The sequence below is a fragment of the Bos taurus genome, chromosome 14 (genome assembly GCF_002263795.3).
Source record: "Bos taurus isolate L1 Dominette 01449 registration number 42190680 breed Hereford chromosome 14, ARS-UCD2.0, whole genome shotgun sequence".
Classification (NCBI taxonomy): domain Eukaryota; kingdom Metazoa; phylum Chordata; class Mammalia; order Artiodactyla; family Bovidae; genus Bos; species Bos taurus.
Window position 1 is genome coordinate 55,076,087 of NC_037341.1, and position 144,179 is coordinate 55,220,265.

General features: G+C 38.3%; 2 protein-coding genes across 4 annotated transcripts; one reads left to right on the top strand and one right to left on the bottom strand.

Annotated features, from left to right (window-relative positions):
• Positions 1 to 1,193: 1,193 nt before the first annotated feature.
• Positions 1,194 to 11,524, bottom strand: ENY2 (ENY2 transcription and export complex 2 subunit). 2 transcript variants are annotated; one of them, XM_005215581.5, is made up of 5 exons: positions 11,446 to 11,524; positions 9,944 to 10,020; positions 6,122 to 6,192; positions 4,843 to 4,917; positions 1,194 to 2,329 (listed from the first exon to the last, which is right to left on the bottom strand). In XM_005215581.5, the coding sequence occupies exons 2-5, from the start codon at positions 10,009 to 10,011 to the stop codon at positions 2,253 to 2,255; spliced, it is 291 nt and encodes a 96-aa protein (XP_005215638.1). In that variant the 5' UTR covers positions 10,012 to 10,020; positions 11,446 to 11,524; the 3' UTR covers positions 1,194 to 2,252. The 2 variants fall into 2 exon arrangements, with proteins under 2 accessions (XP_005215638.1, NP_001029919.1); NM_001034747.2 differs by having other exon boundaries at positions 2,069 to 2,329; positions 11,374 to 11,524.
• Positions 11,525 to 11,724: 200 nt separating this feature from the next.
• On the top strand, positions 11,725 to 105,095 carry NUDCD1 (NudC domain containing 1). 2 transcript variants are annotated; one of them, NM_001076880.3, is given in 10 exon segments: positions 11,727 to 11,955; positions 25,857 to 26,011; positions 42,502 to 42,687; positions 47,981 to 48,161; positions 50,817 to 50,999; positions 54,905 to 55,109; positions 58,650 to 58,794; positions 64,030 to 64,155; positions 100,449 to 100,608; positions 102,752 to 105,095. In NM_001076880.3, coding segments are annotated over 10 exon segments (1,752 nt in total). In that variant the 5' UTR covers positions 11,727 to 11,837; the 3' UTR covers positions 103,045 to 105,095.
• Positions 105,096 to 144,179: the final 39,084 nt, after the last annotated feature.

Consider the following 144,179-nt stretch of genomic DNA (forward strand, 5'->3'; position numbering starts at 1 on the left):
ATGACTACACTTAAAATATAAATTCATCAGAAATTTGTTATCTCTAGAGCATGATCCAAAAATTAACATGAATGCTTTCCTCATCTGCACTCAACTGTATTGTTACCTTTTTTGCTCCCATGTTTGTTCACTAGTTCATTCATGTGTTAATTGCTTTGTCCATTCACCCACAAATAAGTATCATACAAAATAAAGTCAAGTTTTTTCCCCTCCAGGAGTTGCATGCTCAAGTTGGAAAACCACGGTGTTGAAATCAGGAACAGGTGCTTCTCATAGAAAAAGTGGTAGGGAATCGAAACAGAGCAAGAAACATCAGAATATGCTGGCAACAAGCTGAATTCTGAAAGGCAAGTAGGAATGAGTTAGGTAGGAGGGCTACCCAGTTTGGTGGATTTTCTACTGTATATCAATGTATACAAAGATATATATATCTTTATATATCAATATACCATTTTATATATCAATATACCATTGATATACAAATAGATATAGCAACTTGGCCCTTTTTGGGACTCTTAACCAGAGAAATAAGTAAATGGCAGTTCAAGAGGAGCCTAGGTGATATGGCTGAGCTTGAACTTTACCCATTGAGAAATCTCAAGTAGGGGAATAAAAATGACCAGGCTTGAAATTTTAATAAGGTCACTTAGGCAGTAATGTGGAAGATATATTGGAGGAGGCATGGAGCAACTGAAACAAGGAAATATTAAGAGCCTACTGCAATAATCTGGGCTTGAACTTAAGAGGGCCTAAGAGGGCAGGTAGTTGACAATTTACAATCTTGTGACACTCAAAATGGTCTTGATTACCAGCATGAGCACATTTGAGAAGCCTGTCTGAAATACACAATCTGGTGCCATATTCCTTACCTTCAGAATCAGTGTTTTAACAAGTTCAAGTAATCTGGTGGCTCAAATGGTAAAGAATATGCCTGCAATGCAGGACACCCTGGTTCAATCCCTGGGTCGGGAAGATCCCCTGGAGAAGGGAGTGGCTACCCACTCCAGCATTGTTGCCTGGAGAATCCCAGAGGAGGCTGGTGGGCTGCAGTCCGAGAGGTTGCAGAGAGTCGGACACGACTGAGCAACTAACACTTTCAGGTAATCTGTATGTCTGGGAGAATCATTCAGACAGAAGAGAAACACAGTATGGGCAGTTACTAGAGGAAAAAAAAAAATCACTCTTAGGTGTGATCAGTTTGAGGTGTTTATGGAACATTCAAGGAAGCTGATCCATAGCAGTTGAGTATATGGATCCTGAGGCTGGGCTGGAGATGCAGTTTACCATTTATCAATTTGTTAGTATTTGAAGCCATCGTCCGACCCAAGTTTCCTGGAATCTGCCCAGGAAATCATATCATTAGGCAGAGGGCCCAGAGGGAGCACTAAGAAACATCATTATTTAAAGTTCCATATAGCGAAAGGTATCCGCAAGAAACAGAAGGAGGTTCCAGTGGGAGGTCTAAACAACGTGAGAAGTAGGAAGAGTTCCAAGCGGCAGGATGGTCAGCATTCTCATTTTCCAGCAGAGCTCACGTAAGAACAGACAAAAGTCCATGGATTTGGCAATCTTGATGTCAGAGTAAAGCTATGGATGGAGATTATTTCCCATTAGTTCGTTCTTGACCTTAGTATGTGGGGATGCAATTTAGTTTCTGCTTTCAAAGTTCAGATGAGTAGAGTATGTGAGAGGAGCTTGGTACGGAGCCACTTTGCAAATGTTCTCTCTTCCAGTAAGATGGTAAATTCTTTGAGGAATAAGGAAGGCACATAAAGATGAGTAAGACCCAGTCCTAACCCTCAGCGTTATAACAAATAAGAAATAAGGTATCCATAGTACAAGATGGGACATATATTATAAAATATAGGGATTCAAAAGAGGCATATACTACATCCAAACAATCAGAAGAGGCTGCTTACTTCTCCTAAATTGTTAGTACAGAGATGTGCTTACTTAACATTTACATACTTAACACTTAAACTATATTAATTGCTGACTTTTCTCTCAACAAATCTGATGAATTATTAATAAAGTCCCATTTATTCCAAAATCCAAGGAAACTTCAAACTCATTCATGAGATATTTATTAAAATAACACATTTAGGGAAAAAAATCAATACAATGTATACATCATTACTGAAAACTGTATACCATCATACAAAAAAGGATTTTATTTTGGGAAATCGATTCCTAATTTATGGCAAGTTTTACTTTAGAAATAAAACCACAAAACAACACAATCTAATTCAATCTTAAAGGCTGGCATGCTGAGCAAGGAATGTTCTTATTCTTTGTAGGAGTTCCTTCTTTACACTGTCAGGTACCAGGGCTGAAATATAAAAATAAAAACATAAGAGTAAGATGATTCCAATTAATATTTATCAATTTGAGATCTGGTATTTTATTCAGGATTACCAAGTGAAATTTCATAAGTAACCCTCACGCTTCAATAAAAAAAAAATAAAGACATCTGAGATAATAAAGTATATTTGAAATTTATTGTTTGAAAGAACTATCCAATACCTAAAAATATAATTCACATGTGAAAATTCTTTACACTAGGAATAGAAAAGGCCTTTCTGAAAGAGAGGCTGTAAAAGATTGCTAAATCTGATTCAAATGCAATTTAATAAGCCTGGTTAAAATCAAACAAAAAAACAGAGAAAGCACTCTTACAAAAACAGGGTAATCTCTCTACTATACAATTTCTTCAACTTGATAGGAAAAAGATCAGCAGGCTCACAGAAAAATGATGAAAGGAGAAGCACACAGTTCTTGAATGTCAAAAGAATTTAACCTCACAACAGAAATGAAAATTAAAACTACCATTCAGATAGCATGTTTTACCAATCAGATTGGCTAAAATCCAAAGGTCACTAATATATGCATTGGCAAGACTGAGGGAAAACTGGCCCTGTTACATTGGCTGGTGGGAGAATAAATTGATACAGCATATTTGGGGAGATAATTTGGTGATTCTGTATTGAAATAAATGCATATAATTCTCTTGAATCAACAAAGATGCAAGAGCTTCAACAATAGTTGTTTCTGTCATATGTTCATGTTTCAAATCTTGAATCGTGACTGACTATATTATCTACTCTGAATATTAAACCAAAAATGGGGAAATGGGAGTTCCCTGGTGGCCTAGTGGTTAGGATTGCAGGCTTCACCGCCATTTGGCCCAGGTCCGTTCCCTTGCTGGGGAACTGAGATCCCAGAGGCTGCAAGGCACAGCTGAAAAAAAAAGGTGGGGGGAGCCCTGATCCTTGAAACTTAATATTAAATGTCAGTTATCAAATCTACACTATTTCCCTCCCTTTTGGCTACTAATAAATAAGGACAAGAAGGAATTAACTTTAACTTCTAATGTTATTTGCTTGAATCCAGAGGAAATGAAATCTTCAGATATAGTTCAATATTTCTACAAAAAATTCCACAAATGACAGAAATCAAGTAAGACAAATACTCCTCTTTATAAATTTAGTATAAACCTGCCGAGAAATAAGGACTACATAATTAAGTCCACTGGAAATGTGATCAATATGTATATTAAATACACTTTTACTCAAAATTATGATGACTGAGAACAGATCAGCTGCCTTGGGGTTACAGATGAGGTGTGACTAGAAAGGAATAGCTTGAGGGAGTCTTTTACTACGAATCTATACATGTGTACAAAGTTCACAGAACTGACACTAAAAAAGGGTCAATTTTACCATATGTTAATTTAAAAAATACTTTCTTAACAATGAAAAGAAAAGATTTATTTTTACTTTTCTTTTTTGCTAATTCTCTAGCAGGGGAGCTATAAGGGATTGAAATATCCAACACACAAGCACTGAAGGAAATGCAGAGATAATTTCTACCCTGTTAACAGATTTACTTCCTAAATGTTAACAGATTAAGCAAAAATTACAGAAGAAAAGTCGAAACAAAACACAGAAATTTATTTAAAAATATAAATCCATGGGGAGGGCAATAAATACTGCCCCACCCCAAAATATGATTGACTGACAAAGTTATGTTTTAAAAGATGGCTGGAAAGGACCGTGGGATACTGTAGCTCTTTCCAGGTGGTAGCAATTCAGGGGCCTAGTATTCTCTGGTAATAATTTTAAAGTGATTTACTTTTCACACTTTAATTCTTTTTACTTCTTCTGTGTGAGGAAACAACTAATGGGTTATCTAATTTACCTGCTTCCACTTATAACTACAACCACCCGCTACCGCCTTCCTCAAAATAAATGAAAATAATCTAGTTACACCTAATTATTACATATAGACTTAACATTATTTCCTGTTTCTTTTGATTTCTCTTAACAAGGCATTAAAGGGAGAAATTTAGAAGGCAGCTGAAGTGAGTCTTAAACATGAATTACTCAATCATGAAGTTACGGAGCTACCAGATTCTTAATTAGACACCCAAGAAGACAACTTTGTTTATTTTTAATAAGGAAAGCGAGCAATGACTCAGGGACTGCTGTAAAACACTGAATTATTACACATAAGGCTAAACTTTACAAATCCTAGCTTCCGGTAATATTTGCCTCTATAAAAAATCCAAAATTTAAGAAATTATCTGTTTTAACAACCATATCAACTTACATGTGTATATTGTTATAAGAGTACAAAACATTTTACACCTCGTTTGTTACTCAAAACTGCAAGAAAGTTGGCGAGGCAACTATAACTCTTCCCAAAGAGAAGATGCAAGTATACCCACATAATTTTAGAAAGAGTGCTTTTCCCTGTTAAAAAGAAAAGAAAACCTGAACCAGCAAGAGAGAAAACAAATCATGTCTTAGCCTACATTTCCTTTCACACATTTGTATTCCTTACCTCTGCCTTTTGGTGTGATTTCAGCCACCAAGTCATCAACAGTAACGTGTTCTAGTCCCTTTTCTTTAATTACCTCTTATGCAAAAGCAAAAAACAAATCATATCATTTAAAATCATTATCTGTAAGAAAGATTTTCATAGAGGAAGGGTTAAGATCATGTTTTTAGAGTCCAGACTGGTCTTTAAAAAAAAAAAAAAAAGAGGACACTTCTTTTTTTCTTTCTAATGAAGATTTAGTTCAACCTTAAACACAGCATGTATTCACTAGATTCAAAACATAAGACAAATAGTTGTAACAAGTAGAATGAATTTGAACTGTAAATTCAAATTGTCCAAAATTAAAATATGGAACAACTCATTTGTTCTCTTCTCTATGTTGGACCAAGAGGAGGAGGAGGAGGAAAGGAGTTAACACTTACTGGACCCCTATTATGTGCTGGGTGCTTTGCAATATTTAATATTCATGATTATCTAATGGCCTGGGCATTTTCCCCACTTTGAAAGTGAGGCAAGTGATGCTTAAAAATTAAATAACTCATTCAAACACGACTTGAAATCCAGCTCCAGTCTTACACCGAAGGTCTATTTGACCTTGAAGTCTATGCTTTTGTTAATTTGGCACATTGCCTTCTTTGGATTAATGATATAAAGCCTCTATTATCATTATCATTTGTAGAAACCATTACAATGAGAATTCATTATAAATATCCAGAATTCCAACATGCCAAAAGCTGAGCCAGAAAGGAAGGAGGCTCACCTTAGTGACTTGTGGAATCTAGCTAATGGCATCATCATCAATACCCAGTAATTTAACAAGCTTCCATTTTATAATTTAAAAAATATAAGTAATTTTCTAAGAGCTTTTATAGATGATTTTTTTCAAAAATAACACTGTTAAAGACAGGAGATAATATTTCTATAAGTCTGCCAGCCATAACATGCTCAACATATTATTAAGAAAAACTGACTAGGAATCACTAATGTTTCACTTCCAGTAGGCACACTGAGAAAGGTGGGATATTTCATGCCAGAGGAAATCTTGCCTCAATTGTTTTAAGAGAAACAAAAAGAAACATTTCTAAAATTTAAGCAACAGATCTACATATGATCACTCAGTGCAAGTAGTCTATACCACATGATTCAATTTTCTATTTGTGTAAAACTATGCTTGAGCAAGCAATATATCTTAAAACACTGATTATAATTTTTTCTAGTGAATTTCAGACCCACACAGTTGAGAGCAATGGAATTAGCTTATCTTCTAAATGAAACTGATTACCTTTACAGTGTGCCTTCAACTGATCCTTCCAGCCACATTCAATTAATTTAGCTCTCAGCAACTCTTTGAGGCTGTTGAAAAAGAAGTGTTTCCTAATTAAACTACAGCAGCGTACAGTATCTTACACAGGAATGTTTGAAGCAAAGCTTCACTGTTCAATGAAAAATCCCCTGCCTTCTGGTTACAAAACTTTTAATTTAACCATGGCCTAATCTTGGTTCTATCACTAAAAAGTTCTTTGATCTTATGTGAGTCAATTTAAATGCTGAGCCTCATTTTCATCATCAATAAAATTCAGTCAAGTGGATGGGACACAATACTTCTTAAGAAACCCTAGTTGGCCCTTCTTACACACTTTCTACTTCCCTCCACCAACAGGAATATTGTGGGTTTTGTACAACTTCAAAAGGGTATTAGTTGAGTTTGAAGCAGCTATACTTTTGAAAGCTTCAAACCCCAGAATCCATTCTTTAACTACAAATTCTTAACCATTAACTATCTTACTGCCCCATTATATCTCAACCTTATAGACTTCCCCTTCCCTTTTTCTCATTACCCTTCTAAATTATACATTAGTTATATGTTAGTAGCTCAGTCATGTCATGTCGGACTCTCTGTGACCCCATGGACTGTAGCCTGCCAGGCTCCTCTGTCCATGGAATTCTCCAGGCAAGAATACTGGAGTGGATAGCCTTTTCTTTCTCCAGGGGATCTTCCCAACCCAGGGATTGAACCCACGTCTTCTGCATTGCAGGCAGATTCTTTACCGTCTGAACCACCAGGGAAAAACTTTAGTTACTACATTAACTATGGTATTTCATTAATTCTAAGACTGTACTTTCCCACATTTTAACAATTCAGTCATTGGCCTGCCTATCATAATTTAATTGGCAGTATTTTCTTTTCTTAATGGTTAAAAAAATAATGGTATGTATTACAACTGATGACATCATGGGTGCAAAAAAATATTTTATCTTCTGCAAAACCTACTGTTACAAAGCCTCAATCTTCAACCCAAACCATCTCATTTCTCAGCTTAAACATGTCGAGTCACAAGCCAAACTGCTTCTTTTTCAATACTCCTAACATCTACTACATGACATTTCCATCTTGATGTTTAATTAAGTCATTTAATCTTAATAGGGCCAAAACCCAACTCTTGCTTCTCTTCCACCTCAAGCTGTTCTTACCAGAAAGGCAACTCCATTCGTCTTGGTGCTCAGGCTAAAAACCTTGGCAGCCTCCTTCACTCAGTAATTTTGATAACACTAATATCCAATCTATAAGCACATCCTACTGGTTCCAGTTTTTAAACATATACCTGAAATTCAAATGCTTTTCACCACCTCTGCCATTACTAGCTAGTTCAAGCCACCATCTTCTTCTGACTGGACTGCTGCCAAAGCCTCTGACTTGTTCCCTGCCACTTTCCCTCTGCACTTCCTTCTCCTCTCCCTGCTCAAAACCCTCCAGGGATCTCCCAGCTTACTCCGAATGCAATTTCCAGTCTTTACTATAGCCTAAGAGACCCTGCATGGTTTGCCCCCTCCCCAGCGATGTCTCTGACTTTACTGTTTCTCTCTTCCCAACTGACTCAGTCTCAGTGGCTTCCATGGGTTCCTCAAAAGGCCAGGCAAGGGAATGTCCTGGCAGTGCAGTGATTAGGACTCGGTGCTTTCACTGTAGGGCCCTGGGTTCCATCCCTGATGAGGGACTAAGGTCCCACAAGGCGTGTGAAACATGGCCAAAGAAAAAAAAGCCAGGCATACTGTCTCAGGACCATGGCTCTTGAGTCTCCCCACTCCCTCAAATCTTTCTGATCTCTTTATCAGTGAGGTCTACTTGTTTTCCTTTCTATAACACACCTGATTATTCTCTGCTTTATTTTTCCTCTAGAACTCCTCACCATCTGACACACTGCACATGTATTTTCTGTCTCCTTCCATTAGAATGTAAGCAGTATAAAAGAACAGACTTCATTTTGTTCACTGTTGTATCTTCAGACCTTAACAGGACATGGCAAATGGTAGAAACTCAGTAACTTAAAGCTATGTGAATGAAGACAAATGAAAAACAATACATAATCCCCTATAGCCACTACTGGCCATACTATCCTCTTGGTTTCCCAAGGCACTGTTCTAGAGGCTTTCTTCCTCCTCATTCCTCATATCAAGGGTTGTTGATTTTACTTAAAAAAAAAAAAAACTAACAAACTGTAAGTTCTTTCCTTTTTTGCTCTTTTACTTTTCTCCTGATACTATCTTCACAATCTATCTTTAGTCCTTCAAATCTCCTTCACACTGCCAAAATAACATTCCTAAAGTGCAACACGATCTAGTCAGCCTCTTAAAATTTTTTAATGCCTCCCACCATCCAAGGATAAGTCAACAAATGTTTTTGCAAACCTACCACCTATTTTTCTGCCATTTCTTTGACAGTAAATACACTCTCCAACTCCAGTGTGAGAAATCTGGGTAGGGGCTCTAGCAATGGAAATGTGAGCTAGGCAAGGTGGATCATGAATGGCCTATTACTGAACAAGGATGTAACCAAGTTAAGTACATTGCTAAAACGACTAGGAGAAAGGTAGTCTTAGCTGGAGATGTAAATTTTGAGTTCCTAATTCCTGCCACTTTGTGCGTAGTGCCTTCTGGAAAATAAAGCCAACAGAGGAAAGCAGATATGAGATAGGAAAATAAAGACATATTTTTGCTGACAATTTTTGAGAGACTGGACCCAGTGGTGCCTGAAGTACCTTCAAACCCTAGACTTTTAGTAACACAATATTATACATTTCCATTAGTTGAGCTAGTTTCTCATCCTTTTTAATGGAAAGATTTCTGATTATACAAAAACCACATTTCTCCTGTCTACTGTCTTTCACATTTTAATTGCACAGTTCCCCCAGAATATTATCATATTAGAACAAATTTCTTTGACTTTGCATATTTGTTTCCATCTGCCCAGACTGTCCTTTCTCTTTTACTGTGCTGGGGAACCACTAATTCTTCTCTCCCAGGTGAAGTAACACTTCCACCATTCTGGGAGACTTCACTGATCATTTTAATCTCCAGGTAGAAGCTGAAAGTTCCCTCTTAGGTTTCTCTCATACAATTTATCACCCTGCTCCTGGAAGCCTTTTTTTGATTCTTTAGCCTCTCCTCTGCACGTGGAAACCTGTTCATTCTTCAGATGTTTACTTGGCCAATTATATGCTAGGTATGATGCTGGGTATACAGTTTCTGCTGTGGAGAAACTCTACTTATACAAACTAGCAAAGTAGGCCAGTATAATACAAAGTAATTAAATGCTATGACAGAACAAGGTATTTGGGAATTAACAGATTCCTGGAAGAGATGATATTTAAATTAAAACCTGATAATGAGCTCGAATTACTTAAAGATGGGGGGAAAGAATATTTCAGAGAGTAAGAACAGCAAATGCACTCTGAGGATATGAGACCTTGGTAACTGAAACTGGTTCCATTATGTTGACTCTCTCTTAAAACTAGGCAACATTTTATCTCCAACAGCAGTTATTTGGGTATGTATTTTTCTTCTCCTTTAGTTACACATTTTTTGAGAGTCATTTCCTGTTCATCTTTGTACATGATTCACTTCCCTCCAAGTCTTGCCATATTGAACAGACCTAAGCATTTTTTTTTAAATTGATGTTAGGAATTGAAGTTTTGAATAATCTCAATTTTCTGTAATTATTTCTACTAACATCAGTATTGTTACTTGATAACTAGATTCTTGTAATAAAACAAAGTTATAATTTAAAGATGTTAAATGTAATTTATTAATACAATCTATTACTTACCGTTCTCTTTCTCCAGTTTCTATCAACTTTTGGTTAATCGCTGCTCTCATCTGCGCATCTTTGTTCATCTTGCTAACCTGAACATCAACATGTATTTTCAGATACAGAACACTTACAAAGCATTGTCTTCTAAATCCTCTAGGCTAGCACCTCAACAGACTTAACATTCTATCAACTGAAGGGGTGATAAATTTCAACATTGTGTTGATAATGTCATTACTCTAATATTATTTACTGTTTCCCAAGAAGTCATAATGATGAACTTTACAATTTCCCCCCCACCATGTACCCTTCATTAATAAGTCTTTGGATAATAACAATTACTGTACATTTGTTAAATGCATATGTGCCTGGCACTGAGCTAATCTGTTTTTATCTCATTTAATTCCCAGATCTTATTCTTTTATGTAAGTAGTATTAACACAGTTTATATTTTACAGGTGAGGAAACTGAGGAACCAAGATAGAAAAGTGAACTCAGATACTGTGACCCCAGAAGCCCCCAAATACTTTACAAGCACATAACAACTGACTGTTAAATTAAATGCATTCAAAATTTGGGGGAAGCTATATAACCTGAATATCAATAAAAGATTAAGTACAGTTGGTGACAAAATTTCCAGGTAAGGCTCTTAAGCACTTTACTTTTCACTAGGATGTACAGAATTACAACCGCCAAACTAGCTGTGTGTGGGTGTGTATGTTCTTTATCAAAACTTGCAGGTTGGCATAAAGAAAAAAGAAACCTCAAATAAATTCCTAACTTAGAAAATTCTCAATTTTCAGTAAAAACAGACAACCAAAGCGGTGTAGAAATAAGAGGAAGGTTAAGTTGTAAAACTTGGAATAAGCCAACGTTACCCTACTTATCTGTCACTACCTTGAGAACTTTTGTTGTCTCCCAACTCGCCGCCTTTAAGAAAACTGAGAGTGGCGGTGAGTTTTCAGAGTTGTGTTTTTTCTTTAATGCAACAGGAAAAAGGAGAGGTTGAGAAAGAACTAGGATATGTTTGCCTTTGCAGTTGGAGGCTAACATTTTCAAAATAACACTAAGATCTATAGTCAGGACCTTCCCTAGAATACTGAACTCGATCCTGCCTTCGGCCCGACACTACGGATAGTGACCTTGGACAAGTCAATTCTTAAAAGGCCTCAGTTTTCTCACTGGTAAAACAAGGGCGCTAGGGGATCCCTCCCAGTTCAGACATTCTTACGGAAAATAGAATAGGGCGGAGACAGCGGGAGAGGCGGGAGGGGAGGAGCCAGAAAACAAAGCGAGGACTGGCTTCAGGCCAACTCCGGTAGCACGCCCTGTCGGAGAGCCCTACAGGCCCGCGAGCGCGGGTCGGGGAAGCTAACGAAAGACAGCACATCGAAAGGAGCCTGGGCTGGGCCCGGGTCCCGGCCCTGAGGACCACGGGCATAGCTCACCACCATCACCGCGGGCGAGGGCCGTCCCTTCCCAGCGACGAAATGACCCTTGCGCTGACGACCGTTACCTACCACACTCTTCGGCTGCCCGGACCTAGACCCTCAGTAGCTCGGGCACCTAAGCACACAGAAAGCTAGCACACGCATTTCCGGGGCGGGGTCTCGCTACCCTGCCTATAAAGTGAGAATTTAATCAGCGCGGGCCGCCTCTTGGTCGCTCAGCCTTCTGGGTAAGAGAGTCCAGATCCTGCTGTCGCATGGGCATTGAGTTCACGAAAGACTACATATCCCAGCATGCAACAGAGGCAACTTTCTCGCGGGCACTACATTTCCCAGAAGGCACGCTGCGCCGCAGTGTTTTCTGGGATGAGAACCACGCCGCCTCCAAGCCACAGTACTCCCAGGGAAGCGCGGACCTTTCAACGAGAGCTTTACTAATTCTCACGCTGGGCCCCTGGAAGGCGATGGAGGTGGCCGCTAATTGCTCCCTGCGGGTGAAGAGACCACTGCTGGATCCCCGCTTCGAGAGTTACAAGCTCTCCCTCGAACCTCTGCCTTCTTACCAGCTGGAACTTGACGCAGGTGGGAAGCGGCGGCACCCTCTCGCCCTCTGTTCCGTTCACCTTTCGGTTTCCTTCGGCGCGACCCATTCTTCATTTTCTTCTTTTTTGACTTCGGCTAGCCAGGCGACTGTGACTTTCCTCACGGTCAAGCCGGGCTGGGGTTTACCATGGCTTTCTCTGGAGAATGACTCCCTTCCCCGACCCCCTAGGGAGCCGCTTTCCAGTGGCTCTGGCGTAGCAGGACCGTGGGTTCCGCCCTCGGCTCTGCTGCCCGGGCTCCGAGAGCCTGCCCGAGGTACTGCCTAGGCCCGGCCCGCCTGTCGGTCCTGGTCTGATTTCCTGCTGCAGAGAGTGCTCAGGACAGGCTTTGCTCTTGGAGCATCCCCTGTGTGCGTTGAGAAGCCACACCTCTTTGGAAGACCTTCTGCTCCTGTCCTCTGGCTGAGACCCAATTCTTAGAAGAGAAACTCCGTTGCATTTATAGGCTGTCAGATTGAGGACTCTGTCGTAGGACTTTTCTCTACATCTCGAGAAAAAATTGGAGACGAGTTGGTTTAGTATCCACACTTCTACTTATTTTATCTGTCGGTGGCGGGAATAATCATCCATGTTTTTACAATGTAACGAGTGGCATTTTAGTTGACGATAAAGAGCCCAGAGATTGCATTTTTGATACACAATCCTGCTGATTCTGATTCATGTCAGTGGATCACACTTTGAGCGATAATCTAGAGTTAATAGGTTTTATAGTATCAAGTAAGGGTTTATTCGTTTAATGTATAAATTATAGAAACTCAGCAACCTCTCTTGAGAGCCTGTTTTATGTACATGCTGATACAATAAAGATGAATATGACACAGTAATGTAAAGTTGCTATTGTCTAGCTAGGAAGAAAAGTGTAAGCTGATAGTTACAGGAGGATGTGGTAAGGCAGTGATCAGGATATGTACAAAACATAGTGATGGTGTTTCCATGTTTCTCAAACCGGCCAGAGACATCTAGGAAAGCTTCTAGATGAGGGAGTTGATATCTCAGTTGCGCTGTAAAGAGTAGGTAGGAGTTGATCAGGATAAGAAAAAATAAGCTTGCTGTTTCTTTTCATTCCCTTTCTCCCACCTTACATAAATAAATAATAACTCCGTGTTATTTAGCCTTGCATTAAAAAACCACCTCAAAACTCAGTGGCTCAAAACAGTAAGCAGTTATTAGTGCTTATAAGTCTACAGGTTAGCTAGGCGGCTCTAGTCATAACTCAGCTTTCTCATACATTTGGTGTTCTCTGGCTATAGGCTGCTGTAAGATGGTTTCAGATGCTCCCTTCTTGGTTTTCCTCCATATGGTCTCATCCAGCAGGCTGCCACAGGCTTATTCCAAGAGACAAGCAGTGCACAAGAGTTTTTTCAGGCTCTGCTCGCAGTAAGTTTGCTGCTGTTCCACTGGCCAAAGCAAGTAGTATAATCAAGCGCAGAGTGGGTATGTATGGGAAGACTTCTAACGCAGGTCGACATAGTCGTTTGTGCTTTATCTTTGGTGTATTTCTTGTTTTTTTAACCTCTGTAGGGAAGGAGCAAATTAGCAGTGATCAGACTCTCACCACACGGCCTCTCGCTCTTGCCCACGTTTTGTGAATACATAGTTACATAACAGCTGAGACCATTTATTGTACTGTGCACGTTCAGTGCCCTGTATAAGCATCACCTGAGAAGCCGTTGCTGCTGCGTTATAGCTGTGTCCGCTAGGTGAACCATGAGAAGAGAAAATAGTGTGTCTGTTTCTACGGCTGCTGTGCCAGTCAGGAGACAGTAAATGTGTCTGCCGTTCCTGCAACTCCTTGAGTTTTCTTCCCTTATCCCTGCTCATGCCTTGCCTACCATGGTTCAACAGTGTGCACAGTGAGGGACAGCGAGATAATCTCCTATTCAGTTTCTCAGCAAAGCCTGTCAACTCAAAATCTTGTCTTCTCCATGCCTCTACCCTGGTCCAAATCATTGATATCTCTCGCCTGAACTATAGTACCTTCCTGACGAGTCTTTCGATTTGGGGCACCTTCATTCCATTCTCTTTAAGGCAGTACTTGTTATAGTTTTTAATTCTTTGTTTATTTGATATCTGTTTCCTGCACTAGACTGTGAGTTCCATGGAGCTCACTGTGGTGTTTCTCTTTTGCTCAGTGCTCACTCTGTAGAGACAGTGGTTGGCATAGTCGATACTCAGTACATAGACTGAATGAAGGAGAGAAGTTGTTGAGGTCATTCCATTCCTGGGAAAGCCTGAGCAAAGGGGAAACAATTAGACTCTGTGCAGGGCACTACTGCACTGCTGTTTTGCAAGAGCAAACAAATCTACTGGGAGAGTGAGAAGATTTAGATAGGTGAAGGCACTTTTTAATCTTTGGCTTTTTTTTATCCTGTGAGTCAGTGTTTCCCAGACTTTTCCATGGGCAATTACAAAGTGAAGCTCAGCTGTCATAGATTTACCAGCTTTTTAATTTCCTTAGTGGAGCTGTTTCTTAAAAACTGTCATGTCCTCACCCACCTTTTCATAATCAGAAGGATATTTTGACACCAAAAAAGCAGGAAGCAAACTGTCACAATAAATATTCCTCTTGAGTACACTGTGAAAAAACTAAGATATTCTTTTTCTCCCTCATTTCACCAGTATTGGTCTTAGATTATTGTTTGGGATGCACAGGTGGAGATGATGAGATGTCATTTACATTAGGGTCTTAAGTAGAGAAGGGAAATTACTAAATTGGGGATTGAAGAGTTCACTCTTCGGGGCTTCCCCAGTGGCTCGGAGGTAAAGAATCTGCCTGCCAATGCAGGAGACATGGGTTCGATCCCTGGGTCAGGAAGATCCCCTGAAGGAGGAAACGATAACCGACTCTAGTATTCTTGCCTGGGAAATCACGTGGACAGAGGCGCCTGGCAGGCTACAGTCCATGGGGTTGCAAAAGAATCGGATACATCTTAGCAACTAAACCACAGCAAGTTCACTCCTAGGCTCTGGGAGATTGAGTTTGGACGATGAAGGGAGTGGAGACGGGGAGACCAGTTGGGAGGCTTTGCAGTAGTTCACATGAGGAGCTTTCATTAAGAATTACTTGAGGATGATGAAGAAGAGGTTAATTCTTTTAAAAACTGCCATTTCTAGAGAGTGTGAGATGATTGAGCTGCTCCTCCTGATGGTTTGATTTCTTTTATAACCAGCCCAGGGGGTTCTTATTAATTCAACAAACTGTTGGCAGGCACCTGTGCTGTGTGAAGCTCTGCAGTTGGGATGTGAGAATGAAGGTGGGGTGTCTGGACTCGAAGAGCTCAGAGCATTGAGTTTTGTTCTCTTGTCTTATGTGTTGTTAAATTGTTCTAAAACCCGCTTTGCTACCCCCTGTGACACTGCATAAACAGTAAATGTCACTTTGTCTTTTTCTATCCCAAAGAACTAAGCAATAAAAATCTTTTGTATAAAATGTTACTGCCCTTTGACCTAGCAATTCCATTTCTGGGCCTTTCTCTTATATTTTTTTTCCCCTAGACTCCACTCAGTAAATGTATATATTTTCACTTAGCTAATTCATACTCCATTTTTTCATCTTGGTTTACAAGAAAGTCAGATTCCTTTCTTGACTATTAGAACCTATGCTATAAAATCTCTACAAATTAGAATATGTACTTTTCCATAGACCTGATTCTTCATAGACTTTATCAAATTTCTCAGCATTTAGTGTCTGTTTTCTCTGCTAAGACTATATTCTGTGTTGAGAGTCCTGTATCCATCTTTTTCTTTCAGTGTTTCATCTCTGGGGCTGAAGCATGACTGATTAGTAATAGATGATTTTATATCACACACAACAAACAGCTTTTGTTGTTCAGTCACTCAGTTGTGTCTGACTCTTTGCGACCCCATGGACTACAACACGCCAGGCTTCCCTGTCTTTCACTATCTCCCGGAGTTTGCTCAAATTCATGTCCATTGAGTCAGTGATGCTATCTAACCATCTCATCCTCTGTCTTCCACTTGTCCTCCTGCCCTCAGTCTTTCCCAGCATCAGGATCTATTCCAGTGAGTTGGCTCTTCACCTTTGCTGGACAAAGTATTGGAGTTTCAGCATCAGTCCTTCCGATGAATATTTGGGGTTAATTTCCTTTAGGATTGACTGATTCGATCTCCTTGCTGTCCAAGGGACTCACAAGATTCTTCTCCAGCACTGTAATTTGAAAGCATTAGTTCTTTGGCACTCAGCCTTCTTTAAGGTCCAACTCTCACTTCAGTACATGACTGCTGGAAAAACCATAGCTTTGACTAGATGGACCTTTGTTGGCAAAGTGATGCTTTTTGCTTTTTAAATATGCTGTCTAGGTTTGTCATAGCTTTTCTCCCAAGGAGCAAGTGTCTTAATTTCATGACTGCAGTAACTGTCCACAGTGATTTTGGAGCCCAAGAAGACATAGTCTGTCACTGTTTCTATTGTTTCCCCGTCTATTTGCCATGAAGTGATGGGACCGGATGCCATGATCTTAGTTTTGAATGTTGAGTTTTAAGCCAGCTTTTTCACACTCCTCATTCACCTTCATCAAGAGGCTCTTTAGTTTCTCTTCACCTTCTGCCATAAGGGTGGTGTCATCTGCATATCTGAGGTTATTGATATTTCTCCCAGCAGTCTTGATTCCAGCTTGTACTTCATCCAGCCTGGCGTTTCTCATGATGTACTCTGCATATAAGTTAAATAAGCAGGGTCACAGTTCACAGCCTTGACGTACTCCTTTCCCAATTCTAAACTTGTCCGTTGTTCCATGTCTGGTTCTAACTGTTGCTTCTTGATGTGCATACAGGTTTCTCAGGAGGCGGGTAAGGTACTCTGGTATTTGCATCTCTTTAAGAATTTTCCTCAGTTTGTAGTGATACACACAGTCAAAGGCTTTATCGTAGACAATGAAGCAGAAATAGATGTTCTTCTGGAATTCTCTTGCTTTTTTCTGTGATCCAGCGGATGTTGGCAATTTGATCTCTGGATCATGTACCTTATGTTGGCAATTTGATCTCTGGATCATGTACCTTTTCTGAATCCAGCTTGTACATGTGGAAGTTCTTGGTACATGTATTGTTGAAGCCTAACTTGAAGGATTTTGAACATTACCTTGCTACATGTGGGGCTTCCCTTGTGGCTCAGCTGGTAAAGAATCTGTCTGCAATGTGGGAGACCTGGGTTCAATCCCTGGGTTGGGAAGATACCCTGGAGAAGGGAAAGGCTACCCACTCCAGTATTCTGCCCTGGAGAATTCCATGGACTGTATAGTTCATGGGCTCACAAAGAGTTGGACACGACTGAGCAACTTTCAGTTTCACATGTGAAATGAGCACAATTGTGTGGTAGTTTCAATTCTTTGACATTGCCTTTCTTTGGAATTGGAATGTGGCCAGTCCTGTGGCTACTGTTGAGTTTTCCCAATTTGCTGGCATATTAATTGCAGCACTTTAACAGCTTTACTGAGATATAAATGACAATAATCTACAGATATTTAACTGTATAGTTAGTTTTGATGAGTGTCTGTATACACTTAGGAAGTCGTTACCACAATCAAGAAATTAAACTTAGCCATCATCCCCAGAATTTCCCTTGTTCCTTTCTGTATCTGGCCCAGAGTTAGTTAGGAGGGAACAGGGAGGAAGAAAAAGGCAGAAGTGATCTCCCCTTGTAGCCCACCAGGCTCCTCTGTCAATGGGATTTCCCAGGCAAGAATACTACAATGGGTTTCCATTACCTTCTCCAGGGAATCTTTGCAACCCAGGGATCGAACCCAGGTCTTCTGCACTGGCTGGCAGATTTTTTTTTTTTTTTTTTAAACCACTGAGCTACCAGGCACGCCCCTAAGGTTTATAATGTACATCTCTAAATTATTACATGATACATTCAAATGATATTTTATTATTTCATGTATAGTTTGAGAACCAAAAGTATACTTCCATTTCTCTCCTTTATGATATTGTCATGCGTTTTACTTTTACATATTACCATAAACTTATGTTGTTGTTCAGTCTCTTAAGTTGTGTCCGACTCTTTGGGACCTCATGGATTTCAGCACACCAGGCTTCCCTGTCCTTCACTATCTCCTGGAGTTTGCTCAAACTCATGTCCATTGAGTTGTTGATGCCATCCAACCATCTTAGCTTCTGTTACCCCCTTCTCCTCCTGCTCTCACTCTTTCCCAACATCAGGGTCTTTTCCACTGAGTTGGTTGTTCACATCAGGTGGCCAAAGCATTGGAGCTTCAGCATCAGTCCTTCCAGTGAATATTCAGGGTTGATATCCTGTAGGATTGACTGTTTTGATCTCCTTGCTTTCCAAGGGACTCTCAAGAATCTTCTCTAGCACCACAATTTGAAAGGATCAGTTCTTAGGCACTCAACATTTTGTTTAAATAGTTAATTACCTCTTCAGTTCAGTTCAGTTCAGTCGCTCAGTCGTTTCCAACTGTTTGGGACCCCATGAATCGAAGCACGCCAGGCCTCCCTGTCAATCACCAACTCCCAGAGTTCACTCAAACTCACATCCATCGAGTCGGTGATGCCATCCAGCCATCTCATCCTCTGTTGTCCCCTTCTCCTCCTTCCCCCAATCCCTCCCAGCATCAGAGTCTTTTCCAATGAGTCGACTCTTCGCATGAAGTGGCCAAAGTACTGGAGTTTCAGCTTTAGCGTCATTCCTTCCAAAGAACACCCAGGACTGACCTCCTTCAGAATGGACTGGTTGGATCTCCTTGTAGTCCAAGGGATTCTCAAGAGTCTTTAACACCACAGTTCAAAAGCATCAATTCTTCAGCACTCAGCTTTCTTCACAGTCCAACTCTCACATCCATACATGACCACTGGAAAAACCATAGCCTTGACTAGATGGACCTTTGTTGGCAAAGTAATGTCTCTGCTTTTGAATATGCTATCTAGGTTGGTCATGACTTTGCTTCCAAGGAGTAAGCATCTTTTAATTTCATGGCTGCAGTCACCATCTTCAGTGATTTTGGAGCCCCAGAGAATAAAGTCTGACACCGTTTCCCCATCCATTTCCCATGAAGTGATGGGACCAGATGCCATGATCTTCGTTTTCTGAATGTTGAGCTTTAAGCCAACTTTTTCACTCTCCTCTTTCACTTTCATCAAGAGGCTTTTTTTTTATGGCGCTTTCTGCCATAAGTGTGGTGTCATCTGCATTTCTGAGGTTATTGATATTTCTCCTGGCAAAGAGATGTAAAAGTAGAGGGAAAAATCTTAACGTATTTACTTCTATAGTTGCCATTTCTGGTGCCCTTCGTTCCTTTATGTTGATCCATAGTGTTATCTGTATAATTTTCCTCTGCCTGAAGGACTTCTAATATTTCTTATAGTGTGGGTCTTCTGGTGATGAAATATTTCAGCTTTTGTGTGTCTAAAAACAGTTTGCCTTGATTTTCAAAAGATATTTTTTGCCATGTACAGAATTCTAGGATGACGGTTTTTTTTCCTTCACTACTTTAAAGATTTTACCCCTGTGTCTATTACTTTTATTGTCTCTCATGAGAAATCATGTTATCCTTTGTTCTTTTATGCGTGATATCTCTTTTTCCTTTGGCTGTTTTAAAGATTTTTCTCTTTCATCCTGACTTAGAGTGGTTTGATTATATTGTGTGTTGATGTGGTTTTCCTCATAATTCTTGTACTTGGGGTTTGCCAAACTTCCTAGATCCCTGAATTTATAGTTTTCATCAGTTTTGGCAAGTTTTCAGCCATTATTTCTTCTACTGGTTTTTTTTTTTTCCCTTCTTTGTTTTCTCCTTTAAGGAATCTTAAAGGTCGGGAAGATCCAGGGATCGAACCCAGGTCTCCCGCATTGTAGACAGACACTTCGCCGTCTGAGCCACCAGGGAAGTCTTTTAAGGAATCTAGATATCCATTATTTATTTATTATTCCTTTTTGGCTGTGCTGGGTCTTCGTCGTCGTCTCCATTCTTTCTCTAGTTGCGGAGCACAGGCTGTAGGTATGTGGGCATCAGCAGTTGCAGCCCATGGGCTCAAGAGTTGCAGCTCACAGCTCTAGAGCTCATCCTCAGCAGTTGTGGCGCGTGGGCTTCGCGGCCTTGCAGCATGTGGGATCCTCTCGAATGAGAGATTAAACCATTGTCCCCTGCATTGGCAGGTGGATTCTTAACCACTGGACCTGCTGGGAAGTCCTCGTTAACCCATTTTTAGATCATGAGAAGTTAAACGCCAGCTCATCAATGCTCTTTTTATTTTTTCTGTTTTGTTTTTTGTTGCTTTTTGGGTATGCTGCGTGGCATGCAGGATCTTATTTTCCAACCAGGCAACCTGTGCCCTCTAAAGTGGAAGCACAGAGTCTTAAACACTGGACCTTCAGAGAGGTTTCTTAAGTCTGTTTTATTTTGGGTAGTTTCTGTTTTCATGCCTTTAATTTCACTCTTCTTTTTCAATGTCTATTCTGTCATTAATTCCATCCAGTGTATTTTTCATCTAGTTTTCATCTCTAGAAGTTTGATTTAAATGATTTTAATATCCTTCATATCTCTAGTTATGAACATTTGGAATCTACTTTAATCAATACTTAACGTTTTATCCTGCTAATTATAACTTCTGTGACCATTATCTGTTGGCATCTGTTGAATGATTGTTCTCTTCATTGTGGGTTTTGTTTTCTTTCCTCTTTGTAAACCTGGTAATCTTTGGATGAAAAAAGTTGTGAATTTTACCCTATTGTATCCTTATAAATCTTCTTGAACTTTGTTCTGTGATGCAGTTGAGTTACTTGAATTTATTACATTAACTTCACTGGGTCTTCTTAAATTTTTTTTTAGCTTAGTCTGGAGCAGTGCTGAGTCTGTGGCTGATTATTCCTCACCTCTGAGACAGGACCATTCTGTGTATTTTGCCTATGAATTAGGAGTTCGCTGTGGTCTACCTAATGGGAACGATCACAGCTCCCAGCCTGTGTGAGTTCCCATCGCTGTTCCCTCAGTTGGTCCTTGCCCTGGCCTGGAGTGGTTTCCTCAAACATGTGCCATTAGTCGTCTGCTGAGTATTTGAGAGAGGCCTCTGCAGATCTGTGGAGTGCTCTCTCTGCGGCTCTCTTCTCTGGTACTCTGCCTGATGAACCGTAGCTGCCTTGGTCTCCCCAGACTTTTCAGTTCAGATTCCTCCACCCAGGGAGTCGGCCACATTCTACTTCACTCGCCCCTCTTTGTGCTGTGGGCTGGACCCTCAGTCAGGGCACCAAGCTGGGCACGGTAGGGCTGACCTCATTTGTGTCTCATCTCTTAAGGATCACTGTCCTTTGTTGCCTGTTGTCTCATGTCTTGAAAATCACTGTTTTATATAATTTTGTCTGATTTATTTTGTCTTACTGGTTGTTTCCGAGGGAAGGCTAAATCTGGCCACTATTATTCCATCTTGGCTGCTCAATACATGTTTTTAAGTGAGAGAGTAATTTCTGTAGAATATTAGAGCTGGAAACAAAATTGAAATGGATTCAGGAGCATAATGAGAAAATGGGAGTGTAGACTGTTTATTTAGAGAAGTTTGAGAAATACAGGGCGGAAGAAAGCTCTGCTTTGAGTGCAGAGCAAAGGAATCCTTTCTCATGTGTTTTGTGAGTGGGGGAATTTTCGACATATTTAGGTGAAGGAGAAGGGGCCGGTGAAAAGGAGATAACCAACCTGCGGAAGGGCCCAGAAGAGGCAGAAGAGAAGGAAATCATCAACAGCTATGTGAGAATTAGCCTTGGAAGGGAGAATAGGAACAGAGAAATTAACACTCTTCTCAGGCATCATATAGCAAATTCTTCACATGTTTTTTAATATAAGCCTGTCAATAACTTATAGGGTAAGTATTGTTCACTTTTATGACAGGTGAGAAATCAGGGTAGACATTTAGGTAACTTACCCTTTAAGCTGCTCATCAGTGGTTAACCTGACCCAAAAGCACACACTCTTCCTGGTCCCTGGGCTGTTTCTTCAAGGCAAGGAGAATAAAAGCTGGTTAAAAAAATTCAGGCAATAATTAAAATAGAGAGAGAGAAAGGCCGTGTAACTATTGTTTTGTGTAAGTTTACTATAAAATTCATGCCTGCTCTTCTGGAGGAAAATTTGGGGGAAAGCAGATCTAAGGATGATGGTACAGAAGCTTATATAGAAGAGTTTAGGCGGGGCAGTGCTGCTAAATCTAGTCTTGCCCTGTTCTATGCATTTGCTTCAGAACTAGCTCTACAAACTTGTACTCTGGCTTCTTCACATCTTTATATGCAAAGAGCAGCAAACCCAACAACTAGGTGGAAAGAAGATAAATGGTCTACGAAGTGACCTTTGTAAAGTAATTCAATTTAATTGTATGTTCTAAAAGGACACGAAGCTGTAATTGTGGCCATTGTTAGCATCCTTTGGCCAGGAACCCTGTCTGTTTTATATACCAGTATTTCCTCAATGCCAAACACCATGTCTGGCACATAATAGACATTCAATAAATCAATTTGTGAATGAAAATCTATAGATTTTTGAGGTCCCATGCATGTTATTTAAGAAAGTTAGGTAAAGATTAAGGGAGACTCCCCTCTTGTTAGGCCCCAGGTGCTTTTTAAAAGAATAAGGGAAAAGGCTTTTCCAGTAGGGCTCTTGTAGTATGTTTCCAATAATAAAATAGTTTACTACACTGACTTCTTAGCTCTTTATTAAAGAGATCGCTGATCTTCAGTCAACTCACAGAGCCAAGCTAGCTTGGAGACTCCCGGCCATCGTCTTCTCCTGTAGACTCCGCAGAAGAGCCCTGCCAGTGGTTAAGCTCTGTCACATTCTGGATGTTGCTTTTCTCCTTTCATTTCCTCTATCTGCCTTTTTATACTTGAGATGATTGACATGATAAATGCAGTAACTTTAAGTATGTAATGTGCCCTTTTCTTGTGTCCTAATAAATTATATAAAATAATCTTGTCAGAATGCAGCAAGACAGACTGTTTCATGGTTTCCTAACACGGTTTTCCAGATCCGTACATTCACAGTCGAGTACGCATTTGTACTAAGGCAAAGGGCTAAGAAGTTTCTGGCTTGTTCAGCATTGCCCAGGTCTTTGGCACGCGTATGAAGAAAATGTATTTGTTGTATCATTGCCTCGTGTTACTGCTTTGCGCCATTATGTTAGAGTGTATACTTCCTGCAGTATCGCGTTTAATCCACACAGTGGTGCTAGAAAACCAGGAATTGATTGTTTCTAATCTGTGTGTATGTATTTTTAGCTTCCAGATAAAATAAACACTCCCTCGAGTTATGTAATAACAGTTTCCTCAGCCTCTATCAAATCCATCATAAAGTTACAATGGTTTTACCTCTGGAGGTCTCTAAACTTCAGCCATTCTTACCTGGATGACTGCAGTAGCATCCTGGTGGGTCTTCCAGGGTTTCCTTTGCTCTGCTCTGTTTTCCATATTTAGTTATAAGTAAACCTTCTGTACAGAGAAGTCAATGGCACCCCACTCCAGTACTCTTGCCTAGAAAATCCCATGGACGGAAGAGCCTGGTAGGCTGCAGTCCATGGGGTCGCTAGAGTCAGACACGACTGAGCGACTTCACTTTCACTTTTCACTTCCATGCATTGGAGAAGGAAATGGCAACCCACTCCAGTGTTCTTGCCTGGAGAATCCCAGGGACGGGAAGCCTAGTGGGCTGCCGTCTATGGGGTCGCACAGAGTCGGACACGACTGAAGCGACTTACCAGTAGCAGCAAACCTTCTGTAAATTTGAATCTAGACCTTACTCTCCTACTTAAAAGCTCGTAAATGAATTATTACATTGAGTTTATCAGCAAAGATGAATATAGCAGGGCCTTTTGTGATCCACCTTCTGCCCAGTTCTCTAGTTTCATATGTCTATAGCCTTTCCTCGTGCAGTTCTCCTTGTGATAAGTTGGGTGGGAGGGTGGGTGTTTTTGTGTGTGTGCTCAGTTAAGTTGGACTCTCTGACTTGTTTTTTTGAAATCAAGTTTTTCCTTCTACTTTTGCCTGTTGTCCTTTGCCAGTGATAAGTAGGGGTGTGTGTGTGTGTGGTGTGTGTGTGTAGGGGTGTGTGTGGGTGTGTGTGTGTAAAGGTGTGTGTGTGTGTGTAGGCATATTTAAGTTAACTCTACCTTATCCTTTGTGTGTGTGTGTGTATGTGTGTGTGTGTGCTTGCGCTCAGTCAAGTCAGACTCTTTGCAACCCCATGGACTGTAGCCCGCCAGGCTCCTCTATCCATGGGATTTCCCAGGCAAGAATATTGGAGCGGGTTGCCATTTCCTGCTCCAGGGGATCTTCCCAATCCAGGGATTCAACCTGTGTCCCTTTGGCTCAAATTTTTGAAAGCCTTCATTAATTTCCCCAAGTAGATCAGCTTCCAGTGTTAGTGGTTCTCAGTCTCCAGTAATTTTTCTCTGTACAATTTATTGCAGTTTAATTATATATTTATTTGATTAATTATATACATATTTACATTTATATGGGTCTTCCCTTGTGACTCAGCTGGTAAAGAATCCACCTGCTATGCGGAAGACCTGGGTTTGATCCCTGGGTTGGGAAGATCTCTTGGAGAAGGTAACGGCTACCCACTCCAGTATTCTGGTCTGGAGAATTGCATGGACTGTATAGTCCATGGGGTCGAAAAGAGTCAAACATGACTGAGCGACTTTCACTTCACTTCACTTACATTTATATATAATGTATTTATTTATTTGCCTAATGTCCATTTCCCCACTGGATCACAAGTGTTAAGAAAATAGATTCTGTGATTTTATGCCTATTAAAATATTTGCTGAATAAATGAATGAATAAATGTAAGTCAGCCAGTACTCAAGATGGGTATTAAAAGTAGGGACAGGTGAGCATTTGGGGAAAAAAGACGAAAATACTTGCAATCAGAATATAGTAAGGTGAGTTTCATAATTAAGTAAAGTACTGGCTAAGCATAGTCTACTTATGTATTTCCTTTTGGAACAGAAATTAATTCTAGGTCATGAGCAGCCCTGAACTATAAGGGTTTCTATCTACATAGATGAGAAGGAGGAGTGGGAGGCAGATTTAAAATTGTCGAAGCAGCTAAGAAAGTAGATCTTATAAGTTCTTATAATAAGAACAGTTGTAACTATGTGAGTTGATGGATGTATGTGTTAAACTTATTTGGTAATCATTTCTCAATACATACATATATCATTATGTTGTACACCTTAAACTTATACAGTGCTGTATATCAATTATATCTCAATAAAGCTTGAGAAAAGTAAATTATGGAAGTCTCTAATGCCCTAGTGGAAAAGAAGCACTGTTGTTTGAGTAGGAAACCTTGTTTCTGTTCCAGATATGATACTGTTTTGTTCTGTACTCTTGGGAAAGATGTGGTATAACATTAGTAGTCACCATTTACACTTTGTTTCCATCGTTATATAATGAGATAATAAAAACATTCTCTTTTTTTCTTAACATGTAGTAAAAGTGAATGAGTTAATAGACAGGAAAGGATTTTTAAAAGTACAAAAACACTTTATAATGTAGTGTACTTAATATTTGCCCAGAAGACAGGGAATCTTTCAATTTTAGAATTTCTCTGTTCTTTATATTCGTAATTATAAGGAAGAGGTACCTGAAAGAAAAGAGTGTGAAAAGCTCTATCTCCCGCAGCACTATACTATAACTTCTGTAAGCGAACGGCCTCGTCAGTTTGATTCACCGTTTACCCTTTGCACACAGTGCCTAGTTGGTGCCCAGAAATTGTTTTTGAATGAATAATACAAGTAAATTGTCCCAAAGGCCTTGGTAATTAGTGTTCTGTTTTTTTTTTTTTTTTTAACTTTATTGGCATTCTGCAGAAAAGAACAATCTGAGGAAAGCTCTTCGTGTTTATGTTTATTTTTCTTATATTTCAGCTGTGGCAGAAGTAAAACTTCGAGATGATCAATATACACTGGAACACATGCATGCTTTTGGAATGTATAATTACCTACACTGTGATCCATGGTATCAAGACAGTGTCTACTACATTGATAACCTTGGAAGAATTATGAATTTAACAGTGATGCTGGTAAGAAAAAGATCTATAATATTAGAATTTTTCCAATAAATTTGATCCTTAATTTTCACTTTTCATCTGATGGCCACAGAATTGAGGTACCCATACCTTTAATATATGGAGTCGTATCATCAGTTTGTATAAGGCTTCATTTTCTTTAATTCAACTTTAATTTTTCCCTTCATTCCTGTTACTTTAACTTATTCTCCTCTACTCTTACCAATAGGCAATTACTTAATGTATTTTATATCTCAATATTGATATAACTGTTCATGTCTGCTTTTTCTATGTGAGTTGTTAGCCCTGACTATGACAGTGGATTTATCTGTGGTTCCCTTTTGGTTAACATTTGCTTAGTGTATTTTTAAGTATGTTAGTTGGGAATAGATCTCTTAGGATTGTTTTGTCTGCTGTGGATCAGTCCTTTTAGCGTTATAAAATATCCCTGTTTATCTCTGGGCTTTGGGAATAATTTCTGTCTTGAAATCTTCTGATATTTAATATAGCTGTCCTGGCTTTTTGTTTGTTTAATTAGTATTTGTCTTTTTCTGTTCTTTTTCTTTGAGTTTGTAAGTGTTAGTATTTTTAAAATGGCCCTTGTAAAGAGCATGTAGTTAGGTCTTGTTTTTTAATCCAGAATGACAATCTGTGTCCTTTAATTGGCTTAATTCATTTATATTTAATTACTGTTACGGTTGGGTTTACCAACCATAATGGGTTGGTAATGGGTTGGGTAATGTTATGTTACCATTTTGTTAATTTTTCTTGTTTTGAACCATCAGTTTTTTTGTTCCTTTGTGTCCCTCTTTAAAAATGTCCCTCTTTTTCTAAAAAAAATTTTTTTAATTAAAATTCCACTTAATTTTCTCTTTTGGCTTCTTATTTAAACCTGCTTGTGTTATTGACTATGAGGATTACTCCATTTCTTCTAAAGGATTCTGGCCCACAGTAGTAGATATAATGGTCATTGAATTAAATTCACCCATTCTGGTCCATTTGAATTCAATGATTCCTAAAATGTGGATGTTCACTCTTGCCATCTCCTGTTTGATCACTTCTGATTTACCTTGATTCATGGACGTAACATTCCGGATTCCTATGCAGTATTGTTCTTTATAGCATCAGACTTTACTTTCACCACCAGACACATCCACAACTGGGCGTTGTTTCCGCTTTGACCCAGCCTCTTCATTCTTTCGGAGCTATTTCTCCACTCTTCTGCAGTAGCATATTGGGCACCTACCAACGTGGAGAGTCCATCTTTCAGTTTCATGTCCTTTTGCCTTCTCATACTGTTCGTGGGGTTCTCAGACAAGAACACTGAAGTGGTTTGCCATTGCCTTCTCCAGTGGACCATGTTTTGTCAGAACTCTCCCCCGTGACCCGTCCGTCCTGGGTGGCCCTATAAAAGGTTGTTGTTGAACCATGAAAAGACGCCGGGATTCTTGGCCTCCGGAGGAGAAGAATTCAATCCAGGGCCAGAGACGAGGCTTGATCACTCAGAGCTTTGTGTAATAAACTTTTATTAAAGTATAAAAGACATAGAGAAAGCTTTTGACATAGGCATGAGGAGGGGCCAGAAAGAGAACCCCCATGCTACTGTTAGCAATGGAGTTATATATTCTCTAATTAGTTATTCAGTTCAGTCGCTCAGTTGTGTCCGACTCTTTGCGACCTCATGAAATGCAGCATGCCAGGCCTCCCTGTCCATCACCAACTCCCGGACTTCACTAAACTCATGTCCATCGAGTCAGTGATGCCATCCAGCCGTCTCATCCTCTGTTGTCCCCTTCTCCTCCTGCCCCCAATCCCTCCCAGCATCAGGATCTTTTCCAGTGAGTCAATTTTTCACATGAGGTGGCCAAAGTATTGGAGTTTCAGCTTCAGCATCAGTCCTTCCAATGAACACCCAGGACTGATCTCCTTTAGAATGGACTGGTTGGATCTCCTTGCAGTCCAAGGGACTCTCAAGAGTCTTCTCTAGTTCAAAAGCATCAATTCTTCAGCACTCAGCTTTCTTCACAGTCCAACTCTCACATCCATACATGACCACAGGAAAAACCATAGCCTTGACAAGACAGACCTTTGTTGGCAAAGTAATATCTCTGCTTTTCAATATGCTATCTAGGTTGGTCATAACGTTCCTTCCAAGGAGTAAGCGTCTTTTAATTTCATGGCTGCAGTCACCATCTGCAGTGATTTTGGAGCCCCCAAAAATAAAGTCTGACACTGTTTCCACTGTTTCCCCATCTATTTCCCATGAAGTGATGGGACCAGATGCCATGATCTTCGTTTTCTGAATGTTGAGCTTTAAGCCAACTTTTTCACTCTCCTCTTTCACTTTCATCAAGAGGCTTTTTAGTTCCTCTTCACTTTCTGCCATAAGGGTGGTCTCATCTGAATATCTGAGGTTATTGATACTTCTCCCAGCAATCTTGATTCCAGCTTATGCTTCTTCCAGTCCAGCGTTTCTCATGATGTACTCTGCATATAAGTTGAATAAGCAGGGTGACAATATACAGCCTTGACGTACTCCTTTGCTGATTTGGAACCAGTCTGTTGTTCCATGTACAGTTCTAACTGTTGCTTCTTGCCTGCATACAGGTTTCTCAGGAGGCAGGTCAGGTGGTTTGTTGTGGTCCACACAGTCAAAGGGGTTGGCGTAGTTAATAAAGTAGAAGTAGATATATTTCTGGAACTCTCTTGGTTTTTCAATAATCCATTGGATGTTGGCAATTTGATCTCTGGTTCCTCTGCCTTTTCTAAATCCAGCTTGAACATCTGGAAGTTCATGATTCACATATTGCTGAAGCCTGGCTTGGGCAATTTTGAGCATTACTTTACTAGCGTGTGAGATGAGTGCAATTGTGTGGTAGTTTGAGCATTCTTTGGCATTGCCTTTCTTTGGGATTGGAATGAAAACTGACCTTTTCCAGTCATGTGGCCACTGCTGAGTTTTCCAAATTTGCTGGCATATTGAGTGTAACACTTTCACAGCATCATCTTTCAGGATTTGAAATAGCTCAGTTGGAATTCCATCACCTCCACTAGCTTTGTTCTTAGTGATGCTTCCTAAGGCCCACTTGACTTCACATTCCAGGATGTCTGGCTCTAGGTGAGTGATCACACCATCATAGTTATCTGAGTCATGAAAGGCCTTGCTCAGTAAATCTTTAATCCAATTTTCTGCTGATGGGTGGGGCTGTGTTCCCTCCCTGTAGTTTGGCCTGAGGCCAAACTATGGTAGGGGTAATGGCAGCAATGGGAACCTCCTTCAAAAAGACTTATGCTGTCACACTCAGGACTGTTGGAGTCAACTCCTAGGTGAGTCAGTGCCCCTGACCCCGCGGCAGGCCACTATTGACCCACGCCTCTGCCAGAGACTCGGGCAAGTCTGGCTCAGTCTCTTGTGGGGTCACTGCTCTTTTCTCCTGGGTCCTGGTGCACAAGAGGTTTCCTTGTGGTATTTTTAATTGTTAGTGTAGACATTGTAGTACTCATCCTTAACTTATCCTAGTTTTCTTTTAATTAATGTTATTCCAGTTAAAAACAATGTAAAACCCTACAGTAATATAACTCCTTTACTTCCTTTTCCATCCTTTGAGCTATTGTCATACTTTTTGCTTCTTAATATGTTGTAAACTTCATAATACATTGTTAATGTGCTTGCTTTAAGTAATCAGTGGTCTGTTAATAGTTTCCTGACTGCTCTTTGCTCTTTCCAGCTTTCCTCTATATTTCATCTACAGAATCTAATTTGTTTGCTCTTAACACCTCTCATTTAAAGTCCTTAAATATTTCCTTTATGGCAAGGAACACACTTTTTAACATGTAATTTTAGAATAGGTAATGCATTCATGTGATTTAAAAAACAAATTTAAAAAGATATTTAGTAAAGTCTTTCTGACCCCAGTTTTATCTGTCCTTTCCCTCTATTATTTCTTTTTTACTAGTTTCCTGATATATTCTTCCAGAGGTGGATTTGTGTGTATGTGTTTGATTTTTATTTTTCTGGCCAGTATAAGCATAAAGTGATATATTTGTTTAAAAAATACAAACTCTTCACCTTGGCAACTGTAGCCTATTATGCCCTTTTCTCCAGCTTTGTCTTTCACCACTTTGTACACTGCATTCTAACAGTACCATGTAACTAAAACCTGCCCTTTATCCCTCTGCCTCCAGCCCTTTCTTTACCTTCTCTCTGATTTCTGTCTCGGGCTGCCTCACAGTCTTCACTTAAGTTTCAGCTAACTGTTTCATCTAGGAAGCTTACCTGAGGTCCTCTATTTCCTCCTCCAGGATATTCAAACCATTAGTCTCAAATCTGCATGGACTGTGAGTTTTTCTGCATAGGGCTAGATAGTAAATGTTGCAGGGTTTATGGACCAGACTGTCTTAAGTCACAGCTGCTCAGTCTTGCTATAGTAGTTGTGAAAATGGCAATTCACGATATGTAAACAGTGAGTGTGGCTGCATTCCAATAAAACTTTATTTACAAAGACAACAGGCTAATTTTTAGGCTTACGGGGTATAACTTGCCAACCCTTGATCTAGGCTGTGTGTCATATTTTTATAATCCTAGCAGCCAACAGAAGGCTTAATCAGTATGTTTATAAAATGGATAACAGTTCCTTAAAGCTTGCTGGCTTTACACTTTTGATATTATCTATTATTTCTTCTTCAGGTGAAAGTGTGAGTCTCGTTTGTTGAGATAGTATTACTGAATAAGAAATATTTATTTCTCTTCAACAAACATGTATTGAATTACTGCTACCTGTTACCATGGAAGTGAGGATAAGATGTAGAAATAGTACGGAGGAGGAAATAGTTTACTACTATGCATGGTCAGGCTGAGCGACTTCACTTTCACTGTTCACTTTCATGCATTGGAGAAGGAAATGGCAACCCACTCCAGTGTTCTTGCCTAGAGAATCCCAGGGACAGGGGAGCCTGGTGGGCTGCCGTCTATGGGGTCGCACAGAGTCGGACACGACTGAAGCGACTTAGCAACAGCAGCAGCACCAGTGGTACAGAATACCGCACTAATATTTTTTTGATCAGCAACAAAGGAAATCAGCTTGCTCTTTGAATTATATTGGGAGCAGGTGGAAGTATTGGCTGCTGTGGTTATACATTGGCTTTTTTTTTTTTAAGCGAAACAGTTCTTACATAACTTTTATTGTCCAATTTTTTTTTTTTTTTAGTCAAAGGCACACATGCACAAATCTCAAGGAGGTTTTTATTTGCGGCTGATTTACAAAAATGACCATCCTTGTTAATTTGGGCTAAACATTATTGTGGTCACAGTGAATGAAGGCTGTAGGGCCTAAGAAAGGAAATCCACAAGTTGTTTAACCTTTAGATTTTGTCAGGAGCCACCAGGTGGCAGCAGGGCAACACAGGTTTATAGAGGTATTGTATTGATAAGGTCCGAATCAGCTTAATTTGTGAGGTGTATGTGTTCAGTCGCACAGTCGTGTCAGACTCCAGCCTGCCAGGCTCCTCTGTCCATGGATTCTCCAGGCAAGAATACTGGAGTGGGTTGCCATTTCCTTCTCCAGGGGATCTTCCCAACCTGAGGATCGAACCTGCTTCTCCTGCGTCTCCTGCATTGGCAGGCGGATTCTTTACCACTGAGCCACCTGGGAATCTCAGCCACAAGCCACTGAGCCAACTTGTGGTTTACAGTCCTTAATTTCAGAAAAATGTCAGTTGAAAGGAAGTTCACTTAGGAAGTAGAAAAATTCCAGTTCCTTAGAAAAGCAAAAAAAAAAAAAGAACAGTGTTTAAAATTTGATTCTTTATTATATTGTCATTTTATCATATCAGGGCTTATTTTAAAGTACTGTGTTCTGTTTCTTAATATTTAGGGGATTAATTCTGTCCTAATGTCTTTTATCTGAAAAACTCATGTTTTTGCTAATAAAGAACATCATCTTGTGATGCCTCTTTAAATTGCATGTAAAGATCCAGAGGAGAGTTACTGGTTCCATCTGAAGCATGCACTTGTGAGGCTGTGTCTCGGAGTTACTGGTTACAGCTGCTTGCTAGTCCAGCTCAGTTATTTACCAGTATATTTTTATCTAGACCTGAGTCCAGCTTATGTTCTACAATTGAGTTTACTAGCAGGGAGCCGGTGATTTATCTGGTTAAAGAAAAATGAGAGGTGGAGTTCTTGGAACTGTGTGTGCTTAATACATTATTGAAAGCTTTGTGGTACATAAAGACATTACTTAATCAAATTACAATTAATTTAAAACACCTTTCCTTGAAATTCTAGCTAAAAAGTGGGGGAAAGATGAAGGATATAGGAAGACTTTTTTTCCTTCCAAATAGTTATTAGTGATAAAAGTCTTTCTCCAGAAAAAGATCACTCCCTTAAGGGCAAGTTTTTAAATATCAGTGTCTAATAGTAAATGGCATCTTTGTTTAGTTGGACTTTTTTTTTTTTTTAACTTCAGTAGTGTTTTCTGTAAATGTACATGTATTAGAAAAAAGCTCTGTTAGTTCAGAGCTTGTCTTCTTGTAGCTGTAATTAAGATCTGCAACTGTTTTAAGAGGTTTTTATAAATATGTAGTTCATGTATTAGTACTAATTTGCCGTTTTTTAGAGTGTCATTTGTACACAATATGTGGACAGTGATATTTTTGTAATATGTTTTATTGACTCAGGAATCTAATTAAAATACTGTATAATGTATTAGCCTAAAAGAAAAACTGAATATAGAAGTTTCGTTCATAGTAGAGGGTTTTTTTTTGTGGGGGGAGGTGTTACTTTATAAATTGCATTCACTTCTGACGTATCATTTGTTTAGAAAAACTTGAGAATTGATTTCTTCTCCACAGGAAGTGTGGAATATAGGAAAGACCAATTTTTGGAGTGCAGTCAACCAAGATTTGAATATTGGCCCTGCCATTTCTAGCAGTGGAGTTATAGGCAAATTATTTAATTTTTTTGAGCAGGGCTTTTTATCTTTTTCAAGTGGGATAATTTCAACTTCATAAGATTTGGAAATAATTAAATGAGATGGCAAAAGTCAAAGCACTTATTTAATACAATACTGTACATTATTATCATTCAAGAAGTACTTCATTTATCATTGAAATTTTAATTCTTTCACAATTCAGCTGTGTAATGTTATCTCAGAATGATTGTCAACAGCTTTAAATATAGTAATGTTAACTTTTTTTTGACTAGAAGAAGAAAATGATTGGTTGGGACCAGGACATTATAGATGCTAATTACATAAAGCTTTATTATTAAGACACTGTAAAACTGTTAATGGAGGATATTCAGAAATAATTTAGTACTCTAATTTGATTTATTAATGCAGAAGAAAATATTTTGTTGCCTACAGTCCATTTAAAATTAAAATGTATTCTGAAAACTAGGTTTCAAAAATCAGGAACATTTTAGGTTCTTTCACATAAACGATCATTTAGCTTCAAGATAACTGTGTGTTTTCTTTTGCATTTTTAATTCAATTATTTTTGGCTTCACATTTATATACTTGAATATCTTAATCATTCTATTGGATGTTGCACTCATTTATCTGGTAATCATAGTCCGTGGGGTTGCAGAGAGTTGGACACGACTGAGTGACTTTGACATTCACATCCGATAATCAGTTGCCTAGCAGTCTCAGTTATATGAAGCCTTGTATTTAAAAGAAAATGGCTTAAAGCCATCTTTAGGATGGATTATGAAATGAAGAATAATCGCTTCCTAACAATGGTTCCCTAGCTTAGATGTTGTGAAGGGCATGTAGTGGGGGAGACCACTAGAAACTTTGCTTTGAAACAACTGTTTTGAGGAAAAAGTTGCACTTTATTTTAACTTATTCATATCTTTTAATTATGTATATCACATGTAAATTATTCAGTGTTTTTAAAAAAAAGTCAAGCAATGTATTGAAGCAGTAATGGAAATTTCCCCTTGACCACCAGTCTCCTTTACCACCAGGTCTCATTTTCTTCTAATGGTAAACACTGGAATAGCCCAGTCTGTCTGTAGCTTACTCTGTGCTGTCATATCACACTGTTTGTTCCAACATATATGGATTTATATGTTTTCTGCATCTGCATTTTTTTTTTCAGTCATTATCTTGGAGATCTTTTTAAAGTGTTATAAATCTACTTCAGGGGACTTGGTGGTCTGGTAGTTAAGACTCTGCCTTCCAGTGAAGCGGGTGCAGGTTTTCAATCCCTCGTCAGGGAGCCAAGATCCCACATGCCTCACAGACAAAAAACATAAAACAGAAGCAATAGTATAACAAATTCAACAAAGACTTTAAAAATGGTCCACATTAAAAAATATTTAAAGAATTAAATCTACTTTAGTATAACTAAGTTATTTGGTATTCCAAAGGATAGTTATGCCAGTTAACCATTCATCTGCCTGTGCTCTCCAGACAGAGATGCCAGGTACACGTTTATATTTGAGCACATTGGATTTATTTGTGAAGCAGAGGAGGGATGTGTATAACGGGGAACCACAGGATGTCTCAGTAAGAGGATGGTAGAAAGGACATTGTAGGATTAGGCTTGTATTAGATGGTTTGGGGAGAGGATTTTAGAAACTGGGGCTTTGCTCTGGGTTGGCTACTGTTAGGAAACTGGATAATTCCATGATGGATTTCTTAGTATTGTCCAAAAGGAGGGAAGACTGGACCAAGGCTTAAGCTGTGATAAGTAATATTGGCATGGATTAGGATCCTATTTGTGGCTTTGAGAACATTCATATTTTATATGTATTAAGTTACCATTATGGCGTGATGCTGTTTTTCTCTTGTTTGGTCATAATGACAGAGGTCACACAGTGTCCTTGTCTGATGTTGATGTTCTGTGAAATTGTTTGTTTATCAGGAGAATATGGCTGTTAGTGTCACTAGCTCATAGCAAAGCCAAGTCCTCGCTGATACTACCAGCCTAGCATTGGGCTGTCGGGTGCTGCTATTCTCTTCCTCACGATTAATAAACGACTAGATTGTATCTTAGTTTTTATTAGCACATTTTGTCATTTGCATCATTAAAATAAACATTCTTGTTATGTGGATCTTACTGTACACGTGCAAGTATTCTAGAAGTGGAATTGTATTTGTTGTGTGTAGTCACTAAGTCATGTCCGACTCATTTGCAACCCCATGGACTGTAGCCTGCCAGGCTCCTCTGTCTATGGGATTCTCCAGGCAAGAATACTGGAGTGGGTAGCCAGTCTCTTCTCTGGAGATCTTCCCAGCCCAGGGATAGGTAGATCTTCCCAACCCACGTCTCCTCCATGGGCAGGCAGATTCTTCACTGCTGAGCCACCTGGGAGGCCCACTAAAGGGTCTATAACACATCATAAAACATGATTTATAATCAGTGCGAAAGTCCTATACTTCTGTTCCTGCCAACAGGGCACCTTAGCCAAGAACAGACATTAACGGTCTAAGATTTTTTTTTCCCCGTGGCTAATGGAGGTATCATTATTTTAATCATATTTTTTTTTTACTAGTGAGTTTGAATATTTTGGCCTTTTTTTTTTTAAACCATAGTTTTCCTGTTCATATTTTTTTACTATGAAAAAAAATGATAACCTTGTCATTCTTGTTGAGTTGTAAAGGTATTTTGTATGTTATTAGTACTGTGTTGGAGAAGGCAATGGCCACCCACTCCAGTACTCTTGCCTGGAAAATCCCATGGACAGAGGAGCCTGGTGGGCTGCAGTCCATGGGGTCGCAAAGAGTCAGACACGACTGAGCGACTTTACTTTCACTTTTCCCTTTCATGCATTGGAGAAGGAAATGGCAACCCACTCCAGTGTTCTTGCCTGGAGAATCCCAGGGATGGCGGAGCCTGATGGGCTACCGTCTGTGGGGTCGCACAGAGTCCGACACGACTGAAGTGACTTAGCAGCAGCAGCAGTACTGTGTTATATTTGTGGCAACTATTTGTCTTCTTACCTCCTGTATGTCTTTTATTTACTCATAAGAAGGCTTTCTCCACCCTGAGATTATTAAAACAATCTTCTAACAAAGTTACTTTACTTTTCTATTAAAACATTGAGATTATTGATATATCTGGAATAAAGAATGTTTTGTATGTTTTTTTTTCCCTAAAATTCCCTAATGTTCCACTATTATTTGTTGACTAGTCCATTTCTTTCACAATAATGGGAATTTCAACCTCATGTTCTAAATGCCTACACAGGCATTAGCTTGCAGTAAAATTTCTCTTCTTTCACTTAACTGACTGGATTGACTGATAGTCTCTGTTCTCTTTTAATAACATACTGACTGAAGACCATGGTAAGCTTGATATGTATTGCTTATAGGCTGCTCAGGTCTCTACTGTTATAATTCTGTTTCTGCTAGCTGAGTTTTACATCAGTAATAATCAGATTTTCTCATTCTAAAAACTTGTCAACTGTGTTTGTTGATGCATTTTCATTATTTAATGCAGTATTATATAAATCAGTAAAATATGACTACAAAAAGAAGGAAAGGTGCCCTTTTAAAGAAAACAAAATTGCATACTTTAGAAAGAAACAATGGGTCACTAAAGAACTTGAGGCTAATAAGGACATAGCTTAATTAATTAAATCTTTTTTAGTGTCAGTTCAGTTGCTCAGTCGTGTCCAACTCTTTGTGACCCCATGAATCGCAGCACGCCAGGCCTCCCTGTCCATCACCAACTCCCAGGGTTCACTCAGACTCACGTCCATCGAGTCAGTGATGCCATCCAGCCATCTCATCCACTGTCGTCCCCTTCTCCTCCTGCCCCCAATCCCTCCCAGCATCAGAGTCTTTTCCAATGAGTCAACTCTTCGCATGAGGTGGCCAAAGACTGGAGTTTCAGCTTCAGCATCATTCCCTCCAAAGAAATCCCAGGGCTGATCTCCTTCAGAATGGACTGGTTGGATCTCCTTGCAGTCCAAGGGACTCTCAAGAGTCTTCTCCAACACCACAGTTCAAAAGCATCAATTCTTTGGCGCTCAGCCTTCTTCACAGTCCAACTCTCACATCCATACATGACCACTGGAAAAACCATAGCCTTGACTAGACGGACCTTTTTGGCAAAGTAATGTCTCTGCTTTTGAATATGCTGTCTAGGTTGGTCATAACTTTCCTTCCAAGGAGTAAGCGTCTTTTAATTTCATGGCTGCAGTCACCATCTGCAGTGATTTTGGAGCCCAAAAAAATAAAGTCTGACACTGTTTCCACTGTTTCCCCATCTATTTCCCATAAAGTGATGGGACCAGATGCCATGATCTTCGTTTTCTGAATGTTGAGCTTTAAGCCAACTTTTTCACTCTCCACTTTCACTTTCATCAAGAGGTTTTTGAGTTCCTTTTCACTTTCTGCCATAAGGGTGGTGTCATCTGCATATCTGAGGTTATTGATATTTCTCCCGGCAATCTTGAATCCAGCTTGTGTTTCTTCCAATCCAGCATTTCTTATGATGTACTCTGCATATAAGTTAAATAAGCAGGGTGACAATATACAGCCTTGATGTACTCCTTTTCCTATTTGGAACCAGTCTGTTGTTCCATGTCCTGTTCTAACTGTTGCTTCCTGACCTGCATACAGATTTCTCAAGAGGCAGGTCAGGTGGTCTGGTATTCCCATCTCTTTCAGAATTTTCCACAGTTTATTGTGATCCACACATTCAAAGGCTTTGGCATAGTAAATAAAGCAGAAATAGATGTTTTTCTGGAACTCTCTTGCTTTTTCCATGATCCAGAGGATATTGGCAATTTGATCTCTGGTTCCTCTGCCTTTTCTAAAACCAGCTTGAACATCAGGAAGTTCGTGGTTCACATATTGCTGAAGCCTGGCTTGGAGAATTTTGAGCGTTACTTTACTAGCATGTGAGATGAGTGCAATTGTGCAGTAGTTTGAACATTCTTTGGCATTGCCTTTCTTTGGGATTGGAATGAAAACTGACCTTTTCCAGTCGTGTGGCCACTGCTGAGTTTTCTAAATTTGCTGGCATATTAAGTGCAGCACTTTAACAGCATCATCTTTCAGGATTTGAAATAGCTCAACTGGAATTCCATCACCTCCACTAGCTTTGTTCGTAGTGATGCTTCCTAAGGCCCACTTGACTTCACATTCCAGGATGTCTGGCTCTAGGTGAGTGATCACACCATCGTGCTTATCTGAGTTGTGAAGATCTTTTTTGTACAGTTCTTCTGTGTATTCTTTCCAATCCCAAAGAAAGGCAGTTTTCTTTTGGGAGCTTTTGGGAGCTTAAAGCTCAACATTCAGAAAACGAAGATCATGGCATCCAGTCCCACTACTTCATGGGAAATAGATGGGGAAACAGTGGAAACAGTGTCAGACTTTATTTTTCTGGGCTCCAAAATCACTGCAGATGGTGACTGCATCCATGAAATTAAAAGACACTTACTCCTTGGAAGGAAAGTTATGACCAACCTAGATAGCATATTCAAAAGCAGAGACAGTACTTTGCCAACAAAGGTCCGTCTAGTCAAGGCTGTGGTTTTTCCAGTGGTCATGTATGGATGTGAGAGTTGGACTGTGAAGAAGGCTGAGCACTGAAGAATTGATGCTTTTGAACTGTGGTGTTGGAGAAGACTCTTGAGAGTCCCTTGGACTGCAAGGAGATCCAACCAGTCCATTCTGAAGGAGATCAGCCCTGGGATTTCTTTGGAAGGAATGATGCTAAAGCTGAAACTCCAGTCTTTGGCCACCTCATGTGAAGAGTTGACTCATTGGAAAAGACTCTGATGCTGGGAGGGATTGGGGGCAGGAGGAGAAGGGGACGACAGAGGATGAAATGGCTGGGTGGCATCACTGACTCGATGGACTTGAGTCTGAGTGAACCCTGGGAGTTGGTGATGGACAGGGAGGCCTGGCATGCTGCGATTCATGGGGTCGCAAAGAGTCGGACACGACTGAGTGACTGATCTGATGATCTGTGTATTCTTGCCATGTCTTCTTAATATCTTCTGCTTCTGTTATGTCCATACCATTTCTGTCCTTTATCGAGCCCATCTTTGCATGAAATGTCCCCTTGGTATCTCTGATTTTCTTGAAGAGATCTCTAGTCTTTCCCATTCTCTTGTTTTCCTCTATTTCTTTGCATTGTTCACTGAGGAAGGCTTTCTTATCTCTTCTTGCTATTCTTTGGAACTGTGCATTCAGATGCTTTTATCTTTCCTCTTCTCCTTTGCTTTTTGCTTCTCTTCTTTTTACAGCTATTTGTAAGCCCTCCCCAGACAGCCATTTTGCTCTTTTGCATTTCTTTTCCATGGGGATGGTCTTGATCCCTGTGTCCTGTACAGTGTCACGAACCTCATTGCATAGTTCATCAGGCACTTTGTCTATCAGATCTAGGCCCTTAAATCTATTTCTCACTTCCACTGTATAATCATAAGGGATATGATGTAGGTCATACCTGAATGGTGTAGTGGTTTTTCCTACTTTCTTCTATTTAAGTCTGGATTTGGTAATAAGGAGTTCATGATCTGAGCCACAGTCAGCTCCTGGTCTTGTTTTTGCTGACTGTATAGAGCTTCTCCATCTTTGGCTGCAAAGAATACAATCAGTCTGATTTCGGTGTTGACCATCTGGTGATGTCCATGTGTAGAGTCTTCTCTTGTGTTGTTGGAAGAGGGTGTTTGCTATGACCAGTGCATTTTCTTGGCAAAACTCTATTAGACTTTGCCCTGCTTCATTCCGTATTCCAAGGCCAAATTTGCTTGTTACTCCAGGTGTTTCTTGACTATCTACTTTTGCATTCCAGTCCCCTATAATGAAAAGGACATCTTTTTTGGGTGTTCTAAAAAGTCTTGTAGGTCTTCATAGAACCATTCAACTTCAGCTTCTTCAGTGTTACTGGTTGGGGCATAGGCTTGGATTACTGTGATATTGAATGGTTTGCCTTGGAAACGAACAGAGATCATTCTGTCGTTTTTGAGATTGCATCCAAGTACTGCATTTCAGACTTTTGTTGACCATGACGGCCACTCCATTTCTTCTGAGGGATTCCTGCCCACAGTAGTAGATATAATGGTCATCTGAGTTAAATTCACCCATTCCAGTCCATTTCAGTTCACTGATTCCTAGAATGTTGACATTCACTCTTGTCATCTCTTGTTTGACCACTTCCAATTTGCCTTGATTCATGGACCTGACATTCCAGGTTCTTATGCAATATTGCTCTTTACAGTATCGGACCTTGCTTCTATCACCAGTCACATCCACAGCTGGGTATTGTTTTTGCTTTGTCTCCATCCCTTCATTCTTTCTGGAGTTATTTCTCCACTGATCTCCAGTAGCATATTGGGCACCTACTGACCTGGGGAGTTCCTCTTTCAGTATCCTATCATTTTGCCTTTTCATACAGTTCATGGGGTTCTCAAGGCAAGAATACTGAAGTGGCTTGCCATTCCCTTCTCCAGTGGACCACATTCTGTCAGTTCTCTCCACCATGAGCTGCCCATCTTGGGTTGCCCCACGGGCATGGCTTAGTTTCATTGAGTTAGACAAGGCTGTGGTCCTAGTGTGATTAGATTGACTAGTTTTCTGTGAGTATGGTTTCAGTGTGTCTGCCCTCTGATGCCCTGTTGCAACACTACCATCTTACTTGGGTTTCTCTTACCTTGGGCGTGGGGTATCTCTTAACGGCTCCTCCAGCAAAGCGCAGCCACTGCTCCTTACCTTGGACAAGGGGTATCTCCTCACTGCTGTCCTTCGTGACCTTCAACGTGGGATAGCTCCTCTAGGCCCTCCTGCGCCCGCGCAACCACTGCTCCTTGGACGTGGGGTTGGTCCTCCGGGCCGCCACCCCTGGCCTCGGGCGCTGGGGCGTGGGGCAGCTCCTTCCGGCCGCCGCCCCTGATCTCTTTCGCGGGGTATCTCCTCTCAGCCGCCGCCCCTGACCTCGGACACGGGGTAGCTTCTCTCGGCCACTGCCCCCGACCTCGGACTTCGGTAGCTCTTCTTGGCCATTCCTGCGCCGTTGCAGCCTGGCACTCTCGGCCGCTGCCCCGACCTCGGATGTGGGGTCACTCCTCTTGGCTGCCACCCTTCGGGTTTGGGGTCCTCCCGGCTTCTGCCCCTGACCTCGGACGTGGGGTAGCTCCTCTTGGCTGCGCTTAGTGCGCCGGTCGCAGCCGCTGCCGCGTTTAGTGTACGTATATATATATTAATCTATGCAGTTCTAGGAGCAGGGAATGAAATACATGAAAAGTGAAAGTTGCTCAGTCATGTCCAACTTTTTGTGATCCTATGGACTATACAGTCCATGGAATTCTCCAGGCTGGAATACTGGAGTGGGTAGCCTTTCCTTTGTCCAGGGGATCTTCCCAACCCAGGGATTGAATACAGGTCTCCCACATTGCAGGCAGATTCTTTACCGACTGAGCCACCAGACAAGCCCTGAACTATATCAATCAAGGATTATTTCTGTACTGCAGGTAAACCTGTTAACTAAAAACTAAAACAACAATAAAAATTGAATTGAATACAGTTCGGTGTATGAGGGGAAGTTTATTTTCTGAGTTGTAGCCCTTTTTTATATATTTTCTTGTAAAACATTTTAATAATGTAATCCATCTTACTACTTTATATTACGGGCTTCCAGATGGTTCAGTAGTAAAGAATCCACCTGCCAATGCAGGAAATATGCAAGAGACACAGATTGGATCTCTGGGTCGGGAAGATCACTTGGAGGAGGAAATAGCAAGCTACTCCAGTATTCTTGCCTGAGAAAATCCCATGGAGAGAGGAGCCTGGAGGGCCACAATCCCGTGGGGTCACAGAGAGTCGGACACGACTGAGCATGAAGCATGAGACACTATATTTATAAGGATATATGTATATACAAAAAAAATATGTTAACAAAAATGCAAGTTGTTAATAGCATAACATAGCATTTTCATACCACAGAGATGTCTGTGTAGGAATTTAGAGCATGATGTGGTTTTCCAATTGGTTAAAAATACTGATCGTTAATTTTAAACTTAAGAATGAAGACTAGATTACTGCATTGCATTAGTTATCAATTGCTGTGTAATAAAGTACTTCAGAACTTAGTAACTTGAAACAGTCAACATTTGTCATCTCACAGTTTCAGTGAGAAATCAGAATGGCTTAGCTAGGTAGTTCCCTCTCAAGATTTCTCAAGAGAATGTAGCCAAGATGTCAGCCACAACTGCAGTGGTCCGAAAGCCTGACTAGAGCTGAAGGGTACACTTCCGAACTTCACTCACAGGCTGCTGGTGGTTGTCAGGAGCCCTGAGTGCCTCCTCACATGGGTCTGTCACGGTGCAGTTGAAGAGAAAGAGCAAGATACAAGATGCACAGTCTTGTGTGACCTAACCTAAGAAGTCACTTACCGTCACTTCTGTGTCAGCCAGTGGGATAGCTTATACTCAAGCAGGGGACTTGGGGAAGAGGAGAGTAACCAGTGCACTGCTGATGTTTTTATTCTGTGTGTGTTTGTGTCAAGGAGAGGGAGGGATTCATTCATAATGTTCGGCTTCTGTTTAGGATACTGCCTTAGGAAAACCACGAGAGGTGTTTCGACTTCCTACAGATTTGACAGCATGTGACAATCGCCTTTGTGCATCCATCCATTTCACGTCTTCTACCTGGGTTACCTTGTCAGATGGGACTGGAAGACTGTATCTCATTGGAACAGGTGAACGTGGAAATAGTGTTTCTGAAAAATGGGAGGTGAGTTTTTTTTTCTTGAGACTTAATGCTGAGTCTGGAAAGTATATGCAAATTAGATCTTAATGATTTTGAAATAACACCTTTTTAGGGATGGTTTACATGTGACCTCTTGATTTTTATAATATATAGTGTTTTGGATATCTTTTAAATAAAATGTTTACCTTTTATGAAACTGATATATTAGCTATTCTTGTTTTGATCTGGGGTGAGTGCAGTTGTCAAGAATTGCATTTGTTTTTCAGCAAATACCAATTGAGTTCTTTTCAAGTGTAAAGCAGTACCTTAAGCATTGACCTTGCTACCTTCTTTTTTGTAAAGAGTTGGCCAGAGAATTACATTGTCATGTCTTTTCTCCTTTCCTCATGTTTTATTCTCAAATATATTTATGAACCTAGCATGCTTCTACTGCACCACTTGGCTGTCTGATATGTTTAAACTAGTCAAATAGTAACTTAACCAGAATATTCCCTATTTAGAAAAATATACCATAGCATCAGTTCAGTCTCTCAGTCGTGTCTGACTGCGACCCCACGGACTGCAGCACGCCAGGCTTCTCTGTCCATTACCAACTCCGGAGCTTACTCAAACTCATGTCCAAAGAGTCAGTGATGCCATCCAGCCATCTCATCCTCTGTCGTGCCCATCTCCTCCTGCCTTCAGTCTTTCCCAGCATCAGGGTCTTTTCAGGGAGTTGGTGCTTTGTGTCAGGTGGCCAAAGTATTGGAGTTTTAGCTTCAGCATCAGTCCTTCCAGTGAATATTCGGGACTGATTTCCTTTAGGATGTACTGCTTGGATCTCCTTGCAGTCCAAGGGACTCTCAGGAGTCTTCTCCAACACCACAGTTCAAAAGCATCGATTCTTTGGCACTCAGCTTTCTTTATAGTCCAACTCTCACATCCATACATGACTACTGGAAAAACCATAGCTTTGACCAGACGGACCTTTGTTGGCAAAGTAATGTCTCTGCTTTTTACTATGATGTCTAGGTTGGCCATAGCTTTTCTTCCAAGGAACAAGCGTCTTTTAATTTCATGGCTGCAGTCACCATCTGCAGTGATTTTGAAGCCCCCAAAAGTAAAGTCTCTCACTGTTTCCATTGTTTCCCCGTCTTTTTGCCATGAAGTGATGGGACCAGTTGCCATGATCTTAGTTTTCTCAATGTTGAGTTTTACGCCAACTTTTTCACGCTCCCCTTTCACTTTCATCAAGAGGCTCTTTAGTTCTTCTTGACTTTCTGCCATAAGGGTGGTGTCATCTGCATATGTGTGGTTATTGATATTTCTCCCGGCAATTTTGATTCCAGCTTCTGCTTCATCCAGCCTGGCATTTCTCGTGATGTATAATGCATAAAAGTGAAATAAGCAGGCTGACAATATACAGCCTTGACGTACTGCTTTCCTGATTTGGAACCAGTCTGTTGTTCCATGTCCAGTTCTAACTGTTGCATTTTGACCTGCATACAGCTTTCTCAGGAGGCAGGTCATGTGGTCTGGTATTCCCGTCTCTTGAATTTTCCACAGTTTGTTGTGATCCACACAGTCAAAGGCTTTGGCATAGTCAATAAACCAGAAGTAGATGTTTTTCTGGTATTCTCTTGCTTTTTCAATGATCCAGCAGATGTTGGCAATTTGATCTCTGGTTCCTCTGCCTTTTCTAAAACCAGCTTGAATATCTGACAGTTCACGGTTCACATATTGCTAAAGCCTGGCTTGGAGAATTTTGAGCATTACTAGCGTGTGAGATGAGTGCAATTGTGTGGTAGTTTGAGCATTGTTTGGCACTGCCTTTCTTTGGGATTGGAATGAAAACTGACCTTTTCCAGTCCTGTGGCCACTGCTGAGGTTTCCAAATTTGCTGGCATATTGAGTGCAGCACTTTCACAGCATCATCTTTTAGGATTTGAAATAGCTCAACTGGAATTCCATCACCTCCACTAGCTTTGTTCGTAGTGATGCTTCCTAAGGCCCACTTGACTTCACATTCCAGGATGTCTGGCTCCTCGTGAGTGATCACACCATCGTGGTTATCTGGGTCATGAAGATCGTTTTTGTATACTTCTTCTGTGTATTCTTGCCATCTCTTCTTAATATCTTCTGCTTCTGTTAGGTCCATACCATTTCTGTCCTTTTTTGTGCCTATCTTTGCATGAAATGTTCCCTTGGTATCTCTAATTTTCTTGAAGAGATCTCTAGTCTTTCCCATTCTATTCTTTTCCTCTATTTTTTTGCACTGATCACTGAAGAAGGCTTTCTTATCTCTCCTTGCTATTCTTTGGAACTCTGCATTCAAATGGTTATATCTTTCCTTTTCTCCTTTGCCTTTAGCTTCTCTTCTTTTCTCAGCTATTTGTAAGGCCTCCCCAGACAATCATTTTCTTTTTTGCATTTCTTTTTCTTGGGGATGATCTTGATCCCTGTCTCCCGTACAGTGTCACGAACCTCTGTCCATAGTTCTTTAGGCACTCTGTCAGATCTAGTCCCTTAAATCTATTTGTCACTTCCACTGTATAATCATAAGGGATTTGATTTATAACTGTAATTATCTACCAATCTCCAAGATGCCATTTTTATTTCAGTTTTTTTTAAACAATGTCACAGACTTAAATCTGAGGGGCAGGTTTGCATTTTAGTAATAATAAATATGAAATTAGTTTCTCCAGAGCCACAGGTTTTGAAAGTAGACAAAGTGACACTGAGTTGTGGTAATAAAGTACAACGTGATATTGCTGCCTTCTAAATTTCAGCAGGTGGCCTTTAGTTCTTGGTAGCTAAAGGGATAGAATTTAATATTTTACATCTTATAAAACATTTTTATCAGACCAACAGGTGCCTGTAAACACTGGGCTTTAATTATTTGAGAAAAACAACAAGGCCTTAGTGGTTTACCTTTCTTATTGTTAACCAAATGCTGCTCTACCTAATTGCAGTGTGTTTGAAAAGTTAAACAAAAAACACAATGAAATACCAGAACAACAGCCTGTTTATAGGAGACCTTTGCAGTCAGTCACAGTTTTAAATATTAATTGGACATTGTGACATATTCTGTTCCTGCCTCCAATAATTTTTTCTTTTCTTTTTTTTTACTGAGGATATGTTGTATATAGCACCCAGCTACCTGAAACAGTTGAAAAGAATTTGGAGAATGATGGACAGGAGAGATATAAATGAGAATGGATCTGTTATCAAGCTATGGGGATTCTGTTGGTATAAGAAACACAATGACCCTCTTCACCTTCGGATTAAAAATAATACCACGTAGTCCATCAGAAGAAAATTCATATGGGTTTATAATTCATTTGGTTTTTGCTATGTATATCTCCTTGGCCCATATAAGTCCTTCAGTAAGATTTTTTTTAATAAATTAAAATTTTAAATTTACTTCATATCCTCTTCAGTATATATACTGTCATAATGAAGTCAGTCCTCTCTGGGGGTATAGGGACAGTGGGGAAATTATGGGACCAGGCATTAATTGAAGTGGAAGGGATACTGTGGGATAGTGGTCACTTTGAGAGAAATAACTGAGTTTTGGGATTTTGAGGGAATTGGTGTAAGAGAGGAGGCTAAAGGTGGAAGTGATGGGGGCATGGTCGGGCATAAGGGGCCCAGCAAGCATGGTGGTGATGACTGAAATGTAGAAAGAGAAATGAAAGAAGGCAGGGGATGTTTGGCCTCTAACATGATGGGAGTGCTATATATCAACAGTTTCACAGTTGATTTTCCAGGCTTGTTCAGGGGACTGGAAACGTCAACCTAAGAATTTTTAAAAGTCCTGACATGGTCTCCTCTGGTCTCCCTCACATGAGAGAGAAAGAGGGGGAGGAAACAGTAATCTGGCTACTTGTACTTGGCAAAACTTACCTTTTTTTCTTCCTACCCTTTTATTTCTTCTTGTCCCCAAACAAAAGCAAAACCCACTTAACCAAAAATGTGTCTATTGTTTTCTGAGTTTTTTCCTGTTTTGTCAATAAGTTAATTTGTATCATATTGTAGATTTCACATATAAGTGATATTGTGTGATATTTGTCTTTCTCTGTCTGACTTATTTCACTGAAGTTGGATAATCTCTAGGTCTGTCCGTGTTGCTGCAGATGGCATTATTTATTCTTTTTTTACGGCCGAATAGTATTCCTTAGTGTGTATACCACATCTTTATTCATTCATCTGTCCATAGACATTTAGATTACTTCCATGTCTTTGCTCTTTTAAGTACTGCTGCTGTGAGCATTGGGGAAAAGCACCCTTTTTTTAATAAGGCTTTCAGGTAGCAGCCCACAGGAGGGGATTCCAGATATAGGTTTAAAAAGAAAAAAAGAGCGAATTCTTGTGTTTCAGTTAGATTTGTATTCAAACTATTTATTTTTCCATTTATTTGAAAAACTCGTTTAGAAATCAGTCTGAAAACCTTTCCTGTTCGATATTTAACAAAGATACAGTAGTCTTTTAGATTATGTGTTGTAAGAAGAATTTGATAAGATTTTGTACATCTTTCCATGATGCTTTGATTTGCCTTTTTTTTTTTTTAGAAGAAATTTCAATATTTAACAGTTAGTGGAATTATCTTTTTAGATGAAATGAGATCTTTTGTTTTTGAACAGTAAGAAAGTTTTCATGATTTGTTCTCCAGTTCCTTTGACTCTTACCTTTGTAAATTTCCAGAAAACAAACAAAACAAAGCAAACAAAAAACTATAGAAAAGAAAGATACACACACATATACAAACAGTATTCAGAAACTAGGAAGAAGAAGGCAGAAATAAATTAGAGATATGATTAATATATTAATATATATTATTTTATATATAATATAATATAAATGACTATATTATAAATGGATGATTATAATATTATACAATATATTAATATATCTCAATAATTTAGATACGATATCTAATAAATTAGATATGAGACATGGGAAGAGATGAAGTAAGGGAATATTGACCTCATTTCCTCTGTACGGAGCACTCTTTCACTTGGCAACTTTCTACAGGATTGCTTTTAATTCCCTTTCTCTTTAGATGCCATTTGGAGGCCCTTTTGTTTTCTGTGTGTACTGATCAGTTTTCTCTGTTAAACAAATAGATGTTTTCTAAAAGTTATTTCTCTAAGCAGTATTTTAAACTTTATTTAACAGTATTTTAAGTTTTATTTCAGGGCTTTTTTGTTCTTGTGTCCTTGCAGTAAACAGTATCCAAATTACTTGTTGGATTGTCAGAATTCTGTGTATTTCCTCTGTGCTCTATGATTTCATGTAATACGTTTTTCTGAGTGCCATCTTTTTTTCTTTTTTGTAGATTGTATTTAATGAAGAGCTTGGGAATCCTTTTATCATAATTCACAGCATCTCATTGCTGAAAGCTGAAGAACATTCAATAGCTACTCTCCTCCTTCGAATAGAGAAAGAGGAATTGTCTATGAAAGGAAGTGGTTTCTATGTTTCCTTGGAGTGGGTCACTATCAGTAAGAAATATGAAGGTAAAACAACAAAATTCTGATCTCTCTGAGGTGGTTGCCATAATTCAGGAGGTTTTGAAATGCAAAGCTGTTCCTGTAAATGCTGTTTGCTTTTTCTTAAGCATTGTGTTGTGATTCTAGTACCTGCCACCCAATGGAATGAATATTTATAGGTAGTTTCTCTTTAGGTATGGATTATAAAAAAAAAATAATTATGTGCTTCCACAGTTGAATGAATATACCTTTTGTGTAAAAGAAGACACTACTACATATTTTGGAAGAATTTAAAGTATATGTTTTTAATATATACAAAATATATGTTAATATGTAACATTAAGCACAAGATTTGTTCTTTGAAATATTTAGTGTAATTTATTCTTCCTCCGGTGTTGTAGTTTTATCTCTGGAGGAACACAGTAACTTAAATCATTTGATTAGATATTGGAAACTTTGTAAGGGCTAGATGGTAACCATATGACCTATCACAGTTCTTCAACTAGGATCTTGTGCTGCAAAAGTGGCTATAGGTGAAGGCATAAATGAATGAGTATAGCTGTATTCCAGCTGTATTCCATTTACAAAGGCATAAATGAATTAGTATAGCTGTTTATTTATTAACACTGACTTTTGAATTTTATATAATTTGACATGTATTTAAATATTCTTTTGATTTTTTTTTGAACTATTTAAAAATGTAAAATTTATTCTTCAGCTCACAGGTCATAGTTTGCAGATCCCTGCTTTAGATAAATAAAAGCTTTGTTTTTTAAATTAAGGTACATAACATAGGAGAAATCACCATGGGTGTTTTTCCTTCTCTAAGACTCTTGGTTCCATGACAGCTTTAGCTCAGTCCACAGTGGCGCTCTGCTGCAGCTCCATGGCTTCTGTTCTCTTCATCTTTGTTCCCTTCATTCAGCTGGACAGTTATATTTAGACTCACCTTTCTTTTTTTTTCTCTCCAACCGATTTTAATTATTGTAATTGTAGAAACATTCTTTCTGTTGTTGACTTTAGCTTTCTTTTCTGGATGTTTCAGTTCCTTTATTCCCTGAATTGCTAATATAATTCTGTTATTTTTTATTTTCTAATGAATATAACAAAGCAGTGTTGTATTTCTAGACTGTTGAGTGGAATATTTGATAAATTATATTTTGTGGTCAAGTAAGTTTGAAAATGTAGGCATACAATAGCCACATTTCACATTAAGGATAGTCAAGTTTCTAAAAATCTTGAGTGAAAAAAGAAAATGTAATTTTGATCCAGCCCTTCCCAACCCATTTAGCCATGGAATTCACTTGAGACCTACTGTTTTCTATCCCACGTGTTGGGAAAAACCATCGTATAAAATACAGTGTCTAAGGTTGGGTCTTTGGAGCCAGGCAGGACTCTGCCTTGCATGTACCTATGGAAGAAAAATAGTTGTTTTTACTTCACGAAATGAAAAGTCTATTCTTAAATATATATGACATGAATGTGTGATTATAGGTGAGGATTTAGAGAGAAAAAGGACATATTTTAGAATGGGTTGTATTACTATGTGTGTATATGTATTATTATGGGAAGGATTGAGGCAGAAGGAGAAGAGGTCATCAGAGGATGAGATGGCTGGATGACATCACTGAGAGATAAATTTGGACAAACTTAGGGAGATGGTGAGGGACAGGGAGGCCTGGCATGCTGCAGTTCGTGGGGTCGCAAAGAGTTGGACACTACTGGGCCACTGAACAACAACCACATATGTATTATTATGCATAACTCATGATGTTGAGTTATGATTTTTTGATTACTGAGTGTGAAGCTAATAACTACTACCCACTGTAAAAAAACTTTGTTATAAAAAGTAACAATGTTAAGTAAAGGTATGGACTCAAATGTTTGAATACTTCTAAAGCAAAAAAAAAAGAAAAAACCCTTATTTTCATAGAATAAATTCAGTTAGTTTACCAGAGAATTTCAGAACACAGTTAATTGTTCCTATCTTTAAAATTCAAAGTACAGTTATTTATATTTTATGGCAAATAGATCTATATGTGAATGTGTATAAAAAAATATTTCTACCATAAAAGTTATTTCATTTTAAGAAAACCTGCTAATGGGCAGAAAATAGTCCACACCACACTTTTTCCATTACCATCAATTTGTGACCCTTGTCAGAAGACACCTATCATATACTGGCTGAGAAAGTAGACAGGCTATAGTCAAGGAATGGGTAGATTTTTCAGAGGTTGATATTCAGGTAAGTAAATCACTTTTACAATTTAGAGCCCTGCTGTCCAACAGAAATTTTTCCAAAATGGACGTGTTTATATGTGAGCCACTCAGTGTGATAGCAGCTACGTATGTGTGGCTTTTGAACACTTAAAGTGTGGCTGGAGAAATGAATGTCCAATTTTACTTAATTAAACAGCTACCATGGCCAGTGGCTACCACATTAGGCATCAAAACCTAGAACAAATTTCATCAGACCCATTTTTTTAAAGAGATTTTATTTACAGAATATTAGGTTGTAAATTTTTTTAGCCTTTTATAAAAAGGTACCTAATAGTCTGCTTTTTAATGGTACATTTAAAATATTTAATTTAAATTAGAATTATACTTGAATATTTTCAGATATTTTTATTATAGTTTTTTGGTTGTAATTTTCTTGTTCTAAAATGCTTTATTTTCTCACAGATAATAAAAAATATGAAGTGGCTAAGCGTAATACTCTCCGTGGGAAGTCCGTGCCACATTATGCTGCTATTGAACCTGATGGGAACGGTCTGATGATTATCTCCTACAAGCCCTTTACATTTGTTCAAGCTGGTCAGGGTCTTGAAGAAAGTAAGGATGAAAACATGTCCGAGGAAATTAAAGGTGATTTTACTTTGAACCATAGAGCTCCTGTGTAAAATAGATCTGACTTGTCCTCCTAGCTAGGTTGTAGGTTTTACCAGGTCAAGATTGGCACTGAATTTTTCTTTGTTTTCCTTTATATTTCTCAGAATAGCCTTTCATAAAATATACCACCTAGGTAGTGTGAACTGGTTAAATTTAATACTTTTCCTAATTACAAAAAATGTTTTTTAAAATCTATATATTATTTTACCTGATTAGATATTTAACAAATACTTAATGAATAAACAAATACTGATGTCTATTTGTTGTTGTTATTTGAAAGTCCAGCATATTAGTATCATAGATAATAATTTAAAAAAATAAGCTAACCTCTCTTCATATGAAAGTGAAAGTGGCTTAGTCATGTTCGACTCTTTACGACCCCATGGACTATACAGTCCACAGAATTTTCCAGGCCACAGTACAGGAGTGGGTAGCCTTTCCCTTCTCCAGGGGATCTTCCCAACCCAGGAATCAAACTGGGGTCTCCTGCATTGCAGGCAGATTCTTTATCAACTGAGCTATCAGGGAAGCCTCTACAGATAGGTAGGAAGAGTGTTATAGATATCAGTTCAGTTTAGTTCAGTTGCTCAGTCGTGTCCGAATCTTTGTCACCACATGAATCGCAGCACGCCAGGCCTCCCAGTCCATCACCAACTCCCGGAGTTTACCCAAACTCATGTCCATCAAGTCGGTGATACCATCCAGCCATCTCCATCCTCTGTCATCCCCTTCTCTTCCTGCCCCCAATCCCTCCCAGCATCAGAGTCTTTTCCAATGAGTCAGCTCTTCCCATGAGGTGGCCAAAGTATTGGAGTTTCAGCTTCAGCATCAGTCCTTCCAAGGAACACCCAGGACTGATCTCTTTTAGGATGGACTGGTTGGATCTCCTTGCAGTTCAAGGGAGACTCTCCAATCTCAAGAGTCTTCTCCAACACCACAGTTCAAAAGCATCAATTCTTTGGCGCTCAGCTCTCTTCACAGTCCAACTCTCACATCCATACATGATCACTGGAAAAACCATAGCCTTAACTAGACGGACCTTTGTTGGCAAAGTAATGTCTCTGCTTTTTAATATGCTGTCCAGGTTGGTCATAACTTTCCTTCCAAGGAGTAAGCATCTTTTAATTTCATGGCTGCAGTCACCATCTGCAGTGATTCTGGAGCCCAAAAAAGTAGTCTGACATTGTTTCCACTGTTTTCCCATCTATTTGCCATGAACTGATGGGACCAGATGCCATGATCTTCGTTTTCTGAACGTTGAGCTTTAAGCCAACTTTTTCACTCTCCTCTTTCACTTTGATCAAGAGGCTTTTGAGTTCCTCTTCACTTTCTGCCATAAGGGTGGTGTCATCTGCATATCTGAGCTTATTGATATTTCTCCTGGCAATCTTGATTCCAGCTTGTGCTTCTTCCAGCTCAGTGTTTCTCATGATGTACTCTGCATAGAAGTTAAATAAGCAGGGTAACAATATACAGCCTTGAGGTACTCCTTTTCTGTATACATCTCTTCATATAGGTATGCTAATTACGTGTTCTTCCCTTTCATGCTGAACTGAAAGAAAGTTCCTAGGGGATAGAATCACTTAACGTTTTCTCAGTCTTGAATGAATGAATGAAGGTAATGTTTTAGAATGAAAAGAATAAAAAGGTCTTTCAGAAGAAGTTTATATTTGTATGCAAAGAATTCATATTCTTCTAAAAAAATATTCAGGAGACCATTTCTCTAGAATCATTGCTGTTCATATTTCTGATATTTATAGTCAGAGAATAGTATATTTTACTTAACAGATTTGCACAGTATTTAACAATCATATGTATTACTCTTTGAAGCTACCCTTTTTATTACTTTAACAACTTAAATTATTTAAAATAAAAATGGGTTTCAGTATTTTTATGTACTTACATAGCTCTTGAGGGTTTCCCTGATAACTCAGTTGGTAAAGAATCCACCTGCAATGTGGGAGACCTGGGTTTGATTCCTGGGTTGTGAAGAACCCCTGGAGAAGAGAAAGGCTACCCACTCCAATATTCTGGCCTGGAGAATTCCATGGACCATATAGGCCATGGGTTTGCAAAGAATCAGAAATGACTGAGCAACTTTCATTTTCACATAGCTTTTAAAAAATTTGTTGAAAAACCTTGAAAATACTTTTATAATAAATATATGAATATTTCCTCCAGGTTTATAAATATGAACACCTGAATATAAGAGTTGCGCATGGTGGCCTTTTACTTCACCTCTTAATAGCTTAGTTTTCTCACAAGTGATTTTTTTCACAAGATCCCTTTCTGAGTAAACTACTGTTCTGTCTTAGTTATAATGTTAAACTCTCCTGGAGCTTAGCCAGAGCAGCTATTTGTATTACTAGACCACAAGCCCTTTAGAACTCCTTTGGTGAGTGCTTGAGGAAGAATGATGGACTGCCTTCATCCTTGGAACCAGTCTGCCTAGTAGCTAGGCCCATGTGCTTCCAAGACAGATTTGCAGCCTAGTTGGAACACATCATGTTTTTAAATCACTAGCCACTAGTTGACATCTCACGTTATGTTTGAATTCCTCCTGAATTTGTTCTACTCTTTTAGTGTAAACCACTTCCATTTAGTGTAAACCCTTCAGTTTTTCTGTTTTCCTTCTAACGGCCCTAACTTAACTTCTTGTACCCATTTGCTCTTGGGAAATTTCTTCTGTATTTATTTTAATATCATCAGACTTTCACAATAAGAAAGGAAAATGGTTGTAACAAAAATTATGGATAGTTTGTTAATTAGCATGCTTTCTTTTAAGCTCTCCTGAGTATATATTCTGGTTTCATTTTCTGTAAACTTCAGTTAGACTGATATTACCTATTACCTGGGCTTCCCAGGTGACTCAGTGGTAAAGAACCTATCTGTCAGTGCAGGAGACACAGATTCAATCTCTGGTTCAGGAAGATCCCCTGGAGAAGGAAATGGCAACCCACTCCAGTATTCTTGCCTGGGAAATCCCATGGACAGAGGAGCCTGGTGGGTCACAAAGGAGTCAGACATGACTTAGTGACTAAACAACACCAATGTTATATTTCTTTCTGATGAGTGAGTGGACAGATTAATGTTTATGGATGCTATTAAGCAAATATTTGTCCATTTTACATTTAAGCCCTGCTTTCTTACTTCATGGTTATAGTGTTATGGGCCTAAAAGTGTTTCTTAGGTAGATAGCTTTTTAGGAGCCAAGCAGAGGGGATAGTGAAGGAGTTGAAAAGAGGATTTTTTTTTACTGGGAACTTAGACTAAATATACTGACAGCCCTTGAATTTGTTATGAAATTGCTTTCATGTTGTGGAGTAAAATAGCCAATACTTTTATAAGGAAAATATATCTTTTATTTTTGTGTGGATGTCTGTCCCACCAAATAGTCGTAGTCTCCTGTATCACAGTTACTAAATTGCCCCAACAGTGGCAAATCAAGGTCGTGATGAAAGTTTCAGGCAGGGTTTGTGACATATTTGGTATTCTTTTAACTTGGAATCCTGTATATGTGTGTGTGCGTGCATGCACGCATGCTTGGAATCCTGTGTCTGTGTGTGTAAGAGAAGAGGGAGAAGCAGGGTACTGGGAGGTAGGGAATAAAGAGTTGCTATGATTTGTATTTTATGAGTGTATATCTTCTAGGGCATTAGGTAAGACTGGAACAGGGAAATGTCAAGTGTGATTGCTACAACACTTTGAGTGAAAATTCCCCAAGGAGATCTCTGCATATTTGTTCATAATTACTTTTTTGTGAGAAGATCACTAGAAAAGATGCTAGATAGGTGTTCTGTATGTTCTGGTTTCTGATTTTGTATGTTATGTTGTAGTCTCTGTTTTTTTTTTATTACATAATACATTTTTCTTTCCCAAAGAACCTCTGTATTACTGGCAACAGACTGAAGATGATTTGACAGTAACAATACAGCTTCCAGAAGACTGTACTAAGGAAGACATTCAAGTACAGTTTTTGCCTGATTCTGTCAACATTGTACTGAAGGGTCAGAGGTTTTTGGAAGGCAATCTCTTTTCATCTATTGATCATGAAAGCAGTACATGGATAATTAAAGAAAATAATAGGTATTTTTTTTAGTTTTATTTATATTTGAAATTTTACCTTTTATTATTTTACTTTTTTCTTCTTTTTATCCTTTCTGCAGTGGTTACATCAAGGGGGAATACTACGATAGGCTCATCAATACTGCTGATTATTTTTCTTAGGATAGATTAAAAATGGAATTACTGTAGTAGTTAAGGTTAAAGTTACTAGCTTAGTTATTGTTTGCATTATATTGTCATGCTTTTCGTTACCAGCTCTGGATACAATAAGAGAGTAATAATAATAATAAATGGTTGAAAACAGCTATTTATTTGAATTTTCACAATTTAAACTTTTTAATGGAAATAATTTGTTTCTACTAACTTTTAATTTGCTAACTAGATGATGTATTCCTGTGCTTTCTTGTTCATTGTTCAGTCGCTCAGTCTTATCCACCTCTTTGCAACCCCATGGACTCCAGCAGACCAGGCTTCCCTGTCCTTGGCCATCTCCCAGAGTTTGCTCATACTCATGTTCATTGAATCGGTGATGCCATCCAACCATCTCATCCTCTGTCATCCTCCTGCCTTCTGTCTTTCCCAGCATCAGGGTCTTTCTTAAGGAGTCAACTCTTCGCTTCAGGTGGCCAAAGTATTGGAGCTTCAGCATCAGTCCTTTCAAGGAATATTCAGGGTTGAGTTCCTTTAGAATTGCCTGGTTTGATATCCTTGCAGTCCAAAGGACTCTCAAGAGTCTTCTCTAACACCACAGTTTGAAAGTATCAGTTCTTTGGTGCTCAGCCTTCTTTATGGTTCAACTCTCGCATTCGTACATGACTACTGGAAAAACCATAGCTTTGACTAGATGGACCTTTGTCGGCAAAGTCACATCTCCACTTTTTAATACACTGTCTGGGTTTGTCATAGCTTTTCTTCCAAGGAGCAAGCATCTTTTAATTTCATGGCTGCAGTCACCATCTGCAGTGATTTTGGAGCCCAAGAAAATAGTCTGTCACTGTTTCTGTTGTTTCCGCATCTATTTGCTATGATGGGATCAGATGCCATGATTTCAGTTTTTTGATTGTTGAGTTTTAACACAGCTTTTTCACTCCCCTTTCACTTTCATCAAGAGGCTTTTTAGTTTCTCTTCGCTTTCTGCCAATAAGGGTGGTGTCATCTGTCTATCTGAGGTTATTGATATTTCTCTTGGCAGTCTTGATTCCAGCTTGTGCTTCATCCAGCCTGACATTTCGCATCATGTACTCTGCATTTAAGTTAAATAAACAGGTGACAATGTACATCCTGTCTTACTCCTTTCCCAGTTTTGAACCAGTCAGTTATTCTATGTCTGGTTCTAACTGTTGCTTCTTGACCCACAAACAGGTTTCTCAGAAGACAGGTAAGGTGGTCTGGTATTCACATTTCTTTAAGAATTTTCCACAGTTTGTTGTGATCCACACAGTCATAGGCTTTAGTGTAGTCAGTGAAATCAAGTGAGTCTTGATATGAATCTAAATGCCTAGAGTCTAAGAACTGTATATCTAATTCACAAAGTTTTTTAGGCTTTAAATTGAACAGATATCTTGAAATCATTTTATTAATGGAGAAATTTGGTGACTTGGTTATATTTTTTATATATGTTTAAAAAACTCTATATCCAAAAGGTTCTTTTAAAAATATTTTATATTTCCATATATTCTATTTAAATATATCTTACTAGTGTGTGCAATTTGAGGATAGCATTTTTAAATTGGCAAACCAGCTGGAACATACTGTTAAATATAAGTCATCAAGCAGTAACTCAGCCAAGATTTAGGAGAAGAGCTGGACTATATGCAAAAATAGATTCAACATTTAACACATGAACATAGACCAGTATTGTTTTTCCATGAAATTTGAGGTGCTTAATTACTATTTAATGTTACAAAAGGTAATTACAATGATGTGTGTGTGGTATCATTGGTTTAAAACACATGATATTTTTATATTATTCATCTCATTTTTAATAGTTAATGTTCTGACTTTGAAAGGATTTGTTAACTAACCTGTATTATGTATGGAGCTATGTATTCCTATTTGCTTGGATGGTAGGATATGATTCTAGTTTTAAAATGTAGAAATGCATTTATGCTAAAAGAGTAACTGACTGAATATGCCAATTTACTGATGGTTCATAAATTCTTTATAAACCAAGACTGTATGAACTTGTTAACTTCTTTAGGTAGCAACTGACTAAGAACAGTATTTATACGTTCTGGTCACTAGGTACAAGTTCTTTAATAGTTATTTACATATATTTTTTCAGAGAGGCAGAATAGTGCAATAGTGAAGAACATGGACTTGGAGCCAGACTGCTTTACTAGCTTATGACCTTGGCAAGTTACTTAACTTCTCAGTGCTTTTTTTGTTATTTGTAAAGTGGAGATGCTAATAGTATTTACTTTCTTTGTGGTGAGCCATAAATGAGTTAAAATATGTAAAATGCTTAAAATAGCACCTAGCATGTGGTAAGCATTAGGTAAGTATAAGCTGCTGTCATTGTTTTTATTATCATCATTAATCATCCTCATTTTTGAGATGAGCTTTCTCCTTAGAAAATATAACTATCTGGGCATTATTAATTGTGGTGGTAATTTTTAATGCTAATGATAGAAACTCATTATGTCAGGAAGATATATTGTATAGTCTCTTTAAAAGTAGTTTTAGAAAATTTTAAAGTGCTGTAGTTAATTCATAAGGTGATGATAATAGCCTTGAAAATAACTGATGTTAGTATGTTCTATTTGATAATTATGATAATAGTTGTTATTGTGTTCAGACAATTGTTTCCTTGCAAATTGAGTTGCAGGGCATGGGTTAGTATGACCCATATGTACCAGAGATGGCATGTGGAAAAGGTTGCTTTGCTGTGGAACAGGTGCCACCACCCACTTTTCTCTGTATTACCACAGCAGCCAGCTTACCTGGATTCCCTTTCCTAGTCAGGAGGCACATGGGCAATTCCCTGTCCCATGTCCACAGTCTGCCCTGACTCATACCTCTCTCCCTTTCCCGCTGTATTAGTCCTTAATCTTAGAGTTCCCTTATGGGTTCTTTTTTATTGATTTAAGCTGCCTGGTCTTTAGTAATCATATCATGACTACTAGTTTGGTGATAGTGAAGGTAATTGTTGGCTCCACACACAGAGAGATACCTTTAGTTTTAGGCCCTTTCCATTTAACTTTATGTGCCCATCACTCCATCTCCATTCCCCAGTGAAATAACTCATAGATACATCTGCTTATATTTCCACTACTTAAGATTGGTAACAGTCAGCACACCTGAACTGCAAAAGTTTTTCTGAGGGTGATTTGACTCTCCCATCAGTCCAGCGGTACTTCCATATTTGTTAAGTCTACCTTATTTACTCCTGGATGATAGGTGTTCCATCATATGCAAAACTAAAATGAACTTGATTTTTGGTAAAACATTCTCGGGACACTGGAAGGGTAATTTCTGTGGAAGATTCTTCTGTTTGATATTGGTTGTATAGTTTGTGTAGCTGCTTAATGTAACAAAACTTTCCTCATTTTACACATCTAGCTTGGAGATTTCCTTGATCAAGAAGAGTGAAGGCATGACATGGCCAGAGCTAGTGGTTGGTGATAAACAAGGGGAATTTATAAGAGACTCAGCTCAGTGTGCTGCAATAGCTGAACGTTTGATGCATTTGACCTCTGATGAACTGGTAAGCAATTGCAATAGTAGTGGGACTTCACAAGGATTCAGAAGTATGTGGGGATTATACCATGTTTTTCAAACGTTATTTTGCTTTTCCTAATGTAAAAGACATTAGGTATTACTGACTAGTGTTTGAATATCACTTGAAATTCTATTATTTATTCCTTATTCACTAACTGAATATATATGTGTGGGGGGGCATGTTTTACATACAGGGTGGTGTACATGCATATGTGTATGTATATATGTATCTCTCGGTCTCTCAATATATGTAGAGAGAAAAGGAAATATATAATTGATCATTGAACAATGCAGGGATTAGGGAGCCCACCCTGTACACTCAAAAATCTGAGTTTAACTTTATAGTTGGTCTTCTATATCTGCTGATCCACATCCTCAGATTCAACCAGTTGCATATTATGTATTTCTGTAGTGTGTATTTTAAGTTCAGTTCAGTCACTCCATCATATCCAGCTTTTTGCGACCCCATAGACTGCAGCATGCCAAGCTTCCCTGTCCATCACCAGCTCCTGGAGCTTGCTCAAACTCATGTCCATTGAGTCAACCATCTCATCCTCTGTCGTCCCCTTCTCCTCCTGCCTTCAGTCTTTTAAGTAGACCCTTCCAGTTCAAACCCATGTTGTTGAGGTGTCAACTATATCTGCCTATATATCTGTATTCTCCTTTAGAAGAATTGACTGACCAATGCTGATAGGGACAAAATTTTGATTTTATACCCTACTTTGCTAATAATCTATTTGTAATCATTGACATTTTTTGGGTGATCTTAAAATATCACAAGGGGTGTGTATACATACACACTACATATAACTATGGTTTTTTGTTGAATATGTTCCTCCTCTGATAACATTTAAGATAATGTTAAGAATTTGAACAAATACAGCAATACACCAGAACTTCAGTTATCTTCATTTACCAGATCTTACATCAGCACATTTAAAATGTCTAACTTATTGCCATCTGGAATTATAGCAATGCAGAGGGTTGTATAAAGAAGTATTTATACTGTAGAGTTGGTTGCATCCTGAGATAGAAAAGAAAGATTAGAATATTGAAAGTAAATGTCTCGGATGAAAGAAAACATGACCAAAATGGAGAAACCATGTTTCACTTTTTCCAGCATAATTTCAAGAATCTTTCAGGAAAATTTCAAGAATCACTGGAATTCTATGTATGACTACAGAACTTTGATTTCATAGCCTTGTTATAAGTCATGCAGACTGCATTTCTCTATGCTCATTCATTTAGCAAGTATTTATTGTTATAGGGTTCTGAAGATATAATTATAGAGACAGTAATGGAGGTTTGTTGTGAGATTGTAGATAATTGCTGCTAACTGCCTTTTAAACTTGATGATTTCAAATGAATGTTGTTAAATAAATGACTAAGGTATTTATGCCTGAATACTAGTGAATTTGTTAGTTTTAAAATAACAGAATTTTGTCATCTCTAACTGAAGGCAGTTTTTTTTTCAAATCTTTTTACCTTTTCTTGCCTTACTGCATTGATTAGAACCTTTAATCTACAGTAAAATAAAATTACTCTCTTTTACATACTGCTGGTTTGGTTTACTGGTATTATTGAAGAGCTTTACATCTCTGTGAGGAATACTGGGGTCTATAGTTTTTGTTTTGTTTTTTTACTTTTTGTATGTGGATAATGCTGAGTTCATAAAATGAGTAGGGAAGTGTTTCTGTCTTCTGTTTCTGGAAGAGATTGTAGACTTGGCATTATATCTTCTTTAATGTTCGATGGAAGTTGCTAGTGAAACTGTCTGGAGTTTTTCTTTTTTTGAAGGTTTTAAACCATAAATTTAAGTTGTTTAGTAGATATTTTGGGCATTTATTTCAGTTGACTTTATTTTTCTTCTTTTTTTTCAGTTTCCAGTTTCATTCATTTCTGTTATGACATTTATTACTTTCTCTTTGCTTGCTTTGGATTTATTTTGCTTTTTTTTTTTTGAAGGTGAAAGCTTAGATTTTTTTTTACCTTCCTTTTTTAATGAAAACATTTAATGCTCTACACTTCCTTCTAAATACTACATTAGCTGTATCCTCCAAATTTTCTGCCTGTTTTCTTAATCCCATTAGTGATTGATTTGATTTGTTGCTGGCTTTAAGTTTTTTGCCTGGCTGGTTTATTCTTGTCTGTTCTTAAACCTAGGGCAAAACTTTTCACATATCTTAGCTAAAAGTGTGGAATGTTTACCAGGTTTCTCCTCCTGTGTAGGCCCTGATTTCTAATTTTTGTCTCCAAGTACTTTGACAATTATCAAAATTAAGCTTTTTAGCCTTTTATCCACTGCTTTCCCTTGTCTTTTTCAGCTCAGCTTGAAATAGCAGATAGCTTGAGGAAAACAGCGTGGAGTCTTGGGTTTTCTTTGCTTTCTCTTTTCTCTGTAATCTTGTCTTTTTCAGTACTGGCTGCCTCGATAGTCCTTAGCTTTTACTTTTTTGCCCTCTTATTTCTAGTGTTGGTTACTCCAGTTCTTGAGACCCCATGGACTGTAGCCCACTGAGCTACTCTGTCCATGGAATTCACCAGGCAAGAATACTGGAGTGAGTTGCCATTTCCTGCTCCAGGGGATCTTCCCTTCCCAAGGATCAAACCTACATATCCCATATTGCAGGCAGATTCTTAGCTAAGCCTCTAGGGAAGCCCTATATGAGTAATTGAAAGGGGAAGGGAGGGAGGGAGAGTACTTTCTGTTCTGCTGGATGTACGTATCTTCTTGAGTCACTGTAACAGAATGCATGCATGCATGCTAAGTCAACTTCAGTCATGTCCAACTCTTTGCAACCCTTTAGACTGTAGCTTGCCAGGCTCCTCTGTCCATGGGATTCTGCAGGCAAGAATACTAGAGTGGATAGCCATTAACTTCTCCAGGGATTGAACCTGGGTCTCTTATGTGTCTTGCATTGGCAGGAGGATACTTGACCACCATAGCCACCTGGAAAGCCCATGGCCCAGCTCATTGCTGGAATTACCTTCCAACCAGTCACTGTAATCATTGTTTCCTTTGATATTTAGGATGGAGCAGACAACCATAGCTCAGTCAGTTCAGTTCAGTTGCTCAGTCGTGTCCGACTCTCTGCGACCCCATGAACTGCAGCACTCCAGGCCTCCCTGTCCATCACCAACTCCAGGAGTTTACCCAAACTCATGTCCACTGAGTTGGTGATGGCATCCGACCATCTCATCCTCTGTCATCTCCTTCTCCTCCTGCCCTCAATCTTTCCCAGCATCAGGGTCTTTTCAAATGAGTCAGCTCTTTGCATCAGGTGGCCAAAGTATTGGCATTTCAGCTTCAACGTCAGTCCTTCCAATGAACAACCATAGCTAGCTGGCTCTATATTCTCAGCTGGAAATGGACAGATCTGATAATGTCTGTAACTGTCAGACATTTTGTTTCAGACCCTTGTGGGTTCTTAAATTCTGAATAACATGACTGTATTTTGGCAAACTAGGTTTGGACATTTTATCAGTTGCTATAGAATTGTATTTCTGTTACATGCATGTGAATATACAATTTATAACTTGAGTAATCCTTTTTCACTCTTTGAAAGAAAAACATCAAACGGTGATTTTTGCAGACTTCAAGTGAAACACTAAAATCAGTGATTCTATTTATCTCTGCGTTTAGCTTATTTTTAACTATACCTCTGTGTTTTTGTTTGGGTGGATATTTGTGTGTGTGTTTTAGTGTTGATGCTAGAGATTATGGTGTACGTCTTCAACTCATCACCATGTATCTTCAACTCAGATCTTGAGTTCATTTAACTCATCTTGGGAACTTCATAGTATAATTCCATTCCTTCATCCTGTGTATTACTTTTGTCCTTTTATTTCTACCTTATAAACTTATTATGTTACAACTTGAGTCACTTGTCTTTTAAAGAGATTAAAAACGCAGTGTGGACAAGTCTTGCGTTGATCCCAATATTTGTCATTTCCTCTTTCACACTCTGTTTATTCAGATTTCCATCTGATGTCATTTTTTTTCCTGCTGAAGAATTTTCTTTATCATTTCCTGCATTGTAGTTCTGCTGGATAAATCCTTTCTGCTGGATAATTCTTTTGTTTTTCTGCAGACATACATATGCAAAAATGCATGCCTTTCTTCTTTTAAAGCTATTTTTCTTAAGTGTGTAAGACACTGTTGACGGGTGTTTTACTTTTCAGACCTTCAAACATACTCCATTGTTTTCTGGCTTGTATAGTTTCTAATAAGTCAACTGTCATTTGTAACTTTGTTCCTCTATTTGTAGTATGATTTCCTCTTCTGACCACTTTAAAATTTTCTCATTATTACTGAGAGAATGATTTTATTTTTCTTATTTTCAGCAATTTCATTGTAATGTGACTTCCTGTGATATTTTTCTTAATGTTTGTTATGCTTGAGATTCTTTGACCTTCATTTTCATCAAGTTTGAAAAAAAATTGCCATTATTTCTTCAAATTTTTTTCTATTCTTCTTGCGTCCTTCCAAATATTTATATGTTAGACCATTTGATATGGTTCCATAGGTCACTGGGGTTCTTATTTTCTGTGTCTGTTTTTAGTTTTTGTCTTCCTGTGCTTCATTTTTAGATGGACTCTTTTATCTTTTACCAGGGTTTCCCTGGTGGCTCAGGCACTAAAGAATCACCTGTAGTGTGGGAGACCTAGGTTTCATCCCTGGGTTGGGAAGATCTCCTAAAGAAGTGAATGGCCACCCACTTTATTCTTGCCTGGAGAATCCCTATGGACATAGGATCCTCGCGGTCTACAGTCCATGGGATCGTAGAATCAGACACAACTGATTAACTAAGCACAGCACAGCACATATTACTATTTTAGAGAGACTATTATTACATTTTAAGTAGACTCAGACTAACTGATTGTCTTTTCTTCTGCCATGTCTAATCAGTACCATCTATTTTGTTTTCTATTTCAGATTTTGTATTTTTATATCTAGAATTTCAGTTTAGTTCTTTTTTTATATCATCTGTATTTCTCAATGTTTTTCTTTATATCTCTGAGTATATAGAACATGTTTATAATAGCTGTTTTCATATCTTTTTCTGCTGATTCTATCAGTCTATTATTTTTGTAACTATTTTTGTTTAAGTTTTTATTGGTCCTGAGTCTGAAATTTAATATTTCATTATTTCTGTAATCTCAACATCTTTAAATATGAAAAACATTAATGCTCTTATTGTTGTTTCTTTTCTGGTCCAAGAATCCAAATCCAGATAAAGATAAACCTCCTTGTAATGCTCAAGAGTTAGAAGAATGTGATATTTTCTTTGAAGAGAACTTCAGTTTATGCAGATTTGATGGCAATACATTAAAAACTACTCATGTGGTAAGTTCTTGATAATGATATTTATAAAAATTTGTGAATAGAGAGAAGTTATTCAGATGAAATGGTAAGTGATTGACTAAATACTGTTTTGCAAAGGTTGATTGGCATTTACTGTCTGTGACAAATGTCTTTGTTTCCAAAAGCAGCCATCTTTCCATACCGTCACCGTAGTTAAGCAGTGTCATATGTTTGGTGCTGCTGCATAGTGATATCTTTCAGTGGTTTTTTTTCTGTGCATGTTTTTTATATGTAGTTGTGCCCGCAGTATATGACAACTTAATACCTAACTGTTCCTCTCATTCACTGTCCTTTTGTAATATTTTTTAGATACTTAACTTTTTTAAACTAATAGCTGGATATTATGATACTCAAAGGAATTATAAAAAGGAGCATTTCTGGATTGTACCTGTGTAGAGAAGTGATGTGGAATTGCATAAGATCAGTGGGTAGAAAAAGGTGTCATTGAAGCTTATACCAAAATTACTTACTCTTAAGATTAATTTCTACATCTGCTGTGCTCTCCACCTCATCAACATATAACATGAATAACTTCTGAAAAGCACAGAGATAACATTTTGCTTACCACAGTGTAACTAACACCTGCCAAGGGTCCTGATTCTGATAGGTGCTTAAAAACATTTTTAGACTGATCTGTTGGTGACAATCATAAAAATAAAAATGGTTCCATCTTGGATCTCAAGAAATTTGCATGTACTTTTATGTCTCCTGTTCTTTTTCAGTCACTCCTCTAATTGAACAGAGTCTTGATCATATTATTTTATGCAATCTGGTTGCTGATCCAAAGCCCAGATGATCAAAGTTATTAGGTTTTCTTGGCATTTTGCTTCTTAGATGGTTTTTTTTTTTTTTTTTTTTTTTTTAGTTCTGATATAATCCCATAGATAACTCCCTTATTGTGAGTAAAGAAGAGCCATTACACACTCTTACTGCCTTGGGTTAGATTTTAGAAAATCATTCTAAGTACGACTGATGAAAAACTCTTGAACCTTGACTAACTGTAGACTATTTATTCTTGAAGAATCTGGCCTTTCCTCCTAAACTTATAGTCTTAGGAGCTATAACTTTTAGATACTGCTTCCTGCCTAACTTTTATAGAGAAGGCACCTGATCTTAGATGTCATAAAACGTTACTATTTTAGCTTAGCTTCTCTGAGAATTTTGCTTCATTGTAGTATAGTAGTACTAAGTAGTGTTGATCAGTAGTTTAATCTTGGTCACTGAGAGGCATCTAGTTAATGATACTGCTCGCTATTTCCTTTGTTTAACATAAGTTAAAACCAAGGACAAATAGAAGGGGACTGAAATAAAACCTTTATTACTGACAAATTAGGGTACAAATGCCCTGTCTGCTGACTAAATCCTAGAATTTAGCAAATAGCACCTAACCTTAGTCACAGGCAGTGCCAAACCAGATCTGGCTGACTCTGGTTGGGCAGAGGAAGCATCTTATTCTCTGAGGCCTCTAGCTCCCTAGAGGAAAAAGCTGATAGAGCTGAGAAGAATATACTCGGAAATTTCTTCTTACATTTACCAACCAAATGTCACTTCACTCCTTAAGGATTTATAGAAGGTGAAGTGTTATAGCTGTGGACCTTCTCAGTGTCATAGAAATATACATCAGGAGTGGGAAAGAAGTATAATACATAATAAACAGGGATAATCCTTCTAACTTTGAAAAAAAAAATTTCGATCTGTAGAACTGTATTTCATCTTTTTATTTTGCAGATCTGTTAGGCTATAGTAGGTGAGGTTTACATGAGATCAAAGATAGAGCCAGTAATAGAAACTAGATCTGTGGACTTTCAGGATGTTTCACCATAATTTTCCCTAAATACCAGGATCATAAATTATAATTTCAAGATTCTAAACCACTGCAGTCTGAATAAAATGTGTTCCCATAGAGCATGAATGATAGACTTATAAGCAGATCCTATCTTTGGAAATTTAAGAAATATATAAACAATCCCTCATTACATCAAAGTTTATAGGGATAATATTTAATTAAATATTGCAGCATTTTTTACATACTTTAAATATTTAATCAAAGTTCAGTGTTAATATCTCATTTAAGTATAATAATGTATTCTTCTCCTTTGTTATAAATTAATTGACCAGATGGGTTTATTTCTGGGCTGTCTGTTTTGTTCCATTGATCTATGCATCTGTTTTTATGCCAGTACTTTACTGTTTTAATTATTATAGTTTTGCATTATAGTTTGAAGTCAAGGAGCGTGATGCTTCCAGCTTTGTTCTCTTTCTCAGGATTGCTTTAGCTGTTTGGGGTTTTTGTGGTTCCATACAAATTTTAGGATTGTTTTATTTCTGTGAAAAATTCCATTGGAACTGTAGGGAGATTGCCTTGAATCTGTAGATTGCTTTGGGTAATATGGACATATTAACATTATTAATTTTACAGTCCATGAGCACAGTTATTTATGTTTTCAGTTTGTATCACCATGTCTTACAGTTTTCAGTGTACTGGACTTTCACCTCCCTGATTAAATGTATTCCTAGGTATTTTAGTCTTTTGGATACAACTGTAAATAGGGTTATGTTCTTAATTTCTCTTTCTGATAGTTCATTATTCGTGTATAGAAATGTAACAGATACCTGTATATTTTTGTATCATGCAGTGTTACTGAATTTGTGTATTAGTTCTGACAGTTTTTTTGATGAAATCTGTAGTGTTTTGTAGATATAATATCATATCCTATCTGTAAAGTGACAGTTTTACTTCTTTTCAATTTGGATGTCTTTTCTTTTTCTTGCCTAATTGCTCTTCTAATACTTTGAATAGTATGTTTAATAGAAGTGACAAGAGTGGCTATCATTGTCCTTGATCTCAGAACAAAGTTTTCAACTTTTTACCATTGAGTATGATGTTAAATGGGGGCCTGTCATGTATGGCTTTTATTATGTTAGGGTAAGTTTCTTCTTGAGAGTTTTTAAATACACACACAAGAAGGGGTTTATTTCAATAAACCCTTCAGTAAAGGGACGTTGAATTTTGTCAAGTGCTTTCTGCGTCTATTGAGATGATAGTATGATTTTTATCCTTCATTTTGTTAACATAGTATATGATTGCATTTATTGATCTGCAGCTACTCAACCATCTTTGTGGCCCTGGAATAATTAAACACTTCATGTTGTATCATCCTTTTAATGTATTATTGAATTTGACTTGCTAGGCTTTTCTTGATTTTTTCATCTGTGTTCATCAGGGATTGTGTGTAGATACCTGTTTTGTGGTGATATTGTCTAGTTTTGGTATCAAGGTAATACTGAGCTAGCAAAATTAGTTAGGACATGTCCTCTACTCTTCCCCCTCCCCAAAAAAGAGTTTGAGAAGAACTAGTAATTCACAAGTGCAGCTACCTGGTCCTAGACTTCGGTTTGTTCAGACGTTTTGATTACTCCTTACTAGTAATTGGCCTGTTCAGATTTTCTGTTTCTTCATTATTCAGTTTTGGTAAGTTTGTTCATTTCCTCTAGGTTGTCCAATTTGTTAGCATATAATTGGTCATAGAACTTTCTTATACTTCATTGAATGTCTGTGATATGAGTTGTCATGTCCCCTTCATTTCTGATTTCATTTCTCTTTTTCTTGGCACATCTACCTGAAGCATTGTCAATTTTGTGTATTTTTTTCAAGAAATCCATTCTTAGTTTTATTGATCTTTTCATTGTCTTTTAAGTCTCTTATTTCATTTATTTTTACTTGGATTTTTTGTTTTTTTCCTTCTTTCTACTAACTTTGAACTTGGGTAATTTTTAGTTCCTTGAGATGTACAAGTTAGGTTATTTGAGATCGTTCTTATTGTAGGCAGTTATTGGTATGAATTTCCCTCTCAGAACTACTTTTGCTGTGTTCCATAAGTTTTGGTGTATTGAATTCACATTGAATTTAATCTCACTTTGAATTTACACATTTGTAAATGTTTAAGTTTTCGTCTTATAGTTAATATCAAGTTTTTTGTGGTTGCAAAAGATCCTGATACTATTCAGTTTTGTTAAATTTATTAATTCCTATTTTTTAGCCTAACATGATCTATCCTGTAGAATGTGCCATGCATGCTTGAAAAGAATGTTTATTCTGTTGCCTTTGGGTGGAATGTTCTGTTTATATCTATTAAGGCCATATGGTTTAATGTATCTTTTAGGGCCAATCAGATCAGATGAGATCAGTTACTCAGGCGTGTCCGACTCTTTGTGACCCCATGAATCGCAGCACGCCAGGCCTCCCTGTCCATCACCAAATCCCGGAGTTCACCCAGACTCACGTCCATCGAGTCAGTGATGCCATCCAGCCATCTCATCCTCTGTCGTCCCCTTCTCCTCCTGCCCCCAATCCCTCCCAGCATCAGAGTCTTTTCCAATGAGTCAACTCTTCGCATGAGGTGGCCAAAGTACTGGAGTTTCAGCTTTAGCATCATTCCCTCCAAAGAAATCCCAGGGCTGATCTCCTTCAGAATGGACTGGTTGGATCTCCTTGCAGTCCAAGGGACTCTCAAGAGTCTTCTCCAACACCACAGTTCAAAAGCATCAATTCTTTGGCGCTCAGCCTTCTTCACAGTCCAACTCTCACATCCATACATGACCACAGGAAAAACCATAGCCTTGATAGACAAACCTTTGTTGGCAAAGTAATGTCTCTGCTTTTGAATATGCTATCTAGGTTGGTCATAACTTTCCTTCCAAAGAGTAAGTGTCTTTTAATTTCATGGCTGAAATCACCAATAGTTCCTTATTAATTTTCTGTCTGGATAATATGTGCATTGGTGAAGGTGGCTTATTGAAGTCGCCTATTATTATTGTATTGCTGACCCTTTCTCATTTTAGGTCTGTTAATGTTTGCTTTATATAGACAAGTGTGCTCCTATGTTGGGTTCATAAATATGTCCAAAGTTTTTGTTGGATTGAGCCTTTTATTATATAATGACCTTTGTTGTGCCGCCTTGTAGTCTTTGTATTAAAGTGTATTTTGTCTGATATAAGTGAGCTACCTCCACTTTGGTTTGCCTGGAATATCTTTTTCCATCTCTTTACTTTTAATCTTCATGTTTCCTTGTATGCAGTGAGTCTCTTATAGGCAACATATAAATGGTTCAAGTTTTTTAGTTCATTCATCCACTCTTTTGATTGATGGTTTTATTTTAATCAATTTACATTTAAATAATTATTAATAATGTATTTTCGGTTTTGAAGTTGCTCTTTTCCTTTCTTCTTCTGTTGATTACTTCTTTTGTGATTTAATTATTTTCTCTAGTAGTATATTTAGATTCCTTTATCTTCTTTATATTTACTTGAGGTTTTTGCTTTGTGGTTACCATGAAGCTGACATAAAACAACTTATGTTTATAACACTCTATTTTAAGTTTATAACAACTTAAGTTTGAACAACTCAAGTTTGAAACTTAAGTTTAACAATTCTAAAGCTCTGCAACCCCTGCACCATGTTTTGTTTCTGATCTCACAATTTACATCTTTTTATCTTATTTGTGTATTTGTTGCTTAGTCATGTCTGACTTTTTGCGACCCCATGGACTGTAGCCTGCCAGGCTCCTCCATCCTTGGGATTTTCCAGGCAAGAATACTGGAGTGTATTGCCATTTCCTTCTTCTGGGGATCTTCCCAACCCAGGGCCTGAACCTGGGCCTCCTGCATTGCAGGCATACTCTTTACTGTCTGATCCACTAAGGAAGCCCATTTATTTTGTTTATCCCTCAGCAAATTGTTGTTTCTTTATTTTTACTACTTTTGTCATACGTTCTTTATAAATTAACCCACACCCTTTACCACTTAGATTATTCCGAATTTTACTATATTCTGTACATTTGCCAGTGAGATTTATACTTTTATGGTTTTCTTTTTGCTAATTAGCTCCATTTTGTTTCAGCTTAAAGAAGTTTCATTGACATATCTTATTAGGCCGGTCTATTGGTGATGTACTGTTTCAGTTTTTGCTTGTCTGGAAAATTCTATCTCCTCCCATTCTGAATGACAGTTTTGCCAGGTAGAGTACTTTTGGCTGGAAGATTTTTCCTTTCAGCACTTTGAAAGTATTGTGCTACTTCCTTCTGGCCTCCATGGTTTCTGCTGAAAAAATCTGCTTATAGTCTTATGGGGTTCCCTTGTATGTAAAAAGTTTTTCTCTTGCTCCACCTCTTTAGTTTTTGACGCATTAATTACAAGGTGTCTTGTGGGTCCGACTTTGGGGTCTTCATATTTGAAACTCTATGGGCTTCCTGGGTCTGGTTATCTGTTTCCTTACCCAAATAATAGAACATTTCCACCAATCTATCTTCAAATAAGTTTTCTGTCACTTTTTCTCTCTCTTCTCCTTCTGGGGTTCCATAATGTAAAAGTTAGTCTGCTTGATGTTGTCCCTTAAGCTGTCTTCACTTTTTTCCTTTTTGCTGCTCTGATTGAGTGAGTTGAACTATCCTAAGTTTGACCTCAATGATCCTTTTGTGTCTTCTCATCTTTAGTTTATTCAGTTATTGCATTCTTCAGCTCTGTGACTTTTATTTGACACTTTCTTTTATCTTCTAAAGCTTTACTGAAGTTCTCACTTTGTTTGTTCCTACTTCTCTCAGTCTTGGTGGGCATCTTTATGACCATTATTTTGAATTCTTTTATCAGTTAAATCACTTACTGCTGTTTCATTAAGGTCTCTTTCTGAGGTTTTATCTTGTTTTTCCCTTTGAAACATATTCCTCTGTTTTTTCATTTTCCTTGACTTTCTGTGTTGGTTTCTGTCCATTAAATAAAATAGCCACCTCTCCCAGTTAAAGAAGTGGTCTTGTAAAGGAGATGAAGCTTAATTGTCTCATTCTGCCCCTAGTTCTTTGTTGCCTCTCAAACTTTGTGATTGTCCAAGCATCTTATTTTGGCTTTCAGTAGTTGAGGGTGTTGGAGAAGGCAATGGCACCCCACTCCAGTACTTTTGCCTACAAAATCCCATGGACGGAGGAGCCTGGTAGGCTGCAGTGACTTCACTTTTACTTTTCCCTTTCATGCATTGGAGAAGGAAATGGCAACCCACTCCAGTGTTCTTGCCTGGAGAATCCCAGGGACAGGAAGCCTGGTGGGCTGCTATCTATGGGGTTGCACAGAGTTGGACATGACTGAAACGACGTAGCAGCTGAGGGTGTGGCAAGACCTATTAGCGTCCCAAAATGGAGGATCTCAGTCAGCACCTGAATTCAGTCTGATTGGAAGCCAGACCCTCAGACATCAGCTTTTAAAGTATGCAAATACGTACAGTCCTGTGGACTGCAGACGTAAGTCCCACTGTCCGCCACAGCCAGATGATCTAGAGGTGTACCCTGGGCGACAGTCACAAAATTTGGGGCACCGGATGAGTGTACAAGCTCCTTTCCTAGAAATACCAGTGACCTAGAGTAAGGCAGAGGGAATGTGCAAAGATGGTGACCACTGGCCTCAGCCTCCAAAAAGCAACTCAGTAAGCGTTTACATACGTCACACGAGAAGCCTGTCGCTCCTCTGAAGCTCTGGGACAGGCAGAGTCCTTTTTCACAGAAAGACTGGAGTATATCTTGCCATCTGCATTAAGCCCTGATAGTGGTAGCCAACCAGAAACTGTGTCTAATTGCTTTAGTCCCACGGTACCAGGAACACAAAGCCGCACGGACTGCCAGACCCAGGCCAACAGTGAGCATCCCCTGGGCAGCAGCCACAAAACCAGGGTACAGATGGGAAAGCAGGGGCACCAGATGTGTGTGCAAGGTTCTCTCTGGGAGATACTGGTGCTCTGAAGAGATGCAGAGGGAGAGTGCAGGAGATGGAGCTTACTGGCCTCTGTCCTTGAAGTGTATTTCAGTAGGCTCCTAGATGGGTGTTGAATTAAAAGCTTGCCCCTCCTTCATGGGAGGAGGTGAGTTCAGTATCCTTTTTCATTGCTATCTTGAACCAGTATCTCAGTTGAGTTAAATTTGAGGCCAACATTTTTCTATATAATGACAAGCATTTGACTTTTCTATTATTAGTCACTTTTTATGAATATAGGCCAAGATTCCATGAAATAAAAATGTATAAACATGGATGTTTGGGAATAAGTGGACTGATAATAACTGGAACATCTCCAACAAATAATACTCAGTCCATCTTCTTTTAAACAACAGATTTGGTAGGTCAGTGTATTGTGTGAAAGTCAAGGTCTAGCTGGTTAAATGCAGCTTGTACAAAAATAGTGTCTTGTTATACCCGAGGGCTACCACTTGGCTTGTCATTGGGGAAAGGAATAAAGGAGGCTCTAGCATTGTGGCTGTTCAGTAGTACATCCATTTTAGGCTTCAAATACTTGGGTAATTTGTACTCTTTTTTGCAGTGTTTATTTCAAGTTTCTCTTCTTGATTTCATTTGTCATGACTTTGGACAATTTGAAATTACCTATACATGGAAAGGTCAGTATGCGTCCTAATTTTAGAGAAGAAAAAGTACTAAAACAGAAAGGTCATAACTCTATATTGTAAATCACAGGTTTTCCAAAATATAAATTCCCTGAATGAAATGTAAATCAGGGTTAGAATTTGACATTTGGAAAGTAAAATGTTAAATGAATATATGTAGCAACGTAATAAAAGAGAAATATTAAATTTCAGAACTGAAGAAGAAAAGTAATGAGATGTGATCACTAGGGTGTAAAGCTCAAATCAGAATTTAGATATAGTTGAAAATGAATTATTTTTGCTTTTTTCCAAAACATTAACCACTAGCCACATAGCTTTCAAGCAGTTGAAATATGGCTAGTTGAGATGAAAGCGTGAAATATACAAGATTTTGAAAACTTAGCATGAAAAAAAGAATTTGAGATATATTATCAATAATGACTTTTATATGAATGTTCATGTTAAAATGATAGTTGATAAGGTTAAGTAAAATACAATTATTAAAATTAATATATCCCATTTCTCTTTACTTTTTAATATGAATACTAGAAAACTTAAAATTTTGTAAGTGCCTTTTATTACTGCCAGACAACACTGATCAAATTAAATATAGCCTTGAACCATCAAAAGGTGATAGGATGTTTTTAAAAAATTAAACTACAGTGAATTTTCTAGATTATGTGGTGTTTGTCATGCACTGCTTAAAACACGAGAATGAAACAGCTGAAAAGAATATTTGTAACTTATAAGTCATTGAGACAGTAAGCAGAGGAAGTACAAACAGGAAATAATTCTTTTAGATTAGTATCATTAAGAAAACTAGAAATTGCATGTATTCTGTATACTAATTCTTTTAAAAAGATATTAAGAGTAGGCTCAGAGTTTATAGAGGAAAGAAATACATTTAGAAAGTATCTAAATCAGTGGTTCTCCAGCTTTCAAGCTCCTTGGGGTACTGAATTTATAATTTATTGATTACATCAAATTTGACTATAGTAGCAATGAAGCTATGTAATAATTCCCCTGCTTTCATGATCAGAGTAGATGTATATCTCTGTTACAGTGTCTGAAAATGGAAGGAGACATATCCTACTGCTAGTTGTTCCTGAATCTGACCACTAGACTGATGAAGAGGTGTTCTCTTCTGGAAGAGTTAGCAACCACCAGAGCACCATTCAAGCAGCTGACTATGAATCAGCTTCTTCCCTGGCAGCAGTCTGCATCCCTGTCCCCAATTCTTCCTAATTACCAGGCAGTAAAGTAGGGGACTATTCATTGCCTGATTTATTATACAGTTTGATCTTTATGTTTGTTGCTAGTCCCCACAGACTGCACTCAGATAGTATAAATTAAACCATAAGGCCCTCGTATTTTCTAGGAGAGCTGTGGCTCTGTCAGCATCCATTCTTTCTCTCCAAAATGGTAGTAGGTTTGAGATTTTTAACTTTCTTGTAAGCTAACAAATTAGCCTGCCACTGTTTCATAAATGCTGGTAAAAAACTCAAGACTTGGGTCAGAAAGGACAGTTTATTACTGACAGTAGTAACATTAGCTAGAGTATCAACATTTGGACCAATTCCCTGAGCCCCAATTCCTGCAGTGTAATATGGAGGTAGCCAGAAAACTTGTCTGACTTCGCTCAGGAGAGAAAGATTATGCTACTTGTTTAGTAACAAGTCTAATTTTTGCTCTGGAGGGAGATCATTTATCTTCCAAGGTTGGTTGTTCTAACACCACCATGAGATGTGTCTGGAACACATTAGTGCCTCTGCCAGAAAGATGTGCAGAAATGCAAGAATTTTTAGAATAATTGTTTTCTTACAAGTTAATGTTCAGGTATCATGGTAATACTGGTGTCATAAGTGTGATTCAAATGAAAGCACTTCAGTTTCTTTCAGGGTTATGAAAATATAATAGATAATGTCAATTGTTTGTTGCCAGTTGTTATTTTTAATGCTACCTGTGATGGACCTATTTGAAATTGTCTTCAGTATCCATTTTTACCTTCTTTTCTCTGCAAAGAAAGATTATTTTAGTTGCATATCACATACTTTTTGATTCTTAAATTTCTACATAGTATCAAGCCCTCAGTCCACTAGAATTTAGCTTTTCCCTGAGGTATCAATGGAGAAGGAAATTGCATCCCACTCCAGTATTCTTTACTGGAGAATTCCATGGACAGAAGAGCCTGGTGGGCTATTGTCCATGGGTCACAAAGAGTCAGACATGACTAAGTGACTTAACACTTGAAGTATCAATGAGATTGTTACTTGACTGACTATTTTTTCTTAGAATATGAATTCATATATACAGAGCATCTTATGGGAAGATATTCTTAGAAGTTTTGTTTTCGATAGAATATTTAATAAACTTTCATCTGAAATCTTATAAAGTACAAGATATTTTCAGAAATTAAGTGCCAAGTCCCACTTAGAGGACTTCTTTCTTTATTCTCCAATCTTTTCCCCAGGGAGATTGCCCGTTACACACCAGATAAAAGAAAGCCTTCATGTTTCTAGCTGGAGGATTTGATAAATACTTGATTAAAAAAAATGCAGTTTCTTTGTTGTTATGGGCAATAAATCTAACACATGAATACAATTAGTACATCCTTGATAAGTGACAATGATGATACTACAGTATAGTGGGGGGAAAGATGATCAAAATAAATGGCTTTAGTCTGTGAGATAGCCATAAGAAAAGTACTTTATTGACATTTACATCACACCATATGCAAAAATCAATTACAGATGAATTGCATGTCTATACAAGTGTGTAGAAGAAAATGGAAATTTTTGTGGCCTTGAAGTAGGTAAAGATTATTTGGACAGGGCATATAAATAGTGTAAAAAAACAAGTGTTCAGTTGGATCAAAATTCAGAACATCTGTTTATCAAAAGATAACATTATGAGAGTATAGAAGGAAACTTGCAGTGAGGAAGAGATATTTGTAATACACATCTGAGGCAAATGGTTCGTATCTAGAACAGGATAAGAACCTACTGGTTACCTGCCCCCACCCAATTGGTAAAAGAGTTTTGTTGGAATAAAAACTATAATACAAACAGTTGAGTGGTTTTAAAAGACCATATGGCCCTTAGCCCTGAGGTATTTACTGTCTGACCCTTTAAGTACAAGTTTGCTGATGCCTTGTTTAGAGAGTGTTATATTGGCTTGATTTCTATAGCTTTGTAGTAGTCTTGCTGTCAGATAGTTCTAGTCTTGGATCTTTGTTTTTATTTTCCTAAATTGGTTTTGTTTTTGAAAAAACTTTACAGTCAGCTTTTCAATTTGTACAGAAATATTTGGTCGGATTTTTATTGGAATTGCATTTAATTTGTAGGCCAACTTGAAAATTGATACCTTAATAATGTTGTGTCATTCGTGGACAATGTATGTCTGCATTTACTTAGGTTTGTCTTAATGTTTCTTGGCAATATTTTGAAGTTTTTAGTGTTCATTTTAATACCATTATTTCATATTATGGAAGCTATTGTAATTAGCATATACTTTTTTAGAGTATGTTTTGTCTTTTACATAGAAGTAAAGTTCATTGACTTTATATTGTAACTTTAATTCTCTTTTTCTAGTGCTTTTTGGTAGATAAGTAAGTATATTTATGTACAGGATAATGACTGAATAAAGATATTTAAAATTCTTTTTCTTGTCTTAATGTGCTAAGTAGGACATCAGATGCAATGTTGAATTTCAATGATGAGAGTAAAATTCTTTATTTTATTCCTGGTCCTAGGAAGAAAGATTGAGTAGTTTACCATTAAATATGATATTAGAGTTTTCATATATTAGGTTGAGGAACTCACCTATAGTTTGCTGAGATTTTTATCTTTTTAATCATGAATTTTGGTGAATTTAAGTACTTTTTTGGGTATGTGCTTTGATTATGTGGATTTTGTCTTGTATTCTGTTAATATGTTCAGTTTTATCATTTAATTTTTAAAAAATTGAAGCATGAGCATTATTTTAAGGATTTTTATTTCTATATTCATAGAGATATTAGTCTGTGGTTTTCTTGTAATTTTTTTTCTTCAAATAACAGTAATGCTGTCCTCTTGAATTGAGAGGTTTTATTTTCTGATGGAGTTTGTATAGGATGGATGTTATTTGCTCTTTAAGTGTTTGGTAAAATGTATTGCTGAAAATACCTGTACCTGGAGTTTTTTTGTGGGAAGAGTTTTAATTGAAGTTAGCTTTGTTAGTAGATACAGAGCCATTCTGATTTTGTTTCCTCTTTAGCTTGTATTGATCATTGTTGTCCTTCATATATTAATCCATCCCATCCAAGCTGTTGAATTATTGGCAAAAGTACTTCAAAATACTCTCTCATTGTCTGTTTAGTGTTTATAGAATTGTAGTAATGGCTCCTCTTTTGTATTTTGTTATATGTTTCCTCTCCTCTATTTTCTGTCAGCCTTTATATCAGTTTATCAATTTTATTAATCTTTTAAGTTACCCGTTTTGATTTCATTGATTTTTTTACATTATTTATCCATTTTATATTTTATTCATTTTTCTCTTACTATTTTCTTTTATCTACTAATTATGGGTTTAGTTTATTCCTCTTTTTCTAGCTTCTTAGGTGAAAACATAGGTAATTGGTTTGTAGCACCTCTCCTCTGATAAATGCATTTAAACCAATAAATTGTTCTCAAAGTACCATTTAAACTTGATTCCATATACTTTGATAAGTTACACTATTTTGTTTCAGCTTAACATATTTTCTAATATCCTTTACTCTTTTCTTTGATCCATTCTTATTTATAAGGTTAGGTGTTTTAATTTCCCATTGTGTAGGGATTTTTTTGACGTGTGTGTGTATTCTTAAACTAATTTCTCACTAACGTCATTGTGCTTATTAGAGATAACCAGTCTTTAAAATTTATTCAGACTTGTTTATCCCCAGTACATGGTCTCTGTAGGTAGTTTTTCCATTTATACTTTAAAATATGTACATGCTGTAGTTGGTTGACCTCAATTTGTGTTAGGTCAAGTTGTATTAGGTTAAATAGTTGAGGGGTGTTTTTTTTTGTTTTTTTGTAGTTATTATCAGAGTTGATTTATAATGTTGTAAATTAGTTTCAAGTATACAGCAAAGTGACTCAGTTACACATATACAAATATCTGTTCTTTTTCAAATTTGTATTCCATTTAGATTAGTATAGAATATTGAGTCGGAGAAGGCAATGGCACCCCACTCCAGTACTCTTGCCTGGAAAATCCCATGGATGGAGGAGCCTGGTGGGCTCCACTCCATGGGGTCGCTAAGAGTTGGACACGACTGAGCGACTTCACTTTCACTTTTCACTTTCATGCATTGGAGAAGGAAATGGCAACCCACTACTCCAGTGTTCTTGCCTGGAGAATCCCAGGACGGAGGAGCCTGCCGTCTGTGGGGTCGCACAGAGTTGGACACGACTGAAGCGACTTAGCAGCAGCAGCAGCAGAATATTGAGTAGAGTTCCCTGTGCAATACAGTAGGTCCTTGGTGGTTATCTATTTTAAATATAGTAGTGTGTATTTGTCAATACCGGGCTCCCAAATTCTTCTCCCTTCCCCACCTTTCCCTTTTGGTAACTATAGTTTGTTTGCTAAACCTGTGAGTGTTTTCTGTTTTCTAAGTAAGTTCATTTGTGTCATTTTTTAAGATTTCACATATAAGTGATACATTTGTTTTTCTCTGTCTTCACTTAGTATGGTAATCTCCATCCATGTTGCTGCAAATGGCATTATTTCATTCTTAGTGGAATATTCCATTGTATATATGTACCACATTTTCTTTATCCATTCATCTGTTCACGGACATTTAGGTCCTTCCATGTCTTGGCTATTGTAAACAACACTGCAGTGAACATCAGAGTGCATGTATCCTTTCTAACCATGGGTTTCTCTGGATATTTGCCCAGGAGTAAGATTGCTGGATCATATAGTGGCTCTATTTTTTAGTTTTTAAGGTATCCCCATACTGTTCATAGTGGCTGTACCAGTTTACATTCCCACCCACAGTGCAGGAGAGCTCCCCTTTCTCCATACCTTCTCCAGCATTTATCATTTGTAGACTTTTAATGAAGTCATTCTGACTGGTGTGAGGTGATACATCATTGTTGTTTTGATTTGCATTTCTCTAATAATTAGTGATGTTGAGCTTCTTTTCATGTGCCTCTTGGCCATTTCTATGTCTTCTTTTCTCTCTCTCTCTCCTTTGAATGCACAACTTTCCAGATCTTAGTTCCCTGACCACAGATTGAACTTGGGCCCCTGGGAATGGAAGTGCTTGCTGAGTTCTAACCACTGTACTGCCAGGAAATTCCTTGTATGTCTTCTTTGGAGTAATGTCTGTTTAGATCTTCTGCCCATTTTTTGATTGAGTTGGTTTTTTTGCTATTGAACCGCCTGAGCTGTTTGTAAATTTTGGAGATTAATCCCTTGTTAGTTGCATTGTTTGCAAATATTTTCTCCCATCCTGTGAGCTGTCCTTTCATTTTGTATATAGTTTCCTTTGCTGTGCAAAAGTTTTTGAGTTTAATTAGGTTCCATTTGTTTATTTTTGTTTTCCGTTTCTTCTTTATTTTAAAATAATAAACTATTATTTTACTTTCCATTACTCTAAGAGACGGATTGAAAAGGATATTGCTGCAATTTATGTCCGAGTGTTCTGCCTATGTTTTCCTCTGAGTTTTATAGTATCTGGTCTTATATTTTGGTCTTTAATCCATTTTGAATTTATTTTTGTATATGGTGTTAAAAAATGTTCTAGTTTCATTTTCTTACATTTAGGTGTCCAGTTTTCCCAGCACCACTTATAAGAGACTGTCTTTTCTCCACTGTATATTCTTGTCTCCTTTGAAGTGAAAGTCACTCAGGTGTGTCTAACTCTTTGTGGTCCCATGGACCCCAATTCTCTGTCCATAGGATTCTCCAGGTAAGAATAATGGAGTGGATTGCCATTTCCTTCTCCAGAGTATCTTCCTGACCCAGGGATTGAACTCGGTCTCCTCCATTGCAGGCAAATTCTTTATTGTCTGAGCTACCAGGAAAGTCCAAAAGTTTCCTGAGACCTCTTTCTTCCCCTGCTGTTTTTTGAGGCCTGAGAAGATCGTGCTGTTTTCTGTTTTATGTGTTAATGCATTATGTGCACTATGCTTAGTCGCTCAGTCACGTCCGACTCTTTGCGACCCCACGGGCTGTAGCCTACCAGGCTTCTCTGTCCATGGGGGATTCTCCAGGCAAGAATACTGGAATGGGTTGCCATGACCTCCTCCGGGGGGATCTTCCTGACCCAGGGATTGAACCCAGGTCTCCTGCATTCCAGGCAGATTCTTTACTGTCTGAGCCATCAGAGAAGCCCGTAAATACTGGAGAAGGTAGCCTATCCCTTCTCCAGGGAATTTTCTCAACCCAAGGATTGAACCCTCCTCTCCTGAATTGGCTGACAGATTGTTTACCACTGAGCAACCTGGAAAGATCTTGCCTCCATTGTAGATTAATTGACCATAGGTGTGTGGGTTTATTTCTGGGCTTTCTCTCCTGTTCCATTGATCTATATTTCTGTTCTTGTACTGGTACAATACCATTTTGATGACTGTAGCTTTGCAGTATAGCCTGATTCTTCCAGCTCCATTTTTCTCAAGGTAGTTGTGACTACTCAGTGTCTTTTGTAACTTCATACAGATTTTAAGATTTTTTTTTGTTCTAGCTCTATGAAAAATGACATTGGTAACTATGGTAGGATTGCATTGAATCTGTGCATTGCTTTGGGTAGTATGGTCATTTTGGCAATGTTGATTCTTTCAATTCAAGAAAATTGATATATCTTTCCATCTACTTGTGTCATCTTTGATTTCTTTCATTAGCATCTTACAGGTTTTGGAGTATCAGATCAGATCAGTTGCTCAGTCGTGTCCGACTCTTTGCGACCCCATGAATCACAGCATGCCAGGCCTCCCTGTCCATCACCAACTCCCGGAGTTCACTGAGACTCACATCCATCGAGTCAGTGATGCCATCCAGCCATCTCATCCTCTTTCGTCCCCTTCTCCTCCTGCCCCCAATCCCTCCCAGCATCAGAGTCTTTTCCAGTGAGTCAACTCTTCGCATGAGGTGGCCAAAGTACTGGAGTTTCAGCTTTAGCATCATTCCCTCCAAAGAAATCCCAGGGCTGATCTCCTTCAGAATGGACTGGTTGGCTCTCCTTGCAGTCCAAGGGACTCTCAAGAGTCTTCTCCAACACCACAGTTCAAAAGCATCAATTCTTCGGTGCTCAGCCTTCTTCACAGTCCAACTCTCACATCCATACATGACCACAGGAAAAACCATAGCCTTGACTAGATGAACCTTTGTTGGCAAAGTAATGTCTCTGCTTTTGAATATGCTATCTAGGTTGGTCATAACTTTCCTTCCAAGGAGCAAGCGTCTTTTAATTTCATGGCTGCAGTCACCATCTGTAGTGATTTTGGAGCCCAGAAAAATAAAGTCTGACACTGTTTCCACTGTTTCCCCACCTATAGGTCTTCTGTCTCCTGAGGTAGGTATTCCTAGCTTTTTATTCTTTATGATGCAGCGGTAAATGGGATTGTTACTTTAATTTCTCTTTCTGATCCTTCTTTGTTCAGTTCAGTTCAGTACAGTTGCTCAGTTGTGTCTGACTCTCTGCGACCCCATGAACCATAGCATGCCAGGCTTCCCTGTCCATCACCAACTCCCGGAGTTCACTGAGACTCACATCCATCGAGTCAGTGATGCCATCCAACCATCTCATCCTCTGTTGTCCCCTTCTCCTCCTGCCCTCAATCTTTCCTAGCATCAGGGTCTTTTCCAGTGAGTCAGCTCTTCGTATCAGGTGGCCAAAGTATTGGAGTTTCAGCTTCAGCATCAGTCCTTCCAATGAATACCCAGGACTGATCTCCTTTAGGATGGACTGGTTGGATCTCCTTGCAGTCCAAGGGACTCTCAAGAGTCTTCTCCCACACCACAGTTCAAAAGCATCAATTCATTGGCACTCAGCTTTCTTTATAGTCCAACTCTCACATCCATACATGACCACAGGAAAAACCATAGCCTTGACTAGACGGACCTTTGTTGGCAAAGTAACGTCTCTGCTTTTGAATATGCTATCTAGGTTGGTCATAACTTTCCTTCCAAGGAGTAAGCGTATTTCATTGCTGCAGTCACCATCTGCAGTGATTTTGGAGCCCAGAAAAATAAAGTCTGACACTGTTTCCATTGTTTCCCCATCTATTTGCCATGAAGTGATGGGACCAGATGCCATGGTCTTAGTTTTCTGAATGTTGAGCTTTAAGCTAACTTTTTCACTCTCCTCTTTCACTTTCATCAAGAGGCTCTGTCAAGTCCAGCTTGACAAGCAGGGTTTCCAAAAGTGCAATACGGTAAGAGAATGAGAAACGAGACACAAGAATTCAGAGAAAAGCGAGGATCAGGGTACCAACACCGCTCCAAGGTGAAGGCACTGAAACTGAATCCAAGCTGGCTTTATTATACTTTTAGCCGTGAAGGAAAGAATAAACGGGGAGTTAAACTATAACTCATGTGGCTTTCAGGGCAAAAGAACATAATGATCATTAACTGTTGAGTAATTAGGAAACTAATCAATAACAAATCAATAACTAAGACTAATATTCTTATCTATAGACTTTCCACCAGATACATAAAAGATGTGACTCTGAGACGCCAGTTGAGAAACAGTCTGGGGTTGGTTTTCCGGCCCCAGGATCATATCTTGTTTTCAAGATTATGAACTGTTCCCTCTGGACTTGTTCCGAGAGTCTCATGCATTATAGCATCCAGTTTATCAATAATTATAAATTTCTTTTGCGGCCCTTGCCGGGGCCTGCGTTCGTTTTATTCTTCCTGTCTCCTACAGGCTCTTTAGTTCTTCTTCACTTTCTGCCATAAGGGTGGTGTCATCTGCTTATCTGAGGTTATTGATATTTCTCCCGGCAATCTTGTGCTTCCTCCAGCACAGTGTTTCTCATGATGTACTCTGTATAGAAGTTAAATAAGCAGGGTGACAATATACAGCCTTGACGTACTCCTTTTCCTATTTGGAACCAGTCTGTTGTTCCATGTCCAGTTGTAATTGTTGCTTCCTGACCTGCATATAGGTTTCTCAAGAGGCAGATCAGGTGGTCTGGTATTCCCATCTCTTTCAGAATTTTCCACAGTTTATTGTGATCCACACAGTCAAAGGCTTTGGCATAGTCAATAAAGCAGAAATAGATGTTTTTCTGGAACTCTCTTGCTTTTTGATGATGCATTGGATGTTGGCAATTTTGTCTCTGGTTCCTCTGCCTTTTCTAGAACCAGCTTGAACATCTGGAAGTTCATGGTTCATGTACTGTTGAAGCCTGGCTTGGAGAATTTTGAGCATTACTTTGCTAGTGTGTGAGATGAGTGCAATTGTGCAGTAGTTTGAGCATTCTTTGGCATTGCCTTTCTTTGGGATTGGAATGAAAACTGACCTTTTCCAGTCCTGTGGCCACTGCTGAGTTCTCCAAATTTGCTGGCATATTGAGTGCAGCACTTTCACAGCATCATCTTTCAGGATTTGGAATAGTTCAACTGGAATTCCATCACCTCCACTAGCTTTGTTCGTAGTGATGCTTCCTAAGGCCCACTTGACTTCACATTCCAGGATGTCTGGCTCTCGGTGAGTGATCACACCATCGTGATTATCTGGGTTGTGAAGATCTTTTTTGTACAGTTCTTCTGTGTATTCTTGCCACCTTTTCTTAATATCTTTTTCTTCTGTTAGGTCCCTACCATTTCTGTCCTTTATTGAGCCCATCTTTGCATTGAGCCCTTCTTTGTTAGTGTATAGAAATGCAACGGATCTTTATTAATTTTGTATCATGTAACTTTCATGGATGAGCTTTAGCACTTTTCTGGTAGGATCTTTAGGATCTTCTATGTATAGTATCATGTCATTTGCAGACAGTGACAGTTTTACTACTACTTCACCATTTTGGAATCCTTTTATTTCTTTTTCTTCTCTGATTGCCATGCCTAGGACTTCCAAAATTGTGTTGAATAAAAGGAGAGAGAGTGGACATCCTTGTCTTGTTCCTGATATTAGAGGAAATTCTTTCAGCTTTTCACCATTGAGCATGATGTTAGCTGTAGGTTTGTCATTTATGGCCTTTATTATGTTGAGGCATGTTCCCTCTATGCCCACTTTTTGGAGGGTTTTTATCATAAAGTGTTGAATTTTGTCAAAAGCTTTTTCTGCATCTATGGAGATGATTATATGGTTCTTATTCTTCAATTTGTTATTGTGGTGTATCACACTGATTGAGTTGTGGTTATTGAAAAATCCTTGCATTCCTGGGATAACTTGCACTGGATTGTGGTGTATTATCCTATTAATGTATTGTCTCTAATTGTGGCCTTTTCTTTTCCTTTTGGAGAAGGTCCTTCAGCAGTTTTTGCAAAACTAGTCTCCTGGTGCTTTAATTATAGTTGGAAAGATCTTCAAAAAGATAGTTACATTCTGAGGTGCTGAGGGTTGGGACTTCAACATATGCATCTGGAAGGGAATACAGCTCAGCCCATAACAGTATCCCTCACTTAGATTTCAGTAATTATTAACAGTTTGCCACATTTTTTCTATTTCTCCATTTCTTTTTCTTTAAACATTCAGGAGTAAGTTGATGATACCATGCCCTTTTACCCCAGTGCCTCACATATATACTAAAAAGACATTTTCTTACAGAACCGCAATACAATACAATTCAGGAAATTTGACATTGATATACATTAATACTTTTGCCTTATATAGAATTCAGATTTTACCAGTTGCTCAAGTAACATACTTTAGAGCAGTTCTTTTTTCCTGATTCAGGATCCAGTCACGTGTGTCATATTGCATCGAGTTGTGGTATCTCTGTAGTCTCTTAGTTTGGAACATCCAGCCAGGCAGCCTTATGACACTGACTTTGTTTCCCACTTTTATAGACTATTTCCAATACTTCCTCGAGGTCAGAGTCTGAGTTTGCATTTTTTCCAGGAACCTTATATCAATAATGTTTCCAGTGTATCACATTAGGAGGTACTTGGTTGATATTTACTGCTTTTCTTCTGTTGTGGCATTAAATGTGATTACATAGTGTCCACCAGGTTTCCCTATTTTAAACTTACCTTCCCATTTGAATTTGTAAGTACTTTCTGTGAAGGTTAAAGTAGTCTTTGGAAAGGACTTAGATTTTGTCATTTCCCTGTTTTTTTCCTCTCTATACTGGCTTCCAATCTTGTCACATTTAGAATAATGTCTAGGATCCTCACTGTGGTCTACAGGCAGGCTTTGTGACTCACTGTGTAAAATAATATTTTGAATTGAGAGATCAATATACACATATAACATGAATACATCTGAAGCAAGAATTTCACGAAACAGTACTACCATTATTGTGTGTGCTCAGTCACTCAGGCAATTCCAACTCTTTGTGACCCCATGGATTGTAGCCCATCAGGCTCCTCTGTCCATGGAATTTTCCAGGCAAGAATACTGGACTGGGTTGCCATTTCCTACTCCAGGAGGTCTTCAAACCCAGGGATGGCACCATGCAAATCTCTTGACCTCCCTTGCGTTGGCAGGCAAATTCTTTACCACTATGCCACCTGGGAAGCCCAGTGTAGTACTGTAGTCACTCAGTCGTGTCTGACTCTTTGTGACCCCATGGACTGTAGCACGCCAAGTGCCTCTATCCATGGAATTTTATGAATAAAAGTACTGGAGTGGGTTGCTGTTTTCTATGAATCCAGGGCTCTTCCTGACCCAGGGATTGAACACTCATCTCCTGCATTGGCAGGTGGATTCTTTACCACTAGCACCACCTGGGATACCCCATTTGTCTTGTACAAGATATTTTTTAGTACTCTATGCCATACTATTTTTAGTGAAGTAAAATAGAAAATTGTTTTCTTGGTCTAACTAAATTGACTTTGCTACCAGTATTGAGACCATAGTTAAAAGTCATTGCTCTCCATTACTGACTGTCTCTCATTTTTTACCATTTTTTCCCCTAGCTTACTTTTATTAAGCCATACTGGCCTTAAAGTCAAGATTTTATAAGACTTTTGATAGTTTTCAGACATCGATTTTAGACATAACACACATGTACAACTTTCCAACACAACTGACCAAGCAGAATATATATGTTATTAGCTTCTTAACCTAAATCTCATAACCACTTGAGTTTGAGGTTTCTTCCTCCATAAGGTGGGAATTCTCAGGTAGTGAAGATTAAATAGTATTAAATAATGTAGCTATGAAAAAGTATTTATTGATCTCTGCCCAGTGAGAGATCAGTAAATCTTAAAATCTTTGTACAGAGATCCTAAAACCTTTGTAATTTCCTAAGTAATAAGAGCACTAGGTTTTTGGTCTTTGATCCTGGTTTCTAACATTGCTCTTAATTCCCTTGGAATTTCCTAGGTGATAGGAGTGGCTTTTACTCTTATGAGGCAGTACTTGGTGGGTTCCGAGATAGCTTCATGATGGGAGCTGGTCACCAGAAAGACCACAGCAAGATCTGAAGGTTGGAACTTTCAGCAATAGCCTTCTTCCCCTAACTTCCAGGAAGGAGAGAGATTGGAGACTGAGTTAATGACTGATCATGCCTATGTGATGAAATGTTTGTAAAAATCTCAAGAGGACAGAGCTTGTGAAACTTCTGAGTTGAGCACATAGAGATACTAGGAGGGTGGAGTGCCTGACAAGGGATGGAAGCTCTGTTCCTTTCCTCGGTAGCTTTTGCTGTGCATCTCTTCTGTCTGAATGTTCTTAGTTATCCTTTATCATATCCTTTTATGGTAAACTAATAAATATAAGTGTTCCCCTGAATTCTGTGAGCCATTTTAGCAAATTATTGAACCCAAGGAGAGGGTCTTTGGAATTCTTGATTTATGGTCAATCAGTTAGAAGTATAGGTGGCAACTTGGGATTTGTGATTGGCATCTGAAGTGGCATGGTAGGGGAAGCAGGGGAGTCTTGTGAGACTGAGCACTTAACCTGTGGAATCTGATGCTACCTCCACATAGATTGTGTCAGAACTGAATTAATTGACACCCACCTGGTGTCAGAGAATTGCTGGATAAGTGAAAAAAACTATATATCTGTGTCAGAAATGTTTTCAGTGTGGTAGTAGTGTGAGAAAAAAAATGGGGGGAGTGTTTTTCCTTATTCAGTATTAGATATAAATCAACTCAATACTTCATGGGTAGTAAGAATAAGAACAGAGGTGGTGTTTTAGTCTCTAAGTCTTGTCGAACTCTTTTGCTACCCCATGGACTGTAGCCCACCAGCCTCCTCTGTCCATGAGATTTCCCAGGCAAGAATACTGGAATGGGTTGCCATTTCCTTCTCTAGGAGATCTTACTGACTCAGGAATCAAACCTGAGTCTCCTGTTTTGGCAGATGGATTCTTTACCCCTGAGCCACCTGGGAAGCCTAAGAACAGGGTAAATTTTAGTAATTTATTCTATGTACAGAATATGAAATTGGAATTAAGTTTTCATGTCATTAACTTTTTGGTCTGACCTCCCAAGAGATACATTATTTATGAATAGATAAAACCTTTTCCTTAATACTGCTTTCCAGTTTAATTTGGTAATAGTGATTAAAGCTTGTTTAATATGATTTTCAGAAGTCTTTAATTGCTAAGTGAAGAGAATTGCAAAGAGAAGAAAAAGACAATCAGTTGACTACTTGAAATTCACGTTCCAAGTTTTTCTATAGAGAATAAGTAAGTGAAGTCATTCAGTCATTTCTGACTCTTTTGCAACCCCATGGATTGTAGCCAGCCAGGCTCCTCTGTCCATAGAATTCTCCAGGCAAGGATACTGGAGTGGGTTGCCATCCCTTCTCCGAACCCAGGTCTCCTGCATTTCAGGCAGATTCTCTACCATCATTTTACTCTAATTGTAATCTTCATTGGTATTTCAAAGATAAATGCTACCTTTTCTATAATAAACATGAGAATAGAAGAAATTAGGAAGTCTGTTTTATTGGTCAAAGTGTTTTATGAATTTGAGCGTTTTTTTTAAGGCAATAAGATTATTTGGCATTAACAAAGAATGAGTTTTTCAAATAAATTGTCTAGTATAAATTAATTCTTCTCATTTAAGTGCTAAAACTATCTTTAGGGCTTGTTTTTAAAATGGAATCTTAGAAAAATTATTATTTACCCAAAATCTTATATAGAGCATTCTGAAGAGAAAGTAACATTTTATTGATTGTTGAATGTCATTCGAATGAACATTAATTACCATGCTGTGTATGTCTATATAGTAAAACCCCTAGGAGCATTGGATGTTAAGTTGGGTTCTTTACTCCTACACGAAGTAGTATCAGTCTACTCCGTTAAAAAGTTCTGGTTCTGCATGATTTGTTTTTTCCCACTGCTAATAAGCTGTTGGATACTATTCTTACCTTTGACAGTGTCCTCCCCAAACAGATATCCTTTTCCTTCTTTCTTATTTGCTGTCCCATTTTACTTTCAGCTACCAAAGTAAACAGAGTTGTGAATTCAGTGAGATTTGTGGCATCTGCTCTTTTTTATTTTTTTTTGAAATGTTGATTTTTCTGCTATATAGCAAAGTGACTCAGTTATACACATATGTTTTTTATATTCTTTTCCATTGTCATTTATCCCAGGATATTGAATATAGTTCCCTGTGCTGTGTAGTAGGACCTTGTGTATTCATTCTATGTGTAACAGTTTGCATCTGCCAACCTCGAACTCCCAGTCTGTCCCTCACCCGTTCACCTTCCCCCTTGGCAACCGCAAGTCCATTGTCTATGCCTGTGAGTCTGTTTCTTTTTTGTAGATAGGATCGTTTGTGCAGTTTTTGTTGTCACATATAAGTGATACCATATGGTATTTGTCTTTTTCTGACTTAACTTAGTGTGATAATCTCTAATTGCATTCACATTCCTTCAAATGGCATTATTTCATTCATTTTTATGACTGAGTTCCACAACTTTATCCTTCCACCTGTTGATGGACACATAGGTTGTTTCCATGTCTTGGCTCTTGGGAATAGTGCTTCTGTGAAGGTAGGAGTGCACATATCTCTTTGAATTATAATTTTGTCTGGATATATGCCCAGGAGTAGGACTGCTAGAGCCTATGGTAGTTCTCTTTTTAGTTTTCTGAGGAACCACTATGCTGTTTCCCATAGTGGCTTCACCAACTTAGATCCCCACCAGCAGTGTAGCAGGGCTCCCTTTGCTCCACATCCTCTCTGGCATGTGTTTTGGTACACTTTTTAATGATGGTCGTTCTGACTGGCATGGGATGGTACCTCATTATAGTCTTGATTTGCATTCTCTAATAGTGATGTTGAGCATCTTTTCATGCGTCTATTGGCTATCTGTATTTCTTCTTTGGAGAAATGTCTGTTTAGGTCTTCCCATTTTTCAATTGGGTTCTTTGTTTTTTGTTGTTGTTGAGTTGTATGAGATGCTTGTATATTTTGGAAATTAAGTGCTTATTTGTCATATTGTTTGAAAGTATTTTCGTTCATTCTGTGGGTTGTCTTATTTATGGTTTCCTTTGCTGTGCAAGGCTTGTAAGGTTCCATTTGTTTATTTCCATTGTTATTTCTTCTGCCTAGGGAGACTGCCCTAAGAAAATATGGGTACAATTTATGTTAGAGAATGTTTTGCCTATGATCTCTTCTAGAAGTTTGATGGTATCTTGTCTTATATTTAAGTCTTTAAACCATTTTGAGTTTACTTTTGTACATAGTTAGGGTGTGTTGTAGCTTCATTGATTTACAGCTGTCTAACTTTTCCAGCACCACTTGCTGAAGAGATTGTCTTTCTCCTGTTTTATATTCTTACCATTTTTGTTGAAGATTAATTGACCTTATGGATATGGGTTTATTTCTGGGTTCTTTATTCTGTTTCATTGATCTGTAGATCTCTGTTTCTGCCAGTATCAAACTGTTTTGATCACTATAGTTTTCTTGTATTGTCTGAAGTCTGGAAGGGTTATGTCTCCTGCTTTGTTCTTTTTCCTCAGTATTGCTTTGGCAATTGCTGGGGCTTTTATAATTTCATATAAATTTTAGTTTATTTGTTGTAGTTCTGTGAAAAATGTCATGGGTGATTTGATGGGGATTGCACTAAATCTGTAGACTGCTTTGAGTAGTATGTCCACTTTAACAATATTAATTTTTCCAATCCAACAGCAAGATATATCTGTTTCTTTGAATCATCTTCAGTTTCCTTTATTAATGTTTTATAATTTTCAGGGTGTAAGTCTTTCACCTCCTTAGTGAGGCTTTTTCCTAAGTATTTTATTTTGGGGTTGTGATTTTAAAAGATATTTTAAAATTTTTTTCTCTTCCTGATATTTCATTGTTGGTATAAAGAAATGCAACCAATTTTTGTATGTTAATCTTATGTCCTGCTACCTTGCTGAATTCATTTATCAGTTCTAGTAATTTTTTGTGTGGAATCTTTAGAGCTTTCTGTATATAGTACCATGTGATCTGCATATAGTAACAGTTTTACCTCTTCCAATTTAGATACCTTCTATTTCTCTTTCTTGTCTGACTGCTGTGGCTAAGCATTCCAAGAGTAAATAGAATAGAAATGGTGAGAGTGGGTGTCTTTGTCTTGTTACATATTTAAGCTGAAAGCTTTCAGCTTTTCACTGTTAAGTATTATATTGCCGATGGGTTTGTCATAAATAGCTTTTATTATGTTAAGATATATTCCCTCTATACCCACTTTGACAAGAGTTTTTATCATAAATGGATGTTGAATTTTGTCAGATGCTTTCCTTTTCCTGCATCTAATGAGATGACCATGTGGTTTTTGTGTCGTTTTTTGATGATGTGGTTGATATCACGTTGACTGATTTGCAAATGTTGAGCCATCCTTGTGAACTTGGGATGAATCCCACTTAGTTGTGGTGTGTGATCTTTTTTGTGTTGTTGGTTTTTGTTTGCTAGTATTTTGTTGAGAACTTTTGCATCTATATCAGAGATATTGGTCTGTAATTTTCTATTTTAGTGGTATCTTTGTCTGGTTTTGGTGTCAGCATGAGGATGACTTCATAGAATGTCTTTGAGAGTGTTCCCTCCTCTTCAGTTTCTTGGAAGAGTTTGAGAAGGATTAGTAGAAGTTCTTTATATGTTTGGTAGAATTTGCCTGTGAAGCCGTCTGGTCCTAGACTTTCGTTTGCAGAAAGTTTCTTTAGTACAGATTGTATTTCACTTTTGTGATTGGTCTGTTCAAATTGAGTTTTGATGGGCTGTACATTTCTAGAAGATTGTCCATTTCTTCTAGGTTGTCGAATTTGTTGACGTGTAATTGTTCATAGTATTCTTATATGTTTGTTGTCTTTCTGCAGTATCAGTTATATTTCTCCTCTTTCATTTCTTATTTTATGTGGGTTCTCTCTCATTTCTTCTTGGTGAACCTAGCCAGAAGTGTGCCAGTTTTGTTTACTCTTTCAAAGAACCAACTCTTGGTTTTATTAATTTTATTTCTTCTCTGATCTTTATTATTTCCTTCCTTCTGCTGACTTTTGTTTTGTTTGTTCTTGTTCTAATTGTTTTAGGTGGTAAGTTAGGTGGTTTATTTGAGATTTTTCTTGTATTTCTAGGAAGGCCTGTATCTAAGAACCATTCTAATAACTGCTTTTGCTGTATCCCATAGATTTTGTATGGTTGTGTTCTGACTGTCATTTGTCTCAAGGTATTTATTTTCTTTTTAATTTCCACACTGACCCAGGGCTTTTTTAGTAGTATGTTGTTCAGTCTCCATGTAATTTTTTTTTCCTCATTTGTTTTCCCGTGGTTGATTTCTACTTTCATGCCATTGTGGTCAGCAAAGATGCTTGAGATAATTTTTATACTTGTAAATTTGTTGGGTTTTGTACCCTAGTATATGGGCAGTTCTGGAGAATGTTCCATGTCTACTTGAAAAGAATGTGTATTCTGTATTTTTTAGATGTAATATCTTACATCCAAAATATTTTTAGTATCTTTAAAATTGCCAAATTCAGACTTAAATTGAGAAAAGTAGGGAAAACCACTAGACCATCAGGTATGACCTAAATCAAATCCCTTACAATTATACACTGGAAGTGACAAATAGATTCAAGAGATTAGATCTGATAGAGTGCCTGAAGGACTGTGGATGGAGGTTCATGACACTGTACAGGAGGCAGTGATCAAGACCATCCCCAAGAAAAAGAAATGTGAAAAGCAAAATGGTTGTCTGAGGAGGCCTTACCGATAGCTGAGAAGAGAAGAGAAGTGAAAGGCAAAGGAGAAAAGGAAAGATATAAGCATCTGAATGCAGAATAACAAGGAGAGATAACAAAGCCTTCCTCAGTGATCAGTGCAAAGAAACAGAGGAAAACAATAGAATGTGAAAGACTAAAGAAATCTTCAAGAAAATTACAGATACGAAGGGAACATTTCATGCAAAGATAGGAACAATAAAGGACAGAAATGATATGAATCTAACAGAAGCAAAAGATATTAAGAAGAGGTGGCAAGAATACACAGAAGAACTATACAAAAAAGATCATCAAAAAGAACGATACAAAAAAGATAACCACAATGATGTGATCACTTATCTAGAGCCAGACATCCTGGAATGTGAAGTCAAGTGGGCCTTAAGAAGCATCACTATGAACAAAGAAAGCTAATGGAGGTTATGGAATTGCAGCTGAGCTATTTCACATCCTAAAAGATGATTCTGTGAAAGGGCTGCAGTCAGTATGTCAGAAAATCTGGAAAACTCAGCAGTGGCCACAGGACTGGAAAATATCAGTTTTCATTCCAATCCCAAAGAAAGGCAATGCCAAAGAATATTTAAACTACCACACAGTTGTACTCATGTCACACACCAGCAAAGTAATGCTCAAAATTCTCCAAGTCAGGCTTCAACAGTACATGAACCATGAACTTCCAGATGTTCAAGCTGGATTTAGACAAACTAGAGGAACCAGAGATCAGATTGCCAACATCTGTTTGATCATCGAAAAAGCAAGAGAGTTCCAGGAAAACATCTACTTCTGCTTTATTGACTATGCCAAAGCTTTTGACTGTGTGGATCCCAACAAACTGTGGAAAATTCTGAAAGAGATGGGAATACCAGACCACCTGACCTGCCTCCTGAGAAATCTGTATGCAGGTCAAGAAGCAGCAGTTAGAACTGGACATGGAACAACAGACTGGTTCCAAGTCAGCAAGGGAGTGTAGGTCAAGGCTATATGTTGTTACCCTGCTTATTTAACGTCTGTGCAGAGTACATTATGAGAAATGCCAGGCTTGATGAAGCACAAGCTGGAATCAAGATTGACAGGAGAAATATCAATAACCTTAGATACACAGATGACACCACCCTTGTGGCAGAAAGCGAAGAAGAACTAAAGAGCCTCTTGATAAAAGTGAAAGAGGAGAGTGAAAAAGTTGGCTTAAAGCTCAACATTCAGAAAACTAAAATCTTCACATCTGGTCCCATCACTGCATGGCAGATAGGGAAACAGTGGGAACAGAGAGAGATTTTACTCTTTTGGGCTCCAATATCACTGCAGATGGTGACTGCGGCCATGAAATTAAAAGAGATTTGCTCCTTGGAAGAAAAGTTACAACCAACCTAGACAGCATTTTAAAAAGCAGAGACATTACTTTGCCGACAGAGGTCCATCTAGTCAAAGCTATGGGTTTTCTGGTAGTCATGTATGAATGTGAGAGTTGGACTATAAAGAAAACTGAGAGCCAAAGAACTGATGCTTTTGAACTGTGGTGCTGGAGAAGACTATTGAGAGTCCCTTGGACTGCAAGGAGATCAAGCCAGTTGATCCTAAAGGAAATCAGTCCTGAATATTCATTGGAAGGACTGATGCTGAAGCTGAAACTCCAATACTTTGGCCACCTGATGCGAAGAACTGACTCATTGGCAAAGACTCTGATGCTGGGAAAGATTGAAACCAGGAAGAGAAGGGGACGACAGAGGATGAGATGGTTAGATGGCATCACTGACTCGACGGACATGAGTTTGAGCAAGCTCCAGGAGTTGGTGTTTGACAGGGAAGCCCGGTGTGCTGCAGTCCATTGGGTAGCAAAGAGTCAGACATGACTGAGCAACTGAACTGATCTTGATAATATCAATTAACTCTAACTGTTGTTCTGTTGTGTCATTTAGGATATCCGTTGCTTTACTGATTTTCTGTCTAGAAGATCTATACATTGATGTGAGAGGGGTGGTAAAGTTTCCTCAGATCAGATCAGATCAGTTGCTCAGTTGTGTCCAACTCTTTGCGACCCCATGAATCGCAGCACACCAGGCCTCCCTGTCCATCACCAACTCCCGGAGTTCACCCAGAGTCACGTCCATCGAGTCAGTGATGCCACCCAGCCATCTCATCCTCTGTCGTCCCCTTCTCCTCCTGCCCCCAATCCCTCCCAGCATCAGGGTTTTTTTCCAATGAATCAACTCTTCGCATGAGGTGGCCAAAGTACTGGAGTTTCAGCTTTAGCATCATTCCTTCCAAAGAAATCCCAGGGCTGATCTCCTTCAGAATGGACTGGTTGGATCTCCTTGCAGACCAAGGGACTCTCAGGAGTCTTCTCCAACACCACAATTCAAAAGCATCAATTCTTCGGCGCTCAGCCTTCTTCACAGTCCAACTCTCACATCCGTACATGACCACAGGAAAAACCATAGCCTTGACTAGACGGACCTTTGTTGGCAAAGTAATGTCTCTGCTTTTCAATATGCTATCTAGGTTGGTCATAACTTTCCTTCCAAGGAGTAAGCGTCTTTTAATTTCATGGCTGCAGTCACCATCTGTAGTGATTTAGGAGCCCAGAAAAATAAAGTCTGACACTGTTTCCACTGTTTCCCCATCTATTTCCCATGAAGTGATGGGACCAGATGCCATGATCTTCGTTTTCTGAATGTTGAGCTTTAAGCCAACTTTTTCACTCTCCACTTTCACTATTAGGAAACTATAAAAGTTTCCTACTATTGATATTAATGTATTCCCATCAGTTTTCTCTTATGTCTGTTAGTATTTGTTTCCTGTATTTGGGTGTCCCTATATTGGGTGCATATATGCTGACAAGTGTAAAGTTCTCTTCTTGAATTGATCCTGACCCTTTTATCATTATATAGTATCCTTCTTTATATAGTGTGCTTCTTTATGGCTTTTGTTTTAAAATTTGTTTTGCTTGATATAAGTATTGTAACCCTGCTTTCCTATCATTTTTATTTGTATGAAATATCTTTTTCTATCCTCTCACTTTCATTCTTTTTCTTTTGCCCTAAAGTGGGTCTTTTGTATGCAGCATAATGTAGGCTCTTGTTTTCTAACCCAGTCTACCATTCTGTGTCTTTTGATTGGAGCATTCAGTCCACTGAGTGCTGTGTATTTATTGCCATTTTAAACTTTGTTTTCCAGTTGATTCTATGTTTCTTTTTCTTTCCTTTTTCCTTTTAGTGATTTGATGTTTTCATTTTATGGTTGTAGTTCTGTTTTTGGTTTTTGTGAATCTATTGTATGTTTATGATATATGGTTACCCTGTTTTTCAAGTATATAAACTGCTTCCTATAATTTCCCACTGCTTTAAACAGTGGGTTCAAACACATTCTTAAAAAAAAAAGTCTGTCCATACATTTCCTACTGTCCTCGCTCACATTGCCTTTGCCTACCCACGTTTTACCATTTTGATATCTTTTACATCTTTGTTTATGCTTCTGCTCGTCGTTGTGTTTATAATCACTTTCACAAATACATGCTTTTTCCTTTTTGATCTTTATACTGGCTTAAGTGGTTTACTTTCCAGTTGTGATTTCCTGTTTCTTATATCTTCTTGCCTCTTTTCTATTTAGAGAAGACCTTTCGATATTTCTTTTAGGATAGCTTTAGTATTGCTCTACTCTTAGTTTCTGCTTCTCTGAGAAAGTCACTCTGAATGATAATCTTGCTGAGTATTCTAGGTTGCAGATTTTTCCCTTTGAATTGGACATCTTGTTCTTGATTCTTACAGGTTATTGCCCATGCCAAATAATGTCTTATTTCCCTGCTGCTTCAAATTAATGATATGTCTCTTGTTCTTCAAACATTTTCTACTTATGCTTTTATGTTTCTGTAGCATCATACAATAGTACATGTAATTTTAATTGTACCTTTACACTTTTGCACTTCATTTTCATTCACTTAATTAACTTACTAGCAAAATTAGTTTGCTCCAGTTTGTAATCTGATTTTGATTTCCTTTTATTTTTGACAAAATCCTTTAGTCTGGGCTTTTAGAGGTTACAAGGAGCAGAGAAGACCTCTCATTTTCTCAAGTCATAGATATTTATTGGGAACATCTGTGGAGACTACATGGCCTAGTGGAAACAATCTCTTCAGATCTCAGAGAAATAGGCGATCATTCTGTAAACAAATGCCTTTGCAAGTTAGACCTAAAAAAGAGAAGTGAAATTTTGTTTAGGAAAATAGAACACAGTTCTCATGACAAGGTATTCATTTGTCTTGAGAACCAAGTGTCCCTTGCTGTATTGTACTGTGCTGTTATTACCACATCATCATCTTATTTGCTTCTCTGGCTCATACCTGTTACTCACTTTATACTTCATATTATGATTTCTGCTTACTGTAGTCTCTCTGGGTATGTTTTTTGCTTCTCTTCTTTGCTGGCTGTATGAATGTGTTGTTTATTTTTGGCATTTAGACTTAACAAAAGAATATATTGTTTTTGGCCAGCCGTTATTCAGTATGGGAGGCACCTATCCAAAACAAAACACATCTAACCATTTCTTAAGTCATTGGATAAAAGATGGTTTCCTTTTAGTTAATTATCTACCCTTGATTATGTTCAGAGAAGCCTGGATGTGAGATCCTACGGTTTGCCTACTTGGGTATAGGGAACCTTTTGTGGATGTTGAACTATCACTAGTCTGCTCATTGAAAGTGGTTTGCTTTTTTAGGCAAGTTTAAAACAGTAAGCAGGAGACTTCCAATTCAGTCTGGGGTGTAGGAACCTAGAAAGAATGTCATTCCGAATGTAACAATAAGAAAAGCATGGATAATCTGTAAAATCATTACTTAAAAAAAATTTATCAGAGACCTGAGGTTACATGGCAACCAATGAGTTTGAAATAAAGGAAAAACAGGTACCACCAAGAAGAGATTATATAGGAGAGCTGATTCATCTGAACATGGGAAGAAGAAAGGTTTACCGTGTAAGTAGGTAAGAAGAATTCGACAAACCTCTAAAGGCCTAGGGGGGGCTAGCAAGAAGTATAGAACCCATCGGATTCACAGATCCTCTTTATGGACCTTGACCAGAGCCTGATGAGCAAGACTGGGGACAGGGGAAGACAGCAGGAACGCAAGTAGCAAAAGCCTTAAGCAGATGAGGGAGGAACATCAAATCTTAGCATCTTAAGGGCTCAGAAGAATACCCACTGCAGCTGGGGGAAAATAAAAATAATTTTTAAAACACCATCCCTGTGTCTGGGTAGGGGCAGGAAATCAAGAGTAGACTATTAGGATTCTTCTACCACTGAAGATGAGGCAGCACCACTGAAAAGGTCGAATATATATGAGCAGGAAAAAACTAGTGAACTTAAGGATAGAAAAAATTAGAACTGAAACGAAAGAGGGTGGAGGTGGGGTGGGATTAAAAAAACAAACAAAATAGCAGCATCCAAGAACTGTGGGGCAATAATCTAATAGTGTAACATACATCTAGTTGAAATCCCACTTACCAAAATGGACCATATTCTAGGCAATAAAATGTCAAGAAATTTAAAAAAGTAAGAATCAGAGTGTTCTCTGACCATAACAGAATTAAATGAGAATAATAATTCTTTTCCTAGTTGAAGCTTCCATCTTGAACTAGGAGACAAGCAAACTAAATCTAAAGTAAGTAGGAGAAAGAAAACTTACAAAGAGTAGAAATCAGTGAAACTGAAAACCAAAAATAATAAAACAAGTGAAATCATAACCTGATCCTTTGATGAGATCAAAATAGATGATAAAATAGTAGGCATAGGAGCCAAGGAAAAAGACAACACAGATTATACCATATCAGGAATAAAAATGGACACATCAGTACAAGTCCAGAGACACTAATGTGTAATGATGGGATGTTATGAGTAACTATTTTCATATATTTGACAATTTAAGTGAAGCTAATTTCTTGAAAAACAAGCATTACCTCAGTTCACTTAAAAAGAAATAGAAAGCCTTATTAGTTATATCTGTTAAAGAGATTGAATTTACTGCTAGGAACCTTCTGACAAATCTCTAGACCTAGATTACTTCACTGGTATGTTATACCAAATGAAAAAATACCAATTCTGTACAAACTTCCAGAAAATAAAAGAGGAAGAAACCCTTCTCAACTTGTTTTATGAGGCCAATATTACCCCTTTATAGCAAAGATATGGCAAGAAAAGAAAACTGGAAAAAATCAACCAGTATCCCTCATGAATATAGGTGCAGAAGTCCTCAGCAAAACATTAGTAAATGAAATCCATCCGTAAGTAAAAAGGGTAATACATCATGACCAAGTATTACTTAGGCAAGTCAAGGCTGATTCATCAGCATTCAGATATCAATCAACATAAATAAGCATATCATCAGACTAAAGAAGAAAACTATTTGACCATTCTAGTAGATGCAGAAAAAGAATTGACAAAATTTAGCATCCATTAAATTTTTAGCAAACTAGGAGTTGAAGGTAATTGCCTCCTAGAAAAACCTAGATTTAACATCATACTTCTGGTAAAAAAAAAAAAAAAAAAAAAAAACCAGACTGCTTTCCCCTAAGATCAGTAACAGGCCACGGTGTCTGCCGTCGTTACGCCTCATCAGTGTCACACTCGAACTCCGAGCTATTGCAGTGAGGCGAGAAAAAGGAGTAAAAGGTATAAATAATTATCAGGAGATTCCAATAACTACCATGAGAAAAATGAAAACACTTTTTAGATGTTACCTTAAAAGCAGTGTTTATATGCAGTTCTTTCTCTAATAATTCCATTCAAAAGTTGCAATATAAGTTTCTTTTCCTAACGTGGCTGCTGACAATCTAATAAGTATCATACATCTTAAATGGTGTTAACTTTTTTTTTTTTTAGCTGTATGGATTACTGGACTTTAAAATGAATAGGAAGGCTAGACTTTAATATTGAGACTATCACAGTCTCTTACTATATAAAGATAGAAGTCTAAATCATCTGATTTAAAAGGAATGTTTTGTCTCACAGTAAATTATCAGACTAGTTTATTATAATTTGTTTTAAAAACTCCTGAATACTTGGTTTTGAGTATATTTAAAGGATCCAGATCTTATATAAGGGATAATTTGGTCACTTTTGGCGGGACAGATCCTCAAACTATTTGCTGAAACATATGTATCATAGAAAGCTATAAAACTGAAGGCAATAGAAATACACTTGAAACTACAGAAAAAATGGAATTTGATAGTAAAATATGATAAAATGTAACATAAAGGCCAGTTAGTTGGCAGTGACTTTGAAAGTAGACCTTACTTAGCTATTGATTCTCAGGAGCAAAGGGACGCAAAGAGAAGAAATGGTCTGTGAATCCTGTGTGCCCGTCCCCCTTCTGTAGAAAACAAGCACTGCTCCTGCTGCTGCTAAGTCGCTTTCAGTCGTGTCCGACTCTGTGCAACCCCAGAGACGGCAGCCCACCAGGCTTCCCCGTCCCTGGGATTCTCCAGGCAAGAACATTGGAGTGGGTTGCCATTTCCTTCTCCAATGCAAGAAAGTGAAAAGGGAAAGTGAAATCGCTCAGTTGTGTCCGATTCTTAGCGACCCCACAGACTGCAGCCTACCTGGCTCCTCCATCCATGGGATTTTCCAGGCAAGAGTACTGGAATGGGATGCCATTGCCTTCTCCGATTTTATTCTCTAGTCTGCTCTAAAACCCATGGCAACAATTCAGTTTTAATAAGTACTTTGTGTGTTTTGTGTTCTCTACATTTGGTGTGATTTCTGTTATTTAGGCATTTTTAACTCTAGTAAACAGTATTTGTAATGAAAAATAGCACTGTAACTTCTTTCCATTAAGAAAAGTGTTCCTGTAGATGGAATTCAACTATGAGTCTCAACCTGATGAGTTTGTATTAAAATGAATTCCTTTAACCATCAATATTGCCATAAAAGTTTTAACATAATAAACATTCTTTACATTTTACTATAAATAGACAGTATGAAGTTAATAACTGTAAACAGATCTGAAGTTTGAACCCCAGCATTGTGGTTTTTCTGTGTAGCTTAGAACAGGTAACTCATACTCTCTCAAATATCTATAAAGAGAGTAACAGCCTTGTGGGTTATTGAGGTTAATATTTATAATACGCCTGGACATACAGAATGTGCTCATAAATCGTAGTAGCTATCATTCTTGGTAGTTATTATTGTAAGTTAGCATTTGTAAACTTCATATTTGTATTGTGGCTTAAAATATATTCTGCTTATAAAATTGGTGCTTTATATTATGTTTTAAATGAGTTACTAACAGTTGAGAAAATAGTATATATAGTGCAGTGGTTAAGAACATGGACTCTGGATTCAGTGTCAGCTGCATGGCTTATTACCAGACTGACCATGGGCAAGTTAACTGTCCTCAGCTCTAAGATAGACCTAACATTAGCACATTTCTCCCAGGGGCATTAGAAGAGGTAATGAGATTAAGTATGAAAAAAGTTTAGAACACTTGCTGATGTGTAGTTCTGTGTGTCAGTTGTCATCATCATTATTAATTACAATAATTTGTTGTTGAATAAATGATTTTTTTATTTGTCACTTTTAATTGTAGGTGAATCTTGGAAGCAACCAGTACCTTTTCTCTGTCATAGTGGATCCTAAAGAAATGCCCTGCTTCTGTTTGCGCCATGATGTTGATGCCTTGCTCTGGCAGCCACGCTCCAGCAAACAGGATGATATGTGGGAGCATATTGCAACCTTCAATGCTTTAGGTATAAGCAAGCTCTTTGACAACCTTTGACGTTATATCAAAAATTAGTCTTTTTTTTTTTCTAAGTTTCTTTTTTTGGTTTATTTAAATTTGAGCTGTCCTAATTACATTTGGATTGACTGTGCTATAATTTGGTTGCTTGTACATAGTTGATGAATGTTAGTACTTTTGGAACAGTAGGACTAATTTGTTTTTATGTTTGTGTAGAAGATCAACACAGAATAGAAATCAGAGTGTTTATCTAACCACTTGAATCATTCCGATCAATTACTTCCTTATTCCAGCTAAGCTATACAGTATTAGAATATGAACAAGGGGCTTGGCAATACCCTACATGGAACTTGTATTCAGGTTTCTTCAGAGTAGTCTTCAGTAATCATAGAATTGCTCTAAGGTTAAAAAGCACATTAGGAGACATCTTTCATGGCACTTAAGTGTGAAACAGAGCCATTATAATGCAAACACTTAGGGAAAATGGTGATGCAGAAATGAAATTTATTCTGTAGGATAAAAGGGAAATACTGGTAAGGCTTGAAACATTTTGAACTACGTAATTGTAGATTTATGCAGTAATTGATTTAATGTCAAAATACATTAGTATTGTGTGGGAGAAATTTTTTTATATGAATTAACCACAGCTATTGCTTTATTGAAAGGTTATTTTAAACTGCCAGCAGGAAGTAAAACTATGTATTTTAATTGCTATATATGCACAACCCTAATTATAGAAGATATTTTTTCAATTGTCCTTTATAGTTAGTAATATAGGCTGTTAAAGTGGTTAATTCAGACTCCAAATGGATTTTTATGACCTGAAATAGTTTGATTGAATAATGTACCCACATAATTTCTAGCCTTTCTACTAAAATTCCTGATTTTTTAAGTAAGAGGAAAGCTTTATCTTAATTTTCAGATCCTTCTTTTGTATCCATAAATCCTAGTTTAGTGGAATTCTATTATGCTTGAGTTAAATCAACATTATATTAGATATGTAGTCTTGAGATGTTATATACATTAATTTGGCAAGATTAGCCTGGAGAGTTAATTCTAGGCTCTCAAATAGGTGTCTGTATCTTTCTACTTTTTCATCCTCAAGCCCTGCTTAATTTTTAAAAAACCAGCATTGATCTGCCTGTGCTCATGGTTCCTCTGGTCATTCATTGTTTGGTGAGGTCTCAATTTATATTAATGTTATACTTCCTCTCTCAGGTTTAAACATTCATTCAGTAATCATATACCAACCTGAAAATTGCTGATTTATACTTTAGAATATAAAAGCCCTTTTAAGCTCTAAAGATAAATTTTAAAAGATTGTTTTTTCAAAGATTAGTTTTCAAAGGTTATCCTAATGGAATTTTAAAATTAGATATTTGAATTTTCTTTTTGATTTTGTTTTGATCTGAAGGCTGTACTTCTGAGAGGTGAAGTACAACAAATCCTGTTAAAGTGTTGGTGTTGATTATAACTGGGACGACCCAGAGGGATGGTATGAGGAGGGAGGAGGGAGGAGGGTTCAGGATGGGGAACACGTATACCCGTGGCGGATTCATTTTGATATTTGGCAGAACTAATACAATTATGTAAAGTTTAAAAATAAAATAAAAAAAAAAAAAAAAAAACATGAAAGAAAATCTGAGCTCAAAAAACAAAAAAAAATACCACTGATAATCTACAAAGTGAGAATGCATTATGCACACACTCCTGAAATAACTTTGTAATAACATCCTCTAAACATTTTCCCATTTATTTGGTAAGAAAAAAAAAGATACCATAATGCCATCTCTGTGATTGATGTACCGAGTTGTTAAGTTGTCATTTAAAGATATTTTCACATGTGTTTAATGTGTTAGAATTTTTTACTTATTTCTGGAAATTATATGGGAACCATGTTGTGCTTTTCTTGAAAAGATGAATGAAACACTTGTTCTTAGGAATTAGTGCTTTATTTTTGCACCATTTGGGAAAGATTGATTGTGCCTAGTCATTAATGGTTCAGAATGTAACTACTGTTGAATATCTGTGGTGTAAATTTTTAGTCATTTCAATTTGTAATAAAATTAATGAAATAGTAAATGTTAAATCACCATTTTTTCCCTTCTGTTTAATATATAGTTTTTCTTTTTTTGTCTCATATTTCTTGGCAGGCTATGTCCAAGCATCAAAGAGAGACAAAAAATTTTTTGCCTGTGCTCCAAATTACTCCTATGCAGCCCTTTGCGAGTGCCTTCGACGAGTTTTCATCTACCGTCAGCCCACGCCCATGTCTACCGTACTTTACAATAGGAAGGAAGGCAGGCAAGTAGGGCAGGTTGCTAAGCAGCAAGTAGCAAGCCTAGAAACCAATGATCCTATTTTAGGCTTTCAAGCAACAAATGAGAGATTATTTGTCCTCACTACCAAAAACCTCTTTTTAATAAAGGTAAATACGGAAAATTAATTACTCCAACATGTTGGCTTCTCTGTACTGCCAGAGTATTCAATGGTAGCTGGAAGGCTGAGCAGTTTTGCTATAATCTGTTAAGTTTTACTGTGTTAAATAAAATTACCTTGTATGATTTTTTTTAAAGGATATTGGAAATATATTTGCAATTTATGGGTCTATAAAAGCTATAAAATGAAGCTGCAAATTTAGAGAAAACAGCTTCTGTAAAAAAATGTAAAGATAATGTTAGCAAGTATAATTTTTAAAAAACAGGCTAGAATCTCATCTTTTATATGAAAGATGTACAGTTCATTGTTTAAACAAAAATATTTATCATGTACTATGCTGATATAGTTTCTACTTCTATACCAACAGAATAATAGTTAACATGTTCATTCTTGTAATTTTAAATGGACCGAATAGCTGGAGTAGAGGGGGATATATAACAGGTACAGCAGGTCTAATATTGTTAAAGTTTGCTGAAGAGACCTGAGGTGTTTTTTCAAAATAAGTATAGCTTTAACTTTTATAAATCCACTTGGTCTTCCACAGAATAGACAGAGATCATAGGTTCTACAAAGTGTAGCTCTTACCCATTGCCACATAATAAACCACTCCAAAACTCAGTGGTTTAAAAGAGGATATTTTATAATTTTTCATGGTTCAGTGATTTGACTGTCTCTGTTCTGCATGGCCTCTCCTCCTCCAATAAGCTAGACTGTGTTTTTTCCCATAACAGAGAAAACATTACAAGCGAGCAATTCCCTAATGTACAAGAGTTTATCAAGCCTGTACTTGCATCGTATTTGCTCATCTTCAGTTGAACAAAGCAAGTAGCCAAGTTTAGAGTGAGTGTGAGAGGTGAGCATACAAGGGTACAGATAGCAGGTGGAATGATTCACTGGAAGCCATTACTATAACAGTTTACCATGCAAATTAGTTATCCTTGTAGTTCTCCCTGTAGTTCTACAGTTTAAAAAGTAATCCTATTTATACAGTAAATATGTCTTGCCATGAATTTTAGTTTCTTACATTATTTTCTTGGATTTTTTTTTTTGGTGTGCATTTACCTGGGAAATTGTTTACTTTTATACCACTTTTGTATGCTTCTTACATAAGTGTCAAATTAACTTTTATAATAGGAGAATTGAGATTTTAGTATGAGACAGTAAAGAAAAGAGATACAAGATCGGAAACATTTGTCCCTTGCCTACCTAGACAAGTTTTGGCTGGATTAAATTTTAGTGAAAGAAGGAAAAATAAGTTTGAGAGACAGAAAGGGAGGAAAAAAATGGGGATTACATTCATGTTTCAACACTTCGTCAGAATGCATTTTCCTGGAGAGAAGTATAGGGATATTTGATACAAAGGTTGGAAAAGGCCTAAGAACTGGTAGTGACAGTGGAGTCCTGATAGTACTTTGAATACTAGGAAAGAGACAGATTGCTGTCAAGCACCATGAGATCATGAACAGCGGGGGAAAAGAAAATGTATGGCTGGACCAAAAAACAAACTGGTGATATTTCCAGAACTTTTTAGTATCATTGTAAAATTCAGTGAAACAGAAACAAAAGATTATTTAGATGGTGAACTATTAAAAGCTTTTGTTATGTGACAGATTGAAGTTTTCTTTAAAATTTACCTCAAAGATCATAAATACTCTTAAATTTAAGAAAAAGGCAGATTAATGTGGTGCTTAATTAACCATGACTATATATATAAATATATGCAAATTTCCATATGGTAATCAATTTCTTCCCTTTGTATATGTTATTTTTAACATGATTAATGTTGCATTGAAACCTATCAGGATTATTCATCCTAAATATTTTTGCGTATTGGTCTATGTTGAGAGTAATAGGTCTAGAGCAGTGATTCCAAGCCATGTTTTCTCAAAATGTTTCAAGAATTCCACAAATTAAACAAATTTAAACTGTTTTAGTATTTAAATGAAGTATATACAAGTGCTATGAATGTAGTACCTTGTGTTTTATTGATTTTACTATAAATTATAAATGGGAATTTTATAAACTATGATAGTAATAAAATTTTTGTTTTTCATATGGAGTCATTTAACAGTATTCATTATATCAACATGTTTAGTAGGCATCAGCTGTGTATGAAAACATATTCTCAGTGCTAAGAATAATACAGTGTTAAGTTAAAAACAAAGTCTAGTGATTTCTAGGTGAAGTTTCTCTTTGAGTAAAAAAGTAGGTGGGAGATTTGTGGAGCTGTTGTATTTGAAAGACGTTTAACCAGGGATGGAACTCATACAAGAACGGACAAAATTTGAGTTGCCAGTGGAAAGGGTCAGAAAGAGGATAATAAAGTCAAGAAATTAACCAAAGAAAAGGATCATAAGAGACTACTATGAACAATTTATAACACCGACAACTTTGTAACATAGAAAATGTATAAATTCCTAGAAACATATAACCTACCAAGACTGAATCATGAGGAAATAGAAAATCTGAACAGACTATTTACTAGTAGAGAGTTATCCAGAACCTCCCAACAAAAGACCAGGACCAGATGACTTCACTGATGAATTCTGGTGAACATTTAAAGAGTTAATTCTACCCAGATTCTTCCAAAAAGTAGAAGAGGAGGGAACCCATCTAAACTAATTTGAGATGGCCAGCACTACCCTGATACGAGAACTATACCAGGATACCACAAATAAAGAAACTTAGAGGCCAGTATCCATGGTGAACATAGATACAAAAATCTTAATAAAATACTAGCAAACCAAATTCAGCAATACATCAAGTGGGATTTATTCCAGAGATGTCAGGGTGATTCAGTATCTGCTCATCAGTGTGATCCATCACTTTAATTTAATGAAGGATAAAAATTATACAGTTAATAGATACAGAAAAAGCATTTGACAAATTTCAACATCCATTTATGATAAAAATTCTCAACAAAGTGGGTTTAGAGGGAACATACCTCAACATGATAAAGGCCATATTTGACAAGCCTACAGCTAACATCATACTTGATGGTAAAAAAAATTTTTTCTGCTAAGGTCAGGAATAAGACAAGGATGCCTACTCTTAACACTTTTATTCAACATAATATTGGAAATCCTACCCATAGCAATTAGGTGAAAGAAAAGGCATCCGAGTTGGAAAGGAAGAAGTAAAACTGTTACTGTCTACAGATGCCTTGATAAAGACTCCACCAAAAAAACACTTAGATCCAATGACTTTGGTACAGTTGCAAATAGAAAAATCAATATACAAAAATCTGTTGAGTTTCTGTACACTAATAACTATCAGAGAAATAAGATAATCCCACTTGCAATTACATTTAAAAAGAATAAAGTATTACAAATAAATTTAGCTAAGGAGATGAAAGACCTGTACACTGGAAACTGTAAGACATTAATGAACAAAATTGATAAAGACACAAATAAATACAAAGGTATCACATGCTTGTGGATTGTAAGCAGTTGCTACTCAAAGCGATCTATAGCTTTAATTCAATCCCTATTAAAGTTCTAATGGGATTTTTCACAAAAATAGAGCCAACCTGAAATTTATATGGAACCGCAAAAAGCCAGAGCACTCAACACATCATTGACTGGAGATGTATTAATGTGGTTTTAGAGAGTGATGGGATTAACATTATTGTGCAAAGTTGTTAGAGCTTAAAATTGATCAAGGGTTCATTATACGGTCACATTTTGCTCCGTTAGGTTTTTGTTCCAGTCTAGCATACAGTATAAACATAAAATTTTCAGAATTGACACAATGCAAAATTTTGTGTGCAGAATTTTAAGTGAATTTTATGCAGATGTCATCCGAGCAGCATACATACTAGTGTTTCAGAAGATGATAGCTCTTCACAATATAGTTCTGATTCAGACAATGTGAACATTAGACCAACAAAATGACAAAAAACTTTAGTGATTGATTCTGATACGGAAAGTAAAAACACTCTCACAGTGTTGGAGAGTGCTCCTCTGCTTTTGTAGAAGAGTAGATTAAAGACATTTTACAAAAATTAGAAAACTTTACAGGTGTCAGGTGTAACTATTGAATGTAATAACCCCAAAAGTGTTAGTGAAATAAAATTACTTTTTGGTCAGCTAAAATAAAAATCACCGGCCACAGGTGTTAGTTTTTGCAAAAATTCCCTGGTCAGTAATGAATTATGACAAACAGAGGTGGAGGCATCATGCTCCCTGATTTCAAACTGTGTTAAAAAGCTGTGGTAATCATAATAGTATCATATTGACATAAAAACAGAAACAAAGATCAATGAAACAGACTAGAGAGCCCAGAAATAAGCCCACCCATATATGGTCAACTAATTTACAACAAAAGAGCCAAAAATATACAAAGGGGAAAGGATAGTTTCTTCAGTAAATGGTTTTGGCAAAACTGGATATTCACATTCACTGTCTTACACTATACACAGTAGCTCAAGACAGACTAAAGTCTTGAATATAAGATCTGAAACTATAAAAATCCTGGAAGAAAACATAAGTACTCAGCTCCTTGACTTCAAGTCTCAGCGATGGGGTTTTTTTTTTTTTTTGGATCTGACACCAAAATCAAAGGCCACAAAAGCAAAAATAAACCAGTGGAATAGCATAAAACTAAAAAGCTTCTGCGGAATAAAAGATACCATCAATACAATGAAAAAGCAACCTACTGAATGGGAGAAAATATTTGCAAATCATGTATCTGATAAGGAGTTAATATCCAAAATAACTTACACAACTCAAAAGTAAAAAATTCAATTAAAAAATGAGCAGACGATCTGAATATATTTCAAAAGAAGACATACAAATGGTCAATAGATACATGAAAAGGAGTTCAGTGTCACTAATCATCAGGGAAATGCAAATCAAGACCATTATGAGCTATCACCTCACACCTATCGGAATGGCTATTATCAAAAAGACAGGAAATAAGTATCCATAAGGAAGCAGAGAAAAGGGAACTCTAGCGCACTGTTGGTGGAAATGTGTTAGTGCAGCCACTATGAAAAGCAACATGGAGGCTCCTCAATCAAAAGTAGAACTTCCATATAATCCAGCAAATCTACTTGTGGGTATTTTTCTGAAGGAAACAAAAACTAACTCAAAAAGATACATACCCACATGTTCGATCAAAAACGACAGAATAATCTGTGTTCATTTCCAAGGCAAACCATTCAACATCACAGTAATCCAAATCTATGCCCCAACCACTGATGCCAAAGAAGCTGAAGTTGATCAGTTCAGTGAAGACCCACAAGACTTCCTAGAACTAACGCCCAAAAAAGATGTCCTGTTCATCATAAGGGATTGGAATGGAAAAGTAGAAAGTCAAGAGATACCTGGAGTAACAGGCAAGTTTGGCCTTGGAATACAAAATGAAGCAGGACAAAGGCTAACAATTCTGCCAGGAGAATGCACTGGTCCTAGCAAACACCGTTTTTCAACAACACAAGAGGCGACTTTACACATGGACATCACTAAATGGTCAAAACCAAATCAGATTATTACATTCTGTGTAGCCAAAGATGGGAGAAGCTGTATACAGTCAGCAAAAACAAGACCTGGAGCTGACCGTGGCTCAGATCATGAGCCCCTTATTGAAAAATTCAGGCTTCAACTAAAGAAAGCAGGGAAAAACACTAGGCCAGTCAGGTACAACTTAGATCCCCTATGAATATATGGTGGAGGTGATGAATAGATTCAAGGGATTTGATCTAGTATACAGTGCCTGAAGAACTGTAGGCAGAGATTTGTAATTTGGTCAGGAGGCAGTGAACAAAACCATCCCAAAGAAAAATAAATGCAAGAAGGCAAAGTGGGCTGAGGAGGCTTTACAAATAGCTGAGGAAAGAAAAAAAGCAAGGGAGGAAGGGAAAGGTACACCCAACTAAATGCAGAGTTCCAGAGAATAGCTAAGAGAGACAAGACGGCATTCTTCAATGAACAATGCAAAGACAGAGGGAAAGAACAGAAGGGGAAAGACTAGAGATGACTTCAAGTAAATCAGAAGTATCAGAGGAACATTTCCTCCAAAGATGGGCACAATAAAGGACAGAAATTAGGTGAAGACCGAATAGAAGCAGAGGAGATCAAGAAGAGATGGAAAGAATACACAAAAGAACTGTACAAAAAAGATCTTAATGACCCTCGTAACCATGATGGTATGGTCACTCATCCAGAGCCAAACATTCTGGAGTGTGAAGTCAAGTGGGCCTTAGGGAGCACTGCTTCCAATAAAGCTAGTGGAGGTGATATAATTCCAGTAGAGCTATTTAAAATCCTTAAAGATGAAAAATGCTGCGCTCAATGATGTCAACAAATTTGGAAAACCTAGCTGTGGCCGTAGAACTAAAAAAGGTCAATATTCATCCCAGTTCCCAAGAAGGGCAGTAGTAAAGAATGTTGAAACTGCTGGACAATTGCACTCATCTCCCATGCTAGTAAGGTTTTGCTCAAAATCCTGCATGCTAGGCTTCAGCCTTATGTGAACCAAGAACTTCCAGATGTTTCACTTGGGTTTACAAAAGGCAGAGGAACCAGAGATCAAATTACCAACATTTACTGGATCATAGAGAAAGCAAGGGAATTCCAGAAAAACATCTACCTCTGTTTCATTGACTATGTTAAAGCCTTTGACCGTGTGGATCATAACAAACTGTGGAAAATTCTTAAAGAGATGGGAATACAGCCACTTTACCTGTCTCCTGAACAGGTCAAGAAGCAACAGTTAGAACCTTATATGGAACAGCTGACTGGTTCAAAATTGAGAAAGGAGTACAACAAGGCTATTTATTGTCACCCTGTTTGTTTAACTTACATGCAGAGCATATCATGTGAAATGCCAACTGAATAAGGTACAAGCTGGAGTAAAGATTGCCAGGAGTAATATCAGCAACTTCAGATATGTGGATAATACCACTCTAACGGCAGAAAGAGAAAAGGAACTAAGAATTTCTCAATGAGGGTGAAAGAGGAGAGTGAAAAAGCTGGCTTAAAACTCAATATTAAAAAAACCAAGATCATGGCATCCAACCCCATCACTTCATCACTTTATGGCAAATAAAAGGGGAAAAGGTAGAAGCAGTGACGGATTTCCTCTTCTTGGGCTCTAGAAATCACTGGATGGTGACTGTAGCCATGAATTAGAAGACAGTTGCTTCTTGGCAGGAAAACTATGACAAACCTAGACAGGGTATTTAAGAGTAAAGACATCACTTTGCCAACAAAGGTCTGTATAGTCAAGGCTATGGTTTTTCCAGAAGTCATGTATGGATGTGAGAGCGGGACTGTAAAGAATGTGGAGCACTGAAGAATTAATGCTTTCGAACTGTGGTGTTGGAGAACACTCTTGAGAGTCCCTTGGACAGCAAGGAGATCAAACCAGTCAATCTTAAAGGATATCAACCCTGAATACTGATTGAAAGGACTGATGCTGAGGCTCTGATACTTTGGCCACCTGATGTGAAAAGACCACTCACTGGAAAAGACTCTGACGCTGGGGAAAATTGAAGATAGAAGGAGAAGAGGGAAAAAGAGGATGAGATGGTTGGATGGCATCACCAATTCAATGCATGTGAACTTAAGGAAGCTCCAGGAGATGGTGAGGGATAGGGAAGCCTGGTGTGCAATCCATAGGGTTGCAAAGAGATGGACTTGATCTGACAACTGAACAACAGCTACCCCCGTGTTCACAGTAACCAAGATATAAAAACAGCTACATGCTCACTGATGGATGAATAACTTTTAAAATGGCATATTTATGTTTACTATATGGCATAACTACACACACACACACACACACACATTTATATATAGGCTTCCCCGGTGACTCAGTGGTAAAGACCCGCCTGCAGTGCAGCAGGCTTGCAGGAGATATGGATTTGATGCTGGGGTCAGGAAGATCCCCTGGAGAAGGAAAGGGCTACCCACTCCAGTATTCAGTTCAGTTCAGTTCGGTTCATTCACTCAGTCGACCCCATGAATTGCAGCATGCCAGGCCTCCCTATCCATCACCAACTCCTGGAGTTCACTCAGACTCACATCCATCAAGTCAGTGATGCCATCCAGCCATCTCATCCTCTGTCGTCCCCTTCTCCTCCTGCCCCCAATCCCTCCCAGCATCAGAGTCTTTTCCAATGAGTCAACTCTTCACATCAGGTGGCCAAAGTACTGGAGTTTCAGCTTTAGCATCATTCCTTCCAAAGAACACCCAGGACTGATCTCCTTCAGAATGGACTGGTTGGATCTCCTTGCAGTCCAAGGGACTCTCAAGAGTCTTCTCCAACACCACAGTTCAAAAGCATCAATTTTTCGGCGCTCAGCTTTCTTCACAGTCCAACTCTCACATCCATACATGACCACAGGAAAAACCATAGCCTTGACTAGACGAACCTTTGTTGGCAAAGTAATGTCTCTGCTTTTCAATATGCTATCTAGGTTGGTCATAACTTTCCTTCCAAGGAGTAAACGTCTTTAATTTTCATGGCTGCAGTCACCATCTGCAGTGATTTTGGAGCCCCGCAAAAAATAAAGTCTGACTTTGTTTCCACTGCTTCCCCATCTATTTCTCATGAAGTGATGGGACCAGATCTTAGTTTTCTGAATGTTGAGCTTTAAGCCAACTTTTTCACTCTCCTCTTTCACTTTCATCAAGAGGTTTTTAGTTCCTCTTCGCTTTCTGCCATAAGGGTGGTATCATCTGCATATCTGAGGTTATTGATATTTCTCCCAGCATTGATTCCAGTATTACTGCCTGGGAAATCCCATGGACAGAGGCACCTGGTGGGCCAGTCCATGGGGTCTCAAAAGAGTTGGAAACTACTGAGCGACTAAACAAATATATATATATATATGTATATAAAATATATATCTGCAGTAAAAAAGGAAATTTTGCCACCTGAGAAAAGATGCATGGATCTTGAGGGCATTATGCTAAGTGAAATAAATTGGACAAAGACAAATTATCTCACTTTTACGTGGAATTTAAAAACACAGACATAGAAACCAAAACTGAATTCAGATACGTAGAACAGAATGGTGAGTACCAGTGGAGAGGGTGGGGTGGGGTGGGGCATTTGAATGGGTGAAGGGGATCAAAAGGCACAAACTCCTATTTATAAAATATTAAGTCCAGGCGATGTAACATACAGCATGGCAACTATAGTTAATAACACGCTGCTTGCTTGAAACTTGCTAAGAAAGTAGATCTTAAAAGTTCTTATTAAAAGGAAAGAATTGTAACTATATGTTGTAACAGATGTTAATGATCCTTACTGTGATTGTTCTGCAATATAAACAAATCAAATTATGTTATATATCTGAAACTAATATATGTTAATTTTTAAAATAAGCGTGAAAACAATCATGAAAACAATCTGCAGAATATTTAACTGAGTTACAATTCAGCTGCCACATAAAGGAAAACAGGCCTAAGGGATGACCTAGGGTAGGCAGGGTTAATGGCTGCTGGGGCAGGGCTCTCCAAGGGGTCTCTTCCACTTGGATCCAGAGATTCCCAGCCCACTGGGAAGACAGGTCAGCAAAGACTGTAGCACATGTAAGAAGTGCACTGGGGTCCTTGGTGTGAAGTAAAGGAAGATGAGGTGCGTGAAAGCTACCTGTGGACTGGCAGGGTCTAGTTCCTGCTAGCCCACCCCATGGTTCTATTCTCTCCTTCCTCACACAGTCTCTGCCTCCTCACATACTGCCTTCTAGCTCTGCCTTGTTCTTCCTGGTAACCAGTAAAAATGTAGGGTGTTGATTAAGGAAACTCACCATTTTATATCCACAGCCTTATACAGGTCTTAATGTATCAGATCAGATCAGTCGCTCAGTCGTGTCCGACTCTGCGACCCCATGAATCACAGCACGCCAGGCCTCCCTGTCCATCACCAACTCCTGGAGTTCACTCAGACTCACGTCCATTGAGTCAGCGATGCCATCCAGCCATCTCATCCTCTGTTGTCCCCTTCTCCTTTGGCCCCCAATCCCTCCCAGCATCAGAGTCTTTTCCAATGAGTCAACTCTTCTCATGAGGTGGCCAAAGTACTCAAGTTTCAGCTTTAGCATCATTCCTTCCAAAGAACACCCAGGACTGATCTCCTTCAGAATGGACTGGTTGGATCTCCTTGCAGTCCGAGGGACTCTCAAGAGTCTTCTCCAACACCACAGTTCAAAAGCATCAATTCTTCGGCGCTCAGCCTTCTTCACAGTCCAACTCTCACATCCATACATGACCACAGGAAAAACCATAGTCTTGACTAGACGAACCTTTGTTGGCAAAGTAATGTCTCTGCTTTTCAATATGCTATCTAGGTTGGTCATAACTTTCCTTCCAAGGAGTAAGCGTCTTTTAATTTCATGGCTGCAGTCACCATCTGTAGTGATTTTGGAGCCCAGAAAAATAAAGTCTGACACTGTTTCCACTGTTTCCCCATCTATTTCCCATGAAGTGGTGGGACCAGATGCCATGATCTTCGTTTTCTGAATGTTGAGCTTTAAGCCAACTTTTTCACTCTCCACTTTCACTTTCATCAAGAGGCTTTTGAGTTCCTCTTCACTTTCTGCCATAAGGGTGGTGTGATCTGCATATCTGAGGTGATTGATATTTCTCCCAGCAATCTTGATTCCAGTTTGTGTTTCTTCCAGTCCAGCGTTTCTCATGATGTACTCTGCATATAAGTTAAATAAACAGGGTGACAATATACAGCCTTGACGAACTCCTTTTCCTATTTGGAGCCAGTCTGTTGTTCCATGTCCAGTTCTAACTGTTGCTTCTTGACCTGCATACAAATTTCTCAAGAGGCAGATCAGGTGGTCTGGTATTCCTATCTCTTTCAGAATTTCCCACAGTTTCTTGTGATCCACACAGTCAGAGGCTTTGGCATAGTCAATAAAGCAGAAATAGATGTTTTTCTGGAACTCTCTTGCTTTTTCCATGATCCAGCGGATGTTGGCAATTTGATCTCTGGTTCCTCTGCCTTTTCTAAAACCAGCTTGAAAATCAGGAAGTTCACGGTTCACATATTGCTGAAGCCTGACTTGGAGAATTTTGAGCATTACTTTACTAGCATGTGAGATGAGTGCAATTGTGTAGTAGTTTGAGCATTCTTTGGCATTGCCTTACTTTGGGATTGGAATGAAAACTGACCTTTTCCAGTCCTGTGGCCACTGCTGAGTTTTCCAAATTTGCTGGCATCTTGAGTGCAGCACTTTCACAGCATCATCTTTCAGGATTTGGAATAGTTCAACTGGAATTCCATCACCTCCACTAGCTTTGTTCGTAGTGATGCTTCCTAAGGCCCACTTGACTTCACATTCCAGGATGTCTGGCTCTAGGTGAGTGATCACACCATCGTGATTATCTGGGTCATGAAGATCTTTTTTGTACAGTTCTTCTGTGTGTTCTTGCCATCTCTTCTTAATATCTTCTGCTTCTGTTAGGTCCATACCATTTCTGTCCTTTACCGAGCTCGTCTTTGCATCAAATGTTCCTTTGGTATCTCTGATTCTCTTGAAGAGATCTCTAGTCTTTCCCATTCTGTTGTTTTCCTCTATTTCTTTGCATTGATCGCTGAAGAAGGCTTTCTTGTCTCTTCTTGCTATTCTTTGGAACTCTGCATTCAGATGTTTACATCTTTCCTTTTCTCCTTTGCTTTTCACTTCTCTTCTTTTCACAGCTATTTGTAAGGCCTCCTCAGACAGCCATTTTGCTTTTTTGCATTTCTTTTCCATGGGGATGGTCTTGATCCCTGTCTCCTGTACAATGTCACGAACCTCATTCCATAGCTCATCAGGCATTCTATCTATCAGATCTAGGCCCTTAAATCTATTTCTCACTTCCACTGTATAATCATAAGGGATTTGATTTAGGTCATACCTGAATGGTCTAGTGGTTTTCCCTACTTTCTTCAATTTCAGTCTGAATTTGGCAATAAGGAGTTCATGGTCTGAGCCACAGTCAGCTCCTGGTCTTGTTTTTGCTGACTGTATAGAGCTTCTCCATCTTTGGCTGCAAAGAATACAATCAATCTGATTTCGGTGTTGACCATCTGGTGATGTCCATGTATAGAGTCTTCTCTTGTATTGTTGGAAGAGGGTGTTTGTTATGACCAGTGCATTTTCTTGGCAAAACTCTATTAGTCTTTGCCCTGCTTCATTCCGTATTCCAAGGCCTGTTACTCCAGGTGTTTCTTGACTTCCTACTTTTGCATTCCAATCCCCTATAATGAAAAGGACATCTTTTTTGGGTGTTAGTTCTAAAAGGTCTTGTAGGTCTTCACAGAACCGTTCAACTTCAGCTTCTTCAGCATTACTGGTTGGGGCATAGACTTGGATTACTGTGATATTGAATGGTTTGCCTTGGGAATGAACAGAAATTATTTTGTCGTTTTTGAGATTGCATCCAAGTACTGCATTTCGGACTCTTTTGTTGACCATGATGGCCACTCCATTTCTTCTGAGGGATTCCTGCCCGCAGTAGTAGATATAATGGTCATCTGAGTTAAATTCACCCATTCCAGTCTATTTCAGTTCGCTGATTCCTAGAATGTCGACATTCACTCTTGCCATCTCTTGTTTGACCAGTTCCAATTTGCCTTGATTCATGGACCAGTATTTAATACATGTGTTAGATAGTGAAGTGAAGGAAGTCGCTCAGTCGTGTCCGACTCTTTGCGACCCCATGGACTATAGCCTACCAGCCTCCTCCGTCCATGGGATTTTCCAGGCAAGGGTGCTGGAGTGGGTTGCCATTTTCTTCTCCAGGGGGTCTTCCCAACCCAGGGATCGAACCCAGATCTCCCGCATTGTAGGCAGACGCTTAACCATCTGAGCCACCAGGGGGTCTATGTGTTAGATGACTGGTTTTTAAAAAAGATACTAAGAATGGTTAACAGTATTAATGCTTTGAAGTATGTTGCTGCTGCTACTGCTAAGTCGCTTCAGCAGTGTCTAACTCTCTGCGACCCCATAGACGGCAGCCCACCAGGCTCCCCCGTCCCTGGGATTCTCCAGGCAAGAACACGGGAGTGGGTTGCCATTTCCTTCTCCAATGCATGAAAGTGAAAAGTGAAAGTGAAGTCGTTCAGTCATGTCGAACTCTTAGGGACCCCATGGACTGCAGCCTACCAGGCTCCTCCGTCCATGGGATTTTTCATAGAATGAAAATTACAGGTTAAGTCATCATTGCACAGGTATTTCTAACATTTTGTGATTATGGAGATGAGAACAAATGTAAGTATTATGTGTGGCAAATAATAAATAAAATTGGTGTTGCTGATACCTGGAAGAGTTTTCTTAGTACTAAGTGTGTCTTACTGAACAAGTGATAGCAGCTGAGCTGGTAAAATTAGGCCTAATGATGGGATGTTGGAGTAGTGAGTGAGAAGTAAGCCCTTATAAAATTAGTATGAAAGAAAAATAGGCAAAAACAACCAAGCCAACTAGATATCGAGATACATGTATAAAGTAGTAATTAAATGAGGTGGTATAATCACATCAGTAAACAAATACACATTTAATTTTTATTTACTTATTAGAAGGAAATGTTTATAACCTCAAGGTTGAAAAGGCTTTTAAGACCCAGAAAACAAAAATCAAATTAGGGAAAAGATGAATGAATTCAGTAATTATAAAATGTAAAATTTCTTTATGGACTGTTCTAACAGTGGTAAAAGATCAGCAACCAAGAGAAGATCTTTGCCAGTGCATAATATATGACGTTAAAATCTAGAATATAAAGTGAATTACTATTAATAATAATAAGGAAACAATAGAAAAACATGCAAAAGAAAGAACAGTCAAGAGGAAAAGAAAGATGGCCAATACAATTTTTAAAATATGCCTAGTCTTCTAAGTAATCAGAGAAATAGGTAAAAATGTTTAAGCTTTATAGAAAATATCAGCCAGGGTATAGGAAAATGGGGTCTTTCCTATACAGTTGCAGGGTGGGGGGATGGAATAAATAGGTACATGTGAAGGACATTTGAAAGTATGTATGAAAATTTTTTTAAAAAATGCATTCTCTGTAATCCCAGCAGAACTATCAAAACATTCAGCATGTAGATAGGGAGATCAGTATTAGGGCATACATGCAGCAATATTTACGTTAAAAATTTGGAGGAATCTAAATGATCCTCCTTAGGGGAATGACTAAATTGTAATGTTTTTACAGTTGAATCCTATGTACTAGTGTTTATAAGAAGACTTTGGTTAAATCCCTCCTTATGGGTCTGAAAACTTCTGACACTCATATATAAAGAATGTTTTTTTTTTCCTTTTCTCATGAAAGATGGAAGTCAATTATAATGTATTGACTTGATTTATTGTAATATATCAATTTACAAGATTTGTGTGCTGTTTTCCAAGAAAATAAGTACTCCTGTGAGAAGTCTTGGTTCATAAAAACATGTTTTTCTTATCTTTAATGCATCTATTAGAAAATAAGAGGAAAACACCCCTTAGTGTCTGAAAGGGAACAAGAAAACTGAGATGAATATCACCTGGGTTCCAGAGTTTCTGTCACGGCAAGGAAAAGGAGCCACCCTTTCACTTTGCTTTCAGCAAATATTTTGGGTTTAAAAGCAGGCAAGTCACGTTTCAAGAGAACTAACTTGTGTTGGATCCACTGCCAGCCACATCCATCCTGTGTCCCACCCACCTTTCCCTCCAGCAGACTAGCCCAAGCACGTGTTATGGCTGTGTGTCAGAATGCAAGAGGGCAAGGTCAATTGCACAAGCGTTTTTCAAGCTTCTGCTCGTGTCACATTTTCTAATATCACATTGGCCAAAGCAAATCATAGTTCATTCCAAAGTCAGAGTGGAGTACTCCGCAAAGGTATGTGGCAAAGACATGAATATGGAAGAGGTGAAAAACTGGAAATATCTCTGACATCTTCCACATGTATCCATACCATTTCCCAGCAGTATCATAGACTTCTAAGCATTTTTCCATCCTGCTTCTTGGCACACACAAAATCATATAGCACAGTGGGGCAGAAAAATCAGGTTGCTCTTGGTCAGAAGTAACATTGGCTATCCAAGGGCCTAAATATCTAGGCAACTGGTAACCTATTGGCAGCACAATGATGTAAAGTCTATAAATAGCTGCGTGCTTACATTGAAAGACTACCAATTATGGTTAAGTGCTGTACTCAAGAAAAAAAAAATCAGAATTATTGATAAAAAGTTTAATGTAGAAAAATATACTGGGCCATTTAGACCAGAAACCTATAATTATTACTATTTCAAATGGACATATATATTTAGCACTATGTCAGCTTTTAAAATAAATTTTGTTGAAGTATAATTTGTACACAATAAACTATGCCCATTTAATTTGTACAGTTGGATCATTTTTAATATAACTATGTATTTTGATTTAAAAGTATTCATCTGTAATGATAATATATATTGTATGTATATTCATGAAGCCACTGCTATAAAATTAGTTGGAGTGGCCATATTAATATCACATGAAATCAGTTTGAGATCAAATAATACCAGGGATAAAGAAAGTCATTTCATGATAATGCAGAGATTACTCATTTAAGAGGACATAATTCTAAATGTTTATACCCCTAAAATAACAAAGCTTCAAATGCAAAAAGTAAAGACTGGTAAAACTACAGGAATAAACAGGCAAATCAACATTTATAGTTGGAGATCTAAATACCCTTCTTTCAATTATTGATAAGTAGAGAGTCAGCAAGGATATAGAAAATTCAAATAACACTATCAACCAAGTTGACCTGATTGACATTTACAGAAAGCATTACCATATAACAACAGAATAACATTCTTAGTATTCTTAAGAATAAACATTCTTAAGTACAAACTTACATTCATCAAGGTCATATTCTGGGTCATAAAACAATTCTCAATAAATCAAAAATGTCATACAAAGTATATCCTCTGAGCAAAACAGAATTAAATTGGAAGGTAGTTACAGAAAGAACTTTGGGAAATCTCCAGATATTTAGAAACTACATAACACACTAATAGTTCAAAGAAGAAATCAAACAGTAATTAGAAAGTATTCAAAATGAATGAAAATGACGTATCAAAATGTGTCATGCTGCTAAAACAGTATTTAAGGGGAAACTTGTAGCACTAAATGCTTTTAGTAGAAGAGAGATTTCAAATCAATAACCTTAGCTTTCACTTTAAGAAACTAGAAAAGGAAGAGTAAACCTAGAGTAAGTGGTTAAAAACATAATAATATAGAGTAGAAGTCAGTGAAACAGGAAACATTTGAGGAAATCAGTGAAACCAAAAGTTGGTTCATTGAAAAGACTGAAGAAACAAATATTTAGCCAGACCAGGAATAAAAGAAGATAAAAATGACCAATGGCAGCAATAAGAGAGGTGAGTGAAATCAGTACAAATTCTACAAATATTTAAATATGAGCAACTTTATAGCAAATAATTTAGACAATTAGAAAATATGTACAAATTCTTTTAAAAGACAGAAGACCAAAGCTCAGTCAAGAAGAAATAGGTAACTTGAAGTGCTTTATATCTATTTTAAAAATGGAATTAGTAGTTAAGAAACTTCCCACAAAGACTCACAGACCCGATGGCATGAAAGGTAAATTCTGCCAAACATTTGAAGAAGAAATACCAAAATTTTACACAAATTTCTTCCAGAAAATTGAAGAAGGAATATGCACAATTTAATAGAGTTCTGCCAAGAGAACGCACTGGTCATAGCAAACACTCTCTTCCAACAACACAAGAGAAGACTCTACACATGGACATTGCCAGATGGTCGACACCAAAATCAGATTGATTATATTCTTTGCAGCCAAAGATTGAGAAGCTCTATACAGTCAGCAAAAACAAGACCGGGAGCTGACTGTGGCTCGGATTGTGAACTCCTTATTGCCAAATTCAGCCTGAAATTGAAGACAGTGGAGAAAACCACTACACCATTCAGGTATTACCTAAATCAAATCCCTTATGACTATACAGTGGAAGTGAGAAATAGATTTAACGGAATAGATCTGATAAACAGAGTGCCTGATGAACTATGAATGGAGGTTCATGACACTGTACAGGAGACAGGAATCAAGAACATATCCCTAAGAAAAAGAAATGCAAAAAAGCAAAATGGCTGTCTAAGGAGGCCTTACAAATAGCTGTGAAAAGAAGGAAAGTGAAAAGCAAAGGAGAAAAGGAAGATATGCCCATTTGAATGCAGAGTTCCAAGGAATAGCAAGGAGAGATAAGAAAGCCTTTCTCAGTGATCAGTACAAAGAGAGGAAAACAACAGAATGGGAAAGACTAGAGATCTCTTCAAGAAAATCAGAGATACCAAGGTAACATTTCATGCAAGGATGGGCACAATGAAGGACAGAAATGGTAGGGACCTAACAGCAGCAGAAGATATTAAGAAGAGGTGGCAAGAATACACAGAACTGTACAAAAAAGATCTTCACGACCCAGATAACCACGACGGTGTGATCACTCACCTAGAGCCAGACATCCTGGAATGTGAAGTCAAGTGGGCCTTAGGAAGCATCACTACGAACAAAACTAGTGGAGGTGATGGAATTCCAGTTGAGATATTTCAAATCCTGAAAGATGATGCTGTGAAAGTGCTACACTCAATATGCTAGCAAATTTGGAAAACTCAGCAGTGGCCACAGGACTGGAAAAGGTCAGTCTTCATTCCAATCCCAAAAAAAGGCAATACCAAAAAATGCTCAGACTACTGCACAATTGCACTCATCTCACATGCTAGTAAAGTAATGCTCAAAATTCTCCAAGCCAGGCTTAAGCAATATGTGAATTGTAAACTTCCAGATGTTCAAGCTAGTTTTAGAAAAGGCAGAGGAACCATAGATCTAATTGCCAACATCCGCTGGATCATGGAAAAAGCAAGAGAGTTCCAGAAAAACATCTATTTCTGCTTTATTGACTATGCCAAAGCCTTTGACTGTGTGGATCACAAGAAACTGTGGAAAATTCTGAAAGAGATGGGCATACCAGACCACCTGACCTGCCTTTTGAGAAACCTGTATGCAGGTCAGGAAGCAACAGTTAGAACTGGACATGGAACAACAGACTGGTTCCAAATAGGAAAAGGAGGACGTCAAGGATATATTGTCACCTGCTTATTTAACTTATATATAGAGTACATCATGAGAAACACTGGACTGGAAGAAACACAAGCTGGAATCAAGATTGCCGGGAGAAATATCAATCACCTCAGATATGCAGATGACACCACCCTTATGGCAGAAAGTGAAGAAGAACTAAAGAGCCTCTTGATGAAAGTGAAAGTGGAGAGTGAAAAAGTTGGCTTAAAGCTCAACATTCAGAAAATGAAGATCATGGCATCTGGTCCCATCACTTCATGGCAAATAGGTAAGGGAAACAGTGGAAACAGTGTCAGACTTTATTTTGGGGGGCTCCAAAATGACTGCAGATGGTGACTGCAGCCATGAAATTAAAAGATGCTTACTCCTTGGAAGGAAAGTTATGACCAACCTAGATAGCATATTGAAAAGCAGAGACATTACTGTGCCAACAAAGGTCTGTCTGGCCAGGCTATGGTTTTTCCTGTGGTCATGTATGGATGTGAGAGTTGGACTGTGAAGAAAGCTAGCGTCGAAGAATTGGTGCTTTTGAACTGTGGTGTTGGAGAAGACTCTTGAGAGTCCCTTGGACTGCAGGGAGATCCAACCAGTCCATCCTAAAGGAGATCAGTCCTGAGTGTTCATTGGAAGAACTGATGTTGAAGCTGAAATTCCAATACTTTGGCCACCTCATGCAAAGACTCATTGGGAAAGACCCTGATGCTGGGAAAGATTGAGGGCAGGAGGAGAAGGGGACGACAGAGGATGAGATGGTTGGATGGCATCACCGACTTGATGGACATGAGTTTGGGTGAACTCCAGAAGTTGGTGATAGACAGGGAGGCCTGGCGTGCCTCGGTTCATGAGGTCTCAGAGAGTCAGACATGACTGAGCAACTGAACTGAAGTGAACTGACTCTATGAGGCCAACATTACTCTGATACCAAAACCAGGCAAAGATGTACAATAAAAGCAATAGACTGATATATCCTGCATGAACATGAATGCAACAATTCAGAACACAATTTTAGCAAAATTAAAAAATAATATAAAGGCAATAAGAGGGACAGTACACCATGACCAGGTGGAGATTATCTGAGCAGTGCAAGTTTGGTTTAATATTTGAAATACATCGCAATGAAATTTACCATTTCAGTAGACGAGAAGAAAAAATAAATGTAAGGTCTTTCAGTAAATATAAAGAACACATTAAAGTCCAACATCCTTACAAATCACAGCAAACTATAAATGAAAGAGAACTTGCTTGACCTGATAAAAGGCATCTAGAGAAAGTTGGAGAAGGCAATGGCACCCCACTCCAGTACTCCTGCCTGGAAAGTCCCATGGACTGAGGAGCCTGGTGGGCTGCAGTCCATGGGGTAGCTGAGGGTCGGACATGACTGAGCGACTTCACTTTCACTTTTCATTTTCATGCATTGGAGAAAGAAATGGCAACCCACTCCCGTGTTCTTGCCTGGAGAATCCCAGGGACGGCGAAGCCTGGTGGGCTGCCGTCTATGGGGTCACACAGAGTCAGACACAATTGAAGTGACTTAGCAGCAGCAGCAGAGAAAGCTAGCAGCATCATACTTAATGAGGAAAAATTAAATGTCATCCTCTCCTGCCTCTACTGTAAGGTTGAGAACAGGCCCAGAATGTCTGCTCTCACTGCTTCTATTCAACATGGTACTAAAGGTTCTAACCAGAGCTGTCAGGCAAGAAAAATGAATCCAGATTGGAAAGGAAGTAAAGCTGTCTTTATCCACAGGTCCTGATCATTTATGAAGGAAATCATCTGGAATTTATTTAAAATGAAAACTATTGGAATGATAAGTGAGTTTACCAAAGTTGAAGGAAATAAGATCCATATATAAAATTCAATTGCATTTCTATATACAGCAACAACCAGAAACTGACAGTATAAAAAATAGCATTTAAAATAGCACAGTGTTCATAAATCAGTAGAGTTGGTATTGGTAAGATGTATCCCCAAGTTCCTAAGTTTTTCTATAGATTCAGTGTGATTAATCCTAGTAGGCTTTCCCCCCCACCCCCTTCTTGGTAGAGTATGGTATTGCAAAGGACCTAGAATACCAAAAATAACAAAGAGTTCGTAGACTACCAGATTTTAGGCTTATTATAAAGCAAGTAATGAAGTCAATGAACAATGTTATATTAGGATCAAGATAGACCAATTGATCCACAGAACAGAGTCTAAATATAGATGCATAAATGAACATCTATGGCCAATTAATATTACACAAAAATTAAGGATAAACTTTTCAACAAATGGATATCTATTTTCGCCATTGCAGTAGGCTGAATAATAGTTACCCAAAGGTATTAGGTTCTAATGGAGAAGGAAAGGGCACCCCACTCCAGTATTCTTGCCTGGAGAATCCCATGGGCAGAGGAGCCTGGTGGGCTACAGTCCACGGGGTCGCAGAGAGTTGGACACGACTGAGTGACTTTACTTCATTAGGTTCTAACCCTTATAACCTGTGAATATTACCTTATACAGAAAAAGGGTCTTTGTGAAAATGATTATGTTAAGGATCTTCAGCTACCCTGAGAGATTATTTTGGATTATCTAGACAGACCCTAAATTCAAATTGCATTGTCCTTATAAGAGATTATAAACTCAGAGAAGAGACTATGTGAAGATGGAAGCAGAGAATGGAATGATGTGTCCACAACCCAACATGCTGACAGCCACCAGAAGTTAGAAGCCAGGAATGGAACCTCTCCCAGAACGTGCAGAGAGCACGGCCCCACTGACACCCTGACTTTAGACTTCTGTCCTCAGAACTGTGATAGAATATATTTCTGTTGTTTCAAGTCAGATTTTGAAGTAATTTGTTAGAGTAGCCATATGAAACCTAAAGCCTTATAATGAAGTTAACTCAAAATGGGTCATAAGTCTTAATGTAAAGCTTGAAACACTGACACTTCTAAATGATAATATAAAAGGACATCTTTGCAACTCTGGACTAGGCAAAGGTTTCTTGTGTGTAACACAAAAAGTGAGATCCATTAAAGAGGAAATTTATCATTGAACTTTGTCAAAATTAAGAAATTGTGTTCTTGGAAGGATAGTCTTAAGAAAATGAAAAACAAGCCACAGACTGGGAGAAACTTTTGCACACATATATCTAATAAAAGCCACCAGGGAAGTCAATAAAGGACTAGTATCCAGAATATATAAAGAACAACCAAAATTCATAATAAAATAATAGAAGTTTTAAAACGTGGACCAAATTACTGAACCTGACATCACATCAAAGAAGATTTTTGAATTGTAAGTAACCTCATGAAAATATACGCATCATTATTAGTCATTAGGAAACTGCAAAATGAAAGCACAGTGAGATAACACTATTGAAATGCCTCAGATTTAAGGCTGATCATACCAAGTTTTGACAGGATGTGAAGCATCTGAAATCTCCTACACTGCTGGTGGGAGTGTAAAATGGTAGAATCATGTTAGAAAATAGCAAATAGCATTTTCTAAAATGTTCAATATATATCTATCATATGACTCAGTCTTTACTTACCCATTCTCTTATCCAAGAAAGATGAAGTCTATGTCCATGTACAGACTTGTACATAGCACCATTACTTGTAACAGCCAAAGTTGAGAGCAAGCCAAATGTCTGGTGAAAAGATACATACATTGTGATATAGCTATACAATAAATATTGCTTGCTAAGTCACTTCTGTCGTATCCAACTCTTTATGATCCCATGGACTGTAGCCTGCCAGGTTCCTCTCTCCATGGAATTCTTCAGGCAAAGATAACCAGAGTGGGTTGCCATTTCCTCCTCCAGGGGATCCTCACGACCTGGGATCGAACCCACATCTCTTATGTCTCCTGCATTGGCAGGCGGGTTCTTTACCACTGGGGAGAGGTGGTAAAGCACCGCCTGGGAAGCCCATGCAATAAACCGTTACTTGACAATAAAGAGCGAACTATTAATACTGTCAACAAGGATGAATCACAAAATAATTGTGTGGAGTGAAAAAAGGCCTAAAATGTACTGTATCATTAGATTCATATAAAATTCTAGAAAGTAACAATAAATTTATATTAGAACCTAATAAATTTATATAGGAAACAAATCAGTGGTTGCTGAGTAGGAGGGGTCAAAGAAAAATTATAAAGAGGTATAAGGAAACATTATGGGTAATAGATAATGTTCCTTAGCTTAATTATGGGATAGTTTCATGAGTGAATTCGTAAGTCAAACTTTATTAAACAGTGTAGTTTAAACATGCAGTTTATGTCAATGATTCCTTAATAATGCATCTAAAATTTTTTTTTTCAGTTTGTTTCCCTTTTTATTTTATTTTTAAACTTTACAATATTGTATTAGTTTTGCCAAATATTGAAATGAATCCGCCACAGGTATACCTGTGTTCCCCATCCTGAACCCTCCTCCCTCCTCCCTCCCCATACCCTCCCTCTGGGTCGTCCCAGTGCACCAGCCCCAAGCATCCAGTATCATGCATCGAACCTGGACTGGCGACTCGTTTCATACATGATATTATACATGTTTCAATGCCATTCTCCCAAATCTCCCCTCCCTCTCTCTCTCCCACAGAGTCCAAAAGACTGATCTATACATCAGTGTCTCTTTTGCTGGGATTAGGTATTGAGTTTTATAAAAATCTTCTATTGGTTTAATTATATATTTTAATCATATTTCTGCTTTTATTAATAACTTATATTGAAATAGCATTGTAATATACACTTCCTTTATTTGCAGCATCAGCATTCATTCCCCTTTAATTTGGTATCAATACCATAATTTCTTTCTAAGACCATATATCTGCGTTACTGGCTCTGCCTTTGGCACCATCACTTAAGGTTAAGTCAGTCAGTACTTTGTATCCCCCTGGTCATAGTGATTGGCCCATAGATGGGCACTTGACCTACTTAGAAACAATGATTCACAGCGAGCATTTGCTGTGATTTTTAGGACAAGGGACTCCCCAGTATCTCAGATTGTAAAGAGTCTGCCTGCAAAGCAGGAGACCTGGGTTCCATCCCTGGATCTGGAAGATTCCCCTGGAGAAGGAAATGGCAACCCACTCCAGTACTCTTGCCTGGAAAATCCCATGGATGGAGGAGCCTGGCAGGCTACAGTCCATGAGGTTGCAAAGAGTCAGACATGACTGAGTGACTTCACTTTCTAGGACAAGGATTTACCATTGGATGTGAGAATGAAGGGACAGAAACAAAACCAAACTAGAGTAACTTACTGTAGTAAGGTGAGAACCTCTCAAAATATGGACCCATCAGCAGGATGGAGCTTAGAGGCTGTTAGAAAACGGGCCTTGATTGTATCATCTAGTCAGTGCTAGAAGATACCTAGCAGTGCTTAAAGCTAGATCTATTCTTGGACTTTTGTGTAATATGAATCATCAAGTTCTCTGTTTGCCTAAGCCAGCTGGTCAAACGGAGAAGGCACTGGTGACCCACTCCAGTACTCTTGCCTGGAAAATCCCATGGACGGAGGAGCCTGGTAGGCTGCAGTCCGTGGGGTCGATAAGAGTAGGACACAACTGAGCAACTTCACTTTCACTTTTCACTTTCATGCATTGGAGAAGGAAATGGTAACCCACTCCAGTGTTCTTGCCTGAGGAATCCCAGGGACGGGGGAGCCTGGTGGGCTGCCATCTGGGGTCGCACAGAGTTGGACATGACTGACGTGACTTAGCAGCAGCAGCAGCTGGTCAAAAGAGGCCTGATTCCATGGTGAAAAATTATTTTAACATACAGCTATACTTTTTACATTGAGATTTGGACTTTATTTTAGGTTGTTACCTCTAAGTTTATGGATGATATTTGTTACATTTTTATCAATAGCAACAGTAAACAGGGATTTAATAAATTACAAATGCTTTTTAAAACGAGAAAATTTTCCACTCCAAAGTTTTGCTATTCTCCTCAAAAATGTATATTTATAAAAATAGACTTAGAAAGTAATGTCTTTGGTGCCAGGGAGAGGGGATTAAAGATTTATGGGATCTTTCAATCTTGAAACTGTATTTTCTGACTTTGACATTTTCCCTACGCCCATGCTACAAAGGAGAAAAAAATCTGTAACATATTATATTTTTAAGCCATTTAGATTTTTTTCTACTCCTACAACAGATTTTTTAAAAGCGTTTGAGATTTACTTTCAGTGTTTGCCAAAATAGATTTCTTACTCCTGGAATAATGGTACCAGGTGAATATTAAGAAGACTGAGTATATTCTTAAAACATTAAAACAAACATTGCCTTTTTTTTTTTTTTTTTAAGAAAAATGTAGTTCAGCATGCAACATTAATTCAGTCACTGAAATCACAAAACAAAGAACTTTCAAGGAAACTATTCTCAGATCTTTTACTAAAGAACAAATAGGTATTCAGTATTTTTTCTGTCTACAAATATACCAATTTACCAGAGGAACAAAAGAGAAGGGTGAGGGTATGTTACTATAGGTACAAGGTAATAAAAGCATGAAGCATATTCTTTTATAATGTTGATGTAATACATTCTGCTGGGAGGTTCATTACTGGTGCTTCAGAAACCCAGTAGAATCAAATGTGAGAAAGAAAAATAAGAGAAATCAAGAACTATGAACAATATGTAAGCTGCTTTGGAAAATAGTCTAACAGCTCCTCAAAAGGTTAAACATTGAGTTATCATATGACCCAGCAATCCCATGCCTAGATATATACCCAAGAGAAATAAAAACTTGTATACTAATGTTCACGGCAGCATCATTCATAATAGCCAAAAAGTATAAACAACCCAAATGGATGGATGGATAAATAATATGCGATATATCTGCACAAAAAAATACTATTCAACCATAAAAAGAATGAAGTACTGATACATACCAATAATATGTATAAACCTTACAATAAGTGAAGAAAACCAGTTGCAATAGGCTATACATGTGTAATTTCATTTCTATGAATAGGCAGATCTACAGAGATAAAGGAGATTAGTGGTGGTCAAGGGCTGGGGAGAAACGGAGTAATTGGGATGGGGGAGCCTGGTGGGCTGCCATTTATGGGGTTGCACAGAGTCGGGCACGACTGAAACGACTTAGCAGCAGCAGCATACATGTTGGGCAGAGGCAGGGGATGATGAAAATGCTTTAAAGTTGATTGGTGGGAGGGACTTCTCTGGCAGTCCAGTGGTTAAGACTCCACAATTTCCATGCAGGGGTGTGGTTCAATCTCTAGTCTGGGAACTAAGATCCCACATGCTGTGTGGCAGGGCAAATAAATAAAAAGAAAAATTAATTGGGGTGACTGCACAACTCTGTGACTACAGTAAAATCATTGACTTGCATATTTTAAATAAATAGTGTCATATCTCAATGTGAACTGTCACAGAAACACCACCACAAAAAAAAGTCTGGAGCCATCTTCTGTGCTAAATATCTACGAGTTTTTAAAACTGTATTGATACTTTCACCTTCAACTTGTTGAAGTATTTTAGTTTTCAAAAAATTTGAAACTTTTGGTTAGGGAAATTGATAAAACCAAGTTGTTCCTGTAATTTTATTGAGGGGGAAATGGTTAGATAAAGTGGTGAGCTCTTGCCAAAACTCTCATCTGGAATGCTGTTCCTGAATATTATGAGGATTATTTGGGTGAGAGCACCCTCTTTATTTTAGTGTCTTTGTTACATTCTACTGATATTAATGTTTTATCTAAAACTAGTGAAGCCATAAGAAATGACTTAAACCTATGAGCATTTTTGTTCATGATAACATGCAGAGTCTGTGAAAACCACAAAAAAACACTATATTTCTGGTTTAGGATTGGAGTCTGCAAAATCCAAGTACTAAACCCTTCATCCTAAAAAGAAAACCTATCTCTTGACTTTAAGACTGCCAAGATACATGGCCCATCTAAGTGATTTTGTTGTTAGAGGAAACTTTGATATGTAAATTTTTTTTCTGAACATGTTATAGTTTAAAAATAACATCTTTATTTAAGTTTATTTTTTATACATTTTTGGTAATAGTGAAAACTACCATTGCTTACATGTCCAGAGTCTAATTGAAAATCATTGCAGAGGGCCCAGAAGAAATATCACAAATATATGTAAGGTATGTTTCTCATGATCTGCTGCTGCTGCTGCTGCTAAGTCGCTTCAGTCATGTCCGACTCTGTGTGACCCCATAGACAGCAGCCTACCAGGCTCCCCTGTCCCTGGGATTCTTCAGGCAAGAACTCTGGAGTGGGTTGCCATTTCCTTCTCCAATGCGTGAAAGTGAAAGTGAAGTCGCTCAGTCGTGTCTGACTCTTAGCGACCCCATGGACTGCACCCTACCAGGCTCCTCTGTCCATGGGATTTCCAGGCAAGAGTACTGGAGTGGGGTGCCATTGCCTTCTCTGTCTCATGATCTACAACTTCCAATTTGTTCTTCCTCACTCTACCTACTTTCCTCTTTCCTTCTCCTCTTCCTCCTCATTTCCGTGTCTGTCTGTCTGTCTCTCTCCAACCCTTACCTCCCAGTGTCAGCCACAGTCTCAGCAAAGTTTCCTCCCTTCACTCAGGTACTCATCTGCTGAACACCTGCCAGGAGACACCCAATATCTAATAGAAAACTCTATCCGCACCAATAGAAAAACTAAGAGAATGCATTTGACTGTTGGTGTATTAAGCTGATCTCCTTAATACATAAAGACTTAACTGGTTTATACTTCTGTTAATAAAGGCAATTTTTTTTTAAATCAAAACAGGAGGGTTCAGGATGGGGAACACATGTATACCTATGGTGGATTCATTTTGATATTTGGCAAAACTAATACAATTATGTAAACTTTAAAAATAAAATAAAATTAAAAACAAACAAACAAACATCCCATGTCAAAACCACTGTGAAAAACTAACACTCCTATAACAGAAGGTGAAGGTCTCAGATAATGAGAGGTGCTTGACATCTGAGCAGAGTACAGGAAAACTGTTTGAAAGACAAGGTTGGTGACAAAAGGGCCTGATGTCATAATTACCGAGTTGGCTTTATTTTACACTACATGTGGGAGGAAACTTTCAGATAATTTTGTTTTGTATAATTATGAAAATATCTATGTCTGTATCCATCAGTGATAATGGCTCAAAGGGCTGAGTTCAGCACCATAGGTATTATTGTAGGAAGAAAAAGATTTTCCAAAGAGAGTTATTTCCCAGGTTTCAGCAAGCTTCAGGTACATTAGTTCATTTACCAAATAGTTCTTGTGCTGCAACTATAGGTTTTCAGGTAATTTTGGTAGGTGCTAAGAATGATTTAAAAAAAAGATCTGTACAAAAAAGATCTTCACGAACAAGATAATCACAATGGTGTGATCACTCACCTAGAGCCAGATATCCTGGAATGTGAAGTCAAGTGGGCCTTAGGAAGCATCACTACGAACAAAGCTAGTGGAGGTGATGGAATTCCAGTTGAGCTATTCCAAATCCTGAAAGGTGATGCTGTGAAAGTGCTGCACTCAATAGGCCAGCAAAGTTTGGAAAACTCAGCCACAGGACTGGAAAAGGTCCGTTTTCATTCCAATCCCAAAGAAAGGCAATGCCAAAGAATGCTCAAACTACCACACAGTTGCACTCATCTCACATGCTAGTAAAGTAATGCTCAAAATTCTCCAAGCCAGGCTTCAGCAATACGTGAACTGTGAACTTTCAGATGTTCAAGCTGGTTTTAGAAAAGGCAGAGGAACCAGAGACCAAACTGCCAACATCTGCTGGATCATCAAAAAAGCAAGAGACTTCCAGAAAAACATCTATTTCTGCTTTATTGACTATGCCAAAGCCTCTGACTGTGTGGATCACAATAAACTGTGGAAAATTCTGAAAGAGATCGGAATACCAGACCACCTGACCTGCCTCTTGAGAAATCTGTATGCAGGTCAGGAAGCAACAGTTAGAACTGGACATGGAACAACAGACTGGTTCCAAATAGGAAAAGGAGTTCGTCAAGGCTGTATATTGTCACCCTGCTTATTTAACTTATATGCAGAGTACATCATGAGAAACGCTGGGCTGAAAGAAGCACAAGCAGAAATCAAGATTGCCGGGAGAAATATCAATCACCTCAGATATGCAGATGACACCACCCTTATGGCAGAAAGTGAAGAGGAACTCAAAAGCCTCTTGATGAAAGTGAAAGAGGAGAGTGAAAAAGTTGGCTTAAAGCTCAACATTCAGAAAATGAAGATCATGGCATCCGGTCCCATCACTTCATGGGAAATAGATGGGGAAACAGTGGAAACAGTGTCAGACTTTATTTTTTGGGGCTCCAAAATCACTGCAGGTGGTGATTTCAACCATGAAATTAAAAGACGCTTACTCCTTGGAAGGAAATTATGACCAACCTAGATAGCATATTGAAAAGCAGAGACATTGCCAACAGAGGTCTGTCTAGTCAAGGCTATGGTTTTTCCAGTGGTCATATATGGATGTGAGAGTTGGACTGTGAAGAAAGCTGAGCACCAAAGAATTGATGCTTTTGAACTGTGGTGTTGGAGAAGACTCTTGAGAGTCCCTTGGACTGCAAGGAGATCCAACCAGTCCATTCTGAAGGAAGTCAGCCCTAGGATTTCTTTGGAAAGAATGGTGCTAAAGCTGAAACTCCAGTACTTTGGCCACCTCATGTGAAGAGTTGACTCATTGGAAAAGACTCTGATGCTGAGAGGGATTGGGGGCAGGAGGAGAAGAGGACGACAGAGGATGAGATGGCTGGATGGCATCACTGACTTGATGGACGTGGGTCTGAGTGAACTCTGGGAGTTGGTGATGGACAGGAAGGCCTGGCATGCTGCGATTCATGGGGTTGAAAAGAGTCGGACACGACTGAGCGACTGAACTGAATTGAACTGAAGAATGATTAAAATGTAAACATAGATCTTCATGAAGTTTTGAACTTGATTCAGTGAGTCAGGTTTTTATTTTATTTTTTTAGGTATTCCCCAATACATACTCTGCACAATGGGGAGAATAATGTGGTGAGGGCTATATGTTGACTGTCTGGTTTTCAATGCATGCTAGTTTCCTCAAAAGGTCTTATAATATCTTAAAGAATATACAGTAAGTCACTTTCATACAAATAAGTGCCATGCCAAGAGCACATTCCTTTGTTTGTATGTTCAATTTGTTTATAAGTCCAACAAAGTTAGCCTAAGTACTAAACTAACACAGTCAGCTATACAGTCAGTCAGTTCAGTCGCTTAGTCATGTCTGACTCTTTGCAACCCCATGAATCACAGCACGCCGGCCTCCCTGTCCATCACCATCTCCCAGAGTTCACTCAGACTCACGTCCATCGAGTCGGTGATGCCATCCAGCCATCCTATCCTCTGTCGTCCCCTTCTCCTCCTGCCCCCAATTCCTCCCAGCATCAAGAGTCTTTTCCAATGAGTCAACTCTTTGCATGAGGTGGCCAAAGTACTGGAGTCTCGGCTTTAGCATCATTCATTCCAAAGAACACCCAGGGCTGATCTCCTTCAGAATGGACTGGTTGGATCTCCTTGCAGTCCAAGGGACTCTCAAGAGTCTTCTCCAACACCACAGTTCAAAAGCATCAATTCTTCGGTGCTCAGCTTTCTTCACAGTCCAACTCTCACATCCATACATGACCACAGGAAAAACCATAGCCTTGACTAGATGGACCTTTGTTGGCAAAGTAATGTCTCTGCTTTTTAATATGCTGTCTAGGTTGGTCATAACTTTTCTTCCAAGGAGTAAGCGTCTTTTAATTTCATGGCTGCAGTCACCATCTGCAGTGATTTTGGAGCCCAAAGAAATAAAGTCTGACACTGTTTCCCCATCTATTTCCCATGAAGTGATGGGACCAGATGCCATGATCTTTGTTTTCTGAATGTTGAGCTTTAAGTCAGCTTTTTCACTCTCCTCTTTCACTTTCATCAAGAGGCTTTTTAGTTCCTCTTCACTTTCTGCTATATAGTACTGTACTGTAATAGGTTTATAATACTTTTCACATAAGTAATACATTAAAAAACAAACACACAAAAAAGCATTTTGAATCTTCAGTACGGTACCTTGAGAAACAGGTAGTACAGTACAACAGTTGGCATACAGGGCCTGGGATCGAGTGAACAGGCAAGAAGAGATACTGACTGAAGAAGGGAAGGGATGTGGGAGGCGGTAGAGCTGAAGGATCGTCAGCAATTGAAGATGGAGGGCAAGCTGCAATTCCACTCACACCTGACACTGATGGAACACGTTTGCATCTTTGAAAATTCACAACTTGAAGGTTTGTATGTAGGGGACTTAACTGCACAATAGATAAGAGATGATTTTGATAATTTGATATTGGGTGTTTAATGAGATTTTTTTCCCCCTGTAATTAACTACTGGAGCTCACAGAAAGGAAACAAATGTTGCTAAGCAGAACCTCTGTTCCCACCATGCAGTCCTACTGCCTGCAGGGAATTGTAAAGGGAACTACAGGAAGTCTGGGCTGGGAAGTAGTGAGTAGCATCACCAACTGAGTGGATGTGAATTTGAGCAAACTCCGAGAGATAGTGAAAGATAGAGGAGCTGGGCATGCTGCAGTCCAAGGGGTCACAGATGACTCAGCAATTGAACTTCAACAGTAGTGAGATTAAAGTAGTGCTGAAAAGTATATCTATATACTTCATCTGTAAAAGTATATAGACAACAGAAATTAGAGGCCTGAGAATGGCAAGAAAGCCATTATAATTGCAAAAGTTGGTGAGAAATTGAGTTAGAGTAATGAGAAATGAATGGGGAAACAATGGAAACAGTGACAGACCTTATTTTCTTGAGCTCCAAAATTCCTGTGGACAGTGACTGCAGCCAGGAAATTAAGACACTTGCTCTTTGGAAGAAAAACTATGATAAACTTAGAGTATTAAAAAGCAGAGACATTACTTTGCCAACAAAGGTCCCTATAGTCAAAGCTATGGTTTTTCCAGTAGTCATGTATGGATGTGAGAGTTGGACCATAAAGAAGGTTGAGCACCAAAGAATTAATGCTTTTGAACTGTGGTGTTGGTGAAGACTTGAGAGTCCACTGGACAGCAAGGAGACCAATCAATCCTAAAGGAAATTAAGCCTGAATATTCATTAGAAGAACTGATGCTGAAGCTGAAGCTCAAATACTTTGGTTACCTGATGTAAAGAGACATCTCATTGGAAAAGATACTGATGCTAGGAAAGACTGAGGGCAGGAGGAGAAGGGAACAACAAGGGGATGAGATGGTTAAATGGTATCACTGACTCAATGGACATGTCCCTCGAGCAAACTCCGGGACATAGTGAAGGACAGGGAATCCTGGCATGCTGCACATCACAGGGTCACAAAGAATCAGACATGACTGGGTGACTGAACAACAATGACAGTGGCAGTCAAGAAGAGAGGACAGACAGACCATATTAGGGGACAGGAGAAAAGAAGGAAGAATAGAAATTTCTCTTTTACCATACATTCAGGATTAGGAACTAGTTGTAGAGGGAATACACTGTCTTTAAATTTGGGACATGTTAAAAGTGCAACATTCTGGAACCCTCCTACACTGTTAGTGGAAATGTATTAATAAATTGGTATAGTCAATAAATTGATATAGCCACTATGGAAAACAGCATGGAGTTTCTGCAAAAAACAAAACAAAACAAAACAAAACCCAAAACTAGAGCTGCCATATGACCTGCAATTCTACTCATGGGCATATATCTGCAAAAAACTATAATTCGAAAAGATACATGTATCCCAATGTTCAATGGAGTAATATTTACAACAGCCAAGACATGCTGCTGCTGCTAAGTCGCTTCAGTTGTGTCCGACTCTGTGCAACCCCAGAGATGGCAGTCCACCAGGCTTCCCCATCCCTGGGATTCTCCAGGCAAGAACACTGGAGTGGGTTGCCATTTCCTTCTCCAATGCATGCAAGTGAAAAGTGAAAGTGAAGTCGCTCAGTCGTGTCCGACTCCAAGCGACCCCACGGACTGCAGCCTTCCAGGCTCCTCCGTCCATGGGATTTTCCAGGCAAGAGTACTGGAGTGGGGTGCCATTGCCTCCTCTGCAAGACATGGAAGCAACCTAAAAACCCATCAACAGATGAATGGATAAAGATGTGGTGCATATACACAATGGAATATTACTCAGACATTAAAAAGAATCAAATAATGCATTTGCAGCAATATAGATGGACCTAGACATTATCATACTAAGTGAAATGTCATAAAAGAAAAAAAATACCATACGATGTCACTTATATGTGAACTCTAAAATATGACACAAAATAACAGATCTACAAAATAGAAACAACTCACAGACAGAGTCTTGTGGTTGCCAAGGAGGTGGGGAGTGGGGGGGGGGGGGCAGGGGGATGGATTGGGATTATGGGATTAGTAGATGGCAAACTATATATTACATAGAGAATGGATAAGCAACAAGGTCCTACTGTATAGTATAGGCAATTGTATTCAATATCCTGTGATAAACCCTAATGAAAATAGTATGTCTCTATATCTAACACTCACTTTGCTGTATAGTAGAGATTAACACAACATTGTGGATACACATTGTTGATTCAATCAATTTTTAGAAGTTAAAAATTCAACCTTTTAAATTTCTTTGAATCTTTTTGTGATTTAAGGCAGAATTTGACCTTCAAAAACAACCAAACCTGTGGGTTCTTGAAATAGAAGATAGACTATTAATACTATCTTAAACTTATGCATTCACCTAAATGGCAGCTTGATACCTTGGCCTTAATGGCCACAGGAGCCACAGGCATTTCAAAATCCTATTTCTTAAAGGTAATGGCAATTATAACTAATACATACTACCTATGATACACCAGCCACTATTCTATCACTTTACATATTAACTCTTTTCTCATAACAACCCTATTATTATTTCACAGAAGAGGAAATTGGAACACAGACGTTAAGTAGCCTGCCTTAGTTAAACATTAGTTCTACAGTCAGTAAATGGCAGGGAGGTATAAACTCTAGTGAGTTTTTAGCAGCTACTTGTTAAATCTGCTTTGCATACACCGCTGGAAACTTGTGCATATACTTCTTGCTGACTGTGATGGTGATGATGTTTTACGTCACCTATGTCTTACGTCTGTCAGATTTGAAGCAGATAGAGTTTGGGCACAACTGTATTTCTCAATCATTGCTGTTTTTTGCTTTTTTTCTTCACTGTTGTCAGTATTCCGTATCTTCAGAGACAGAAGCTTTGGAAAAGTGAGTAATTAAAACTATTTAAATCAATGGTAACATTTGGTTTATGATTTTTGAACCTCGTGATTTCACCCCATGCTTGGTAGGATTTGTCTAGATAATTTCCACTGTGGTTTCCATAGCACTGCTTTTGAATTCCTTCCAAATGCATGCTTTTTAATGGTTTCCCCAGTGATCTGATGAGTGACTGACCCCAGCTGTATGATAATTCCTAACTAATTAGGCCTAAACGGGTTATTATAGTTTGGTACAATGAAAAGAAAAACTGCTATCAGACTGTTTCTGAACAACCTTCCTTCTAGCAATGCTTTTTTCATATATATATATATATATATTTTTTTTTTTAACTTTCTTTTCTCCAAGTTTTGCCTTTTTAAATTATTTATTTTTAAATGCCCCTTGATGTGTTTTAGTTCTCAAGGTACCACTTCAACTTGTGCTGAATCCTGGCCTAAAAGTACTTGTTTACTTACCCAAAGACTTTGTTTTACAAATACAGCAGCCAGCTAAGCTCCCTGATTTACCTGATGTCCATGAGTCATTCTAACAAAGCAGGAACACCTGTTGACCTATTTGCCAAGTGCCCACCATGGAGACAGTTGCAGTGTCAGATTTTTGAGATGTGAGAACTTCCCTGGTGGGGATTTAACTAGTGGTTTTTACTGCATTCCTGGTAGAACTCTGGAATGATGATTCATAAGAATTGAATCATTGTAGGGAATTAAGGAAAGGAATGGTGTAGGCCATCTGTTCCTTAGCAAATGTTCTCACTTTGGTGTTAACAAATATTGACCCCAGATCTGACAGCAGTATGAAAGGAAGTATGCCAACTTTTCAAACTGATGTGAAATTAGAAATTAAAGTCAGTTCATGATCATCAAACATCAAATATAATGGGCTGAGTAGGGAATGTGTTTTTAAATAAATAAGAGAATTCAACATTGCCATAAACACTTTATGTTGTTCAAAGAGAAGCTTTTGGCAATTGTACTTCCTACATTTCTCGAAGAATTGTATTGAAAAATCACATAAAAATAAAATTACTATGTATTGATATTCTTCTTCTTCAACATTCAGAAAACTAAGATCATGGCATCTGGTCCCATCACTTCTTGGCAAATAGATGGGGAAACAGTGTCAGACTTTATTTTTTGGGGCTCCAAAATCACTGCAGATGATTTTGCAGTCTGCAGCCATGAAATTACAAGACACTTACTCCTTGGGTGAAAAGTTATGACCAACCTAGACAGCATATTAAAAAGCAAAGACATTACTTTGCCAACAAGGGTCCGTCTAGTCAAGGCTATGGTTTTTCCAGTAGTCATGTATGGATGTGGGAGTTGGACTATAAAGAAAGCTGAGCACCAAAGAATTGATGCTTTTGAACTGTGGTGTTGGAGAAGACTCTTGAGAGTCCCTTGGACTGCAAGGAGATCCAACCAGTCCATCCTAAAGGAAATCAGTCCTGAATATTTATTGGAAGGACTGATGCTGAAGCTGAAACAACTGAGTGACTGAACTGAACTGAACTTCACCCAGAAGGAAGGAATAGGCTAAATGATCACATCCTTTGAATCGTACTGCTAAGCTGGTTTACCCATTCTGAACTATAGAATCTTAATTGCAATAGGCATCCTAAAGAGAGTCTTTAACTTGGTATATTCATTGCTGTATTAGGATATTAATCACTAATTAATGATCACAAACTTTGTGGTTTTAAACAAAAAACTTAACAGATCTGGAGGTCAGAAGTCCCAAATGGGTCTCATTGGTCTAAAATCAGATGGTAGGGGAAGATGTGTTTCTTGACTTTTCCAGCCTCTGGAGTCGCCTGCTTCCCTTGACTCAGTCTTTTCCATCTTCAGAGCCAGCAATTGTTACAGGGAAGAACTGACTCCATATTGGATCTGTTCCTTTTACTTTAACCTTTTGCTTCCTGATGCTTTTGCTCACTAAAAGGATACTGTCCATACATAATGGCCTGCCTTGGGGAACCTTGCCCCTCTGCTAGAATGTCAAACCAAAATGCCTTTGTGTGGGACCCTGTCCACCTGTGGATAGCTATAGGAAGGATGATATTAACATATCCTCTCCTGGAGCTGGCCATTCTGGGAGATATTTGCAAGATTAATGGCCTTTTTACTTTATGTCCTCACCTCTATGTCTCTGTTCTATACAAGAATCTGGCATCCAAACCCCACAAGATGGTTATTTTGAGACATTAGTCTGCCATTTCCCCATCAGTCAGCTTTCTGAATACAGTCATATTCCTTGCCTCAACACCTCATCTCTTGGATTTATTATCCTGTGTGTGGCGAGCAGAGTGAGCTTGGACTAGGAAATACAATGGTGTTGCAGTTTTTCTCCTTATGCATTACTCTGACACTGCCTCTTCCTCTGCCTGTCTCTTCTACTTTTGGGGGCCTTTTGATTACATTGGAGCCACCCAGATAATCCATGATAATCTTGAGCTTCCCTGGTAGCTCAGATGGTAAATAATATGCCTGCAATGCAGGAGACCCAGGTTCAATCCCTCGGTTGGGAAGATCCCCTGGAGAAGGGGATGACTATCCACCCCAGAATTCTTGCCTGAAGAATTCTATGAACAGAGGAGCCTGGCAGGCTCAGTCCATGGGATCCCAGAGAGCTGGATGCGACTGAGCAACTAACACTTTCACTTTGATTAAATAACCTTATTTTTATCTGCAATCATAATGTCTTTGCCTTGAGATGTAACATATTCACAAGTTCTAGAGATGAACATGTGGACATCTTTGTAGTTTGGGGGTCAGGGGGTGCTAATCTACCAACTACAGCTGTTCACAGTGTGCTGCCTAGAGTATATAGGTTTTTACATCCATATTTTAGGTTTAAGTTTTTTAAATTATTTTTATTTCATTATTTTTGTTATTCATACACACACACACACACACACACACACACACACACCTGTAAAGCAATCTCTATCTTAAATCCTGTTTGAATGAAGCACTGTATAAACAAAAATGTAAATATTTACCAAACATATTTCCTATAATGACACAAATTCATACATAAAATGCTTATACACATGAATAATAAAAACCTAAAGCTCACCTTCATATAAATAGGAAGACAGATTAAAAATATTTCAAAACAATTTCTGGAAAACAGAAATTGGAAGAGGGTTGATAATGAAACAGGTAGAGAAATCATAACTCCAATACACTATGAGCTTGCTGCTGAAGATATAGGAACCAGTTTACCAAAAGAGAACCCCACTGAGGCTGTGGGATCAGATTGGGAGGGTAAGACAGTGAATTGGACTGAAATCAGAGGGATTAATTACACGTCCCTGTACAAATTCAACCATATTTATAGGCTTCCCTATTCACTATCTTGCTCATAGAGCAGAGGCAGACAGCTTTTTGCAAGGCATAAACGTTTATTGTCTTAAGAAGGAAAAAAGAAAACTAGAAATAATTGTCTAGAGACAACTAAGTTTTCTGGTGAAGATTTTTGAGCTTCCAAGAAAATATTTCTCATTTGAGAATTTAAGCCAATTTGTAGCTGTGTAATGGTTTTCTGATGGCTCACAATGAAGTGTATTATACCAACTGACATATCTTGAATTTCCTCACTAGAGTTCCAGTCAAAACTTTTATGTAGGAGAGAAGACCTGGTTAGAAAAGGGACCAAGATACCCAATATTGTAGAATATCCACAGTGGCAATCTACCTATCTGTTTTCAAAAAAAAAAAAAAGGAAAGCTTGTGGTGACATACGTTGCTGTGGGAATCCATGGAAAAATCAAAGGAAAGAATTTTCCAAAACTGAAAAGTGTCTACAGACCAAAAGGATACATCTAGTGTCCAGGAAAATAAGTGTTGAAAGACCCACGCTTAGTGAGTGTCATGAACTTTCAGAATACCAAGATTAAATGATGATCCTAAAAACTTCAAAGACAAAAACACAAATCACTCACAAGGAACTGAAAGTTACACTGATGTCAGATTTTTTTCCCCCGACTATATGAGAGAGTAAAAAATAATGGCAAAACAAATTTAAGATTCTGTCATAAGGTTATTTTTGATCTAGAAACTTGTATTCAACAAATTATCAGGTGAGGGCAGAATATACATATGTTTTCTTGCCTTTTAAGTTCTCAGAAATTTGAATATTTGCTTAATAAGAATGTAGCCCCACAAGAAGAGAGAATAAACCAGAAGCAGGAAGCATATGAAATAGTGAAAACAGTGGGCTCAATAAATAAAGTAGTAAGAATTGTCTTGTGAGGTCAGTGTCCAGCAGAGTAAGAGCAACCAATCCATTTAGGCAAAGAAAGGACAGAGGGCTCTGAGAAGGAGAGCTTCTAAAATAAAATTATTGTCTCAAGCTTAGAAAAAGTCCAGAGTCAGAGTATGCTAAATACATAGAAATAAATATGCAAAGAAATAGAGGAAAACAATAGAATGGGAAAGACTAGAGATCTCTACAGGAAAATTAGAGATAACAAGGAACACTTCATGCAAAGATGGGCACAATAAAGGACAGAAATGGTATGGTCCTAACAGAAGTAGAAGATATTAAGAAGAGGTGGCAAGAATACACAGAAGAACTATACAAAAGAGATTCTTCATGATAACTTATCTTCATGATAATTCTCCCAGGTAACCACAATGGTGTGATCACTCACCTAGAACCAGACATCCTGGAATGCAAAGTCAAGTGGGCCTTATGAAGCATCACTATGAACAAAGCTAGTAGAGGTGATGGAATTCCAGTTGAGCTATTCCAAATCCTAAAAGATGATGCTGTGAAAGTGCTGCACTCAATATGCCAGCAAATTTGGAAAACTCAGCAGTGGCCACAGGACTGGAAAAGGTCAGTTTTCATGCCAATCCCAAAAAAAGGCAATGCCAAAGAATGTTCAAACTACCGCACAGTTGTACTCATCTCACACACTAGCAAAGTAATGCTCAAAATCCTCCAAGCCAGTCTTCAACAGTATGTGAACTATGAACCTCCAGATGTTCAAGCTGGATTTAGAAAAGCTAGAGGAACCAGAGATCAAATTGCCAACATCCACTGGATCATCGAAAAAGCAAGAGAAAGATGTTCCAGAAAAACATCTTATGCTTTATTGACTATGCCAAAGCCTTTGACTGTGTGGATCACAACAAGCTGGAAAATTCTGAAAGAGATGGGAATACCAGACCACCTGACCTGCCTCCTGAGACATCTGTATACAGGTCAGGAAGCAACAGTTAGAACTGGACATGGAGCAACAAACTGGTTCCAAACAGGAAAAGGAGTATGTCAAGGCTGCATATTGTCAGCCTGCTTATTTAACTTATATGCAGATTACATTATGAGAAATGCTGGACTAGATGAAGCACAAGCTGGAATCAAGATTGCTGGGAGAAATATCAATAACCTCAGATATGCAGGTGACACCACACTTAAGGCAGAAAGTGAAGAACTAAAGAGCCTCTTGAGAGTGAAAGAGGAGAGTGAAAAAGTTAGCTTAAAGCTCAACATTCAGAAAACTAAGATCATGGCATCTGGTCCCATCAGTTCACAGCAAATAGATGCAGAAACAATGGAAACACTGAGAGAATTTATTTTGGGGGGCTCCAAAATCACTTCAGATGGTGACTGAAGCCATGAAATTAAAAGATGCTTGCTCCTTGGAAGAAAAGTTATGACCAACCTGGACAGCATATTTAAAAGCAGAGACATTCCTTTGCTGACAAAGGTCCATCTAGTCAAAGCTATGGTTTTTCCAGTAGTCATGTATGGATGTGAGAGTTGGACTATGAACAAAGTTGAATGCCGAAGAATTGACGCTTTTGAACTGTGGTGTTGGAGAAGACTCTTGAGAGCCCCTTGGACAGCAAGGAGATCCAACCAGCCCATCCTAAAGGAATCAGCCCTAAATATTGATTGGAAGGACTGATGCTGAAGCTGAAACTCCAAATCTTTGACTACCTGATGTGAACTGACTCATTGGAAAAGACCCTGATGTTGGGATAGATTGAAGGGAGGAGAAGGGGATGATAGAGGATGAGATGGTTGGATGGCATCACCGACTCAATGGACATGAGTTTGAGCAAACTCCAGGAGTTGGTGATGGGCAGGGAGGCCTGGTGTCCTGCAGTCTGCTGCTGCTGCTGCTGCTAAGTCGCTTCAGTTGTGTCTGACTCTGTGTGACCCCAGAGATGGTAGCCCACCAGGCTCCCCAGTCCCTGGGATTCTCCAGGCAAGAACACTAGAATGGGTTGCCATTTCCTTCTCCAGTGCATGAAAGTGAAAGTGAAAAGTGAAAGTGAAGTCGCTCAGTCGTCTCCGACTCCCAGCGACCCCATGGACTGCAGCCTACCAGGCTCCTCCGTCCATGGGATTTGCCAGGCAAGAGTACTGGAGTGGAGTGCCATTGCCTTCTCCAAGTCCTGCAGTCTATGGAGTCGCAAAGAGTCGGTTATGACTGAGCAGCTGAACTAAACTGAAATACAAATAATGCAAGAGAGAAAATTGCAAGTAGAATTCCTGAGGAAAAGCCTGGAGAAGATAGTCGGGGCTCATATGTGATGATAAGTGATACATGGCATGAAACACTCAGTAGTGCCTGACTCTTTGCTACCCCATGGACTGTAGCCTGCGAAGCTCCTCTGTCCATGAAATTCTTTAGCCAAGAATACTGGAATGGGTTGCCATTTCCTTCTCCAGGGGATCTGCCCAACCCAGGGATGAAACCTGGGTTTCCTGCATTGCAGGCAGATTCTTCACCATCTGAGCCACCAGGGAGGCCTGTGAAGTTAAGTATATTAATCTTAATTTTCTCGTCAAGTGGCTTAAGTCAAGCTATTGTACTCAGCAGGAGGAAACACAACCCAAACACATTGCTTGAATGTTTAATGACAATGTCTATGTTATCGTAAGTATAGAAATTATTTTTTTATTGGGTCTCAATTTTTAGAGACAAAACAAAAAACCCTGACTACGGTTGCCAGATACAAAGTAAATATTAACAAGCTTGCTAAGGTGTAGCCAAAAGAGGATGGGATAAGAAGAGGGAAAAGTTGAGAAACGGCTGAGTGGAGTGTGGCACTAATGTCCTTATTTCACAAAGCAGGGAGTCAGTAAGAGATAATGTTGAAAGTATCTGGAGCGTCTATTTTAAATTATTAAGATCACCAACAGAACAATTAAAAAATAATTGAGCCATGAATATCACACTCTAAGAGGAAGACTGTAACAGATGCTGCGGATCCCTACCCAAATTCTTGTAGTCTACCCTGGAGGCCATCAGAGCCTGGTCCAGCACACACTGACCCAATGGTCTCCTGTGACTCTCTCTGTTGGGATGGGATTGGCCTGTGAGCTGAACAGGCTAGAAGTGTTGGGAAGATGGCCCAGGAATAACCCCTCAACCAGTGAGGATGAGATTCTGCTTTTAATGAGAAACCATCGAGCTGTCTCTTTTTAGAGCATCCCCTGAGATATTGGTCCAGTTGCTCACAGGGGTAATTCACACATTAATCTACCTTTCACTGGTTTTCCCTCCCTTCTGGGTTCCACTTCTCATTCCACCCCTGGGTTTCCCAGAATTGCCCTCTCAAATAAACTGCTACTGCTGCTGCTAAGTCGCTTCAGTCGTGTCCGACTCTGTGCAACCCCATAGACAGCAGCCCACTAGGCTCCTCTGTCCCTGGGATTCTCCAGGCAAGAACACTGGAGTGGGTTGCCATTTCCTTCTCCATCCTCAAATAAACTGCTTGTACATAAATTCTTGTCTCAGGGTCTGTTTGTAGCGGGAGCTAAACTATAAAATGTGATTCGAATCCTTTTTTT

Bases quoted from the DNA above. Each gene is read 5' to 3' on its own strand.
- ENY2 (NM_001034747.2), bottom strand. The intron at 6,193-9,943 runs GTAAGTAATAGA...CTTTTTCAACAG, and splicing joins GAAACTGGAGAAAGAGAACG to CCTCAAAGAGTTGCTGAGAG. The intron at 2,330-4,842 runs GTAAGGAATACA...TTTATATTTCAG, and splicing joins AATCACACCAAAAGGCAGAG to CCCTGGTACCTGACAGTGTA.
- NUDCD1 (XM_010812118.4), top strand. From the start codon at position 11,838: ATGGAGGTGGCCGCTAATTGCTCCCTGCGGGTGAAGAGACCACTGCTG. The intron at 11,956-25,856 runs GTGGGAAGCGGC...CTTATATTTCAG, and splicing joins CCAGCTGGAACTTGACGCAG to CTGTGGCAGAAGTAAAACTT. The intron at 26,012-47,980 runs GTAAGAAAAAGA...TCTTTTTTGTAG, and splicing joins TGAATTTAACAGTGATGCTG to ATTGTATTTAATGAAGAGCT.